The 130,230-nt window shown below is 38.1% G+C and overlaps 2 protein-coding genes across 3 annotated transcripts; one reads left to right on the top strand and one right to left on the bottom strand.

Annotated features, from left to right (window-relative positions):
* The first annotated feature begins 17,641 nt into the window (after positions 1-17,641).
* On the top strand, positions 17,642-86,165 carry LMBR1 (limb development membrane protein 1). 2 transcript variants are annotated; one of them, XM_080579560.1, is made up of 17 exons: positions 17,642-18,035; positions 33,204-33,276; positions 35,749-35,788; positions 38,129-38,268; positions 44,895-44,998; positions 63,745-63,871; positions 64,347-64,415; positions 66,809-66,873; positions 68,022-68,094; positions 74,163-74,243; positions 75,231-75,307; positions 75,536-75,613; positions 76,398-76,471; positions 76,712-76,802; positions 78,223-78,289; positions 82,387-82,548; positions 84,238-86,165. In XM_080579560.1, exons 1-17 carry the CDS (start codon positions 17,973-17,975, stop codon positions 84,318-84,320), a joined length of 1,467 nt encoding a protein of 488 aa, XP_080435686.1. In that variant the 5' UTR covers positions 17,642-17,972; the 3' UTR covers positions 84,321-86,165. The 2 variants fall into 2 exon arrangements, with proteins under 2 accessions (XP_080435686.1, XP_080435687.1); XM_080579561.1 differs by lacking the exon at positions 38,129-38,268 and having other exon boundaries at positions 17,717-18,035.
* Positions 86,166-94,159: 7,994 nt separating this feature from the next.
* Positions 94,160-108,329, bottom strand: RNF32 (ring finger protein 32). The gene is made up of 7 exons (XM_080579570.1): positions 108,071-108,329; positions 103,490-103,632; positions 101,742-101,774; positions 101,190-101,314; positions 100,866-100,974; positions 94,963-95,127; positions 94,160-94,574 (listed from the first exon to the last, which is right to left on the bottom strand). The coding sequence occupies exons 1-7, from the start codon at positions 108,312-108,314 to the stop codon at positions 94,335-94,337; spliced, it is 1,059 nt and encodes a 352-aa protein (XP_080435696.1). The 5' UTR covers positions 108,315-108,329; the 3' UTR covers positions 94,160-94,334.
* Between the last annotated feature and the right edge of the window lie 21,901 nt (positions 108,330-130,230).

Below are 130,230 nucleotides of genomic sequence, written 5' to 3'. Positions count from 1 at the left end.
CATCAGCAGTTTTAATCTGTATCCATGCTATCTTTGATCCAAGATGTTGATGATGTCTTGCTACCATCAGCACATTCCAGCCTCTCAATGTCATCTCCTTCCTGACCATTCTCTCAAAGTACTTTAAAATAGCAACACCGATTTAGCTCTGACAGACAGGATGGAGTTCTTCTCTCTGTTTATAGTCATATGGAGAAATAGTCACTTTTAGAGGAAAACTCATCTAACCCATTTTAGGCTTCTGCTTCAGGGTGAGATGGACAGTGCCTTAGCCTCTAACCAGATGGTTAGGTCTTTGCTGATTTAAGAGGGAGCTTTGCATCACTGGCTTAGGAGCAGGCAGCCACATTGTAGGTACCTAGTCAGTGACCCTCTACTACTGGGGGCAGACAGGGCAGTGAAACAAAACCATACACATACAAACTCGAATAACCTCATGTTTCCGTCTGGTACATATCTGACACTGGAAACCACCCCAATCTACTCCTACATCTGCTAGTGTCCCTTTCAGGCAATCACTGTCTTTCAAGGTCACAGTTTTGCAGCTGCTTCAGGGACGACATCAACCTGCCACTCACTTGTCCTGGCAGTGCATTTCCTTATCCTTATCTTGCTGAAACTGGGACTTGTGGCGTAATCCACTAAATCCAAGGTTTGATCGAATGTAACCAATAAGCTTTTACTTTTCCAGGATTAGTTATTTGGTTTGGCTGCAGAAAGAAGCAGACAGCAATAGGAAAGGAAAGAGAACTGCTCCTTCCAGTGGCAGTACAGGCTACAACTAGGCTAGATCAGTTATGAAATTGCACCATTAGCAGATTACAAAAATGTATTGCATCAGAGTATCCTGCTGGTGGGACAGTTATTTCCCATATTGCTTTAAATGAGAATTTGTTGCTCTCAGGAGTACAGCTGGTCCTTCTGTTGCCCCATCTGTATCAGCACCTGTGCCCAATATGAAACAGATTTGAAACACAGACCATGAAAAGAAGAACAATTACAAAAAACATTTTGTGTAATTACAGTGTTTATCATAAGAGGGTTTGTGTCTCTTGTTCTCCAGAATAATTTTGCAAAAAAAAGCATACTCACATATAAAGAAAAAAACAAGACCAAAGCTCTACACAACAGGATATATAAGTGTATATCTGGGGAAGTGGCTGGTTCTGTACAGCTTGAATCTTCTTTTTCTCAGTATGAATTTTCTCCTCACTATGGTAAGGTATCTATTTTTAGGACAATCCACATTTGTCTGGATTCACTTTCGGAGTGGTAGCATTAAAATTACTGCATTCCATTCCTGTATGTAATCATGGGAAAACATATGCTTAAAAGAAGGCATGTGCTAGGCTAGTTTCACTTTAATATTATGATTATAAACTAAAGGATTTTATTCTTTACCTTATAATGGCAGTTGTAAATTCATAACTACAGGTGTTAATTAGGTGTTTAAATAAATCCTCATAATACGGAACCCTGATCTATGATGGGAGGCTCCTACAGCACCATAATGAAAAAGGAACAACAGCAGGAATACATAACTATGCCCTCGCTTGTAAGCCATGTCAAGATGTTTGTTTGAATTCCCAGCTCTTTAATTAATCGTGAGTCATGCATGTGAGTAGTTCCAGTTCGAAGACCTATTACCTATGTGGTGTAATATTTCTGCTGATTTTTGAGGTCTGCAGATGAAAAGAGTGAGCTTTAGAGGAAGGCAAGCATGGCAAGCACACTGGCAATTTGACTTCCCCCCCAGTACAAAGGATAACTAAATGTTTAGTAATAAAATGGCCATAACGCTGATGTTATTTGTCTGCAGAAGAGATGCCTACATGCAGGACTCATTCCCTTCTTTGGCATTCACAGAAGTAGAACAACACAGGTTATGTGATCCTAATGCTGCTTTGTAAATTGGACATGGCTTCTTTCCATTGCAATTAAAGGATTGCAAGAAACTTGATCTTGTGTGTTTGAACACAGGACCAAAGACAAGGTGAAACTGAATTTCAATCTTGACATAATATTTGCTTCTTTGTAGCCTTAAGCCACTCACTTAATCCTTTTCTGTTGATGTTTTGCTATGTAAAATAATTATAAATATGCTATGGTGTTAACCTGCCCCACACTGATGACAGGAGAACTGTTTAGATGTTCTTTCTTTGTAAAGAATGGTGACTAGGCAAGGACTGTTATGAGAAATACATCCAAGCAGCAGAACTCAAATACTGAACCTAATCTAGGTTTCCCTCAAGATGAAGAAGCACTTGGATTTAGGGTTCAATATGATGGTGATTATTTTGTGTTCAGGGAAGCAAGCAGTTGACCTATTTTGATAGAGATTCGGAATTCCTTATTCTAACACAATGTTCACACGCTTATGTTCAATTGCTGTTTCTGCTCAGCAGAAAAGGTCATTCTCATTAGGAGACAAATAATGCAGATTGACTGTATTGACTTTGCATATTTAAACATGCAAATGAGTGTTCTCATTTTTCTTTGGAAGTACTGACCTCTGAGTCAAATGGAATTTATTCTACTCTAAGCTGAAAGTGAACTTCTCTACAATAAAGATGATTGGGTGTCACGGGGCATCTGACATATTTTATCTAATTGTGATTCCAGATATTTGATGGCAGACAGAAAGCCTATGGCTGGGTTTCACAAGAATGAAAAATGAGAAGTCAGCCTGGATTCCAGCTTTTGTGTAGAAACAGAGGTGATTAAGCAAAATTATTAGACCTATTCGAGGCCAATATAAAAATTGTTTTAAAGACCAGTGTTTAAGATTGATGTTACCACCGGTCTCTTGATGCAGACTGGGAATGTAGCCATGGAACGATCCCAGGCTTCAGCAATAAGGAAACAGATTCAAGGTCACTGCAAGCCTCGGTGCTTTATATAGCACATATCAGTGCCTCCTTAGATGCTAGGCTGACCATAAGATCTTATAGTACCGAGAATTGGCCTTTTATTAGGTAATCACCGTGAGTGATTATCAGATGAGAGAAATCTTGCCATTAGTATCTGTGATGTACAATACAGTATTATTCAGCAATAGAATTTAAAAATATTGTCACATTTTATTCTTTAGTAACTAGGTTGAATAAGCATGTGATCCAGTACTGCGCTGCAGTTCCTTCAAAAATAATTACACGCTAAAAATTGCAATACATCAAAAACTAATTACATTAAAAGTGCTTACTAATGTTTTGTTACTATTCTGTTTAATCTTGGCTTCTGCACGCCATCCATTAATTTATTTTAGTAAAAACTGCAGGTCACACTGTGAAGTTCTTACTATATTTCTATGTAGACAAAGCTCCCATTTCATTTCTTCCAGAGCTTGTCTTCAGTAAAGACAATAATTTGGGGTATGTGGTTTTGTGAATGCAGTGATGCATGTAACAGAGGAAAATAACAAGGAAAATACTTTCCTTTATGCATATTTCAGATTCGTACATGAGCATATTTTTTTTCAGTTTACATTACTTATACTTACCAGTTTTTATAATTAATTCAAGCAGTCATTAGAATATTTCCTACATGTTAAACAAATAAGTTTATTTGGGGCACAGGCTATAAACTGCATAGTAAAATAATAAGCTGAAGAGACATTCCAACAGTAATTAAATTACATTTTTCTTTCTTTTGTACGCGTACTCGCACAAACTCATATGAAAGAATACTATAAGCTGCTGCTTCTTTGCAAGGGCAAATGCATCATCCTCAGTAAAGTATATAGACAGTGATTTTGTAAAAAAAAAAAAAATTAGTATCTTAATTCAAATTAACTCAGCTATCAGTCAGTGTATAGTGACTCTTGTAAAGAAATTCTGCAGAGGACACTATGTAATGCTGTCTTGCACAGCAGCTTATTTTTATTGTAGGATAACAATGTATTTCAGAGAACTTTAAAAGTAAGTGTGCTTGCACATATATAAACACACAGACACGCATTATGCATAAGTATACGTACAATATAATGTATAAATACAGTTCATGATTTTAAAATGTACATTTTAAAATTTATTGCATGAGTGAACCTTTACATAAATTCTTCATAAAGTGAAATATGCACAATGTCAGCAGGACAAGTTTAAGTATTTCTTATTCCACAACATAGGACAGGAAGGACTACTTGAAAATTATGGTCTGTAGTTATTTCTTGACTCATGAATTCTTTATAAGGACTGGGCGTGTGCAAAGTAAAAGGACAATATAGCTTCTCACATTTTCTATTACTCTCAGTACTTAAAATGGCAAAGGCCAGACAGAAGAACATACTTGTGATTGCTTTGAGTATACTGTGTAGTTGACAAGCATTTTTCTCCGTAACAGTGGTGTCTGGAGTAGCTCCCTCTGCTCAGTTATATTGCTCGTGTTCTGTGAACACATAACAAACTGGCTTAGAGAATTCTTTCTGATTACATTTTTTATTTTTACTAGGTTATTTTCCCCAAGTCTGTCTAGCCTTGTACTGTTTTATCAATACTACTGGAGGGTTAGTTGCACCAAATCAAAGAAGAACAAAGCTGGACAGCATCAGAATTACAATTACCCAAGAGGTACTTGCTCAGGTACTTTTACAAAGTGCTAAAATGAAATCAGCACTTGGGTTTTCAGAAGCTGTATGGAGATTATTAGCCTGCAGTAATATAAAAATAAATTAGATATGGGGAACTTTGAATTGTGCAGTGTCTGAGGCAGGATTGCTTCACAAGTGCCAAATTACGTGATAAATTTTATAACATGAGTAGACAAAACAGTTTTTGATTCATTATTCAGTAAGGTTTTTCAGGCTGCAGAGAAGAAATCTGAGGCTTCCATCAGAGCTGTTTGACAGGTAGGCTGTTGTTCCCTCAAACCTGTCATGACCTGAAGTGGGACTAGAAATTAAGGAAGGATGTACCAGGACTAGAAAATAAGGAGGGTGGAAGGATGTACGGGTGGATCCTGCTTTGTCAACGGTGGGAATGTAATGCAGAGGAAGGGAAGTAGCATGGCTGGCATTTCAGCCATTGAAAACTCTGTCTCACTGACTGAGGTGCTGCTAGTATTTTACTGTGGTGTGTAGGGTGAAGAGAGCCTGGAAGGGTTACGAGCTCTCTAAGGTGCTACCTCCACCACTACAAAGGAAAATTCAAACACAATATCATTTAGGAAAACAGCCATGTTCACTAACAATTTCCTCCACAGATTTCCTTGCAGCCTGAATGCATTCAAGACAAAATGTCACTTCGGTAATAGAACTGAAGAGTCAAGAAGACCCATCTGAAAGAGGTTGGTTGTTTTCTTATTTTGTTGATGATATCCAGGTGTTAAATGCACAATGAGACAGTAAGTAGGTCTGAAATAATGCTCTATGCTCATTCTGGGAGCATGCAACTCTACATGGACCAAAGCACGCTATTGGCCAGGGTTTAAAAAGGGAGATGATGCCAGGTCAGCCTATGTCCAGAGTAATGACACTTGGATACCCAGAATGATGACAGGACAGGGTATGGCATGGGAAGGTGGCTGTCAGGCTGCAGAACCGGTGCTCAGCATGGATGTGACTATGTAAATAGTAAAACTCTGTCATATACTATGCAGCATTACTGGCACTTCAAAGAAAACCACATCCTATTGTTACTTCACCAGTGCCTACAAACTGCTGAATTATTTCCTATGAGTTGTTACTTTTACTATTCAAGATGAAACAACTGTTTGTATCCAGGTTTCCCAGTGTGCCTTACAGTGACTTTTAATGTAGGTTTTTCAGCATTTGAAAAGATGTGAATGTTTTGCTTTCGGTAAAGTAACCAACAATAGCAAAAATACTGTTTCTGTAAAAGCAAATTATACAGGTTTTGAGGCATCAACTCACAAGATTTAATACTGTATGAATACATCCTATGAAACCTTGATAGCTTTGTACTATCCTTAAAGTTTAAGTAAGTGATTAATCGCAAAACAACAGGGTTTAGAAACAAAAGACCATCTGTCTCAAACAGATGACTTCTTTGTAACCTTAACGGTACTGAAAATAGATAAAATAGATGCAAGTTTATCAGTAACCAGTTTGAAGGGAACAGGCTTCACAGAATAATGAGTGAACAGTATACTTGTCTTTACACTGGAGAAACTCGTTGTCTGTGTGTCTGTCTGGAAGCTCTGCAGTCTTCTGTCCCCCATGGATGATACAGATTGTGGTGAGCTAAGCTCATCAACAGCTCTGAATTTGTTACACGATGTGCAGTACGGAGCTTTATGCATTTTTCTGTATAAGGTGGGACCAGAATGTTGGAAAAGTCTGACTGCAACAGAAATATCAGCAGGTACCATGTAGAAAACATGGGGAATTGGCCAGAGACAAGAAAACTGAAGGATACTACAGCAAGGGCAAAGGTATTTCCTTGGGCCAGGAAGAAGATGCACTCCTGTGTCAGGTAGTAGTTGTTACAGGTTGACCACATTGTTGATGTGAAATGGGATCAGTGACAATGACCATACACTGATGAAGATGAGAAGATGAATGTTGACATTTAGTGGATAAGGCTGGGAATTTTCCTGCTCTTCTCATTTCAGCCATTAGCATGTAGAAGAGCAGGGCACACTTGGCCAGGCAAAGGAGGCATCACATGCAGTTCAACGAGTTGAAGATGCAACTTGAAAACCTTCCCCTCTGCTGCTCTTCGGTTGAAAGACCAGGAAGTATATCTCTTCTACGTGCAGGATTCAGCTGCCAGTGAGAAGACTTGGGGTGACTTCATCCACACCATGCAAGAGATTTAACAAGGGGATGGCAAACAGGCAAGGGAGTAGTAGCATTTTCATGAAGAACTGTTGACCTCTGCACACCTCTGGTTTGGAGCACAGGAAAACCTGAGACAGTAAGATGGTGTCACTGTATATCCCTGGTACCCCAGGCTGAACCTGATGTACTAGGGTAACCACCAGGGTCTGCTTTTATAATTTACCTGTCCTGGATTCAGGTGCCTCCATGAGTCCTCTAGTCTAGAAAACAGCCTCAGATATCAGGCTGTTAAGAGGCTTTCAGGTATCTTGACTAGACCATCCAGGCAGAAGGCGGTGAAGAGAGAGTATCTGCAACATTTTTAACCTAGCTGGTGGCATTCACGGTTTTATGAGATCAGAGGGGAAAGGGATATGCCAGGCATGGACACCAGGCAGTACAGAAGCATAAGAGCATGCCCATACCCCACCACTCTTAAAATGTGGTATCAGACTCTTTCTAATGAGGATGTAGATGGGCATCATCAGAACTGAAGTCATGGAACAGTAGGTGCCTCATTTAGAGTTGCTGTACCTGTAGAGATGTATGCACAGGAGCTTTGCAACAGGGTTGCCAACAGCTCCAGGTTAACTTCCAAATCCTGGTTCCAAACCCCAGCCATAGAGGCAGATTCCAGCCATGGGGGCTTCTGCAACACCCCCATAACCACAGTAATTTCCCCAGAAACTTCAGTGGGGAACCAGTTAGGGTGAAGATTTTTTAGGCAGATGTGGCTAATCTCTGCTGCCTACCCAGAGGTCAGTGGATTGAGGGGGCATAGGTGGGGGTTCTTGTTGAAGCTGGACACAGCAATTAATGCCTGTTGGGGTTTTGAGGGCCCTGACAGCCTGTCCCAGGGAACAGGATAAGTATGGTCTCAGCTTGTACTTAGTCTGAATGTACTTTAAGAGATTTTGGGTGTCCCAAGGAACACAAGAGGCCACAGGTATGTCTTTTGGTGGCTGGTAAGTCACTGCCTGCTTTCAGCAGGCTCTAGGAAGAAGGGCTGACCATTATGAAATCTTTTATGAAGTTTTTTTATCATGTATGCTTTTTATTTTTTACTTTGAAAGATTTTTTGTTTGTTTTTGTTTTTAGTATTCTTGTTAAGAATGGCCTGGCATCCAGGGCACAGTTCTTGGCAATAACCTCTCTGTGCAAACTGGAATAGGTTGAAGTGAAGAACTCAGATGGCAGATGAGACGTGTGGACAGTAGTCTCTAGGCAAACCTTGGGTATGAAGGGTTTGTAGGACAGCTGCATCTTTTATTTTTATTTTTATTTTTATTTTTATTTTTATTTTTATTTTTATTTTTATTTTTATTTTTATTTTTATTTTTATTTTTATTTTTATTTTTATTTTTATTTTTTTTAATTTTAATTTTAATTTTAATTTTAATTTTAATTTTAATTTTAATTTTAATTTATTTTTATTTTTATTTTTATTTTTATTTTTATTTTTATTTTTATTTTTATTTTTATTTTTATTTTTATTTTTATTTTTATTTTTATTTTTATTTTTTATTTTTTATTTTTGTGTAGAATGACCTTTACTCTTGCCAAGCCCAAGTAGCTCAGAACCAAGTAGAACAAAACTAAGCAGGAGCAGTGTGATAGACTTTCAAAGGGGAGACTTATGTGATGCACCGCTTATAAAAACGGTCAGTATCGTATCGCGCCATGTAACATAGACACGTATAGGACATTCAGCATGGGGTATCTCAGGAAGTGCAATCACTGGCAGGGTGGGTATACTTCCAGTATGATACATGGCTTACAGGACCTAAAATTAGAAACGTGAGAATATTTTGAAGAGTTGGATGAATCACAATCTATTCCTTATTCTATCCTCCCACCAGCAAGACAGTATGAAATCTCTGGAGTCCTCCATTCAACTACTTAGAGATACCCAAATGCTTCAATTCACGAGAGATGGTTTTGCCTTCATATGAGGGCCAGAAGACTATAAATCATCTCAGGGCTTGAGAATTCTGCCATATTTTCATCACTTGGAGGTGTAATTACTATAATGTAATATCTACTTGAGAAAGGAAGCTAAACTCTCAACCAAATTAGCTAATTTCACATTACTGGCATGATTTTTGGTAAAAAGCCTGCTATATATGAGCACAGTTTCTGAAAGGAAGTATTGGCTTATGTTATAAAATCTATTTTTATGATTTCAGCTTTTTTCTGATAGACCACTGGTACAATGGATGAATGGCGTATGTTCTCTGGATCAAATACTGATCGTTGGAGCTCAACTTAGAGTGTTGGTTTTGATGGGATAACAGCATAAAGTTCTCCTGGTCAGGACATCACAATTGCAGTGGCTCTTTTTGGCCTTCCAGCCTCTAATGCTAGCAATAACCTTATACAGCAAAGAGAAATTTTAACAAGGCAACTGACAGGTATTGTGAAACTCCATTTTACGTATGACTGTTGCATGAAGAAATACCTGCTGAAATTTATTTGGGATGTCCTTGAGCAACATTGAATTCTCCAGATTAGGTGATGCTTGTGGAGCAAACCTATTCATTTTGCAAATGAGACAGAGGAGAAAGATAAAGATTCAAAAAATGCCTGGCATCATATTTTATTAGTCACCCAATATAATTATTGACAGGGTTCGAGGCTGTTAAATTTCAGAAAAGGACTACTTATTATCTTAACACTCCTGAGATGCATTAAACACATTTGAATTTAATTAGAAAGGAGTATCCATGATTTAAGAATAAATCTTGCCCCTATTAATTTTAGAAATTAAGATGATTTATTTCCTTTAAAATTCCTAGCATTTTGGATAAAAGTCCTTCATAAAAAGTGCATGGCTTACTGTCAAAGATAAAATTTATACAATGCGATTTTGTGAACCTGACTGAAAAATGGCTGTAGTTTAATACTGGATAGATTTTTGAAATGCCTTCTGTGTGGTATGTAACAGTACAGTCATCTTAGTCATGGTGAGTCAGAGACTGAATTTAAGAAAGAAAAATAAATTGATTTAACTAATGCAAAAATGTTTTTTATTGTTTAAGGATTTGGCAATGAAACCTATTTTCTCCAAAAAATGTTGTAAAATATCATTTCTCAACAATACGGAACTAATGAAAAGTAACTTGAGGATAGTTCAGAATAAACACAGATGGTCCAGCTGACTAATTATTTTTATTTTTTATTTGTTAAAGAACAGTGAGTACAGCCATGCTAAGTAGTCATAAGCTGATAGTAGGGGTGGATATTTGCATTTTCATCACTTATAATACAGCTGAGGCATGGTCACATTTTAGAGTCAATAGTAAATTGGCAGAATAAGATGTCTCGTGAAATGTGTTGAATGGCCCACAAGTCAAAGGAGAGTATTCAAAAAGGAGAAACAATGAAAGGTAAACAATCAGCAAAACTTGCAAAGAAAGCACAGACATAATGGTGAGTGAGACTCTGAAGTCGATGCAGCATATTGTGTAGATGTAATGCTATAGTGCTACACAAAAAAACATAGCAGAAGGGGGACTGTTATTCTTTTAAAATGTACTGTGTAGGTACTTTAAGAATGGGAACCAAACGTAGACTGAAGAGAAAGCACAGGAGCATAGAAAGCATCTGTTTGGTAAGAACAGAAAACCTGTTTGTGAGACTGGTTTCAGAGATGTATGCTGGTGCTGTCATTCAGCCAGTGGTAAAACAACACTAAAGCTTCTAATGATTATGTGCTAACACAAAAAATATTGCCTTCACTATTAAGTAACTCTTTTGAATCCTATTATAATGTTACCATGGAACCAACCCATGATATTGGCAAGATCATGTTCCATATGGGCAAACATAACATTCCCAAACAGTAAAATAAGCATTATATGCACTTACTACTTAGAGAAGTTCCCAAAGATGAGAAACAGTATGAGCAAAACTGTTTTGGATAAAAAAAAATAGGTAAATGATTTTTTTTCAAGCATGTATTTATTCTGGTTGACAAACTATTGCTAATACTGCTGGCAGATGACACAAAAAAGGTTGGCAGATACTGGAAGGTAGCAGTGATAAGTTACAAAGATGAGCTAATCATACAAAGTAATCTGAAATGTTTGAGGAGCAGAAAACAAAACAGGCTTAAATTCAGTCAAATGCCTATGGACACACAAAGAACAAGGAATCAAACAGAAATTATGGATTGCTGCTGGTTAATACGCAGTCTCAGTGAGAAAGCACTTTATACATACATAAGGTGGATTTACTGGCTCCATATAAATTGGATGGACCACAAAACCTCCCTGGCTTTCAAGTCCAAGTCCAAGTGCTCAAGAAGACATCTGCAAACCACTGTTTTCCCCACAGACAGCAGGCATCCAGCCTAAGCTATACGAGAACTAAAAACCCATGACACGCTACAGAATATGGGCAGCAAAATACAGATGTAGCCACTAATTCCTACCTCAAGCAAATGATTGCTGCAGTGTTTGGATTAAAATGACCCTAAAATTGGCTTTACCCTACATAAGCAAGCAAATGGACATAGTAAAACAAAACAGAAGATAAAGAGCCATCTTGCTTTAACCTTCTGTTACAAGGAAGACTTTTACCTACAGCCAGACTTCTTTTAGCAGGAAGAGAGGAATAGACACAAGTTTCTTCAATTGCACATTCCTTTTGCTTCTGGGAAGTAATCGTATTTTTCACGTTTCTCTGAAGCTATGCGTTGTTTTGCTTTATAATGACTAAAGTGGTCTATTATAGAGAGCATAAACTAAGGAGGTGGTTTTACCTCTGTATAATTGCTGAAACTGAGACTAGAATACTTTCAGTTCTTTTTCCTATGTTAAAAGTTTGGAAAGAATTCAGGGAAGAAAGAAAAAAAAGAGTTCATGGTTGAGAAAAATCCTTAGAGAGTAAATTTGCTTAGAGTAAATCTTTTTAACAGACTGAAAAGGAGATTCTGAGATGAGTTGCTGTGATTAACAAGAAATATAAAGTATTAAAGTTATTTACTGTAGTTGGGAAGGACAGAACAAGAATCATAGAAGCTGAAGGCAGTAAAAATGAAATCAAAAGTAAGGCATGATTTTTAATATGGATGGTAATTAAATATTGAATACACCATGAAGAGAAGCAGTGAGTTTTAATTCTTTTCATCCATTCACTCTAGCTGAACACCTTTTGAGACTGATTTAATCAGACACTAATTTCTGGGCTCAAAACTGACTGGTGAATGGTGAAAGTGAAGCTCTGCCTAGAGCCTTACTTTTGCTGTTGTTGTGTGTTTTTTTGTTGTTTGTTTGCTTGTTTACTTGTTTGTTTGATTTTAAATGATTATTCAACTCCGCAAAAGTATTGATCCTGGCAGAAATGTAGATATTCTGCCAATAAATCCCTATGTAAAGTATCAGCTGATTCAGCCATAGATAGGTAGCAGAGGAGCAGATGTCCTTAGGCTTGTTCATCTCTATACGGCAGGTGAACTTCGCCCTATATATGAAGCCAACATATCCCTCTTGGGGATACGTTGGAAGTCTTCTGGTTCTAGGTTCCTATCAGTGAAGCAAACCTATTGTCATGTGAAGGCACAATATGACTAGAAGAAATTTTAATAATCACCAAATCCATTTCATTGGTTATTGAGAGCAGTCTCACTAAATTATTAATGTATGTGCCAAGCTCTAAGTTGAAAGTAGGGGAGATATTTTACTCTCACGTTCATTTTGAAAGCTTGTTCAAAACCATATTACTTTGATGCATTTTTTAATTCTACTTTTAGGGGTATGGATTCATCAATATATTGATGAATATATAGAATCATAGAATCATTCAGGTTGGAAAAGACCTCTAAGATCATGTAGTCCAACCTTTAACCTAGCACTTAAGTCCACCACAAAACCATGCTATTAAGTTCTAAATCTACATGTTTCTTGAAGACCTCCATGGATGGTCACTCAAGCACTTCCCTGGGCATCCTGTTCCAATGCTGCACAACTCTTTCAGTAGAGAAATTTCTCCTAATATCCAACCTAAACCTCCCCTGACGCAACCTGAGGCCATTTCCTCACATCTTATCACTTGGTGCTTGGGGAAAGAGCCTCACCTCGCTATAGCCTCCTTAAGGTAATTGTTGAATGCACTAAGGTCTCTCCTGAGCTTCCTTTTCTCCAGGCTAGACAACCCCAGCTCCCTCAACCACTCCTTGTAAGACTTGTTGTCTAGACCCTTCACCAGCTTTGTTGCCCTTCTTTGGACACACATCCTTGTATATATATACACACAAAATCCATTACATACTTATGTGGGTCTATACTGAACTAGTTTATATCCATTTTTTTGTGTCAACGTTGTCATTTTTAATTTGAAGTTCTTTCCCTTGGCTGTTTCAAAAATGTATAAATTTTATGGCAAATATATACATTTTAGCTGGGGAGTTAATGCTACTAGGTTGACACAATGAAAATATATAGTCTGGAGGTATATGGACAAAGAAAAAACACTTTTTTCATAAAGAAAAAAGAATAAAAACAGAAAATAGAAAGTATGAAAAGAAATGAAATGCCAGTCAGCAATATTTCAGGTTGAATCCAGACTCAAGACTGATTGATCTAGCTTTTGCAGGTTATAATGCAATTGCTGCCATGCAAAACAGGCTCCTCAGAGATGTAGTCAGAGCACCAAGCCTGCTGGAGTTTAAGAAGCATTTGGACTATGTTCTTAGTCATATGGTCTGAATTTTGGGGTAGACCTGTGTGGAGCCAGGAGTTGGACTCGATGATCCTTGCGGGTCCCTTCCAACTCGGGATATTCTATGATTCTACGATTTTATGATTTATAGGATCATAGAATATCCCGAGTTGGAAGGGACCCACAAGGGTCACTGAGTCCAACTCCTGGCTCTGCACAAGACCACCCAAAAATCAGACAAGATGTCTGAGAGCATTGTCCAAAGGCTTCTTGAACTCTGTCAGCTCGGTGTCATGCCCACTGCCCTGGGCAGCCTGTCCCAGTGCCCGACCACCTCTGGGTGCAGAACCTTTCCCTAACACCCAGCCTGACCCTCCCCTGCCCCAGCTCCATGCCGTTCCCTCGGGTCCTGTAGCTGGGCAACCTGTACCAGTACCTCACCACCCTCATAGTAAAGAATTTTTTCCTAATGTCTAATCTAAATCTACCCTTTTCTAGTTTAAAGCCATTCCCCCTTGTCCTATCACTACATTCCTTGAACAAGAGTCCGTCTCCAGCTTTCCTGCAGGCCCCCTTTAGGTACTGGAAAGTCGCTACAAGGAAGATCTCATTTAGCTTATAAAATTTAACTTATATAATGTAGTGACCTTAAAATGACCAACCAAGAAATAATCTAGATGTGCATAATTATGATAATGTAAAATTTGTTTTATATTGTGACCAAATTATTTTAACTTTTCAATCTTTTTTTCTTTTCCATAATTAGGTTTTGAATATATAAAGAGCTGGGTGTCATCTGTGGCATATGTCTACCCTAAATTTTCTCTAAAATCAGTGGTCACTCTTGGCAATGTACTAAATTGGGCTTCAGGCTTCAATGTGGCCAATTTTTAGGCAGTATCTTCAGTATTATCATTTGAGTAGTCATATTAACTGAGAGAATAATGTACTATTTTTTTTGTTTAGTCCAAACAGCATTTAGCTGAATGATGTCTGGAAAAGAAAGCATCGCTTATTCAAATCTTGCTAGGTAAATGTATATTTCAAGGCACAGTGCCAATTTCACATTTACTGTTTAAAAGTGTGATCTAAAATCCATTGTCAAATTCTGTAGGAACGTTTGCAATGAAACAGTTCCAAGTTTAGCAACTTCAATTTTAGCCAGTTCAACTAAGCTTGAATATTGCAGCATCTTTGCTGCAGTATCTCAGAGTTAATCCAGTGCGCATAAAACCTTAATTGGTGATTCAGAATACCAGACACTTACTGTGTTATCCTGAAGTAGAAAAACTCTTCTTTTAAAATGAGGCTGAAAAGGAACAAAATGAGCAAAATATATTAAATCCTCTCAACTTTCACACTGAGGGGTTAGGCACCACTAACAGTCACTTTAATAGAAGTCTGTATTTCATTACTCTCTTTGTGTATGTACACCTGCACATTACCAGCTTGAGAAAAATTTTTATTTACAACTAAGTGATGTCTCAGTTATACATAAGCCAAGCTCCCTAAGGTTACTGAGGTGGTCTTAAGAACTGCCGAGGATAGTTCCTCCAGCACTGTCTTTGTTCTCTCTGTCTAAAGTATGGAGGAAAAGCCTCCAGAGGTCTTTCAACTTCTCTCTGGTACAAAGTACCTCAGGCTTAATTTTTGTGTTCTTCTTTTGGTATGCTTCAAAATACTACTTTTGTACTCCCACATCAATGGGTTCATTAGTAAGACTTCTCGTCAGTTTGCAACACCTGCTTATTCAAGACTGCATTTCCTTCAACATAAATAGATTTTGCTGTGGTGGCTACCGTGACCTTCCTTTGCGATGAGGACACCTCAGAACTAAGCAATAACTTTTGACCAAGAAAGAAACAAGGCTTTTTTTTTTTTTTTTCCAACTTTTTGCAAATATATCAAGTTTCTGATGATTCAGCTGCTAGAAATGAAAAAAACAAAAACACAAACCACTTGTCAGTTTGTAACATGAGACAAATTATGTCCTGTATCTGCTCCTAAGGCATATTTCAATTTCAATACATTACAAAGAAAACATATTTCCCGAGTGGAAGAGGAAGGTTCAATTCTGCTAAATCTTAAACCTAATTTTGTTTCCATAACAAAAGTACTGCTCATTTTCCTTAGAACCTTCTGTTTCAGAGCAGTGTTTAATATGTCTACACATAAAGTTAGAAACGTATGAAATCTTTGGCACCTAGACACAACTCTCAGACCTCATTAATGAAATATACTTGTTTTTAGATTCAATGAGCTGTTCCTTACCAGTGGGTGAACCATTTTCCATGTTGCTCAGGAACTAAATCTCACTTCAGACCTAGATTCACAACCACCAGTACATATAGAGGTTTGCTGGAAGAGATTACCCAAGAGCCAATGGATAGCCCTGCCTTAAGCTTAGTTCCTTCTCTTGATTCCTAATCATGGCTTTCACTGTCCCTTCTTCCCCAAACTGCTTCTCTCTTCCATCGGCTTCTTGTGGGTCCTCCTTGTTGCTTTGATCAGCTTGCTGCTTGACTATGGTTTGAACTCCAACTATACTCCTCTTTTGTCTTGGTATTAGTATGTATATTTCTGACATATGGACTGCTGGTCTGATCTCTGATTATTCCATTTTTCTTCTTCGACGAACCTTCATGCTGTCCCTGGTTCTTAGCCTTCACTCAAGCTACAATGCTTACTTTTGTCTTCATCACAAATCTAGTGAAGGCCTAAATACTAGGCTCCTCATACCCTATTTACCATACTATTGCAACTTACTGTGTATTGTGTAATTTATTGTGTATTAGATGATGAAAGCTAGGAACCTATCTCTTCTGCACAAACATTAAGCATATATTTTAAGAATAGAGTTTTTTGATTCTACTGACATACTTTCCATAGACATCTCTGACAGCATTTGATTTCTCTGAGAACAGGTCCTTGCATATCAATTATCTACTTTTTCCAGTTGTGTTTGTTGCTATATTAAAATACATTACATCTACCCATAAGCAGTGTCTTGAATTACATTGTTCTCTCTGGACCAAGTCCTGGTAAAGGAACATCAGTAGCAAGTCTCACACACCAAAGACTCATGTCAAGTTCGTCTTGGCAGCTACTGATGCTTTCACCACTTTCAGCATCCCTAGAAGATGACTGAAGTGGGAAAAAATGAAAAAAAAACAAACAAACACAAAAAACAACCAATATTATCTGTCAGACTCAATCTAGTGCTATACAGTGCAGGACAGCTTTTCCCAAGAATTATCTCAAAGCCCCTGTGCTCAGTGCTCCTCCAGATCTGCTTTTAGTGGTCCTTTCCCCTTCCTAATGCCTCAGTAAATACCGAGAAACTCTCCCTCCAGGAGCAGCGGACTTCAGAAGGACACAGGGAGGGAATTTTTCTGACCTCCCACACCTGCAGTGCGATTCTGCCTGCAAATAACTTGTAATCCTCAAAAGGACGTTTTTAACCAAGGAAATGGGCCAGAGGCTAGGGAGTAGATATAAGCTGAATTATAATTGGCATGGATATCGTGTGTAATGTATCAATAGATGTAAGAAGGCAGAAAGCAATGAGCCTTACACTTGAAATGTAAGGGGGAGTGGAGGGGCAGGTGCTGACCTATTCTCCTTAATCACCAGTGACAGGACCCATGGGTATGGTGTCAAGCTGAGGCAGGGGAGGTTTAGGCTAGACATCAGGAAGAGGTTCTTCACCAAAAGGGTGGTCACACACTGGAACAGGCTCCCCAGGGAAGTAGTCACTGCACCAACCCTGTCTGAATTTAAGAAGCGTTTGGACTGTGCACTTAGTCACATGGTCTAAAATTTTGGGTAGACCTGTGTGGAGGTCTACCCAATTGGATTCGATGATCCTTATGGGTCCCTTCCAACTCGGGATATTCTATGATTCTGTGAAAGTTGTAGAAATTCAGTTAACTCTTGAAGCAATGTTACATACTTGGATTGAAACAAGTGTTTGATTTGGTAAATCATCAGCTATAATTTATAACGCGTCCTAGATGAATAGTTTTTGTGTATGCTTAGACAATCGATCTGCTTGCAAACCCAGAAACGAAGAAAATTTGACTTAACACACCACCCTCCACCCTGCTGGGCGCGGAGCCGCCATTTTGGGCCACCCGTGCCCATAGGCCCCGCCCCCTCCCTCAGGCCCCGCCCCCCTCTGCCCGTTGCCCCTCCCTCCCTCGGGCGGTTGCGGGCGGGGCCGCGGCGCTGAGCGGTGACGCAGCGGGGGGGGGGGGGCGGTGCTGGCCTTCCTCCTCCTCCTCCTCCTCCCTCTCCTCCCCCTCCCCCTGACGAAGCACCGCAGCCCGCCCCCAGCGCCGCCCGCCGGAGCCCATCGGCCGTCCGGCAGGGCTCGGGGGAGGTAACCGGCCCTGCCCCGGCCATGGTGGGCCGCCCGCCGCCGGGGGGGCAGGAGAAGCAGCAGCTGAGGCGGCAGGACGAGGACGACGAGGAGGAGGAGGAGGAGGAGGCGGCGCGGCGGCCGCCATTCCGCGCGGGGGCCGCGGGGCTATGAAGGATGGAGGCGGACGAGGTGACGATCCGCGAGCAGAACTTCCACAGCCAAGTGCGGGAGTACACGGTACGGTACGCGCCGCGCCCCTCACCGTCGTGTGATTCCCCCCCCCCCCCCCCCGGGTCCCATCGTCGCCCCTTCAGGCTCCTGACCCCCGGCTGCCTGCCCTGATCCGGTGATCTCTGTGACCCCCCAATTCGGGGGTCTCCCCGCCTTCTCCCCCCCCCCCAATTGGGGGGTCCCCCTTCCTTCTCCCCCCCCCCAATTGGGGGGTCCCCCTTCCTTCTCCCCCCCCCCAATTGGGGGGTCCCCCTTCCTTCTCCCCCCCCCCCAATTGGGGGGTCCCCCTTCCTTCTCCCCCCCCCAATTCGGGGGTCCCCCTTCCTTCTCCCCCCCCCAATTCGGGGGTCCCCCTTCCTTCTCCCCCCCCCAATTCGGGGGTCCCCCTTCCTTCTTCCCCCCCCCCAGCTCGGGGGTCCCCCTGCTTTCTCCCCCCCCATTCGGGGTTCTCTCTGCCTCTCCCTGGGGGTCTCCCTGCCCCTTGGGCGAAGCACGGTAGGCACACACCTTCAAATGCAGCCTTGCAACTCCCACCCATTGCTGCTGGTGGTCCTGAGACCCTCGTGGCTTTAGCTGCTGGTTGTAAGGCTGCGCCCTTCTCAAGGGACATGAGGAACCTTCGTGTTTTCCCCCAGCCCTGGGCTCGCTCTCAGCGCTACTGCGTGCCCCGTGCTCTCCAGGTGGAGAAACAGAGCGCGCATACCCTGCACACCCGCGCTGTCCCACCTTCCTCAGCCTCCTGGGGTCAAGTGCAGCGCTGCACCTTGTGTGCAGGTGGGGAGAGCTGTTGCGGTTTCCTCTCGGGACTGCCTGGTTCATGTTTTAAGGACTGTTTGAAGCCCACAGAGGTGTTTCGATGGGGTTCATCGTGCTCCTGGTGCATGCAGGAGAGAGGCGGCTTTGGTCGGCCGCTTACCATCCTAACGCTGCTGGGTTAATTACATGCACTGTGCAGTTATTGCTGGGTGAGAAAGGGGAGACTCCTCGGATGAAGATACCATTTCAAAATTTAACTCTGAATAATTTTCAGCTACTTTAGGAGGCGATCTTAAATATCCCTGTTAACAGGGTTAGGTAGGCCTACAGCAAGGGTGTTTGACAAAAGAGACTTGACTGTGTCCCTAGTGTGTGAATTTCTTTTCTGTATCTTCAGAATCCATATGTTAAAACCTTTCTTTTTCTGAAATATTATACTGCCAGGATATTGTTTTTTCTTAAGAGTACAAATCACATCTGTATGAAGAGAGCTGAAAAATCTTTGCTGGAGTTGTTCTTGTCTTTTACATGAGTGGATGTGGGGTATGTCATGAGAACCGTGACGAGTGGAGGGGCATTGAAAGAATAATATTCTGCTGTAAAGAAGTATTTAAATGTTTTCCTAATGTCTTCTGTATGATGAAAGCAGAAATTTTTATACATCATCATGTGGCTCGTCTGGACGTTAGGGTCCGTCTTTTCCCCAGTGTCCATTTTTCCATTTGTAGTTCTTTGTGCTCTAGGTATCTCCTACTTTTGTCCCCCAGGGTCTTGTTCTGATGTATCATGTGCTACACGTTGTGGTTTTGTACCTAGTGAAGATGCACGATCAAAGTCTTTAATCTACCTTTAAATGTAATAAAGTCTATTAAATTCTTAAAGAGCTAACTAACGTATACTGGAACTACTTCTCTAAAGCTTTGCAGCCCATCTGAGAGCAGTTAGTAATTCTTCCTGTTGGTATAGTCATAAGAATTCACATAAGACATCAAGAACATGTATTTTAGAGGTGCAGTGTTGCTTTATGTGGACAATGAAGGCAGAATATTCAGTAAAAACTTTTTGCTTTTCAGGCTATACTTTTGATATGACAGGCAGTCTGTTATTGTTGAGTAGGTAAGGATAGAAATAACAATTTTCCCTTTTAGTATATGCACTAGTACAGTTGTGTTCTTGCCTTTCATTTATTTATATAGTATATATAAGGTATATTTATGTATATTCATTTATGTATCTGAAGCCCGCAGGGTTTTATGAGCGCATCGACTGCTGCCATCCCCAGCTGAGCACACAACCTTCTTGCAGTGCTCACATGGCTGCAGGGGCATATTGCAAGAATCCTTGTTGCACAGTCTCCTGTTGCTCTTGTCATTAGCCTAAGCGCCACCAAGTACCCAGAGCACGTTGTTTACGTGTACCATGATGTTAACATCCCCCACAAGTAGTTCTGTTCTCCCTGGTCACGAAGTTGCACAGTGAGTATCCTTTCCTCGGAGGTGCAGACAAACAGTTGTGGCTAGGCTGTTGGTACAGCCGTCGGCCCCGTGGCTGAAGGAGGAGCCGTGTTCCACTTTCTGACATGCACGAGGCTTTCGTTCCAGCTGCAGGTGGGGTAGGAGCACTGGAGCGGTGAACAAAAGGATTTAGAGTGTTCTCCCACTGTATTACAAAAACTGCATATGCCTGTTCGTAGAAATAAGTCAGGTTTATGGAATCTGTTAAGTGTCTTTGGAGTTCTAGTTGTGTGGCACCATCTTTACTGGAATCTGAATTTCATGAGAGAGGGGAAATCAGCTTGATGTGGCTGAAAAGAAAACCCTTTTCTCTTTTGTTTTGCAAATTTTATTCTTCTCCTTTGAATGGTTATAGAATTTCTAGATTGTGCGTCCTGAGGGATTCCTAAAGGCATGCTAAGCTCAGCTTCAGTGTGATGTGATGATTGATTTCTGTTATATCTATCTTCTGAGTGGGCAAGCGAGTAAGTTTCTATAAAGTTTTGGTGTATAACAAAACCCGAAGGCCTGTTACCCTTCTGCTGGTGGTACTCACCTCTTTTTCTGTAGGTGCCAACTTCTGATAATTTCACCGTTGAAAGAGAGAAGTTTGTCACGTTTATAAACTGAGTAAGATTAATGAAAGACTTTAAAGGTCTTTTGTCCACTTTCGAGCTGACTGTCTGTGGTTTAATGCATAAAATTCAGGCCCGTTCACCTCCTGGCCTCCTGTTTGGCGTGTCAGCGTGGTGTCTGGTTTTTCAAGAGTGTCCCTGTTTGCAAGAAAAGAACCTGCCTTTTGTTTTGTTGCTTCATGAGATGATCCCTTACTAACAGGAGGCGAACTCTCTAATCTGGTTTCAGCACGGCTCCTCAGACGTGAATCAGCTGGTTCAAGGTTGCTAAATGTAGGAGCACGTGTGCTCTGCATTTGGTCAGCATTCATGTGCAAGTCTTGTAGTACGTGTGAAGGCCGGGTGATGCTCTGTGATTGCATGCTACTGCTGTTTTGTACGCTTACTTATTTTGCCTTCCTTGATCCTTTGATCCATTTCTAGTTTGCTGAGATCTCGCACATCTATGGAACATGCTTAATCTCTTGGGGAATTTCTTTTCCCTTGTGTCCTGTTAGCCTGTCTATTTAAACAACATAACGAAAATGTTCCACTTGTCGCTAGTGGTGCTGTGAGATGTTTATTTCAGGCTCAAATTAAGTAAGCACAGTGGTGCAGGCCTTGAGCTCCTCTGGCTTTACTTTTTCCTACGCTCCTTTGTTCCCCTTTGAGTCTTCTATCTTGCACCATTAGTTTATATGCTTTTAAATCAGTTTATATGCTTTCAAATTTAGATGTACTTCTTGATTTTGTTCCTCTATTTACAAAACGTAGGTCTTTCAGTTTATAAAAATACACGTACACTTCTGAGGCTTCCTTGGCAAAATAAATAGTGTGCTTGTGTTTATGGTGTGTGGGAAAACTGTGGAAGAAAACAACTTGGTGACTGTAAAATTATTAGTTGGAAGGCATGGTATATTTGGAAATGACTTAATTGCACTTAATAGGACACGAGGGAAAACAAACAAGCCCAAAGTGCTGGCAGAATCAGTTCCAACACAAAAGTGCTGTTTTAATGGTTTCATGCAAGTAAAGGCAGACATTAAAATAGGGTAATATGTGTCTTTAGGTAGAGTGTCAGATGCTTCCCTTTGGAAGGGCTGTTTTAGGAGGTGTAGGCTTCACCTACTACCTAGCTGGAGAAACTTTGTTTCTCTGCTTCTAAATGCAGTTCCCTCTGTAAGGGAATTTTGGCATTTTATAGTTATTTATTTTATTTTATTTTTTTGGAAAATCATACTCCTTTAACATTTATTTTTTTATTTCAGCTATATTAAGGTATTAAGGAATTTTTCTTGCTACAGGTGATCTGATCTTTGTTTAACAGGGAGAAAAAACAATCTGAATATAAAAATAACTTCCAGCAGTTTAGAAAGAAACTCTTTAAAAAAGAGTTGTGACAGTGTCAGTGGCTTCGATTTCTGTTTCTGTCTCCACACCACCAGCACTAGCTTGTTTTCCTCTCTTGGTTTCTCTTTGCACCTTTGTAACCCTGTTGTATTTTGGGGTCGAGATGTGTCCGGGACTCCTCTTCCTCCTGAGCTGGCGTGTGGCTCGTGCTGGCGTTTGTCCCTGTTGGCTGCAAGGTGAGCGAGCTGATTAGGGCAGCTGATTAGGGCGCCGTGGTCCCGGGGCAGCACACCCTATTGTTCCCGACCGGTTCTGCCTCCGTGAGCCTTGGCCCCGAGCGGTGCTCACGGTGCTCGCAGAGCAGCGCGTCTGCCAGGAGTGATGGTGTTCTGAGCGCGGGCCAGGAAGGAAATGCTGACTAGAAACACTGGTAATTTTTAAGATCAACTTCTTACAAATAACTAATGTTTGTGTGTTCTGTAAAATGTCTCCTCGTTTTACAGCCACGCAGGGGATGCGTGCCAGCAGGAACCACGCTACGCTTCGTACAGGAGAAGAATCATAAAGTTTATGCAAGTTTATCTTTTATTCAATAACACGTCTTTCTTTTTTTTTTTGATCTATTTCAGGAGTAATTTATATCTTAAACTGCCTCTTGTATCTCAAAGATAATTTTGCTTAGATTTCTCAGTAGTGCCTCTTCCAAAACATTCAAAAAAAAAAACCCAACCTGTAATGACGGATAAAGCAGCACTTGTTGTAGTGACGTGAGGTACGAGGCAGAAGATTGCACATAATAACATAACTACAATGTTGCCAACACTTTTTATAAGTATTATCTTAAAAATATACCCTCACTTGTAAACATGGGTGCTGTTCTGTTGGTGAAGCAGTGAGTCATCTCCTGGCTGCTGGTACCGAAGCGCAGCGCTGGTGGCTCCATCTGGAATCAATAGGCATCTCTCAACACTTGGCTCAGGCAAGCGGATGGAGATATGCTTATTTTCAAAACAAGCAACTTTTTGCAGAGTTCCACTTTTTCCATTTACGTAAAAGAAACATGAAAGACCCAAGTGTAAAAAGTTGCTGTTGGTTACAGGTCAAAAATAATTCCTCTTGAATGCTAGCATGTTTGTTTGTAGCAGCGGTTGGCCAAAAGGCAGACACATTTCGTGGAAGGTACGGACAGCTGTTAAAGAAAACTTAGATTACAAAATAATTCAAGAAATTTTGTCTGGAGAACATAAACTTGATAATGTCAAGGTGCAGGCAGGATTTGAGACAAGGTTAAGAGGTGGTGAAAGAATGAACAGTAAACTAACCCAGCTACTGATCACAAGACCCCAGCCAAATGGTTCCAAAACCAGGTTGTGTTTGGGTAGCTGGCGGTGTAATAGGTGGAGCGGATGAGATGGCAGAGGTAACTGGGAGAAAGCAGCGTTGTCGTGAATGTCTTTTGCAAGCCCGAGAGACACCAGGAGGTGGAGGGCTGGATGGTGGGCGCAGTAGCAGAGGGGGTGGTGGAAGTGGGAGTGAGGAGAGAGGCAGAAGCATGTTCCTAGGGAAGCTATGGTAAGCAAAGGAGTTCAGTTGGGATGTAGCTGGGAATTTGGGTTGAGGAAAACCCAAACAAAACAATCTAAACAAAACGCTTAATTCAATGGATGTTTACTGCTTTTATTTGAAGGCTGTAAGTGCTTATTCTTTTTTTGTGTGTGTAGTATTTTCCCTTTCTTGTCTTTTTATTCTTCCCCTGCTTGATTTCGTAGTTATCCTCATTTAGGAGGGCAGGGACAACTTTTGGTGAGAAAATCCTAACTTCTGCAATGTTCTTTACTCTTTACAGCTCCTCTGAAGTTTCCTTGTAAACATATCCTTCTATACTTCTGTCAAATATCTAGGGACGCTGACTTCTAGGTAACTATTAACGTGCAGGATTTTGCGTAACTTGTCCTGTGGGAACAGGAGAGCCTTTGAACATCCTGACTGTCATTTGCTTTTATGCATCTAACAATTAACAGCCTTGGCTGATGCATCACTGTAAAAGCCAAGCGTGCAGCGAGGTGGAGATGACCTGGAAGAAGTCACTGCTCTGCCCTCCTTACTAGTCATTCGTGGGACAAGTGGAATCGCCTCCTACCTTCAGCAGCTTTGATCTGTTGCTCTTTGGGGCCCAATTAACTCTCATGAAGCTGGTGACAGAACTCACGCTGACTTTTCATCAGCTTGCTGTTGAATACATCTCGTTGTGTTGCTTAGCTGTGCCCCCCCCCCCCCCCGAGGCTTCTAGTTTCTTGTCTAGCTGAAGGAGGTGGAAGTTGGTTCTAACTGCAGTCAACGTGGATGCAGGAGACCCCAGTGCTTTGTCCGGTTTTAATATTTGGGCACTTCAATAATAATTTAGCTTTGAATAACTTGCCAATTAATCACAATATATTTCAACATCTATTTCCATATCACGTAGTTCACTCCAGCAAGCAGCACGAGTATAGGTGGCACTGAAGTCTGTCATGGCTGAGTTTAACATACAGAAGAAAGAAGTAGCATCCTTCACTTGCTCACTGTTACCTCCAGTGTCTGTGGCTCCATGACCATCACTGGAACATGGTGCTTCTGTCTTTCCCATTATCTAATTATACTTTCTATTTTAATGTGTTTAGCTGATACGAAGGATCAATGAGTTGGTGCTGAATTTGACAAAAGCAGTATGTCTAAAGTATTTGCTGAGTTTAAGACAGGTAACTTACGTAAATGTCCAGTTTGTTTGGAGAAGAGAATCTGTAATTGGTGAGAATGATGAAAATGTACAAGTGTTGCAGTTTAAAAATGGATTTGGTTTGGGGGTGGGAAAAATTGAGATGTGCTACTTAAATTCTGTGGTATGTATGAGAAGAAAAAGGAGAGGGTTTTTGAGTTTGGAGGAGAAAATCCACTAGCTCAATCTCCTAAGATACAGTTTGCCCTAGAAATTAATATCGGCCCAAGAAGCTGGCTTAATGCAAACAAATAGTTTAACAAATTTGTGTGAATGAGACTACCGAGTTTATTTTTTCCAGATAGCAACTTTCAGTGGACTGACTCTGAAGTTTTAATGTAACTGGTTATTACAGTCTGGCTGCAAAATGTTGGACAATGCCTTTATTCAGGGCCAGAAAACTTTGCATGACCTAGGTTGGTGCTATTGGTGTTAATTCTAGGGAGTGTTTTAAATTCTACACTAATGCTGAAAAATATTCCTGAGTCTGCTTTTTAATGGTGCTGGTGTAGCCTGTCCAGGTCAAAGAAACATGGCTTGGGGTCACTTTTTCAGGGTTTCTGAGTGCATTACTGGCTACAGAACCAGTAGCCTGAACAAAGGTGTCTGGGGCCTATTGGTGAGACTCGTAGAGGTGTTACAAAATATTATTCCCCTCTTTACTCTGCAGCATAAATACGTTCCCAATAGGTATATAAAAGTGAACATAAAGCTAACAAATTGGTAGATTAACCTGGCTTTTCCCTTCAGTTTGAAGTGTGGTTGTGCTGCGACAAAGTTAGCACGAAGTTAAATGTGTAATGCCCAGAAAGCACCTTCCGAAGGGTTGTAACGGCTGGTTTTGTCTTCAGCTGAGCACTATTCCTAGCGCACAATGCTGCTGGATTTTTTTCAAGCTTTGTTAGATCCTGAAACTTTTCCTAGGTGAGCAACTCTAGACACCCAGCCTCTTAACCGCTAAGGATTTCCTCGTGAATTGGACACCAAGAAAAGCAGGGTGGGCCAGCCTCTCGTATGGCCAGAGGAGACTGTACAGGTGGGGAGAGTTGTGGGTTTGGGGTGTTAATGGGTAAAATTCATCTGTGGTCATAACGCACTTGACACTTTTCTCTTAATTTTGAGATTTGCATGTCACACGAAGTGTTTAAGGCTGTCTGGCTGAATTAGACTGAACTAATATAACTACAGAGCACAGAGCTTAAGAATAAAGAGTTATCTTCATCTGAGGAAAAATAGGTCATCCCAAGCAGATGATATTGTAAATGCCAAGGTCAGACTAAGAGCAGAGCTGAAAGTTTTAGGTTTTTTTTTTTTAGTCTGTATTATTTGTTGTAGGTAACTTATTGATGACCCTTGCAAACAGCAGTGGAGCTCAGTGCTTCCTTTTTGGATGTCGGTAGGATAATGGAGTTACTAGAAATAGACCAAGACTGTTTGTCTCCACCTGTGCTTTCCTGCTCTTCATCCTTGCCATCCTTTCCAGGTGGAAACAGAAGCAGTTGCCAATGCAACAGCAGGAAGGAGCATTTCAGCTGCTGTGGAGCATTTTAATGCACAATAAAATGTAGTAGCAGCAAGAGTAGTAAGTGTGCGTGGTGCTATGCTAAGTTGTTTTATGTTACAGAGATTAAAACTCAAAGGTACAACACTGCTACTTTTCTATAGGTAGCAATCAGTCAGCAAAACCACTGCCAGTTCTGTTTTCAGCCGTTAAATGTGTTCTTAGATATGTTTTACAGCAGTGTTGCACAGTGCCTTCTGCTTTTTCTTTCTTGCTCTGCTTTTTTTCTATTTAGGGAAGAGGACGTGCTCTGTGAAGCAGCAGCAAGAAGTGAAGACTGTTGTGTCCGTAGCCTTTTTCTTGCATATCCTTTGCATAGAAATGCTGGTGGATGCAATAACAGTAGCTTTTTTATTTTTAATTCTGGCATAGTCACTACTTTAAAGTTATTTTCTACACTTCCGCAGTTCTTCAGAGCTTCTTGATTTTTTTATTTCAAAGATAGACAGGACAGCATTTTACTATGCTGTTTTGCTTGTCCAGACTTGCTGGTACTTACTCTAAATGCTAATTAAACGGGAAGAAATGATCAGTTGTCCAATCGGATGCTGTTCTAGAGACAAGCTTAAATGTGTGAAATCAAAGAAATTTTCCAAGGCCTGTGATGTTTTGCTTCAGAATAGTTCTGTGGTGGTTCCTTACTGTTAGAAGCCGGAGCTGTGTGAGGTATTTAGCTTTTTCATAGCAGGAGGGCATCACTGGCAGCTTTACGGGGGTCTGTGCTTATACAAATACAAGTGGAAAAAGGTATAAATTATGAGGTGCCAACACTTCTCACCATGCTGATTTGTTCAGGGTAGCAGAAAAGAAGGCTGACTGTGCCCCGGCCCCCTGTTTGAAGCAGGGTCTGCTACGAGATGATGCTTGCTCAGGGCTTTATCTGGATGAGACCAGCTTACTCGGGGCTTTATCTGGCTGGCTTCTGAAAACCTTCAGGGACGGAGATGGCACAACCTCGCGGGGCAGCCTGTTCCCCTGCTCCACTTGCCCCATGGAGGAGCTTTTCCTTACCTCCAGTCTCATCCTTGGCCATACAGCAGCATCAGGAGCCCAGCTCTGCCTTCTTAGTGACCTTGTAGGTACCCACGGGCTGCTGGCAGGACCCCAAAGGCTCATTGTGTTCATGGGGAACAAACTGAGGTCCATCAGCCTGCCGGCACGGGGCAGGCATTTCAGTCCCCTGACCATCTTGGGGTCATCTTGCTGTAACTTTCAACGGCTTTCCTACATGGGAGGCTCGTAACTGGATGTGATCCCCTGAATGCTGGCTAGAGAGGGGTAATTACTTCCACAATTATTGGCTTTGCTCCTGGTAATGTCGCCCAGGATGCCGTTGGGGGGCTTTGCCAGGGTGCACTGCTCCGCAGTTAGTGGGTGATTACTGCACAAATTCGCGGTGTGCTTTTTTCTTTCTTCTTACGCTTCCAGCACAACTGGGGCGAATACGGTGCAGTATGTACAGACCCTCTCTAAAGAAGCTGTTGCTCTTTCTGTGCACAAAAATACAAGTCTTCATATGCACACGCTAATTACAGTGGGGAATTGCATCTGTATTCTGTGTATCGTGGAGAGGAGGGGAAAACCCTCGTGTATTTTGAGCACGTTCTTTCTTACGGAGAATGTGTACCTCTAGCACTTGCAACAGCAGATGATGCTTTATTAATCCACGGCATGAACTTCAGTGCCAGAGTTTTAAAGGTCATCAACACGGACAAATTAATGTCAGCTGATCTTTAGCTGTCAGGGGGATAAGCACAAGGTAACTTGAGTTAGTTCAGACCTTTGTTTGTGTTTAATGTTAGACTCTCCAGTGCCAGTGCCTCCTCAGACATGCACGGTTACAAATTGGAATATGTGGGGTTTATCTCCAGCTCCATCCTCACAGGAGTTGAGCTGCCTGGTACGGATCCAGAAGTATGAGACTGGTGGAGCTGGATACAAGATACTTAGGAATGCAGTGCATCCCCAGAAGTATCTTCTCTTGGTGTGTCCTGTGTGTAACCTCAGCAGGCAAAACAGCACATCTTTTCCCAAATGAAGATGAACTCCAGGGGAAGATGGGTTTCTTTTGCTTGTCCGACCAGAGGTTGTGTTTCTTCCATGCAAAGACATTTAATAAATTATATGCTTGTTGCTGAAAGTCTTTTTAGTGTGCCACCTGCTAAAAGGGAGCCCCTAAATGTAGCACGGATTTCACACGCTTTGTTTTCAGCTGCCGGGTGGTGTTTGAAAATAATACTAATAAAAAAAGAAATGATTTGCATAACTGTTTCTAACCCTAAATTCTCACACTCCTTTTTTTTTCCTTTATATTTTGATGCAGCTGGTCAAACAAGGACTCAGGGTGCTTCCCCCATAATGTAAGAACATAGGTTTGAAGTAGCTTCCTAGAAGCAGTCTAGCTGTGGCAACAGATCTATGACTGCTTTGCCCTTCTCTAAAGTTAAAGTGAATTTAAGGAAATAAACTTTAAAATTGAAAGGTTTTTTAATCAATGCTGTATCAGGGAGTGTCAGAAGTCCTGATTAATCACAGCTGTGTACACTTCCTGCAGTGTCTTCACTTTCCCCTCAAGTCTGGACGAGCTTAATCTGTGCTCCAGTGGAAAAGCAATTGTGGAAGATTGGGGTTACGAGGAATGTAACTTGTACCAGATTTGTTGCATTCGCAGCATCCTTACCTGTTGTCAGATCTTATTGCAGGGATGAATGATGGCATAAAATGATGCTTTTTGTTGAAAACAGGGCTTGCAGTATGATTAGGATTTAACAGAATATTCCAGTGTTAGCTTATACATATCACTGTCACATATAATAGTTCAGGTTTTTAGATGTTTTTTAAAGGCAATAGGTTCTTCCTTCACTGGAGATACCGATGTGTTGTGTGGTGTGCTTTTTAGGCGAGTGTCGTATTGCACTATGACTACCTGGATGCATTTTAATACCTTTGATTAGAAATAAAGGCTAACAGTTGGTTTAGGACACTAAGAACTTATTTATATGTGGATAATCCTATTCTGAGCCTTTTTTAAAGATAAAAATTAGTTGCAAAGAACTATGTTTTTGAAGACACCTGACTGTTGTTAAACTTTCTTTTGCATGTGCCAAGGGCTATATCCAGATAGCACATAGAAAGGTATTATGTAAACTGGGGCAGAGCTGTAAAGTGAATTAGAAGCTGGTTGTAGTGTACGTGATGGTAGGTGTTTGGACAAATCTGCTCTTCAGTTTCCTAAAGTATCAGTATTAACAGCCGTCTTGCTCAACTATGATGAAAATGATGTAAAATATGCTGCTGTTAGAACACTACTGATTCCTTCGGAGGTCTAGCTAATGCAGTGGATGGCTGGATCACTGTGCAGAAGGGAGTGGATTACTCTGAAATAGAGGTAGTGTAAAATTAAGGTGTGGTTTCTAAAAGGAGGAAAAAAGAGACGTTTATTCACCTTAATCCTGAAAACAGGTTTCTACTGTATCTTGAACTGCTCAAGTGGAAGCAATTGGGGAGGACAGCATGGATGGGTTTGGTGATCGGAGGAAAACTAATGTGACTCTCGGGTGAACAGGTTTAAGTACTTTAAGTAAAGAAGGGATGGCTTAGTGCTGTTACATACAGCCACAGGACTGGCTGTACCTGGAGTGCTGCATAAAAGCCCAGTCGTCATCATCATTAAGAATTATGAACTGAGACAAGAACAAGTACAAACAAGGGCCGTGTTTTTATTGCAGTACAAAAATATCACAAAACAAAGAGCAGCGTGAGGAGTAAGAGCCCAGGATTGCAGCGTGACAGGACAGTGGAGTCTATTCTCCGGCTCTCATGGGCAGCACATTCCTTTTCCCCAGCTTAACAGAGTTCCACTCTAAAAATAGTTAGGATGCTGCTCCCTTTAGTTTTGCTGCTCCCTTTCGAAGGCTATTTGGGACGCATGGATACACACACTTCAGGATCACAGCTTGCACTGAGTATAAACCGAGACCGAAGGCACGTTTGAGTTTGCTTAGTGATTTGTTTCGATTACTATGAAGAAATTTTAACTTCTGAATACTCTTCTGTTAAATTCCTAAAGCTTTCACTGGTTAGAATTTACTTGTTTATTCATTAAAAAGGTGTTTATTAGTGAAAATACATAATTTTCATCAAATATTTACAATGATACAATTGTTCTCAATTCTGACAAGTAGAAGGATAATTACACCAATATCTATAGTTACACGTTATTGCTGAGTTGCAAAGTAGCTGTCATCTAAAACTAGAAATATGGCATCTGACAGTTCATGTTACTGGACAGTTTTCTCCTGCTGTACTCTGCAAATACCTCACTTATCTCTGTGGTACCATATAAGTACAGACCCATGCTTTCACTGTAACCTTGCTGTCACAGATGGAATAGAGGACATCTATTCTATTTGAAGATAATACAAGACAGCAGTCACCCTTTTCTTGTTTTAAATAAAACAAGAGAAAGAGAGCTTAACTGTATTTTAGACAGAAGCAGTGTTATTTGGGTCTTGCAGATTTTTTAAAAAGAATTTTACTGACCCTGTCTGTGTCACACCTAATTTTCAAAGGTGGGTGCCTAAAATTAGATGCCTCTCTCTGTAGGCTTGGTCTAGTTTTCAGGGAAACTGGAAACTCAGAGAATGACTCTTTTTCGGCACTGGCACTGTTATCTGTTACTGACAGGACAAGCTCTGAAAGCCCAAGGTGGTTCTCAGATTTTTGTTCTTTCTGATTCAAAAATATACCAGCTTTTTAAAATTAAATCCGATTTCTCTATCAAAAACCTTTTCTTCTTTGAAGCAACCTTTCGAAGAAGGCAATTTAGAATGGTGAACTCTATTCAGGTTGAATATTTGAATACAGAAACCTAGTTATGACATCTGATTTCTAGCATCTGTATTTCAGACATCCCCGCTGTGGGTTACCTGCTCAGAGAACGAGCTCAGTTGCCTCTTTCAGACCCATGGCACAGTGATACCGCTGGGGGGAAGTCTGTGGGGCAATTGTAGGCACCCAGGTGCTGTGCTTTGTTTCTGATCTAACATGTCTGACGACATAACAAAAAAAAATAAGCTGGGAGAGTTATTTCAATTAGTATTCTTCAAAAAGTCTTTCCTAATTACATGATACGTCCTTTTCTCTTCCTGTTCTCCCTATCATTCTGCCTGTTTAGATGTAATTTGGCTGTACATTTGAGATGTAAAATTTTAAGGACTATCATCATTACCCTTGCTTTGACTTTTTTCCTTCTCTTAGGGCAGTTGTTCTGCTCCTGATTTTCTGAGACAGTAAGTTGTTAAAGGCAGCAAATCTTTAAATGACTGATTAAGGAAATGGCTTTACCAGGCGTGAGTTAAACTGTTTTGCAGCTTCAGATCACAATGGAAGTCAACGCTCAGATTGTAGTAAAACACACTGGGGGGCTAATATTGTGAACTGCAGATCCAATTAAAACACCTATGCAGGCAGTAGGACAAACTCCCTTTAATAACAAAAACTGCTAAAACAGTTTCATCTGACTGAGTTGGTCAGCTGCTGTGTTAGGAGACCTGCTTGGTGGCTACTGGTATTGTGCACAAAACAAAAGGATCATAATAGAAAAGGATCTTAATAATTCGGGATACATCACGTAGTTTCTCAGCTTGTGTGTGTAGGTGATCTGTTTGCTGCAAGCTAATAATAGGAAGAAAATACATTGTTGGAGTGCAGCAGTTCACTCTTATTGCTCAAGTACTAGTGAAGATGAAGGGCTACAGCACCTTGGGGTGGCGTGCTTTGCTGTTTTTACTTCTGACTCAGGTTTTTAATAGGCATCAGTAAGCTAGGTTAAGGAAGCAGTGTTGACCCTCTGGTATTTCCTTCAAGAGAAACTTGATTTTTTGTTGTTGTTGTTGTTACCCCAAAAGATTTGAAAGGTTAAAACTGTATTGTCATTTGATTAATTTCCTCTGTATTTGTAGCTGTGTGGGCCTTGTCTTACTGTATTGAAGTTCGAGTGCCAAATCTTAGAAACAATTTGATGCAAGACACCCTGGGCCTACTTGTGACCTAAATAAGCTGTCTGCCTTGTGAGGAGGGGAATCGTGCCCTTGGCTTCTCCGACTACAGAGGAAACTGTGTTTGACTAGCTCACGCTCAGACATCCACTGTGTGCAGTCTCTCTGGTCTGTATTGTTACCTAGAATTTGTTGGGCTCAGACATTATGGAAATAGTAATCCTAATTACCTTCTTCTTTATGTATGTTGATAGCTTATTCCAAAATAGATCTTTAGGAACCCATTGTACCATTACCCCCACATCACTTGTGGCAAGGAGTGATAAATCTTATGACTTGAATATGTTCAAACTTGGGAAAAAAACAAAAACAAAAAAGAACATAAAACACTGGCATTTTCTTCATTTTAGAGTAGAACTTGTTAGCTGTGTAGTGGCTCTAACATCTGTTAATTTGAGCAGTTCTTATTGGTTTAACTTTCTATTAAAGAGGTATAAACCATAAAACCAGCACTGACCTTTATATAAAGGACGCTTGCATTGATCTGAATTAAACTTCAAATTGTTGATAGTGTATTTTCTGTTCATTCTTATTATAATCCAGACATTTCTTCACAACCTAATTAATGCAACATTTTTTTTTCCAGATTTGTTTTCTCCTATTTGCTGTTCTCTACATAGTTTCCTACTTCATAATCACAAGATACAAAAGAAAAGCAGGTAAGCATAGTTTTTGATGTATTCAAAATTCACTTTGTTTTTTCAAGTGAGTAGGTGGTTCTTTTCCTCTCTGCCACCACAAGAGAAGCAGAAGAACCTGTCCAGATCGCTGGCCAAACGTGTTTCTCAGGCTGCAGCAGCCTGAGCTGATCTGGTTGTATGTGCTGCTGTCTTCCCCTCTTTCTGTTCCCTGTGTTCCCAAGCCACAAGCTCTCCATCCCCTCTGTTGTGCCAGCTCTAGCACTTCTTAGACCCTTCAGCGCGCCTTCTAATAACACCACGGATGAGGCACACTGAAGCATCTCAGAAGATCAGTGAGTGCTGTAGCTGGCACTCTGTGATGGAGTGAGGATGTGTGGTTGGAGGGAGGTATGGATGGCCACACGTTGTTCCGTAGTGGCTCCATGTCAGCCTATATTTCATCTGCTTTGAGATTGAAGAAAGGGGAGAATTTCAAGTAGGCACTTCTGCCTCTCTTGCCTTTAGATCTTGTTCTCCTTTCATGTCAACTTCTTTAGAGTAAGTGTCTTCAGGCTGTACTTTAACATCAAAATCAAGTTCAAAGCTTTAGCTGGTAAAGTGAAAAGGTTGCCAGTTCTACTGAAGGGAAGTAGTGGATTTTGTCTAATAATTCTGCTTTGTTTAGGTACAGTTGTTTTATTGTTCTTAATGTGTTCTTTATGACCTCCCCATTGAAGCCTGATTCCTTGAGATAAGTGATAATCCTTTTTTTCCTACTTTAGAAACATTGTCTGACACTAATCTGTAGGGACCCCTGTCATATTTTTCTCTTTCTATTCTAAAGGCAAATACCATAAAAATCTGTATAAAATGGCAGAATCTTTGACTCTTGACAGCTTATCCGAGGCTTTGATGCTCAGTCAATCATTCCAGAAAAGCATTTGCATGCATCAAGACCTTGGCACTTTGAATTTTGGTAGAAACTGCTTATTGAGCTTTAATGACCTGTGTTAGGATAGCGCTACTTTCACAGATGGACTTGTATGTAAAACATAAAAATCTTCAAGAAATTTAGTGTATCTTTTATTAAAAAAAGTGTGCCTCTTTCAACATAGTGAATAAAACAGATGCTACCTTGTGATCCTAGTATGTATTCTGGATACAAAGCTGCTGTTATATGCTGTTATATGGAAGTATGGAAGAATGGGAAGGGAGAATGAGTTTGGCAAACTCCTGGATGTGAATACTTTTTACCTTTTTGGCAGTTGTTCTCAACAGCTAGGGAGAGGAAATGCTCTGCAGCTGTCATGACTTTCTGAAAGTTTTTTGAGCATTTAGTTAGGCAAACTTCATTGCTTGCTAGGATCTTCCTGATGAGATTAGTTTGGAGAGTTAGCACTTCTGGAATTCTTTCAGGGGAAAAAAAGTTTCCACAACAAGCTCTCTAGCCAGGGTAATACATAAGGGACTTGTACTTGGTCTCTGAAAACACCATGAGATTCCCATCAAAACACCATCAGATTCCACTCAAAGAAATGGAAGCAATAACCCCTCATTCTTATGAAATTATTCTGTGAAAGTACAGTACGTTAATGGCTACATGTTTATTTCGAGTGTATGCATAGTTCTTAAAAACTTGAAACACCTGGTCTGTTTTTCAAACCAAGAATAAATAAGGGTTGAAAAATAGATTTTGAGTTACCTGATGGAAAAGCTGGGAGACTTGAAAGATTAAAGAAGGCTGACTCTAAAATGACTTAAAATGTAGGAATAACACCCAGACATGTATAGAAAAGTGTATAAAGAATAGATGAAGAACATATTTGTGATTAGATCTCTGAGCTAAATGTTGAAAAGACTTAAAATCGTTGGAATATGCAACAACAGATCTTCTCTTCCCCTACCCCCCACTCAAAACAAAAAGCAAACCAAAAAAGCCAGGAGCAGGGTGGAGAAATCAGTAAGGAGAAGTTACTGAGTGAAACAAGTGGTCATTCCTGTATGCTTTCTTTGTCTGTGTGGTTTTCTTGCTTGTTTCTTTTTGTTTTAAATAACAAAACCCCATAAAAACACCTCACCCCCAATATTAATACTGAAAATAAAACGTCTATTTAGGAACTTACAGTAGTAGGGTAATATGGACCTGAAGACTCTCCTGTAGCTTTTCTGCTCTGTGAAGCTTGAGATATCCAGAGTGACAGTTTGTAGCAGCAGCTGTAGTAGTAATAGTCTGAAAGCTTGCTTGCCATAGAGCCCTTTGGAAGATATTTTAAATATGCAGGTTAAAACTTCTTGAAATAGAATGAAATAACTTTGTAGCTAACTTGATTGAGAAGAGCTTAAGACTAGTCAAAAAAAAAAAACATTTGTAAAAGGCACTTTTAAAATACCGATGCTAATAAATTTTTGGTTTTAGTAATCCTAAATTTTAACTAAATGTGTTCCTATGTATGTTTAGCCTGAGGAAAGGAGACTACCTATTGAATATAACCTTCTATATTTTTTTTTCAGATGAGCAAGAGGATGAAGATGCCATAGTTAACAGAATATCGTATGTATAGCTCTTTAAGAACTTTTTACCTGAATATATTGTTTTGACAGGAATCTTGTGTGCTTTCAAACTAGATAAGTCCCTTTTAAATGTGATGGCAAATTAAATGTGCTATCAGAGGGCAGAGGAAAAGATACTTGATCAGGTGTCAACTTGGGTTACGGAAGACATGATGAGAGAAGGCAGTTTGGTCTAGGGATTCTTCCACCTGTGGCTTTTCTGGTAGGCACTAAGTTGGTCAGAATGTCATATGAGGATCTGATGCTAGGGTAGAATCCAGTGCAAGACTGTCACCTAAAGTAAGGTGTCTAAATACAGGTGTCATGTGAATTAAGTCCCACCGCAGTAGTCAATGGCAATCTTGTCAAGGGAGGCAGTGGATCCTGGAGAGCAACGTAGCTCACCATAAAGTAGACATCTGCATCTGATCATCTGAACAGGGCTTAAAAAAGAATAGTGAATGGAAGTCAAACACTTGCCAGACCTGCTGGTCTGCCAGAGACTCTGTCCTCTTCCTGTTCCTTTGTAAAACTAGATATTAATCTTTCCTATTTAAATATCCCTGAGGATTTACAGAACGTCTGTGAGCTGTTGCTGCCCTCTCAGTTTTGTGATTTGCTAAAACATGTGGACTTGCTACTTACTGCAACACTCTTAGCTCTTTGGTGGTGGTACTGTCATCCTGTTGGAAGGAGAGCTCATTGCATGTTTTATTGATTTGTCTTGTACCCTGGGAAAGTGCCGAGTACATTGCAAGCTGTTCACTTTTAGTTGTGTGTTTGTGGCAAGCTTGGAAGATGCACAAAGATGATAAATCTTACATGCTTTGCCCAGTAGTGTCTGATATTTTTTTATGGATTTAAAATACTCATTTGCCACAAGGTCTGCTTCAGGTCAAGAGAGAAAAAAATACATACTTGAATGCCATGAAGGTCTCAGCTCTAATGTAGAGAGGAGGTACTCTTCTGGTTTTCAGACTGCAGTGAATTAAGGTTCTTCTAGATTGAATGATTCTCATAGCAGCTGTGGTCTTAGCCTGGCTTTGAATTTTTCAACATTCAAAGAGTAAAACTTGTCTGGTTAACTGTTACCCCGAATCTATTTTCTAGTTTAGCTTTAAAGTACAACAAATATCAATTGTAAATAGTGTTCTTCATAAGACCATGGCGTAAGTCAAGACAAGATTGGCACTTCAGAATAATATCCTTTCATTGAAAGTGTTATATATTGCTTCCTGTTTTTTCAGCCTAAGCTTTCTTGTTTCTGAAGTGGGCATGTTATTTTTCAAACAGCAGTAACTGTCAGACATATACAGTAAGATATTTCTTTGCGTAGCATAATTGTCAGGACTTAAAAGAGGTAGGTGGGGGAGAAAACCAATCTAAACTCCCGTAGCACCTTAAAAGACAGTGTGTTAAGTTTCTCAGTTTTGGCTTAGAGTACTTAAACATCTTTAAGTGAAAGAAAAATATGTCAAAAACCAACAACAAAAGCATCGTATCTTTTTCTGAAAGGAAATTAGTCACACTGACTTTCTTCATTGTGTGAATGAAAATTAGATTTGTAGAGACAGTTATGGAAAAGTAAGATTTCTGTAAGCAGCTCATTGATGCTTCTGTCATAGGAATGATCTATAAGTTTATTTTTCTTATAGAGTTTTGAAAATTATTTCTTATTTTGTTCTAGCGTTGGATTAGTTCTGTGAGAATATTTTTACTTTGCTTTTTGAAGAACACAGTTCTTTTTAATGCCACAAGATGGCAGTTTGTATAAATCGTATTTGTGATCTAAAGAGAGTAAGCTTAAACACTTTACATAATTCTGGTGATTTCTCAGTACTGACTTTAGTTATCAAAAAACACTAAGCTGTGAGATATTCAAATGTGTACTTGGTGAAAGAAAAGCAATAGTTTTTTCAGTTTGGTGTTAAAATATTTGTGTAATTATACCCACTTTGTGAACATTAAAAAGCTCATCTGCTTTTTTAAAATAAAATTATAGTAAGAATTTAGAAATAGAAAAATTTTTCTATGTATGTATGTGGGGAATGAAAAGTAAAATATGAATTGTCAAAAGATACTGCATAAATTCCAATAATTTTATAACGTTGAATGCACACCATTCCAAAGAGTGTAATTGTGGCATTTAGTAAAAAGCAATTATTTTTACTGGATTCCGTAAACTACTTGGTATTTGAATTTGCTTTTTTGAAGTGAAATACTGTGGAAATCACAGGGTTACCTTCAGACGCTGTTTTAATAGGTAGGCTAACTACTTTTTTTTAACCCTGTTCAGAGCATGTTGTTGTTGGTAACAGTGGTACATTTCTTTAAATTTCAGGCTGTTCTTGAGCACCTTCACTCTAGCAGTTTCAGCTGGTGCAGTCCTGCTTCTACCTTTCTCAATAATCAGCAATGAGATCCTGCTTTCTTTTCCACAAAACTACTATATTCAGTGGTTAAATGGCTCACTAATTCATGGTTAGTACTCAGCATAATGTAATTAAAATTGATGTCTTCATTATACATTTACAGATATGTTCTTATTTTTAAACTAATAACCCCATTTTCTTTTAAAATGCTAAATGAATTGTTGATATGTTATTGGTTAGTTGTTTTTGCTGCTGGGTGATGCATCCTTAAAATCTGTCTTCACTGTTCTGTTGTTTATTAAAGGAATATGAAGACTTGGGATTAAATCAAATGCATTGCTTTGAGTATCAATGTAGCATTAGAGCTATCAGAAGCTAACTAACTTGAAAATGCACTGTTGAAACGCCTTCCTTATGTGTAACTGCAAGATTCATAAGCCTGTTTGCTTGTAATGATAAATTTATTCTTTAAATACAAAATTTGTTTCAAGAAACTTTCTATCTATGAGTAGTTGGGATTGGATAGTTAAATTCAACCTAACTTTTTGTAAGCGAGGAAAACTGTAGAATATGTTTTCCGAGCATAATAAAGAGTCACAATAAAAATACATGATGTTTTCCTTGAAATAGTTCAAGACAAGTGTAACTTCTGCAAATATACTTGCAGGAATGATGCCTTGATGCCCGGCAGAGTGAGTTTTGTATGCTTTTCCAGACTGGTTAACGTGATTTGGTGTATGTGAACATGTATAATGGGTACTAATACTTGAAAGTTTTTTTCCACACTTCTTTGTGTCTGAGGGGAAATAACTGTGAAAATGGGATGTTCTTCAGTAGATTTGGGGGGGAAGAAAAGAGATAATGTCTGCTCCCAGAAACAATTTATTTAATCTGAAATGAATAAATTCCAATTTAACCCTATGGTTCTTTTTCAGTTGTTGTGAACAGATGGTACTTGGGCTTTGCATGAAATTTTGCTTTTGTTTGGTAATATTTCTGCAAAGTATCTAATAATACTCATGCACAGCTAACTCAGGAATTTCCAGATCCCTAATTTGCAGTTCTTCTTTAATAAGACTAAATAAATTTACGACAGATTAAATGCAGGTAGGTAAAGCCAGGAAATAAAACATATCGGTGATCATATTTCTGAAACTAGTGGAGTATTTTTTGTTATCTGGACAGTAAAAGGTTTTTTAAATTAACAATTAAGGAGGAGCTGCTTATAGATATGCTAGTTGATGGCAACCCTGATTGTGGTGACTTTGAATAGTTTAAGATCTAAGGAAGAGCGAGGAAGAAGGATAAAGACATTTTAAGAGAACAGGCTGTTCTGTTGAGGAGCTGCATATGTGGACTATTCACTGGAGAATGCCCTGAAGACAGAAGAACCCAGGAGAGATGCTTATTTTCAGGGATACCCTCATTAAAGCCCTGTAACAGTCCACCTCAGTGTGCAAGACAGTGAGCAGGAGTGGTGTGGTAGGAGGCTGGCCTGGCTTAATGGGGAACCCCTGAGCTTCAAAATGAAGAGGAAGTTCACAACTAGTGAAAGTAGGCATGAACTACCTAGGAGGAGTGCAGAAACATCACCTGGTTTAATATTCTGGGGTGAAATTAGGAAAACCTGATGCCCTAACTGGGAAATGGTGGGGTACGGCTGGAGTTGCAACTGGTGAGGGGCTTGTGTAGAGCAAAATCCAGGAAAGCACTTTTCTGCTGCCAGCCTGAAGAAGGCTGAGGTAGTCGAGATGGACTTTACCTCCGGCTTTGCTGGCAAGGTCTGCTGTAAGACTTCACAGGTCTGTGCCCCAAGCTGTGAAGTATGGGGGAAAAGAGACCCTGGCTGTTGTAGATAAGGGCAGAGTTAGGTAATAAAAGGGAGCAAACCAGTCACTGGGCTATGTCCCAGGGTGCAGAGGTTCTGGAGAAGAGCAAACTCGGGGGGATCTAACAGCAGTATTCACTGACCTGCGTGGGCGTGTAGAGAAAATACAGACAGTTTCTTCTCTGGCGCATGCAGTGTGAGGCAAGAAGCAATGTTTGCAGGACATAAAGCAAAAATTCCTCACAATGAGCATGGTTAAATGCTGGATAAAGTTGTTCAGAGAGACTAAACCCTTGGAGACGTTTTAAGCCTGAACTGTCTGAAGCCCTGAGGAGCCTGACTACACCTGCAGGTTAGCAGTTTTAAGCAGGAGATCAGGCTCTGTGACTAGAGAGGCTCTTTCTATTCTGATTAATTTATGATCTATCCTGTCACACATACTGTGGGGTAACACTAATTTGGTATGCCTCCTACATGGGGGGGCGTGGGGAGAAATTATAGTTTTTCAGAGATATAGCTGTTCAGGCACATTCTTCGCTCCAAAACATGAGAAAAAACTATTTAATGGAAAATAATCCTTACTTCTATGTCTGAGCTGACCTGGGAGAAACTACAGCATTGCAGAGTGAAAATTCTTGTATTAAACAACTCTGAAACACTCTTTCTATGTCAGGGTTGTTACATTACTTAAGAAAATGTGAGATAGTTGGAAATCTGCTTGAGGAAAATAACTTTCACATACAGAGGCATCTGAATTTTCCTGTGACTGTCATCTTTTGCTTTAAGGATAGTCTTTTGGAAGAGAAAATAAAGAAAGCACTTTCTGCATGCACGGTATAACTTATTTTCAGTCCAGTAGCAATGGCTAGCATGGTAGGAAGTTCAGCATTATTGAGTTTCCAAGTTTGACCAAAGCTTACATTAGGGATAGAGATGATTGAACTAAAACAAGATTTTCTGCAGTTGCTGTGAAGCTGTCAGAAATTTGAGCAGATTTTTAGGTCTGACCACAGGCTTCTGTTAGTGGAATCTGACAAAAACCTGTTATTTCAACACTTTATTGTGGTAAGGAGCTCCCTCTTGTGGCCTTCACTAGGTTTGCAGAGTAGTGTTGCGCTGCCTTGTAAAAAAATAATTCCCGTGTAAGGGCCCGACTTTGTAAATTATTTACATTATGGCCCAACTAAGTAAATCATGAGATATATGTGCAAGTTTTGAGAGTTGATAGAGCTATCACAAGCACTCAAATTCAGAAAGTGTTCATATCTCCATAATTGTCTAGCATAGACTTTATGTATAGTTTGTGTAATGTTTTGTTTCCCATCAAATCGAAAAATATTTCATTGGAGTGCTTGTATTAGTTTATCAGTTGCAGATATAGTCCGTGATACTTGATTGTGATATTAATTTTTCATATTGTGGATTGCTGCATTGGTTTTGGTACTTAGAGAAATGGAAAGTATATTCCTTTAACGTTTGAAACTAGGCAGAAGGCCCATAGCTAGATCCAGTATAAATAACCTTACCTAATGTGTGTTGAACTAAACCCAGAGCTACTTCTGACAGCTGGATGCGCATTCGTGCTGTTGTTAAATACAGCCACCAGGTGGAGGTAAAATGTAATGAAACTCCCACGAATAAGAGAAGAAAAATTGCTGAGGCTCTAATCTGTTTGCCAGAGACTGAGGGGTTATTAATTTTTGTATTATTAACTTATTTTATGGAGATTTTCTTAGGTCACTACAAATGCATGTAAAATAAACAGCCCCCCTCCCCCCCCCCCCCCCCCCCCCGCAAAAAAAAAAACCTAAAAAAAAACCAACCAAAAACCCAATGACTAGACTGCTTAAAGCTTTTGTATATGTTAAAATCTGTGAGTGTCTTTCACAGTTTTATGATGCAATCAGTGGAGTAAGAATTATTTTTGGGGGTGTATTTTAATTTGTTTTGAGTTATCAAATTAGGATTAAAAATATGGTAGGGGAAGAAGGCCCTGTATGTTCTTAAGTCAGTGAAGTGGGTGGGTAGGAAAAGAAAAGGGAACCTATTGATATTAAAGGCTATTACATTGTTATGATGATTATTATATAATATATTGTCTATTAAATCTAGTGTTCCCTTTACTCTGAGGAAAGTGTGTGTGTCATCAGCACCGCAGCTGTCCTTACCTCTCATAATGTCATGTGTACATTGTAGTGCAGTAATTTAATATTCTGTAAACGTGCTTCCTGTCAGCTGCTAATGTGTACATTTTGGATTTCAACTTAAACGTCAGCACAGATGTGCACCACCTTCCCATCCTTTAAAATGCTCTCTATGTACTATTTGCATCTCCTAGAACTGTTCTGTACATATATGTGTGATACAATGGCTGGAATTTGGACAAATGGGTATTCAGCTTTGTGTTGGGTAACTGAATGTACTATCTCTTCAGTCAGAGAAAGCCACTGAAATAAAATATACGCCCCTGGAGGGAAAAAAAATATATATACAATAACAAGCACTCTGAGTGCATGTGTGTATCTCTGATAAGGGCTGCTGCTGACAGCCTTCCTGATGTTATGTGTTAATGTTTCTTCAGTGGTAACAGGAGCTTCCTGACAGCAAATTCTAAAGGAAAAATCCCCCTCTTTGTTAACTCAAGTTTAGCCACCATGAGGCAGTCTGTTTTCTTTAGCATTTTGGTATTGTATTTTGTGCATCTTTTGGAATGTTGTTTTATTGTCTGTTGCTTAGCAGACACCCCCCATTTTCTCCTTGAAATTCAAATAAGGGGGGAAAAACGTACGTGATGAAAGTCTTTTAAGGAGGAGGTAGATGAAGATAACTGATAAGCATTTCACATTTGGAACTAAATGCAGGAGTTTCTGTCAATAATGAATTCCCCAGACATGCAGTAAATGCCTCCTTCTTTCCCTATGCTTTCCAAATGGAGGAATTTTTAGAAAGAGCAAGTCTGAGAAGGATTTCTTTTTATTGCGGGGGATGTTCTTTTTGGGATTTCAGGTGATATATAGTCCTGTAGGACTGGAAATACATGTGTTTTGGGGAAGGTGAGGGACTGAGCTTATTTCTCAACGACAAAAGAGTTGTGTTTTCAGGTTGCAGTACACGTAACACTAGTTAAATCTGTTAGCTCTGCTAGTAGTAAGTTGCAGGTAAGCTAATGCTTTTATAAAGAAACAACATAGCATCCTACAAATGTTTGATAGGATGATGATAGGGACTCGTATCAGAAACGGGCTGTGTAGAAGGTGTCTGGCTCAGAAAATCCCAGTAAAACAGTTACCCTTAACGGAGATCAGTTATCACTTCAGGTTGTTTTCCAAATCTTATCCCTTCCTGCAGATGTCACATGTGTCTTACAGATGTCCTAGTTTTAGTCGTTGGTTTTTCTTCAAAATCACAGAATGGTTGAAGTTTGAAAGGACCTCTGGAAACCGTCTGCTGTTCCCCCCTGCTCCACGCAGGGTCTGCTGGAGGAGGCTGCTCAGGGCAGTCTCCAGTCCTATTTGGAGTACACCAGAGAACAGAACTTATAAAAATCTCTCCGGGCAACCTGTTGCAGTGTTTGACAACAGTGACAGTGAAAATGTTTTTTCTTGTGTTTTAAGTTGGTTTTCCTGTTTTTCGTTTGTGCTCACTGCCTCATTTCCTTTCACTAGATACCCCTGTGAAGAATCAGACTCTGTCATCCTTACCCACTCCACATCAGATACTTACATGCATTAATAAAATCACCTCTTCTTTATGAAGATGCTTCAATCCTTTAATTAAGTTGCAGTCCTTTGCTGGGCTCGTTCCAGTGTGTTTGTGTCCCTCTTGTATGGAGGAGCCCACAGGGGAATGCAGCACTCCAGATGTGCATGCAGTGAGCAGAGGAAGGATCACCTCCCTTGGAGTGCTGGCAACGCTGCTTCTAGTGCAGCTGAGGATGCTGTTGGCTTTCTTTGTTGCAAGGGCTCCTGTTCAACTTGGTATCTAACAGGATCTCTAAGGCATTTTCTACAAAGCTACTGTTGGGCCAATTGGTCGTCAGTGTGCTCTCTGTCTGGTTGCTCAGCCTGCTGAGGTTTGTCTTAATGACAAACCCCTGCTCTTCCCCGTTCTCCTCCCCATTCTGTATAATAGACAGACTTGCTGAGGATGCACTCTTTCCCACTCTCTGTGTTGTTAATGAAGATAATTGTTAACTTCTGGGGTACGCTACTGGTGACTGGCTTCCAGCCTGACTTTGTGCTGCTGACCACAACCCTTTGAGCCCAGAAGCTCAGGCAATTTTAGTCCAATGCACTCTCCACTGAGCCCATATTTCATTAATTATGGGGATATTCTGGGAGATGAAGTTGTGTTATACTGGAATTGTGATAAACATAATCTACTGCTCTCCAATTGACCACTGAGCCAGTAAGCTCACTCTGAAAGGCTGCTGTTGCCTTTACTATATCTTCTAATTCAGAGGTGGTGACGGTGTTTTTGCATTGCTGATGTTAAAACCCATGATTTGTCTGACATTCTCTCAAGGAAAAATATGGGAGGTAGTGAATACACAGAACTGAATTTTGTGGGACTCACTGTTGATAAAATAGTTCTCTCCTGAAAATGTTAAATGCATGTAAATATCCTTGAGTGGGTTATTGTGGGAGTAGTCCACTGGAGTTTGCAGTCTCTCTTCCAAGATTTCAGACAGTTGCTGCTGTTGAAGTTGATATCCAGTTTGTGTCAGTAACTTATTGTGCAGAGAAACGAGTATTTTTTTGGCCATGACCTGGAGGTAATTATGTATCTATAAAACTGATTGTGTAGTACTAATGTATGCTTCGTTGTTATATGTACAGAAGGAAAATGTGACATTAACTTTTTTAAAATTGAGAAACTTACAACGTATACTTTCTTGTTTATTGCAGGTTTGTGGAATCTTGCTTCTCTTTTTTCCAATTTATGTTTGTTTGTGTTGATGCCCTTTGCCTTTTTCTTCCTGGAATCGGAAGGATTCGCTGGCTTAAAAAAGGTAGGAAAATACTGTTAAATACATATGGAGTACATATTCCATTTTCAGTCCTCATTTCTGATGGAACAAATTACAGATTTGGGAGGGCTATACTGGGATGTGTATGCGTATGTGTGTATACAAATGTACAATATTGAACAGGCAGGTGAAGTTAGTATACAATACATGGCATGTACACTGGTATCAAGAAAGTGGGTTACCTTGTGTTTTAAAATGTTTGAATCAGTTTTTTTTTTTTTGAGGAAAAGGATTTTTTTTGGGATGTTAAAACAAAAGAAGATTCAATATATATACTAATAATAAAGCAATAAAAAGAAATACAAGCTTCTCATTAATGGAAAGGGTGACTTAATAGATAACCCGAGGAAAACTTAAAAAATAAAACAGCCACCTTGATTTGTGAGTTATAAAGGTCTATTTATAATGTAAATGAAGTTCTCCTTAGAATAGAGCAGAAGGAACTTGCAAAGATCATCTAGTCCAACTGCCTGATTGTCAGTATTAACAACATGTTAAGAATTTTTTTTGTTATTCTCTACCCGTTTAGGATAATTTAGTTAGGTATGTGAAGGTTGGGAGGGCTGACTATTTCAGTGGAGCATGGAACTTGGGAAAGAAATTTCTGAATAACATGATAATTCTATTATATTATGCGAACTAAAGGAATACAAGAAAAATACTGTAATGGGAAGCATGGCAAATTCAATTTCAAGTGGTAAATATCAAATAACTGAAGTCAATTGTATGGGGACCAGCTGTAGCATGCTTTCATAAATCTTTATCATCCAAATGATTACACTTTTTGTTTTTAATGATACTATACAAGAAAATTCCACACCCTTTGGATGATAGTTATTAGAAAGCAAAGGATATTGGAAAGTGGCCTAAAACTAGAATGAAATCCGCTGAGGGCGGATACAAAAGACGGAGTCGTTGGTGGATCATATATAACATAAATCAGCAAGGTGATGATTGCGGTGGGGTAGGAAACATAGTTCTTGGTTGTATTGACAAGAATGCATCATGGAGATGAAGTTGCCATTTTTGTTCTTCGTGGAATTGGGAAAGTCTCCAATGAAGTACTACATCCAGTTTGGGATTTTATGGTTCAAGTAGACCCTTGAGAGAACAGGAGAAAGCAAAGAAAAAAGGATACTTAGAAAGCATAGCATGAAGAAAATCTCAATTTCAGAGAACAGAATGTGAGGAAATAGGGGTTTTACGCCCCTGTTGAAGCTATTGGTAGATTACATAGACTGAATGAGATAGCTGTGTCAGGAGGGACCTGTGGGACTCGAGCACTTATTTGATAGCCTGGTCTGAGCTCATCAATGCAGCTGCAGTGTTATATTTTACTGACTGCACTGGATGTACGCAAGTTACTTCGGTATGACCACGCTGATGACAGGCCAACTGTTGTCCATAGTACTATATTTAACTCTACGTATCCCACATGGCTGGAAAATGGTCTACTTTCCTCTCCTTCAGGTATCCATAGTCCTGAGAACATTTTCAGCAACTCAGTTTGACCTTTCAGTTTCCAGGTGGATGCTGTTCCATTTGGCTTTTGTCTCTAAGTGTCTAGTTACAGCTAATGTGTAAATTAGCTGACTTTAGTGGGATTTGTCTTCTGCAGTCCAACGAAAAACAAGGATTTTTTTCTTTAACGTACTGTGTATGGTACTGCCAGTGTGTCCCTTTGACCTGTAGATTTGTCTACAATAAATGCATTATGCAACCCATCTGCACTAAACTTGGACTTTAGGTAAAACTTTAAAAGTTATGCTGTAACCATTGAACATATGAATGGGATGTATTGGTAGCTGGTATCAAGAGAATTAGGGTCGCTATTGCATGTTTACACTTGGAACCATTTATAAAGCTAGATGAGAGAAAACCATAATCTGTCTGCAGATGTCAAGAAAGGTTTTCTGTTATATTTTGGCACATTGGTTATCTTTCTCTTCAGACAAGATTTTGAAATGATTATTACCGTGTAGAATTCTGGTACTTTAAGAAACTATTTTGGTTTTGATTGTACTTACACTATTTAAAAAAAAAAAGTCATCATATTTTGTCATTCATCACATCAGACTAATGGGCCAGGGTTATTAAAAAAATAATTCCAATGCTATTATTGTTAAATGGCAAAATCAGATTTTAGTAATCTCAATTTAAAGAAACATTTCATACATTTGGTGAAACTTGCAGCGGTTAAGAGAAGAACGATTTTCTTGTAAATGCGAAGATCTTGAATAAAGAAGTTTGGCAAAGGATATGTAGCCTTTAATCTTTCAGCTGGGAGTTGGGTATATGGAATAGGGGGAGCAGGTGATTTTTAGATACCTGTTCGGGTAAAAATTGGATGAGAAGACTGTTCCACTGGAAGCTTCTATGCAGGCCATCTTAGATTTGTCATTGAATTACTTTTGTTATAATGAATAAACAGGTCATTTGGGATTTGGGCATGCAGTCAGGACGTCCATTTGAAGGTCTTCATATAAAAGTTGCTTGTTTGATTTTAATAGAAGTTCTGAAAAATGAATGAATAAGAGGTTCAGTTCTGAAATTGAATCATCTTTTTCATTTTTGTATTGGATTTCTTTGTTCAGCTTAAGTCGTGACAGTGATGTTTGTCATTATCACATATGGGCCTAATCCCCAAAGCTTTTATCTGAGTGTTTATCACAGATTTTGCTGAAAGTTGATTTTTATCTACTTATTATCATGTGAACTTGTTGCAAGCTTTGTTTCAGATAGCTCATAGGTTAGCGTTATCAGTTTTGTATAACTTTTCTTTCCATGTTCTTTTCTGGAAGCATTGCCCCCTTAACTGGTTAAGTTTCATGAATCTGAATGGGATTGATTAACTATCTTCCAATTTACCATGGCTTTTTTTTCTTGGTTGCTAGTATACTTCCTAAATGGCACATGGCCCCTCTTACAGACTCTTTGACTTCCCCAGGGCAACAGTTTAAAACAACCAAGCACTTGTGTATTGCACAGAGGAGAGAAATACGGAAATTAGGCACTCACCGTGGACGGATGCAATGTTGTACTGGAAATCAAACTGATTCTCTGCCTAGTTTTTAATTAAAACCACTATGGTAATTCAAAAAGGGCATTTTGGGCCTAAGGGGGGTTGCCCATGCCCTTTTAAAGAGCTTAACTGCTTGCTATAGTTTATTTCCATCCTGGCAGATGCAGGCTTCTGTTAACTGGAGTAGTGTATGTATGGGTGTATGTATATCTGTGTATATCTGTACCCATTGTGTGTGAATTTGTGCACACGTGGATGTTTACATGGACTTGTGAACTAAATTTTTCAAGATTATTGAAGTAGTCAGAGATCGTTGCAATATGTTACGCTTTAGCCAATGCTATTAACTGAACTATTGGGATAGCTTGAAGTAACTTTAATCTCCTGCACCAGTCTTAAAAACATTTTGATGTCTTTCTAAATTCTTCTTGTCTTCCTTTGTAGAGTCTGTGCGTCAAGTTATTTCTTCTTTAGAGCCTCATTCAGTTCTTTGCCGCCGACCTTCACAAATTCTGTAGTACAAGTACGAAACAAAGGTGTCAGCCGTGTTTCTTAATGTCATAACTAACCTCATCCCTTATTATTCCGAAAAGGGAAAGTTGTGGTATCTGTAGTTGAGTCTCTGTAGTTTACGGTGCTGGTGTTTCCTTGGGTGATAAGACTGCAAAGAAAACTACATGTATGCTTCTGGGTGAAGGAGGCGAACCTTTTTGAGGAGGTAATTGCTGTACCTTTTCTTGACCTTTAAAATATGCTTTCTCTTGATGTAACTTCAACTGAAATTTGTATTTGTTTGAAGTTGACAAAGATAAAGATGTTTAGGAGTAATTTCCTTGTAAGAAAATACAAATAGTGCCATTTACCACCGTGAGAAACTGGTATAACTAGATATTGCGTGATCAGGAGTGTAGAGTTTTAAAAAGGCTTTATGAAGCATTTTACCTTAATACTGATCTTTGAACTTGAAGTCATGGCATAAAGTTTAACATGAGCGACAGCAACATCCTGACCAATTATCCAAATTATCCAGACATCCCAAAATGTTCAGAACACAGCACACAGAGTCTGTGGATTAAGAGGTTAACTCCTGGAACATCAAAAGAAGTGCATGATAATAAAAACAAATAGTACAAAAATTTGAGGTAACTTCCTTGCTTAATTAATTAGGTAGACCAGGTGGAAGCGAAGAGGCCAGAGCTGGTGCTCAGAACGTCTATAAAGCTGAGCAACATGACAGCACAATGGAGGAGGAACAAAGATTTTTTTAATATACTTCTATCCTGTGTCACAGTTTGAAATTGTCCTGGTTTATGTCCCTTTTGGCAAACTTACATAAAAGTGACCCTGTACTGTATTTTATGACCAGATGACTTTTTTCCCAGTGGCTAATTTGTATCAGACCCCCAATCTTAAAGAGACACAGAAATGAGTAGGAAGTCCAAGCCGGTTTGTCTCAATGAGCTTTCATTGCATGCTTTCATTATTTTTGCTCGTTTTTGCCACTGATCATCCATAAATTGTTGGAAATGAGTGATTAAGGAAGTGCTGCTTAGTGTTAGTGGCACATGCACATTCTTGGTATGTTTTTTGTGGGTGAGAGGAAATCGCGTACTGCACAAACAAAAAGGAAAACTCCTGCTGGGAACCTTTCAAGGAAATTTAACTTGCATAATGTTTTGATCTTGGTGTTTATTACAGAAAATAAGAGTAATATTTCACCAGCTATTGTTATGTGTCAGCTAGTCTCTCCATCTGCTTGCCTTCCCTTGATATCTCTTCCCGAATTCTCATTGAGTTTATTTTTAATAAAAACCACCACTTAAACATGTAGCAATTTATTCATACGGCTAAGGCAGGTGAGATGGGCCAGTGCTCAGAACAGTTTATTGTGTAGTGCTTGCTACTGTATAAAACTTGGCTATTGTGACTGCCAAAGTCCTGCCTGTGTTAGCAGTTGCAGCTTAGCCCTTGCAAGTAAAACCTGGTACGTGGGTTCTGTCCCAAATACCGAAATACGGAGATTTCTGCTCTTAAACGCTCCCTTCCTCTTTTTCTCTAGAGCACTACTTTTAAGAAGGTGCGTTGTAAATAAAATTATATATTTGGGGAGGGAGTGAAATGTTGGAGCTCTGCAAAAGTACAGTTATGAGTGTTTTTAGAGAAACAGCTTTATTTTTGCTGTAAAGATAGGCTGTAATTTGCTGAGTAGCCATGGTGTGTACATCTTCCATCTCCAGTGCTCAAGTTGATAGATACATTTGTCTTTGCAATTGATAAACATATTTTCCTAGTCATGTTAATGAGACTAAATGGTAAGACTGAACTCTGCTTAAATTTCAAATGTATCATGTTGCAGTGCATAGCATTTTCAAGCTTTGGGAAAGTAAACATCACAAATGTAGATAAGTAAAGCTGCCTCTTCCCTTTCTTGGTGGATGTGGAAATTCTAATTACCATGCTTTTCTACTTAAAATAAACTATCTTCTTGTGCTCTACATTTAGTTAAACCAGAGTCCTATAGATACACACAGCAAAACTAGTGAGTATATTTTTTTGCCACGTGATGAAACCAATAGAAGAAATCTGTTCACAGGTAGTTTTGAACTATTTGCTTTTAGAAACTGCTTTGCTGATCTCAGCAAGTATTTCATAGAAAGCAATTGTTCCTATAATATAATCCTGGGGAAGTTTGCTTGGAAAATCTTTCTAATATGAGATTACCTTGAATTAAACAGTCAGTTTTCTGCATTTGTCCTGCTTTTTTTCTGTGAAAGCAATCTGGAGAAAGCAAGAGACTTGAACCTTGTTTGGAAACAGCATTTGACTTCATGTTTTATGCTTGCTTGTACCTCCAGTGGCAATAGCCATGGGCCACTGTGGGTAATGGCTCACCAAATAGTCTTGAGGTACCCTGTTGACAGTGTATGTTTATTTGGTATTAGCTCTTATTTATTTGTCTATAAAATCATTCAGCATGAACTGAAACTTTAGTGCTCTGATCTCCATGAAATGTTTACTAGTATGTAACTGAATTATTGTATGTTATATTGCAGCCCATTTGCTCATTCCATTAGTAATACCAGAGACAAAAGTTGTTTAATCAGTCACATCAAAGGCAGCTGTTTGGTTTTATATTTTTGACATAAGCTAACATCTTAGTTCAGATATGAAGTCTAGTTCTTTAAACCAGAGTCATTTAAAATGACACCACCTAATATTTATTAGACGTTTTTTGTTGTTGTTTAGAAGCAAATCCTGATTATTTTGCGGTTCTGATTTGGCAAGTAGCTTGATCAGGGCTTCTCCTCCCTTATAAAAGCATACTTAACTGACAGTCATACAAACTCGTAACGTAATCTGTAATATGCAAGGTGGATAGTTAAGGAGTATATTTAATGGTAAATTTTGCATTGAAAATAATGAAGAGTTTAAATCTTCATATGCTTGCTGCTTTCACTGAAGTCTCAGAAACAACTTGTGCACGGCTGAACTTGTTGTTTTTATCATTTGTGATGTAGAGGGCAGTTTATACTGAATGCAAGAAGAACTTTTGAAGTATCTGGGAGTGGAAGATGAGGAAGTCTGCTCTACTTGTCAGCGTGTCACATTGACAAGTGTCTACACTAGACTGCCTGAAAACATGCTAAAATTATAGTATTACACCGCTAGGTCCTTTATTTGCAGTTCTGCAGAGGAAAAGAGAATTTCTTACCTTAAGCATATATTTCATGAAATTAGTCTGAAGAGACTTATGTGAGTGCATGGACTGCTTTTGGGGAGCTGTGATTGGAATATATAACTATACTGGGAATTAGTAGGAGAGGAGAACAGCTTTGTGTATAAAAGTAAAGCAGGGATCTCTTCTGTCCTTTCAGAATGAGTGCAACTGTGGCAAGATAAAGACAGTAAGAACCTGAAAATTGCTCTATATATAGGTCAAGAAGAAGTTGGGGATGTTTGTTATATTCATTTTTGTATTTCAAAACCTAGACTTCCACATCTGTAATTTTGCATAGTGTCTGTATTTAGACATTTAAGAACAAAGTACAAGACAGCATTTCTGTACAAGACAGCAACTTCTGGGTAAATAACATGCATTCTTTGGCTATTGAGAAAGAACAGCTTAGTGTGAACTTGCTTTTTGTACATATATAAAACATTTCATGTGGTTTTATAAAACATCCTGCTTAACTCCACTGGGGACTTCATAAGCAAAATTTGACCTTTTTATGCTACCATAAGGAGATCTATGGTTTGCTGAATATATATAACAGTTTGTATTTCAGGACAGCTGAGGGGGGAAATAAGTGGATATTGGTTGTCGCACACATTGGATCAAGATGTGATGAGATGTGATCTGTGCTCCGTTTCATTGAAGTAGTTAAATGTCAGTTGGTTGCTTCCATAAATTAGAATGTACTTCTTTTAAAGATGCCTCAGAGCAACTTACAGAAAATAAGGTAACAGGAGATAAACTAAAGGTGTAGTTTATTCGGCATAGCTTTTCAGCAGTACCTGCCTTACTGTGACTTCATAGCTGAGCAATGGTTCTGCCTTTCTGCAGTAGTTTATGGGGTTAAGATTATAATTACTTTTTGAACAGTTCTTCAAAGCAGATAGAAAAGGAAAATGTCAGGTTAATGTATGGTCTTGCAACATTTTCATGTGTTTCAGTTATAAAAATCCGTACAATAACAGAATGAAACAAAGCCTGTTAGTAATATTGGGATAAAAATACTGTGCAAAGAAAATCCCAAACAAGCTTAGTGTTTTTTCAAAATGCAGATTCCTGACCATTACTTTGCTAGCATACTGTAAGAAATTGTATTAGATGACTCCTGCATGAGTAGGTAGTCATCTGTGAAACTAATTAGGCTCTAGAAGCTAGCACTGGAGCATTAGTTATTCCACCTCGCCTGAGCCAGGAACGAAAAGCATTGCTGAACTCTTGTGCTTTCCCCACTCCTACGTCGTTTTGAACTTGTACAGTTCAGCTGCTACAAAGTTCTGCTGTATTTAGCATGCTTATATTTTGTGGAATTTCCATAATTCTTCGCTAAAAGCTTTAACAGGTAGCTGCAGCCCTGCAAATGGAGTAAACTGTGAATCTGTGGTGCTCTCTTAGTGAATGCATCTATTGTTTGTTTTATTTTTTACAGTTACAATTTTTATTTGAGTTTATTCTAACTTAAGGAGTTCTGTATGAGTGAAAATACAAACAGAAGTACTTAGCATGCGTAAAGGATACAGATGGTAGAGCTACCAATACTGGGCTGGGAGCTCTTCATTTTAGACTGATGTGAATTGAAGCCGGAGGTTCTAGAAATGACGTAGTCCCATGGGAGTTACACTTTATTCCTGTTATTGGACTTTTCATGCAGCAAAGCATTTAAGTTGGAATTGAAATCTTTTGAAATGACTGAGGCAGTGTAGATGCTCTCTTTTAAGGCAGAAATGAATAATTTTATTTCTTTTTAATTTCAGAGTCCGTAGACTCTTTTGTGGTACTGATAGCTATATAACTAAAAATCCTGAGATGTATTTCTTGTTCGTTTTTTAAAATTCTCAGTTTATAATAAAATTTATATGATTATTTAATTTAAATAGAAACTTGCATCCTTCTTCGAGAAGGAAGGGAGGAGGTATTTAAATGCAAGATGCCTAAAATGACTGTGATTCGGGAGATCTGGAAGAGCCTTCTTTCAGTCAATGGAAAAAGGCAGGTGTCTAAGCATTAAGCATGTCTGAGTTAAAGGCTTGAAGAAGGCAATGAGTTTGTCTCTCATCCTTGACCTCTTTCATGTTTCTTATTTGTTTTGGTGCAGCTTTTTTTGAACAGTTTCCCAGTTTATTAAAAGGAACTTGTAGCAGTCCGGTGCTCTCTTCCTCATCTTATTTACCTGTGCCAGGGGTACCAGAGATTGACACCAAAAAAACTTAAGGTTTCTCTTTATTTTAGAACTTCAGCAGTGATCTGTGTTCTACGTGTCATTTGCTTCTGAGAACTGATCTTTATGGTTTCTTTCCACCAGAAACACTATCACAAATTCCAAGTCTTTCTTTACACTTTTAGGTTACTTATTTTAATCCTCTGCCAAGCTATAAAGAAGATGGAAAATATCTATTTTTCTTCCTATCATTCCAGTCTAGCAGGAAAGAATCTTTCTCATCCAAAAGTAAGTGATTGTAGGGAGGCTCACACTGTCAGAAATCCCACAGCTCCCATGTTGTTGTTGCAGGTGGCTTCGAAAAGTCTAGGAAACTTTGTAGGCGGAGGGAGTGGAGCACCTAAGAGCTAACTAGCAAGGGCTGAGCTAGCTAATGGAACAACAGAGGAAACTTGGGGGGGAAAGGGGATACTGATGGGATAGCCATAATTTCATTATATACGTGTCCTTTCACTTCTTCCTGCCTTTCTCCCCCAAACATTTGGGTTTTATGCTTTTACTATTGTATCAGTAGAAGATGTGCGTTTCTCCTTTTTAATAAGAGCTTTGTGACATACCCCCCTTTTTTAGTGTTTAACAGCTTTTGCACATGAGGGAAGAGCAGGCTGTAACATACGACAACTGCAGGCTGTAATTATTTTCTTCCACCTAGTAGATATTTGCTTTTTCTCTGGTATCCTGTCTAGCTTTTACTAGATTTTAAGAGACTGGTATGTCTTAAAATTTTGAAGGACTTTTTTCCGAGGATGTTATTTCTATGTTAAATGTGCAGGAACGGTGCCTTGATGTGGAAGAGTCAGATGTGTGCTCTTTCCTAAAGTAGTTTGAACCTATGCATTTGAAACAACTCCACAGGCAGCAGATGACTCATGTTATCATCCTTACTGGAGTTTGTCTAGTCTTGGATAGTTCAATAGATCCCAGGGGGTAAAAAAAAAAAAAGGTGAGGAAGAATGGTTTTCCATCCTTATAGTTAGGATGTGAATCTGCTGGGAGCTCGTGTTGGTTCTTAGGCTATTTCAGCAAGTTATTTGCATGCAATCACGTCAACAAGAAGACTGGATGGGTATGGAACCCAGAACATACGGTAACACAGTGGTTAGGGCAGCCTTCTGGGGCCCTGGAGAAGAGGGTATAGGTGTTCTTTGGTACTCCAGTGGGTGTGCTGCATTCTGGAGAGATGTCAGCTCTACCAGTCTACTAAACAGCCATCTTTTTGGTGACCTCCTGTTATGCAAGTTTAGTCCTTCATTTCCAATTCGGCACGTGTAATTTCTGTACTTCTTGGTTCATGTTTATAGCCAGTACCCCAAGACTTCATAATTTCTTTTTCCATCAAGATTCTTTAATTTTCATTTTGTTTTTCTCTCTCCAATTCTGTTGTCTTAAATTTTTGGATTTTGTTAATTATACCGTATAACTGTTCTATACAGTAAAATGATTTCAGTTACCTCTTTCACCGAACGATAACCCTTGAACGGTAACCGCTGAAATCATTTGGGAAAAGATAACTGGCAGAAATCAGCTGGAACTTGCTGGGAATGTTTTGTGAATATGAAATTGTAAGGTTTGTAATGAATAGAAAATAAATACAAACTTCAAAATATACTCGCTGTGTTGTGAAAGAGGTGTGTTCATCTTGGTTTTAAAGTGCCTTCAGGCCAGAAAGTTTCAGGGTAAAGGGAAGAGGCAGTGTGGAGGAGATATGGTCAGCGCTATTTAGTCTTTAATTCTTGCATGGGCATGGAAACTTTTTTGCTGTTGCTTCAATCTGTTGCCTGGATGTATTATTTCTTGATCAAAAATGTTTAGTTTGTTCTGTGAGGGTTCTGAGGCATTCACTGGTTTTGATTCAATGATTTATGTTAGCTAAATATCAGTATGCTAGATTTAGTTTGTGTTTCCTTGATACCTGTTGGAGAATACCTCTTCTTTACTTACGAAGAAATGCATTTTGGCACTATCTTGAATATGTCAGAGCAAAGGTTATTCAAAGTGTAGTTTCTAACTGTAGAAGTGATTAGAGTGCTTTAAGTTGATGTCTTTTCTATTGCTCGCAAACTGGGAGAAGAGGGTATCAGGTGCTAAAAAGATAGCAGATTTCAATATATAACATTTCCAATCCGATACCTTCTGTAATTCTGTTTTTTTAGTACTTCTGTTTATTTTTTCCAGATGTTAGCACGCGTGTTTGTTGCAGTCAGTGTCTCAATAAGCAAATCTTAAGATTACTGAGACTCCTTTTTGTCACATGAAAACAATAGGCTTCATGTGTATTTTAAGTGTGTCATGATTGCAGAAATGTTTCCCAGGCTTTCCCTATGGCTCAGGGCATAGTGTAAAAAGTAGTGTTTACCTACCTTGCAAGAGGTCAAGATGTCCAAGCAGAACTGTGTTTAAGTTTTCAGCACCATAGAAACATTGTTAGGACTCTTTGTTCTTGTGTGTAACACACTGTAATTTGTACTTCGTTGATAATTGCCTTTTTCCGCTGTAAAATTTGCAAACAAATTACGGTGTAGAACTACCCAAAATCCATGTAATGCTATGTATGTGTAATGTAGTTCCAAAAATGTCCATCTTATAGGATCTTACAGGAGGTAGTAGTTTGTTCATCAAAATTACTATAGCCAAGAAGTGTTCCAGTGAAGAAAAGTTTTTACTTGAGGTGGGGCTGTAGTTCTTTGGTTTTACTAGCAGTTTTGGCTTTTATGGAAAGTGAAAATGATGTTTTGGAAGCTCTTCTGCTTCTTCTGCTCATTCATTGGTGTTAAAACACAACTCTTGGTATATATTATCTGTACGAGCATGCTGAGATCTTTATTTTATAAATTAATGCTTAAACTGTTGAAAAATGTGTTCCTAATCACAACTGGAAGATCAAAAATGAGCAAGTAATGTCTCGATTGCTATCATTTATATGATCTTTTCCCAAAATGTAGCAGCTTGTGAGTTGCTGGCACAGGGTTGTGCCATCGCTTGGAAGACAAACCAGTGTGTTCCCTGGCCATATGGTGCACGTTTTATCCTAGCTTTGCAAGAATGACAGTCATCAGAGATGTCCTTTTGAGCTTTTCCAGATTTTGTGTGTGACTTTTAAATAGAGAGGGGAGCACTCAGTAAGTTTCTTGCGCATGCCCTGTCCCTGTGGTTCACTGTGGTCATGAAAGATCCCTGTGCTAATTGCTAGTTAGGCAAAACACCTGAAACCTTTTGGACAATCAGTGCGCAGAGCAAGGTCTTCTCTTGTTACTTATGCTAACTTAATGATGAACTATTTTGGATGATATAAATGTAACAATACAAAATAGTTATAAAATAGAAATAAAAAATCTACTGTCAGCTATCAAGAAACCTCACTTTTCTTTATTAAGAAGCTGTAGGAAACTATGATCAAACACACATTCTCTTATAAAGTAAAACCCAAGCTCTAGGTGTTGTGTAAACACACACAATGTAAAACAGGTCCTAATGTGTTTCAATTGCATAATCATAATCCCATTTATTACAAATTTATTGGGGAATTTTTTTTCTTAATAATTTACGTTTTACCTTTCTTGTATGATATCTGTCATCCCTTTAGAACTGTTGTTGCTATTTGTACTTCAGTGGGCTTTTCAGAAGAATTCACTTTTTAGGCTATATGCTGTTTTTAACACATTTTGGTCGTTTATTATCCAGAATGAAGGCAACATGGCAAGATTCTGAAGATGCCTTTCAGAGTTTAAAAAATAAAATAAAAAAAAATACAGAACACTTAATTAACCTTTCTTGCTAAAATACGGCATTTCTGGAAACATGAGCCCTTAGGCCCACTGCTACAGGCAGTGAAAGTAGCTCAGGATTAAGCAATCTGTAAAAACTTCTGAATGTCTCAGCAATTGATTTTTAAAGAAGCCTGAGAGTCAGACATCTCCAAGGCTTTACAAACCGCAGGATCCTTAGAATGTGTTCTTAGGATAGCTTTTATTTGTCGGCATGCCTTGGAAGCTTCAAATGCTTTTTTTGTTCATCTTTTGGTTTTGTTTTTTTTTTTCCCTCGTTAGTGTACACAGAAGATGACAGATATTACTAGGCTTCTGGCAAGTTCCAGGCTGCTGGGATTGATGTTTTGGACATCTTTTCTTTAACAAAATATTTCACTTGGTTAAGTGCTTGCTTTAAAGAACTGGATGAATTTTGAAAATGTGCTGTGAGTAAAAGCATAGGTGAGCTGTTGAGTCTAGACCGGGAAACTTTCTTTGAAGTTGGAAAAAATAAAGGGGTGTGGGGCTAGAGGGTATCATCTGCCAGTCTTTTTTCCCAATTGTCTTAATTCCCCAATTGTCTTAATAAACAGTTTAATCGTAGTATCTATCAGATTATAGTAATTAGTTTCTGAAGTTTTTGTTGACCACATTGTTTTCCATCCTCCGTCCAAAAAAGATTTTTTTGCGTCAAGTTGGCCTCCATGATGCCAAGCTTCTGCTTTCCTGACAACAGGGAACTGTGCAGGTAATTTACCTTCAGAAGCCTGTTTGTTTTGCTTTATGGATGATCTGAAACTTGAGGAAATAGCGAGCTGTTTGATGTGTTTTGATTTCCTGTTCAGCAATTATCAAAGATCATCGTGTGCTTGTAGTGTTGGAAGCAGTGACAGTTGATCTTTTGTCAGATACCTTCATGGAAAAAGATTTTAAAATTGGTCTACCAAAACTAAAATTACTGTCTAGCAAAATAAATGTTATTTTTGTTAAAATTGTGGTTTACAGTTCCTAAAGGATGGTGCTAAGTGGATGAGTCCATGTTAGGAACAATGTTCCTCTCATTTTTGGGCCTACAGAAGAAATTATGCACGAATCGAAGACTAGAGATAGGTTCTCCTTCCCAATACTTCCAGTGCATTCTTTTAACTCATGTTATAGCTGTCCCTTTCCCTTTTGCTTCTGTACTTCACTTCCAGTTCATCTTCCTCCTTTTAACATTTTATATAGCCTTACCTTTTCTCTCCAGATCCCTGCTGTGCAAGACCAACCCCTACAAAAGCGAGGATGCCTTCTGAGCCCCTTCTCTATAATTTCTCCATAATAAATCAGTTCTGTTCACATCATGCTTGTTTTTCGAGATCTTCAGGGAGTGTGTGTTGTTTCATCCATTTCCTTTTTGGGACTTGTGTATCTCAGTTAACTTAGTTTTTCTATTCTTTCTGACTGGCAAATCGTTTTTCATATAGTGTAAAGCCTAAGATTAGAGCTTTTTAGTAAAAGGAATGTATTTTTTCATAGGTCTTCCTACTTCCCTTCTTTCTTTCCCACTCCTCTTTGTGCCCACAAATGGAAGCTGAAGTCACAACAATACACTTAGTATATAGCAGTGAATGTAGGAAATCCACCACCACCTTAACATTTATCTCCGTTCCCCATTTCATTACGTCAAGCACGATTGCATTTTTATGTATCCTGTGTTTTTTCTTTTCAATATCTGATATTTGTAACTGTTAAAAAGACTTGATAAAATCTTTTGTTGTTGCCTCTCCAACTTAACCAGCTTCCCAGCAGCTAACTAGCTAAGAGAAAGCAAAAGATTTGACCTCCTTAAAATGTGGGTGCTAATAGAAGTACTGCAGGGTTTCAAAGTTGCAATAGAACATCTTTCTGAAAAACCTGATACAAAGATGGTTGATTTTTTTAATGTGTACTTTCCTCGTTCCTGCCTACCTGTCAGGACTGTTAGGAAACGAAGACCAGGTGAAGACTTGGACAACTTCATTTTCCTTCTTAAAAACAGCACGCAAAGTTAAAAATATGAACTATTTTCCCATCCTTCTTTCTTGTTATCAGTTTAGCTTCCATGGGAATGTTAAGCAGTGATAAGTGCTCTCCCAGTTTAACAATGGAACTGGAAAAGCCTGAAGTCCAAGATGACTATTGCACCTCCCTCCCTTACGTACCCAGTACTTGCGAGTACATATACATGTGCGTGCACAGCTTGCTTGCAGGTTGCTTCCTTCATTTCTGTGATAAAGGTTTCCATGGTTTCCAGTTGCACACCAACGAGAAATCAAAGGACTTCTCCAACCTGTCACTTGCCAACAAAAACTGACAAATGCAGTCACTTTTTTTGACATTCAGATTTAGCACTGTATGACTTGAGCTTTTCTTTGCTTAGTTGGAATGTTAATTTGAAGTGGTCCTGCATACCTACGCTACGTGTTTCCATATTGTACTCGTTTGTTAACTCTGCACTCTGTCTACATCATCGTATCTGTCTTGAACATGAACAACAAATGCCCTCTTACAAGCCGGTTTGAAATCTTCAGTTTTAGATGCGTTTGCTGCTGTTTTTGAAGATGGCAGACTCTAAACCTCACGTCCCATTTCCCACAAAGAAAAATGGGGAGTAAATAGATTCAAAAAGTGCAACAAGTATTATGTGAGGCAGGAGCGGCAATATGTTCTGTGCCACAAAGATGTGCCATGACATTTTGTTTGTCTACGAAAGCTGAGGAATATAATAGGACTGTGGGAGAGAAGGCAAGTGAAATGACTCAAAGAAGAAATGTTAAGCCAGAATGAAAAAGTCAGTGGGGGGGGGGGTGTCTTTGCTCACAAAATCAAAAAATTCAGCAGTGAATTTCAAGGTTGGTTTGCATAATTTTGCTTTCTTTGAAATAAAAATGAAATGTTACGTGTTTCTTGCTTGTATCTACCTCTTTTTCCTCTGTTCTCAGTCAGCAGTACAGCGTTTGGTCCAGCTCTTAAATTAGTAACATCACTAATTTTAATGTGCAAACTTTAATTTTTTGAGGAAAATTATGCAAGAAAAAACACCTGAACAAACAAACCTACTGTCAGCAAAAAAAAAAAGTACCAAGTATCTATAGCTCACTTCTCCAGGAATTTTCTGTGTGCGTATGTAAATATAGCACAGTCCTGCAGGCACATAAATGAGTATTTACTGATGTCCTTAAGCATCTTTTCAAAAATAAAAATAAAAAGTCCTGGGCAGTTACCAGGTATTCATTTATGCCTATGACAGAATGTTTCTGTCTACTCACTTCATTAAAGCTTCTCAAAGTATTTTTTTACTGATCATCAATTCTTGAATCTTGTATCTTGTGTTCATAATACAAAAATAAAATCTGCTTTGCACTTGGAGTGAACTGTCAGTTGTGCTTCTCAGTGTGTACATGAGGCTGCAGTACTGTTGATGCATCATATAAATGTGAAGAGAGGTGTATCTAGTGAGAACAGAAGGAGATTGATCTCATTTTCTGAGGTCAAAAATTAATCAAAGACCTGATCTAGTGGGTGGCATCCCTGCCCGTGGCAGGGGGGTTGGAACTAGATGGTCTTGAAGGTCCCTTCCAACCCAAGTCACTCTAGGATTCAAAGTAGTATGGACAAAATGCTGATGGGAAAGACACATTACGCAGGTAACTTGTTTTTTCTAGAGTTTGTGCCAATAGTCCTTTTGGCCAGAAGGAGTGGTTACCTCTGAGTACTGGCTGTGGTCGTCTCCCTCTCCTGAGTGTGTGTTAGTTGTGTTGTCCTAATCTTGCTCCTCTTCAGAGGACACTTGCAGTAAATATGAAAGAAAGGCATTTATCTGTGGTGTTCATCACAGTATAGTTCTTGCTTTTCTGTTTTGACAATTGTGCTCCTCCATTCACGGGAAGAGAAATCGATGTTCCAGGCTCCACATAAGACAAAATATTTTCCAGGTTTGCCCAGAAGAAGCCATTGCTGTGAAACTTGAGGTCAGAGGCTGACCTATATGCACGTGGTAGGGAAGTTAGCAGGAGTCCACTTCTTGTGGCTGAGGCTGTCAGAAACCCAGAAGATAGCATCACGTTTTCCTTTGCCAAGGAGAGGATTCGTCGAGCTTTTTGTAAAGCTTGGAGCAGATCTCTCTGCGTGCATGTGTCCTTGGATGTTTTGGGTTTTCTTCTAATCTTGTGACTTTCTTCTGTTGTAAGTGAAGGCTCTGTATCAATGCTCTGTACTGAAAGGAGGGCAGATGTAGATAAATGCAGTAGGTTTGACAAGTTTTAGGTACCTCTTAAGTTCAGATTGCTGTTTTAGAGCTGTTTTTAAAATCAGTAAGAACTTCGTAATTTTTTTTGGGGGGGGGGGGGGGGGAATGGGACTACAACACAAAGATTGGACTGTAATACGTTTGTTTTCTGGTAACCTATTGCTTAAGTTCTAGTATTTAATATATGGCTCTCATCTTCATCTTTCATCTTCAAATAAATATATTTGGCTTAGATGCTTGCCTTCAGAATAACTCATAGAAGACAAAGCTAATTTATGAGCACTGTAAGAATTATTTTTAATAACCTCAAAGCAATGTCTTTTTTGTACACAAAATACATTCTAGGAACAAATCCGTATCTTATCCATACTACCTTTAGTTTGAAATCTGGTGTTTGAGAGCCTTTATGGAGTTTGGCTTGATCTGCCCACGTATTCCTTCAGGGGAGTTTTGTGAAGGTCTCTTTGTTTTTTCCTTCGTGCTACCTTCATGCTAGCTGTTTTGTAGAGGACTGATGGCAGAGAGGAATTCGTGTATTATAGGAGATAAACGCACACGGTTAAGATAAATGCACGTGGTTGAGATGTCTAAGATCTTCATTCATTGTTGGATGCTGTGGTTGTGTCAGGAGCCTAATTTTCAGAGGATATGTTGTGTGAAGATTATTACCCTCTTTTGTTAAGCAGTGTGAGAAGGGGTAATGAGAGTGGGTAAAGTAAAGCTCCCTTCTTTGAACTCTAAAGTAGATTTTTTCAAGTAGAATATGCGCAGGTTCGGGTGAGCCTGTGTGAGAAACAGGAGATTGGGTTTGTTTGTGGAGACACATAATAACAATAGGAGAAAAAGTTGTATGAACAGCAATTCTGTTAAGGGTAAAGCTATCTAAAGGAAGTGTCCCAACCACACTATTGATTAAAGTTAGAGTTAAAAAAACAGTACTTAAAAGAGACTTCTGGTATTATTTGGTATATTTAGATTTGCAGATGTAACACAGCTATTAGAGTAATTACAGCATTTGCTCATGGGGAAAAATGTGATTAAAACCTCGTAGACCTGTGATTTGTGTGGCGCAAGGGAGAAGTTGGATTCAGCGTGGCGCATGCAGAGCTGGGAGTTGCAGGATGCGGCTGCAGCCGTGTGTGGGCAGGCCAAGCGGGAGCAGTTCTCTGGCCATACGCTTGAGGGCTCTGTAGACTGCGAGGAGCAGAAGCAGAAGCAATTTCAGCTGAAGAATGTATTTTAACTAAATTGGTGCATTGTACCTACGCGGGGTTTAATGCTTGCTGGGCTATTTGGCTATTTGCCATAATTGGCTTTCCATTCCCTTGATTGGAATCATAGATAAAAATTTGCTAATCCACTTTTCTTTGCTGAAAGTATTAGAAAAGTAATCCATCTTTTAAAAATGCTCAGGCAAAATCATATCGTATAAAGAATATTTTATGGAATAATGAGATTAATGAGAACTGTACGGCATATGCAATTTAAAACATCTTTCTGCCTTTTTAAGGGGAAAAACGCAATCCGGGCATTATAAAGCCATAAGTACTTCCTTTTTTTATGCACATGGAAGGCTGTATTTTAAATGTACATTACATGTTATCCTTTTGTCTATGCGATAAAACATGGGTATATATTTAGGCATAAGGAACTGCTATTTATTTGTATTTTTCTTATGTTTGAAAATATCTGATTCAAAGTTTGTTTGCTGTGTTTTTTTCTCTCCCCTCTTCTGCCCACAGGGGATCAGAGCACGCATTTTGGAAACCCTTGTTATGCTTATACTTCTTGCACTGCTTATCCTTGGAATCGTATGGGTGGCTTCAGCTCTCATAGACAATGATGCTGCCAGTATGGAGTCTCTGTATGGTATGGAATTTAAAAAACAAAACAAAAAAGCCTTTGTCTTGTTTTAATTACGGAAACGGATTTTTTCAAATAAAAGTACTTTCAGTAAATGCTGTGAGTATTGCACAGGTTGAAAAGTTGTATTAATTTAATACATACCATTTTTTTTCTCTTCAGTAAGCTTATTAAGTCAGTTTCTAGCATGGTGAGACAGTTTTTGCTCCTGTGGATGAGATATTGTGTATCTATATGTTAAAAGCAAATGATTTAAGCAGGATAGGAATAAAAGATGAAGATATTTTTCAAGCTAAAGTGCTAGGAGATCTTGTTGCCTGCATATTTATTAACTGAGTAATTCTTATTTTATACTTCAAAACATAGAAATTCTTCAATCCTGGAGAAGAAAGCTTAGGGAAAGAAGCTAATTCAGTTGTATTTGTGACATAAGTAGTCTATTCATAATGAGCTAAGACTGTGCTTAATGTGTACTTTGCAGACCTCTGGGAATTCTACCTCCCGTATTTATATTCCTGTATATCACTGATGGGATGCTTGTTACTTCTGTGTAAGTATTTCCCTGATTTTTTTTCCAAAAGATGAATGTTTCTATTTGTTTTTTAAAGATTGAAGAAAACTGTTTTTCATTCTGAAAGTTGAATATGAAAAATTATATATTTTTATAAGTTAAAATCTTAGTATAAACTTGTTACATTTGAATTCTGAAGTTTGTAAACCAGTGCTACGTTATGTTTTCATAGAATACTTAGTTTGTCCTGTGTTTAGTAAACTATCCTTCTCCCTTTTCTAAATAAAAATGTTCCTGTAAAGGCGGAAGTGAGAGCACAATACGGCTAACTTTCAGAATCATGGAACTGGTATCTGGCCAGTCCAGAGGTCTGTTACATGGTTTTATACAAAACAAACGCAGTGTTTTTTAAAACAACAACAACAAACTTACTCCAACTGGTTCTAGTCAGAGTTCCCTCATCCCTGTTTAGGGGAATGGAAAAGATGATGGGAGGCTCCAAACTGCACATATAGTGCATGCCGATGTATATGCAGTATATGTATATATATATGCACAGTGTATATATAGTATATGCACATGCCTCCACTGCCCCCTGAATTATTACTAAAAAAAGTTCCGGGGGGGGCACAACATCTCCCTTTCTAGATCATGTTTTCACCTGTTCTCTAGTTTTTAAAGGTTTACAGCTAGCATTTATAGGGCTGTCACTATGGATAAAGGATGGAGATTGATAGTTTGAGGCATTTACATAAAACTAAGCAGATCAGTCTATGAAAGGTGTTACTGGGAGAACTTGGCTGAGTCTCCTAAGGCTCTCTGTATGTGAAGATTCTTAAATTCACAGTAATGGAGGGGGGGTGGGGGGGAGTAAAAAAAAAAAAAAAAGTAATTCTGACCATCTCATTCATGAACACCTAGACTCTTTGAGACTGATTCACAACAGTCGCTCAGCCTTCTAATGGGGAACTTGGCGTACAGATTTCCTACGCGTGCCTTGCAGTTGGTTTCAGCAGAGCTGAAAACTCATCATGTGTTCTGGGGCTACTGTGTAGCAGTTCACCCCAGTAATTGGGATCAAGTGCCAATTTTAGAACAGCCATTTGTAACTTAGACAAGCAAATCACTGAAGTTATATAAAGCCCTCCAAGCTGTTACCCGTGCAGCTGAAAGGGCAGCATACAGCAGTTGGAAAGTGGTGGATACTGGGGTAGAGCTTCATTAGATCTTCAGTTGGCTTAATTGCTGAAGCAGTGTATTGGGAAGTAGATGATAGGTTTATTGAGGGGGTGACTTCCAGCAGTGTCTGTTCCCTTCTCTCCTTTGCCTGCAGGCTCCCTCTGTAGTCAGGGAAGACTAGCTAAAGGTAGTCTTTATCAATACTTTTGTATTCTTCTGTATTTTTCCTGTAATGTGCAGTAGCCATAGTGAAACACTCATTGATAAAAATGAACATAATCCTCACTAAAGTCTTCTGTTTGCTGCTTCTTGTCTTATTTAACAGCACTACTTTATGATCATATAAACTATAAATATATCCTTATCCATGCTGTTACAAATCCCTTCCATCTCCTACATGCTTCAGTATTTGAAGGCTGTTCTCCCTAAACTGTTGATAATAAATTATTAGTGAAAGATCAGTCTCTAATCCTTTCTCCCAACAAGCATATGTGCACCATACCTGGAAACCATCAAGGCTACTATCAAAAGGGCAATCTGTTACTTCATAAAAAAGAAAGTAGCTTAAAATCTGGTAGCTGAGCCTACTGCCAACTGAAATTACAGTGAACTTTTACAGCAAGGTAGTTTCATGATCTCTTGACCTTACAGCTACACCTGTGCTAGCAGATTAAATGTTGGAAACGTTCACCAGCACTGTGGCCAAGCAGTGCCATTCCATCCACATCCATGGTCCTGCAGTTTCCAGAAGGTGGCTGTATGCACATGGCCTTGTGATAATGGTTCCTGGACTGTGTGAGCTCCAGAACTACACCTGGGAATTTCTGGGGAAAGTGCTAACTGGCCCAGGGCAAAATCACACCGGGGATAGCTGTAGCAATTTACTTGTGTAGACAATCAAGTCTTAGTGCCCAGGAATGTTTCCTGGCACTGCTGAATGTGCTAATATAGACATAGCCTCTGGTGCCACATGCTTTGAATAAATAATTATGTAAGCAACTGTAAGGTATCTGTTTATATGGTGTTCCCTGATGACAAAAAAAATCAACTATGCTCTTGGAGAGATGCTTGTCTTGTTTGAAATTGAATAATAGCAATAAGTGTTAAAGTTCAGGTGGAAGTTTGAAGCTCTCTGTTCTTTTCAAAACTGTACCTAGTTTTATGTGGAATGTAACACCAACACTGTACGTGCAAAGAAAAATCAACCTTTGACTTAGAAATCACTGTTTTGCGTAATCTTCCTTCCTCTGCAGTATGCACGCCAGTGGGACTTTCGCGGATGTTTACAGTAATGGGTCAGTTGCTGGTGAAGCCAACAGTAAGTGTTACACAAATCTGTCCTTGTGTGCCATCGGTTAGACGGTACAGTGGCATTAAAGTGTTTTCTTATAGAACAGTTGTACTTCTACACAATTCTCTCTTTTGTTCATCTGATTTTGTATAGTCAATATTTATATACTTGTTTTCAATTTTGTCTTATAGCACAAAAGCCTACTTTTTTCAGTTTTTTAATAGTGTAGACTTTCTCTGGCTTACCAGGCTGTACAGCCACTATTAGCGTTAATATTAGTTGCCAGTATTGCCTACTTTGTTTTGCAAATGCCTGAAAGGTGTGGTTTTTGTTCCGAGTTTAGGAGTTTAGGGTATAAGACCAAACTAAGGCTGGATGGCAAGAAAAGTACCTAGGGGTGTACTTAAATCAGAGAGATTGGCTTTGCCTGCAGGTAGTTGGCACCTGTAAGAACCTTTTAAGCATAGATAATATATTGTAATTGTGCTGAATGTGTGAGGGAATGGAAAGTTTGTACCGTATGCAAATCCCCCAGTGACCTTGGTGTCATGTTTCCTAGTTTGTATTTACTAAAATTCTGGTGTGTTTAGATCTTGCATTCCTTTTCATTAGTCAAGTCAATCCCAAAAATACAAAGAAAATATGTGCCACTCTTTTGCTATTTATAAGCTTTAAATTCAAATTGCCTGACAGTAAGGTAGGTAGGCTTCATGTATTTTGCTTTTAACTTCCACTAGCAATTTATATTTGCTTGAAATATTGGCATATGAGTTTAATTTACTCTTTCAAAATCTGCAATTAGTTTTGTTTAAATTAAATAGAATGTGAAGATCAACAGGTTACTTATCTTCTCCCTGCCACAATATAAAATGACCTGAATATAGGTTAGATGTACTGTTGCTCCCCTGTTCCCCAAGTAGCTACTTTAGGCTGAGATTGAATACAAGAGTTTTAGTCTGAAATAAGAACTTAACAGAAAGTTTGATTGCAGCGAAGAAACAGAACTGTAACATAATGGAATAATCTCCTATGGCGTTTTTTTTGTATTGACATTATGAAATTGCAGAATATATATTTAAATATAAAGGTTATTCGAACAAAACAAACCCATGTAGATCAAAAAGGTAAGTGACTTTCTGTTGATGCTTAGGTCGTTTTTCTGTTTCCAAATACAGATCCTTGAAGACTTAGATGAGCAGATGTATATCATCACTTTAGAGGAAGAAGCAATTCAGAGGAAGCTCAATGGTATGCTTGTTCAAATACAATAGTTACAGTACAGTAAATATAAATTCTGCTTCAAATACAATATTTCAAGTAGAGTAGTGATGTGTATTGACCTTAATGTTATAATGTCATATAAATATTCTCTCGGAACAGCAGAGTTCAAGATTTTCATATGTAACAATCATTACAAGCTTACATTTGATTACTTACTGTGTACAACATTGAACTGTGTGCACTTTTTTTTAACATGTTCATCAGTTCTAATGCTGAGAATATTCTAAGACTGAGAATCCAAACTGAGTAGTTGACCAAACCCACCACCCTTACTGTAAAATAGTTCGGTTTGCTAAATGTTGACTGTATTTTAGCCTTGCCTGAAAAGCAGTGAACGTACTCTATTAGGAAGAGGCTCAATGTCCTGAATGATGAGTTTTGTATATTTGGAGGACTTTTTCTGTTTCAATGATGGTATAATGACTTGTTAGCTTAAATTCTAAGTATCAGAGTGGTTGTTCTTTATATTCTAGGAGCTACAGGGTAAATTTAATTGTTGTGCCTCCATTAATGAATAATTACAATGAACGTATTATGTAAGTGTTTTATGCTTTTTGTATCTAGCATTACAATTCAGCAGTTCTTTACAAGGTGTTCTTCTTTTGAAGTATTTTAAAAGCAGTATTAAGCTTTAGCTTCTAAGATAAAGAATATTGCAGCATAGAAGATGCCAGTTGTGGAAAACATGTAAATTCTCTCTCTTCAAATCTAGAAATCCTATTGTACAAATTGTCTTCTAAAGTGCTGTTAACTGCATAGGTAAATCATTTATCTACAATTTATACCATTTCTTCTGGTTGGTAAAACAGAGATTATTCATGTCATGACTTTCATCCATTGTTATCTTCTCCGGAATGCGTATGACTTATTTTAGCCTTAATTTTCTTTGTTTCCTGCCTTCCTCTTTTCAGTCATATCTCAGTCTTTCTTCTTTCACTTCTCAATAAGTCTCTGGTAAAAATTGGTCAGACAAAGTATCTTTCATAACAGGAGATCGTGGTCTTTGCTCTAGCATTTAAACTTGGTGGTGGAGTAGTGGCTTCTATGCTAAAATCAGGCATAGTTCTCAGTTTAAAAGCAATGCTCACCTTTGCTATTTTGGAAGCTCTAGGTTTTTTTTATACTGACATGCGTGTGTGTGTATATATATATGTATGTATATGCATATACACATACAAATATGCAAAAAGGTGCGTGGAGTGAACACCTTTGAAGCTGTAATGGGGTAATTATAATTGTTTTATGTGTTTGATGTTAGCTTGCAACTGTAAAGTATTTGTTACTGAATATTTTCTGTTGTCATGGTGATGGTGCTTATGTATGAGGAAAAGCGATACAGAAAATGGACAAATAGCTATTCAAGTATCTATTGGGCGTAGTGCAAAGTGGCTTCTGCTGTTCAGGTGGAGAATGTAGTTTAGATGATTGTCTATTGTTTTTCTATGTAGGTGTCTATGTTGCAGTTTAATAATATCACTTGTGAGATGGACCTAGTAGAAGTCTATTCATTGGATCTGGATTTAGGATGTGTAGTTAAGGCAGTCACCTGCATCAGCTGAAAGACTGGATTCTTTTTCAGTGGATTGTTAAGAATTTAACATAAGCAGAACTGCAACCTAGCCAAATTCCATAGAGCTCACCATCCCTCTCCTGAGAGGTGAAAGGTGTGGGGCTTCCCTCTTCTTGGAAGAGGGAACTGAGTTCTGTTCTTCTGTTTCACGTGCTGAGGGAATGACATTGGCACTGCTATCTGAAGGGCTGCTCAAAACCCTCTGGTTTGGTATACAGAGAAAATTAATAGACTTCATTCAGATTTTTATCTGCTTTTTAGCTTAACTTGGAAATAGCATGTAGGTGGAAGGGAATGTTGTATGCACAAAAAGATATTCTGCAAGATTTTTGTGAGTAATTATTTAAGTAATTTTAAGTATGGTTCTCATTTATGTGGCAAGACTGGAGAGCTTCATCCTCTCTGCCAGAAATCAGAAGGACATACAAATTATACCAGAAAAATAAATACCATTTTTGCCAGAACTATGAAGACTCAAGCTTATCCTGTTTACTGATTCTTTTTTAAAATGTGTACAAATACAAATATGTACTAACTACATTAATTAATGTAGTGCTGTGATGTTAGGCGGAATAATTTGATGTTTAACTTACTTACACATTCATGTGTTATGGTGCTATATCAGATATGATATGTTAGGCTACAGACTTCCTATGCAATGGCTGCTGCAACCTTCCTGCAGTAGTTGTAGTGGAAATATATGTGCTTAAGGAAGCCCGCTGGACAGCTTAGCAGTGATGTGTTTTGAAATATATACTCCATTTATACGCATAACCAAAGAGTTTGTATTTTATTAGAACTAATGAGGACCAGATCACAACCTTAGGCAATGCTTGGTGATTATCAGTGCTGATTATTTCTCGGTGGGTTAACTGCTATCACACTCCTAACATTGCCGTGGCCAGTCCCAGTTGATGTTGCCTCAGACAGTGCCTGGACAGAGCAAGGTATTGCCATGAATCGCTGTCCCCACTGAATTGGCTGGGGAAAACCTCTGCTTTTGGAGGAGGGAAAGAGTTTTAGCTGTGTGAGCTGTGCCCTTTATTAATACAGATGTAACTACTGTGGCTGTGGTGCAGTTGATAGAATTTTCTTTAAACCTCCTCATATTTCAACCTAACTCTAACTGGGAAACTGCATGTTTTCTTTGTGGAAACTAAATTTTCTTCCTTCTCAGATGTTTCTAGTGTATAAGTGAAAATCGGAGGAGGAGGGAGGGGGAAGTTTGATCGTGTTATCTACCATAGTATTTTTATCTGTTGAAGAGATACTGGGCTTCGGGAAAATGTTTGTTTCCAGTATATTATATTTCAGTACCCACAGCACTCCTACAGTCAAAGAATAAAGCTGGGACTTTTTTATATTAAAAGAGAAAAGTTGCCTTCAGCTATTAGTTTTCCTGAATCCAAAGAGACGGGTGGGGTAGGATCAAAAATACTTACTTGATCAAAGTTATTGGCTCTGAAGGTATCCTTACCTATGTAAGAAAGATGAAAGGTGTTGTTTTTATTGCACGCTAGTAACAGTGTAATTTTGAACTAATTGGTGTTGAACTGCCAATCACCTAGGGGGAATGCAAATAGATACTCTTACAATTTCCTTTGAGGTACTGAAATCTTATGTCGGGGCTGGAAGAAAAACAGAATAATACCGTTAAATTGACCTTAAATGAGCTGCTTTGTGGCTTTCTTGGAGAATCCCTTCTAACTTTTCATTGCTAGTCCAAACAAGTCTCGTCTACCAATTTGATTTATTGGCTAGACAGCGCTGACATTGAACTTTGTGCATGTTTGAAATAAAGCTAATGGTATAGAGCTTTTAAGAATTTAGCTGCATCCTTTTCAAATACTCTTTTGACTGATCTGAAACTTTGCTTTCCCCTCTCATAAAATATTCTTTTGTATAGCAACCTGTTTGCTACTAGTGTTAAGGAGGAACCACAACAGCACTTAAATATGATTCAGAACGTGTATGGAAGTGTCTCTTTAGGGATCTAATGTGATTTCATTGACTTTGCTGGAAAGACACCCATGGATATCAATCTTGAGCTCTGAATTCTTATATCCAAGGGGAAAAAAACGCATATATCTTGAATGAAGTTTTTCCCCAGAGACCCCTAAATCAATTATGGAGAAGAAAACGTAAGACGTTAACTTAAGTTTTCTTATTTTAACTGCTTCCATTAAAATTCTTGAGACTGTTTCCACTGAACTCTATAACTGTCCTTTTTATTCACTTCATAGTAATTAGTCATTCCATAAAATAGCTGTTACAGGCTTTTTGTGGAAGGAATGCATCAGCTTATTTTTATAATGATAAAGAGACTTGTTTAAAAACAAAACTTTGTTCTAAAAAAATACACATTTTGATTACTTATTTAAAATACATTGAGAAATGAAATTGATAATCGCTGCAGGTACTTCAATTTAAGTGAATTTGTAGATCTTCCTGGTTAATTCTGGGATTTGAGATGATTATATATTTGAAGCCACTGTAAATATTACTGCATATGTTTTATGTCACTGATATGAAAGATAAGTGCAGGCATAACATAGAGGAAACTTATATGCAAAAATGTGTGTGAAAGAAGCATGCAATTAAATCCACTTCTCCCCCCCCCCCCCCCCCCTTTCAGTTTTTTTGAAAGATGTGTATGCCTGGTTGAAAATTTGACTGCATTGAAAAATAATATACTCTGAAGTAGAGAGTAAAAGTTTCCAAAAAAAATTCCAAGAAACATATTTGTTTATCTTGGTTTTCATGTAGGACTTCAGTCTGTTGGATGCTGCAAGAATATACATGGGGGCTGGATGGGATGAGCAATTTACCTTGTTATCTTGTACTGAGATTGCTAAGTGGATCAACAGACAACAGAAAATAAGGAAATAATGAGACTGGACCATAAAGTAGTGTTAGCGTGCCAGCAGCCTAAGTGCTATTTAGTTTTTGTAGGCAAATGATCAAGATATGAGATAAAAGCCTGGACAAGACTATTAGTCTCGTAGAAATTTATTAGTGTTTAAAAAAAAAAGTCTGCAGCATTGTTATTATGGGTTAGCCTGCAATCAAAGGCGAGGCCAAGGGTAGGGAATGGCCAACAAGCAGAAGGGTGTCAGTGTAAATCAAGAAAGAAGATAACTTAATAAGTTTGGGGTTATTAAGACCTTGAACTGTCACAGTGTTTTGGCAGAATGAGGTTGGTCTGGAATAGGCAGGAAATATATGAGCACTCTACTTACTATCAGGTGAGACTACTGAGAAATTAAAGGCATGTGAATGAGAGAAAGATGAGTAGAGGGTGTTTCGGATTTAGCCCAGGGAGTGTATTTCCAGGGTGTGATTGCAAAGAGAAAAAACTGAAGTAGAAATAATGAGAGCTGAAAGAGCAGATCTCTCGTCAGCATTTCTATGTTGTATTGTTGCTTGAATGCTGGGCAGTGTTTGAAGAGGAACTGGAGTAAAGGGGAGAAACCAAAGTGTACCTGTGCTGGAAGGGTTGGCTGGTTGAAAGAGACTTGGAGGTTGAAGGGAAGAGGATGCAGAGGGAAATGGGCTGGGCTCCTTAGTTGTGGTGGAGGGAGAGGAGGAAGAGTTGATGAGCAACTTCTCTGCCTTGCTCGTTTTGTGCCTAGAACTAATATTACAGCTGCCAATTTTCAGCTGGTGTGGAGGAGAGAGTTTGAGGAGTTATCATGTTAACTAAAAGAGTCAAAGAATTCACAGGAACAGGCTGCCCAGGGAGGTTGTGGAGTCTCCTTCTCTGGAGATATCCAAGACCCGTCTGGACGTCTACCTGGGCAACCTGCTCTAGGGAACCTTCTTTGGCAGGGGGGTTGGACCCGATGATCTCTTGAGGTCCCTTCCAACCCCTATGATTCTGTGATTCTGTAATGTGGTCTCGTGGGTGGTTGTGAGGAGGATCCAGCCGTGGTTGTCAGAGGGAGCTCTGCAGGACGGAGAGGCTGACTGAAGCTGGCAAACTGGCTGGTGGCTAAATGAAGGTAAGAGCAGAAGGTATTGCAACGGGCAGGTTAGCAGCACGGAAACAGAGCAGGCTGAGTATAGAAGACTGAGGAAAGGGAAGAGGAGGGACACGCTGAAACTGGAGGTCCAGTCACCAGCTTACTTAGTTTGGAGGAAAAGGTACATTCTCTCATTAAGGTGCTAAATAATAATGCCCTTGAAGGGCATCCAGAGATTCTTTGCATCTTGATATGAGTCATATGGAGACAAAAGAATGACACATTCAAGCCATTCAGTGTCAGCGTGCCACACCATAACCGGTTTTTGAAAAAGTTGAAAAATCTAAATAAAATAAAATAAAACAAAAACAAAAACAACAAAAACCCCTGCACTTTAAAGCCATAAATGTTAATGTGTTGTGTCCTAAACATGGATTTTCACAGTATGTCTTCCAGCACTATAGTTAGTCCCATCCAAAACAAAATGTCTTGTGTTTTAAAAGGTACATCTTCCACGGTTGAATACCAGACAGTAGAGTTGGAACAAGAGCTTGAAAAAGTGAAAAGCAAGAAAACAAATCTAGGTAATATATTTTTTTCATACTGTTTCATGAGGATTGCAATTTAATAAATGACCTTAAGATATTATGTTCAGTTTTTAACAGTTGCTTGATTAATCCCAATTGTTTCTAACCAAATATGTACATTCTCAGACCTTTCAAACTATTATAGTTTCTACAAGTGCATCATATGGAATCATTGCCCCTCACCTAACAAACATACTTTAAATAGGGAGTTGGATTTGAATCTTACTTTTAACATAATTTTTGAGAAGTTGTGACACTTCTTGGCATGGAGATCAGTAGCACAGTCTTTTTATGTCATGCTGTATTTATAATTATTTGGGATAGTCTAAGACATTACTTTTCTGTCTCTTTGGTGTTCTCTTAAAGTCAAATTGTTGAACAGGAAAATTCTTGGCACTTTTATGTCTTTTTGTGACACTTCTCATAATGGCAGCTACTCAACAGGAATCTCCCTACTTATTCAAAGGCTTGGAGTATTTTGCATTTGTCAGTGTATTATGTGCAAAGGTAAAGATGGTAGTAAGAAGTTGCTGGGTTTTCTTTTTAGACACTCTAGTGATGTCCAAAATGTTAGTCTTGTCTGTCTTCATTTATGTCACAAGAAGTAAATGCTTAAATATTTGAAGTTCCTCTTTAACCTAAAGGGGAAAAATATTTATATATATATATATATGTAAACAAATTCTATTCTGTATTTTATATTGCAGTATTCATTGGATAATTATGGTGGATTATGATGAAACATGCCTTTAAATAAGAAAAACATTCTTCTGTATGTCCCCCCATTCTTTCTCTATAGAGGCTTTTCTTTTGAATGCTTTGTACAGCTCCTCAGAATAGATATTTTTATGAACTGGTTGGTGTCGATTCACAATAATATTGCTTTGTTATCTACAGTTTATAATGAGTTTATGGATATGTAAATAATTGTTACTTGTTTTACTCTAAACTTGGTCTATGGTATTGTATTTCTGTTCTGAACAGAACGGCGGAAAAAAGCTTCTGCTTGGGAAAGAAATTTAGTTTATCCAGCTGTTATGATATTGCTGCTGATTGAGACGGTAAGAATTTTTGCTTTTTTTAAAGAAAGCATTATGGGGAATTCTTCAGTCATTTGGGGGTGTACTTTTTAAAATTTTTGAGTGATGTCTTTAAGCAATAAATTCAATACTCCCTTGATCATTTTAGTAGAACTTACTTAACATTACGAAGTCAGGTAAGGATATGTACTTCCACTGTTCAAACGTGGAATACTTTTAAATAATGAGACTGTTTCTCGTTCTTTACAGTCCATCTCAGTCCTCTTAGTTGCTTTCAACATTCTTTACCTGTTGGTTGATGAGACTGCAATGCCAAAAGGATCAGGGGTAAAGTAAACTTCTCTTACATAATTTTTATAATGCTAGTAATGCTTTGGAGCCCTTAGAGAAGTGCAAGTTAGAACTTGACTTTTGTTTCTCTCTCAGTCCTGCGTAAGCATTTATTACATGTCTTGTTATAATGACTTCTTAATAAAATCAGCCCAGAATCTTTACAGTAATTCAGTCAAGTAAATAACTAATCTTTTGCACTGTGTTTTACTTTTAACACCATTTAGCGATATTCAATTTAAGAAAATAAATGTATTAAAAAGCAATATGAAAAACCTTTTTTTGTCTTCCTCTTTCAAAACACGAACATTTTCTTCCTTTATGATAAAATATAACAAACTTTAAGAAAGTAAAGAACAGCACATTGAGTAATAGTGTCTTTAATCACAAGGGAGTTTTTATTAATTTGGTAATGCTTTTACCTGACTATAGGTCTGTATGAGCTTGTGTAGCTATAAAAGCTGATAAGTGGTGATGACCACTCTGTGGCATTGCAAATACCTAGTCTTCTGAGATCTCTTATTTTAGTTTCCAAAGCGAAGGAATATGTATAAAATGCGTATTTTAACTTCTGCCTTAGTACATTTCACTCAAGTTTGAAAGCAAGCTGATAAAATGGGAAGAGATGTTATAAGCTACAAGTCTTACATCAGGATGATCCTTAAATAACTAAGTAAAAGCTTTATTTCATCTAGGAAGTCTTTTTTGTACTTGTAAAGGTTAACTTTATGCTTGTTGCATGAACCTTATTAAATTATGCAAAATATTTTTCTCCTTCTAGGGTCCTGGAATAGGAAATGCATCCCTATCCACATTTGGTTTTGTGGGAGCAGCACTTGAAATCATTTTGATTTTGTATCCTTTCTTCGAAAATTGTCTGTTAACAAGTATTCTTTCTAGTTTTCTGGGACACTGGTAATTTACTAAGACACTTGCTTGGAAAGAAGAGAGAGGTCTGTCCTTCTCAAGCACTCGAAGTGTTTTTTTGTTTTGTTTATTTCTCCCCCCTCTGGTTCTTAAGACTTTTAGGACACTGCTGAGAACTTGAGTGAAGCATGCATTCTTTGGAGGTTGCTTTTTCCTTGATTCTCACAGCTATCTTATGGTGTCCTCTGTCGTCGGCTTCTACAGCCTTCGTTTTTTTGAAAATTTCACTCCCAGGAAGGATGACACAACTATGACAAAGGTAAGGTGAAGTCTGTGGTGGTGATGGCCCCCTCCTCTCTCTTGCCACCCAAGACAAACTGACTCTTTTAGTAATTGCCCTGAATGGCTCATTTGCAGTGATCAGTATTTGTTTGTAAGCTGCGTAAACACAAACTGGAAGATTTTCAAAATGCTGAATGAGTGGGAAAAAGGATGTGCTCTGTTTAGTTTGGATGGCATCCATTCACTTGTAAAAAGCTGGGAATAGCAGAGCTTGTTAACTAGCTATAGAAAAGCTAGTGAAAGAACTTTTTTCAAAGGAAACGTATTGCTAATGAGTAACTTTGATTGTGCTAACTGTACTTCAGGGAGCTTGTTTGAAATCTGAAGAACTTGGTTGCTAGAAGTAATACAGACAAAGTAATTCAAATTTGAATAATTAAACTAAGACTGAGGAGGTCTATTCAGCAACATTTTGTAGTTTGAGGCTAATTTTACTTTTTACAATTTAGCATTGGCTTCAGAATAACCTAATGCTAAGGAACGTGCTTACTTTTTGGAAAAATATTCCCACAGCTGACAAGGGGAGGTGATGAGTAACCAAGGAAGAGATGTTGAATTTAATTATTTATTCAATGTTTCACTTGAAGAAATAGAAAGAAAAAAAAAGCATTTTTTAACCATATATTATTGGAAGTGAGAAAGTAGGTAAACACATAGAATGGGTATAGTAGATTAGGGAGTTGAAATGTTATTAATGCCTTGTATAGTTTGTTTACAGTACACCAGGAATAGCGTACTATTAATAAATATTGAATGAATAAATATCTATGTACTTTTAAGAAGTTTTATTTTTTCTTTTGAATTCTGGTAGAATTAGAGCTGAAGAAAGTGATCCCTTGTGAGAGAAAGAAGTTTCAATTACTCTTTACTCTAGTTTTTGTGAAGCCTTTATAAAATCTAACAGCTGAGATTTTTTTCATGCTATTTAAAGTAGTCAACAGGCATTCAGTTGAAAGGAAGCTCTTTGTTGTAATTTTTTTTAATAATGCTAATCCTAAGCAGTTGCATACAAAGCTTAAGCTGATGTATCAGTCATCTATTCTAAGCTCATGGAATAGCTGTTTTATAAAACGTTTGCAGGAATTAAATAAACAGTTGATGCTTTTCAACATGCTAATTTTGAATTGTTTTGAATCCAGCCATACTTAATACTTTGATTAAAAGTAAGTGATTACATATTTGATTTTTTTAACTCTTGGATGATCTTCAGTTGTATAAAACCATATGGAGAAGTGCAACAGAAGTAAGCAAGACTAACAGTATGTTATTGTGAAATACCTAAGGTTCGTTTTGAGCAATGATACTTTAAGGTTTGTTTTCTTGATCTTGACTGGTTTTTCTTTTTTTTTTTTTAACAATTCCATTTGTAATATAAACACCGTTTCTTTTTCAAACAGATAATTGGAAACTGTGTCTCAATCTTGGTGCTGAGCTCTGCTTTGCCAGTGATGTCAAGGACGCTGGGTAAGTGAATTGTACAACACAATATAGAATATCATAATAAAGGACACTTAAAAATTGAGCTTTTTAAAAAGGAACAACCTGTAGTTGTAGCTTTCATATTGTCACCTGTGTTTGTGGCCATACACATGGGCTGTGTATGAAACTGCAGAACATACATTTTTTTTAAAAAAAAAACACGTTTTCTAGCGAACTGTTTTTTAAAAAGGCAGGTTAGATTTTTAAACTTGAAAGAGGAGATTGTGAGATGAATAGATAGAGAGACTGTGCGTTTAGGGCAGTATAAAATACTTTCATGTTCACTGTCAAATTGCAGTTAGGTTTTACGGAAAAAAATACATTTTAGCTATAAAACTTGAGATAAGTGAAAATGCGTGTTTTTTTTAAAACAGTGACTTCTTAATGGTTTTTGTCAACAAAGTGAAAACCAGGCTACTTTCATTTTCTGTAAGTTCTGCTCCCATCCTGTGTTCCTTCAGTCTTCAAATAGAAAAATTAGGAATTCAACATAGTAGAATCGAAATAATTCTGATTTTAAGAACTGGCAGTAGCACTTGAAGTAAAAAACTATTTTAGACAGTTGGAAAGACATGACGTTTTGTATCTTGACAAAATTGTTTAATTGGTTAATATTCAACTTGAATTCTTGAAGTTAGACTGAAAGGGTATTACTAAGTACATAAATGTACATATTTAAGTAGTGCAAGATACTTGCAGCTAATGTGAATTTAATTAGCAAAATTAAAAAAGAAATTAACAAAAAGCTTTACCTCAGGCTGTGTGTCATAAGTAGAAGTTTAGGAGTTCAAGCTTAGGCGCACTGACTACTAATGTATACCCAATAGTTTTGTAGTTGATTCTTTTCACCCAGAATGCTGTCAAATTGAGAGTAGCTAGTATTTTCCAGTAAGCCATGTTGTATGTTTTTGTGCTGTGTATCTCCAGATGACTCTTAATTTACTAAATCACTTTTATAACAAAAAAAAAACTTGACGTGATTAACAAGTGAATGACTGTAATGTAATATATTTTGGAAAGCTGAATCCTAAAACACGTTCTAGAGCTCACATTTTAAAAATCTGTAGCAAAACTTCTTAAGAATGCAGTTTTAGAATATAGCCTATTTAAGATCTTAATAAAACAATGTTAGCATTGAACAAGATATTATATCAAAAACTTAGTGCCTTAAAATATAATTATAACATTAATGCAGTAAGATAGTGGACAATACTAATCATTTGTTTAAAAAAAATCATTGTTAATGGTCTGTGAGATTAACAGTTGATAATAAATGGTTTCTGTGGAAGAACATATACATGCTGGGTGCATTGTTGTCTCATAGGAAACAGATTAATGGTAAAACTCGCTTTAAAAAAAAAGCCAACAAATGAAATTCCTGGATAGTTTGCCATAGAGATAAATAAAAGAAGAAAAAAGATGGAACAATTAACACACAGCTAACAAATGCACAGACACAGCTGTCCAAACAGGATTAATAGAGTGTATTAGAGTACAGTGAGTCATGTGGTGCTTTGCAGAAATATCAACATGTGTTGCTCTACATGCTACCGCCCTGTGGGACTGAATAGATGAAAAGAAAGAAATATGTTAAGCAGACTCATAGTCTTTTCACATCATTAAAAAAGCAAGTTTCTAGGCTATGGAGAAAAGGCTAGAGTTTATCATTATAGGAAAAGTAAAATAGCAGAAGTTATCTAGTACAAGTACTGACCTTTTTCAAGCTTTAAAGATGTAAAAAAATTCTGTTATTTCTATGTTATATAGCACTGCTGTGTAGGTGGTGGATGTCTGTAATCTTTCATTCTTTTAGAACTCCAGGATAAGTTCACTCACTTTATCCAGAACTCTTCAGCCTTTTGGTAGTCCCGCTTGAAACTTATCTTCTACTAGCACCATGTTGCTAAACACTAGGAAACAAATTGGGAACAGGGCACTTAATAGCCAGAAACGTAGAAGCAAGGAACTGGAAACAGAATTGAGTTTTCTGATATATAAAAGTTTTCCTGGAATTCTTCTCATGATTATCATGGTTGAATAAAAAGTGATATGAAACTCATTTGTAACTGCAGTTCAAAAATATAGTATTTCTTTTTTTTAACTTGAACAGTTCTTTTTTTTTAACCTGATTTTTTTTAAACCTAAGCAATTCTTTAGTGTGTTATTTGGTAAATTATGATGAACGTTCTTGGACATGTGTCCACTAGAGATGTAGTTTTCTGTTCTGTAGTTTTCCATATTGCAGTCTTGGGAACTGTTTTCTCTACAGGCTGTGTAGATTCTTATTCTGTAGGAAAGTCACAAAAGTTTAACCCTTTTCTGTCACAAATGTACAAAAAGGTACTGTCAGATTTTTTTTCTGATGAGCACTGACCTTTTTTATAGGAGGAAAATGAATGTAACTTATGTCACAGAAGTGTCAGGCTTAATTTTTGTTTATTCTTACAACTCCTGCAACATTGCTAGCTATTCTTCCAAACCCCTTTGTGTCAAGGGGTATTTTCTCTTTTGCAAATAGACTTATTATGCAGTGCTCTACCTGTTTTGTTTCTTTCCCTTTAAAGATCCAAAGCCTGTACATTCAAACTTGATGTTCTCAGTTTTCCTGGAGCTCTGCAGCCTGAGTAAAAGGCTGTTTCTTTGAAAATGTTCTGAAGGACACTGTTTTGCTTCAAGTGTGAAAGCAACTCATGTTTATTATTTTTTCCTCTGTTTACCAGTTATTCAGTCAGCCAGTTTCTTCTTGTGCTAAGACCTTCTGTGCTTTTTTGGAATTTTTACCTGCCTGATTAACTTTAGTCTTATTTTGCTTTATTCTTTTAAACATCTTCTCATTTTCTTCATGGTGGCATGTTTTTCTTTAGATACCAAATTTGATTCCCATATACATTTGTATGTATGATATTTTTTAATGAGTGGTGCTGAGTACAAGAAGCATGTACATCTTTAACATTTTGATGGCTGGCTGAGGAGTGTTGAGGACTGAGCCAGGATCATGGTACAATGAGATTCGTTAAGTGCCAGGTTTATCTTTGAAAAGAAGATAGCTGACCTTTAATTCTGTCTCTTCACTTATTATCACTGGTGATAGTTTTCAAAAAAAACCCTTTACAGTAAGATGATAGAAAATTTGCTTCCAGCAACTTGAGAGCCAGGAGTAGTTTCTCACTGCAGAGTTTCCTGTTGCCGTGAATGTGAAGAATCACCAATTCTAGACAACTGATGTTTGGGTATCATCTCAATATTCTGTCTTTTAATCAATGCAGTCTTTGATGTAGACCTGGCAAAGGAACAACCTGTGGCTCTTCTGCCTTCTGGGATGTACCCTATGGCTTATAGACACTTCCACATTAATGACACATTTTGCTCACTTAGCTTTAGTGATTGACTAGCCTTTGATCAGCACAAAGCCCGAGTGTCATTGTTTAGAGGTCCACTGCGAAGACCACCTGTCAGCACTGTCTTTCAGCCAAACTCTTTTCCTTCTGTGCAAATACTCTGTGGCTGTAGAGGTGGATAGCTCTAGGAGAAAAAGTGCCCTTGGAAAGAGGTCTTTACAATTCTGTTTCAAAAACAGTGGTCCTGAAAAACATACAAAGGCTTACTGTTAGATGTTAAGGATCTCATGGAAACCCATTTAACTACCTGTATTGTTTAATAAGAAGGCCTACAATGTGCATTAGCGTTATCTGGAATAGATACGGATTTCAGAGAAAATGACATTTCAATCAGGTTTTATACTATGCCGATTTTCCTAGTTGTATGTATTGAAATAATAAAGGCAGAATTCTTACCCAGAGTCAAACGTTACTTTTACGTACCATTATTCAAGTATTTTAGTAGGAAACCTAAGAAACATTTTGAAAAGTGTTTTCCAGTTTTATAGTAGTCAATAAGTGGGCAAATGACTTTGATAGCATTTTCTTGTGTATTTAACCACGTGTCTTACCATATGTTGTCTTAAAGAATTTTGTGTAATGTATGTAAAAAGAATATGTAAAAAGTAATAGACTGAAACTCGTGTGTTTCTTCTATAAATGTAACCAACATTTTAATCCAAATCTCAAATTCAATTTTAACAGGAATTACTCGATTTGACCTGCTTGGAGACTTTGGAAGGTTTAACTGGCTGGGAAACTTCTATATTGTACTATCTTACAACTTGCTCTTTGCTATCATGACAACGTTATGTCTGGTCAGAAAGTTCACTTCTGCTGTGCGAGAAGAGCTCCTGAAGGCAATAGGTAATTGTAGCACTGAAAACTTAGTTTGTGCTTGAACTTTTCCTTTCTCCAGCACTAATAACTTGTTGTGCTACTGTTAAAGTTCTTATAACCCACAGAAAACTTTTTTCTTGTGCATGCAAGTTTTTGTAAATTAAGGTGTGAAAGAATAGCCATGTGTTATTTCTGAAGAGTTGAGAGCTAGGTATAATGATCTTAATGATGTGTACATGTATTTATTGATGTGCAGTTAGATTTTTTTCCATTTTGTGAGAGTATAAAAATTCATTGGTACTGTGAGCATGCAAACGAAGCCTGAATGTGTTTTGAAGTGTGAGTGGTGGTTGTCAGTGACCTCTTTAGGGGAACTTAGCATTTTTTGGGAGTTGAAAGATAGCAGTAACAGGTTTTTAATCTTTTTTTTCATTTGTTTTTTATACTGATTGAGACATCTAAGCCTTAAATTCTCCTTGTGTGTATTACAATGGGCTGTTTTCATAGTCTACATTCCAAAAAGGTTGCATATGTTTTTTTGTTTGTTTGTTTAAAGCAAATTATTAGTTCCCTACCAATAGTTTAGTGGAAATCTCAGCTGCTTTCTTGCAATGTTTTAAAGTGCTACGTGTTCAGAAAATTCTTGTAGAGAATGTATGGAATTTTTAATAACTGGTTGAGTAAAACCTATAGCTGATCTAATCAGAATTTTGATTGAATGGTGCATTCATGTTTAAGAATTTGCAAGTATGGCAGTACAAAAAAAGCTTAAAACATATCTGATACGAAGAGGTTGTTACTACATCTCTACTAATGACGATGAAGCTCCTACCTTTGTACAACAGAACAGTATTTGCTTAAGTCGAAAGGACCAACAGTGAAACTTTGGTGTTTGTTTATAACCGCAGGTTCAGTTTGTAGTGTTGAAAATGTACACATGTTAGTTTTCACTGATTACTGCTTTCCAGAGTTGTGAACTTGGTAAACAAAATCTGAGCGCTTCCTAGAGTATGCCTCCTGGAGTGCAGCTCTGCTGGTGGCAATAAGTTAAAGTCAGAGCTACTAAATAGTGCAATACAATGAGGAGACTCTAGGGCTGATAGAGTCCATTCTGTCATTTGTGATGTTGAGTTCTCAAGCTCGGAGGGAACAGATTAGTAGGCTGGGGTGTGTAAATCTGTCCATTGATTTTTATGCTAAAAATAATTTCATAGAAGCTCTGTAGTTGATTGAGATAGATATGTAATGTGGGTTGATGTATTTATCATTATTCCCCAGCATTTAGTTAAGGTCATGTTATGAGAAAAGGCCTTGATTCATTTCTTGATTTATCCCTGTCAAGTGACTTTTATGATCTTTAATAAAATTTCATAATGTTTTTGTGTAATTGTTTTAACCGTAAAGGGATTACTCCATATAATGTAATGGCTGTTGCAGAGCTCCAGCGTTAGTTAGCGTGGGCTTACAGCAACAGGTCAGGTGAAACTTCAAAGTTTGTCCTAAAGCAAACGATGTAAAGGACTTACCTTGCTAATTCATGACATCCCATTAAACTTGTATTGTTTATTATACTTATTATATGATTTATTTATTATATATTTATTATATAAGTTGAAAGCATGTTAACAATACTAGTTTGCATGTGTCTTTCTGAATAGCTGTATGCATGAAACATGGAAGAATCTTAGTTTTTCCTTATTGTGTAATGTTTTGCAGGATTAGATAAGCTTCATCTGTCAAACAATCCAAGAGACTCTGAGACAAAGCCGTCTGCAAATGGGCATCAGAAAACACTGTGATTAACAATCACCTGCAATCAACAGAGCTGAAAACATCAACCTCATGGCATTCCTGTCATCTCATCAACTTTTTTTATATTGATTTTATTTGTTGATGATCTGGGTCCAGCCTTGTCTCATTTTTTGATGCTGGTGTGCTTCTGTGGAAGTTAGCTGTATCAGACTCTTCTCTTTCCAGTTAACTTTTGGTCTGCTTGTTTATTTCCCAGTAAGTTAATGCAGGAGGTGCCTTGAAGACTGGAAGCTGAAGAGAATAATGCGTTCCTTTTTGTTGACGGTCTCATATCTTTAGATGCAAACCTGCTACCATTTGAATGCACAGTACCTCCTGTGTAATGTAGACACAGCTACGAAGAATAACTTTGGGACTTGGTTTAAGAAAAACACAACAACACTTGAAGCCCAATAGGACCCTTACTGGAAATGTAAGCTACCTGGAACATGTATCCTCAGCAGTAGATAATCAGTTCCACTAAGAATGTGTTAAAAATGAAAGTAACTGGTAGAGACCACAGTTCCTTTCGTGCTGGAGTCGGTAGGCAGTTCATAGTCTAATATCATGAAGCTTTCTTGGAAGGCCAGCGTTTTCAGTTTCTGTTCTTCGCTATAAAAGCCAGGTTGCTTTACTGGTAGTCAGGCAATATCTTATCAAATAGAGTGAACCACAATATGAAGATTAACTTCAGTGTTAAATCTGAGCCTAGTATGCTTTGTAAAAAGCTGCGTAGACCCCTTGTCACAGCTCTTACAGTTCTGTAAGCTATTGTGCCGTGGAGGTCACTTACCCTACCAAGAACAGCCCTGTAAAATTCTATATGAACTACTGTGTATAAGCAGTACTTGTAATCAATGCAAGTAGCACAGGCCTAGGAGGCTGAGGTTGCAGGTTTTTTTTTTTTTACAATGTTCTTTAATTTGAAGTAAATTATTTCTCTGAATTTATACTATAGTTACCCGGATTTCTGTTCAGTGGTAAAACACAGCATCTTTCACTAATCCGTTTTTTAATGTACACATGAACGTGTAGATATAAATTAAATTCTAAGCTTATAGAGATGACGTAGGTGGCTTGGTAAGTAAAACTTGTGTGTTCAGTTTGGTAGTATGAATTTCCACGGTGTTACAATTTAACTGCTCAGAGGCCTTAAATTCAGAGTGGCATTGGCGTGTGGTAATGTCCTTTTTCTTAGCATCACTGCAGCCTTAGGAATCCTATAAGCAGTCTGTAATAAACACAAAAAAAGGCAAAAACAACACTCACCAACAAAAGTATTCAAAATCTGTTTGCACTTTCGTCCTGCTCTGCCACAAGTAATCTTCAAACAGATTGGAATAAGGACAACTTCAGTGTGTGCCCCATACGTAGCGAGTCAGTTAATGTTCTTGGTTATTTCCTGTTTCTGTAAAACTGAAGTATGTCTGTCTGGACTTTGAGGTCTTACATGTGATCAGGCTGTGACAACTAACTCTCCAGTGTGGTTCCAATATGGGGTAAACCTTGTGTCGGAAACTTTTGGGCTGTTCTCCTGAGATGACTGCTCCGGGCTGTAGACCTTACTACTGTGTGTGTGTGTGAATGTGAGTTTTTTTGTTTTGTTTATTTGTATTTGTTTTTCTCCAAGTGCTTCAAAAATTAAGCTCCAGTGCACATGAGGATTTCTCAGTTTTTTGCAGGCTGCCTTTTCTGACTTGAACTGGGGCATAATGTAAATACTGCTGTAGTAAATATGAGAGAGTTACTTTTTGTGTGATTAGTATGAATTCAAGGCTTATTAAACTGACTATTGATGTGTTGTACTGAGTCTTGGAAGACTTAAAGTAAAATTGGTTGATTTTTATGAAGATTTCCAAGCATTTTTTTCTCTTTGACTTTAATGCTGACATTTTAGTGAGAAATCTTTACCTGCGTCAAAGTTCCCCAGCCAAGAACAGGGAGCTAGAATTAAAAGCTGTTTGAAAATGTGTTTACATTTAAAACATTGGGAGACTTTATTATTAGGGGTGTAATTCAGGTATTCTCAGAGCTTGTAGCCTTATATATTAGCATTATAGTTGAAAATAACTTAAATGTACCCACTTTTCCATGCAAGTGATAGGATGACCAAAATTGTCCTAGTGTCTTAATGGGGCCAGTGAATTGTGGAATATGAGGCTAGTTAGCTTTATTAAAATATCATTGTTATCATCACTTTAAGACAGTCATATAAATGCTCTCTTTGAAGAAATTTAAGGAATAAATTCAGGGAGCGTGAACCAGTATAGGTCTTGATCTTCACAGTTTTCTTACTAGTTAGACTGACATGGTGTTTTGGGGACAGATCACTGACATCAGTGGTCCAGGAATATAGAAAGAGATGAAATTACGAAGTGTATGTGATTTCTGAAAGTGAGTTGGGCAGTTACCTAATGGAGCAGAGACAGTTCCTGCTGATAAGCATGCAAGTTTCAGGCAAAACTTTAAAACTCTTCCGAAATAAATGTGAAAGCCTTGTCTGCTCCCACCCATTCTGGATCCTGTAGTCAGAGATGTGTGGGTTAAGAGTATGTAAGTGAAGATTTTACACCAAAATATGGCATGTGGTTGAGATGCTGTGTGGTTTTACGTTGTGGGTAAGAAATTCAGAACTGCCCTGTGTAATTACTGGCAGTGTTTTGTTTTAAAATCAACCGCATATATTGTGGCACTGTCCACATCTTGTGTTTGGCCTTGGAAATGACATGCTTATGCAAAACCTCTTACAGACACAGTGCTACTTTCAGATGTACTATGTGTAAGATACAGGTCACTATACTTTTCACAGAAGCATATGGTCACTTAAATTCAAGCAACTGGTAATTCATTAATGGATAGTGACGATGCATTCCTAGTATTTTGACTCATGTAGAGTCAGGTGGTCTATACCTTCAAGGTATATACAGCTGATCTTAGTAACATTAACACCTGCCTCACTTCTTACGAGGCAAAAAGCACATAAATGCTTCCATCTTCAACTAGATACCACACAGGACCAAAAAAATAGATGTAAACTAAGTGTTTTAGGTTAGCCTTTTCTTGGCTATATTCCGTGTTGGTAGCACAATGTCGAGTGCAGTGGCAGAACTGTAATATTGGGTTTCTGAGTGTAAAGCACACCATCCATATGTAACACCTTAGGCTAATAAATATCGGCACTGGTTACTGTACGAGTAGCAGTTTTTGCGTTCATAGGAGGCTTTGTTTACTGTCCAGAACGTGGTGTTTCTCTTTGGCCCTGCTCTTCCAGTATCTCTTACCCTGTTGACTGTTTTACAGTGTTAAAGAAATTAAAGGATTTGTCAAGCTGCTTTCCTTGTCTGGTTCCAAGTACCGCCTCGAGCGCCATGTGGGGACCCCGCTCTGCACTGTAGCTGTGTCCGTGCTGGCAGGACCTCGTGCAGCCCTGTGCTTAATGGGATCAACACACACAAACGGGTGCTGCAGAGGGAAGCTTTCTCCTGTATGTGACCTGGCACAAGTGCCACCAGGATTGACAACTGCAAAGAGGGCTGCAGCCCTTGTCTGTCCTGCTGGTTCTCTCCTGCTCACCCGCTTGTCTCTGCGGCAGCTGAGGCTACTTCAGTTGCTCAGGGGCGCCTGCTGCTGTGTAAAGACAAGCTGACCCTGCTCGTAACAAAATTACAATCTATATTAGATGAGAGTAAGATAAAAGCAAAGAGCAATTGGCTTCTTTGTCCACGTGACTTTCCATGAATTTTGTAAGAATGGTCTGGGTTATTTTCCCTTCTTTCTTTTCTTCCTCTTCCAAAAGTGAGATGGGCTCAGGTAGGGTTCAGTAGCAGAGCCTTATGCTTTGCGGATTCCAGCAACACATACCAACTGCAGGAGCGTAGATAAATCCTGTTGTTTTACATATGCTCAGATTTGTAAAATAACAATTCTTTATATAGGTAAAGCCACTTAAGTAGGGACAGAACACTATGGCCAATTTAATAACCTCTTTAAGAAGAAATGAATTTTTTATTTAATTTTAAGAAGTGTTGACATGAACTGTGAACCTTTAAATGCTTTAAGTAAAGAAATGACATTCTCTAGCCCTTGGAATTAGTATTTTTGTTGCTGACTTGAAACAACATTGCGTTAGCATTTAAAGGGTATCTAAGATGCAAATAGATGAACTTCTCACCAGTATCTTTCAGGACCTAATATTTTGAATACGGAATTTGCTGTTGGTAAGCGAGGAAGCTGTTTCAGTTACATTAATAGCATTTGAACTTTACAAAAATTCTGCCTTTGAATCCATCCCATTCAGTGAGAGCAATCAAAGCCAGGAGCTGTCCCCCACCTGCTTTGACATGGATTCCAAAAACTCGTGCACAAGTGAAGACTGCAGATGCCGATAACCTCTGCCACCTTCTCCTACCTTGCTCAGTGCCCTGACTTCAGACACAGTCTCCCAACGCAGTCCTAAGAAGTTGCGATGCTCTTTCTTTGCTCTAGGCATGAGGAGATCAGCCCATGGTTTGTCCATCTGCCACGCAGTCATAGTCACTGAACAGGGTTACTTGTGATTGCAGATTCTCGGTTTCTGGGTGATCACTGTGCATGTTCTTGAACTACAGCTCTTCGCTGTCAGCTCCGTTTCATTGGGACCAAGCCCTTACTTTCTGATTGTACTCCTGTCCAGGCAATTTGTTTGAATGGTTCCTTGCTGTCCCAAGAGTGCTGTGTGGTTCTGCAGGGAACAGCGTCTCCTCAGCTCATGTCGAAAGACAACCTCTTGCATGTTTCAGTGTAACGATTAAAGCTGGACAATATTGGTCAAAATCATTGGAAGGAGATCACATCTTGTGGGAAATTAACACTGGGTGTGAATTCCAGAATCCCCACTCTGCACAACAATTTTGGGAAGTTGGGTGGAGGAAATGGCATGGAGACATCTGTATCTCACCTATGCAGACAGCCTGCTTTCTCTTCCATCCTTTTTCTAGTTGGTCTTTAGATTTCCGCTTTAGTAAAAATAAATAAATAAAATATATATTTAAAATCGTAAGTTTATGAAATTCAAGAGCTGTTGAAACTTTTTGCCAATTTTGGCCTTAATTGTTAATCATTAACATCTTGGCTTGCTTTCATTTTCCATGTTTTCAAGTCACTTGTAGTCTTATTCAGTGGCATTGATATTACTAATAGATACTCTTCTTGGCGTATAAAAAAACGTGAAATAACAAAGAGAAGAATCTAAGCAGATCTGATCTTTAACAATACATACCAGCAGAAAATTAATATGGTAGGTTTTTTTAAATGTTTCACAACTGCAGCTTCTCAAACTCCTCTTGCAAAGAGAAATAAGCATTGTGTATCATTAATATATGAAAATTGTCTAAATATGCCAGTATTTCACTAGCATTGAAAAGATTTCATAAATTCTTCTAAAAATCTGTTTTGTGATTCAGAGTGCAACACTATCCTTGACTTTATAGAATCTTGTGAATTTGTGAAGATAGCTCCATGTTGGTAACAGAAAAGCTGAGGATGTTTGCTAGTTCTGTGTTAATTTCCATATTTTTCTAAGTATCTTTTTTGTTGTCATGTATTGCTCTTAGATTTTAATATATGTGACTTTAAATGTTTTAAGAAATGCAGAAGCTGACTCCAAACAGGCAAAGTTCGTAGTATTAGAAATATCCTGTAAATGTTGGTAATCCTGGCATATCTAAATCTAAGCCATTAAAAAGCTGTATTTGCATTAAGACCTCACATCGACATTGAAATTAGGAAGTCCCAGTTCTTACAGGGTTCAGGTATCTGATTCTTCATTTGCACCTACATGAACATCTCAGGATACTGTGAAATGGCTTCTAAATATTTCTCGTATATTTACCTCAAGTCTTTGCTCTTGCTTCCCTCCACCCGTCTCTGTTAACCAGGGTGTGTAGTGAAGGCCACTGGAAATGCAGTGATGAAACTCGTTTCATGAACAGCACCTTACTTTGCATGCCTCATACTCCGTGCCTGTGTAGACACCAGCTGTTGAAGAATCAGGGCACTTGTTTTGATTTTAACGTATTTCTTTTCCCACATGGTACATGCAGAGAAATTCTGTAATTCAGAAATGTTCTGTTGTGAAAAATTTAGGATTTATTCACTCATTTGCACTTCATGTTTTCTGCCATTGAATTCCATTAAAACAATCCTGTCATCGCAGTGTGGGTGCTCTAAAAAATTACCAAGAGCTCACGTAAGGTCTGACTTTGAACTGAGATGGAAATGCTTCAGGCACAGCACGCGTGTGTGCCTTTAGTGTGCAGTACAGCTCGTGGTGTGCCCTGCTGCCTTGCTTTATGTATCGCAGACCATTCTGGTGGCAGCAGTCTCTAACTTCCATGTTTTTATCAAAGTCAAACCTAGTGTGGCACCAAGGTGAGACACTTCACGTGGGTTTTTCTGTACCTTTTGTATTTCGTGTGTATGAGCATGGTTCAGACCTTCTCCATGTAAAATGATCGTTCAGAAAAGCAGCTTGATGGTGGCACCTGTGTTGGTGAATAGATTGGATGTGTTTATGGAGAAAATTAACAGATGCATAACTTCTGTTTTCCCCTTAACTGTAAGCTTTCCCAGCCTGGGTCAAAACACTTAGTTTCACAATACTGGTGTAACTGTCTCCTCCCTGGCTTTAGGTAACAAAACGAAGAAAAAATTATTATTATTATTATTATTCTTTTAAGGTAGGCTTGTCCTGACTCCTATTGCTTTAAAACAAAAACAAATGGATAGAAAAATAAGATATGTTTGGGTTACGGATTTGAAACCTTGACATGTATAAAACATACATGTACACAAAAAATGTGGATAGATTTCCCTTACTTTCTTGTGGGGTTGGAAACCAAACCCTGCACTGCCTAAATTAAAAAATAAAAAAACAATAACAATAACAACAACAAACACTCCTTACACAGAAAGGCTTGTCATCATCAAGTGTTATTTCTAAAATCCCCACCGAGGAGACTGAGAACATCTCAGGGTGCTGCTGGCCACCTTGTCACGTCACCTTCATGTGGCCGTAGGTGACAGGTACAGCTGTGGACTAGTGCTCCTACTGGTGTTGGTATCGATGGCACTGTAACAATGACAACAGGTATTTTCCATCATGCACTTTTTTTTTTTGAGTAGTGTTACATTTTTTTTTTTTGTAAAATGAAATCTTAAAAACCAATTACACAATCTTAACTGTGCGAGGCTGAGTGATGTTGAGTGAATTTAGTGGTACCTCCTTGGTCCAGTTTGTGCTTAAGGCTTTGTAGATCCGGTAGTCTTGAGCAACAGGTTTGCTTTCACATGGTTGTATATTGGACCACAATAAGATGTGGCTGAAAAAAAATCACGCTCTTAGTGTTAATGCAGTCGTTAATGCTTAGAGTTAATGCAGAACGACATTCTGTATAAATACCTTCTACCACCAAACCTTTCTCAGTGTATTTTAGGTCATCCAGAAATATGTTTTATAATGTTCTCAGTTGTGTATTTTTTGCTGTGTTTAAAAAACCTTTATGAAAATAATTGCTGCCTTGGGCAAGTTTTCCTTTTTTTTTTTTTTGTGAAAAGCAGTGGTAGTGTTTTTTTTCTGTTGTTAGTAATGTTACATTGTTTTGTAGCAAGATTTTTTTTTACTGTTTTCAATAAAGTTAGTGTGATTCATAGTGGGGTTTTGTTTCTTTTATTAATTGAAGCAATGAAGAAAACTTGTGCTATTCTAAATTATTCTGTCAGTAGTTGGTGTGAATGGTTGCATTCCTATCTTCCCATCCTATTCCCCCTCCCCATTCGATGTACTTTCGAGATTCTCAGTTCTCAGTTTTTCGTAAAGTTACGTGTATGGCATGTGATGGAGATTCGTGTACAGTCAGAGTTATTGCAGCCCTGTTCTTAAGGCAGATGTGCAACTAATTCAAACACCACTTCAAGGAAGTGGGGTTTGTGTATAGACGAATATCCTGATTTTATAACGTACAAGTTATTTTCAATACTTCAACAGTCTGACTGAAGTGCAATTTTTATAGTTTAAGAAACGTGGTAAGGTTTTTAATATATTTGAAACTAAAACAGATTCAGACTTTCTGTACTGTTTCACTAGAGACTTTAGTCTTTTTATATTTTTATTTTTTAAGAAAAGTTCAAGCACCATACAACTGGAAAGGACCTTCAGCCATCCATTCAATTGCACAGGATCAAAAAATCTTGTTAGGGACTTTTTTTTTTTTGACTTCTGTGCTGTCTATAGGCAATATATTCCAGCGTTTAATTGTCCAAGGTTTCCTAAATGTCAAATGTGAATGGCCCTTGCTATACTTTAACCTTTAAATTGGTTCTCAAATGTCCATTTTGAGACGACTCTTTTGGCTTGTATCAGCTCTTCTGAGGCTCAAAGGCTGCCTTTCCATTTTTATTCTCTCCTACATAAGAAGTAACCTCCAAGTTCTATCAGCAGTTTGATGCTGGCCTCTCATCCTTTTTGCTTACCTGTGGGACCTTCCTGTGTTTCTAGAAATGCACTGCTCAGAACTGGGCACGGTAACCTCCAAGCTTGAGGCCTCAGATGACAGCAGGCATGGCTTCGATAGCTTTTTGTTTGCTTTTGTGGTCTCTTTTGTAACACCGTTCATTCATACTGAATGAATATAAATATATTTCTGGATGTTTTTCTAGACAAAGCCTATATATTGCTACATTGATACGGGCTCAGAGGGATTGCTCTGAGGGCTGGAGCACCTCTCCTGTGAAGAGAAGCTCAGAGAGCTGGGGTTGTTCAGCCTGGAGACAAGGAGGCTCTGGAGAGACCTTATAGGCCTCCTTTTTAGGTACTAGAAGGCTGGTACAGGAAAGCTGGGGAGGGACTTTCTGTCAGGAGTGTAGTGATAGGACAAGGGGGAATGGCTTTAAACTGAAAAAGGGGAGATTTAGATTAGATATTGGGAAGAAATCCTTCACTCAGAGGGCGGTGAGGCCCTGTCCCAGGCTGCCCAGAGGAGCTGTGGCTGCCCCATCCCTGGCAGTGCCCAAGGCCAGGCTGGATGGGGCTGGGGGCAGCCTGGGCTGCTGGGAGGGGTCCCTGCCCATGGCAGGGGGTGGCGCTGGGTGGTCCTTAAGGCCCCTTCTCAACCCCAAGCATTCTTTGGTACTATACACAGGGTTATTCCTATTTAATTGTATATCTGCTCTTGGACTTTGAATTGTATTGCACTTGTAGACCAACTTTATTTCTTCTGATACTGATATTCCAAAGCCTGCTCATTAAAGTATCATGTAGGAGAGTTTCTGAAGTTTTAAAGTTAAAATGTGACACTTCATGGGTTCTGCTACATCTGTGGGGCTGTATCCTGTTGCACAAATGAACTAAATTGGCTTGATTTTTTTTTTCTTGGCAAAGCCCATGTCACATACTAGTTCTTTTTAAGTAGCACGTTACCAGTATTTTTTAGGAAACAAAGTGAAACTGTGCAGATCCTCAGGATTTCTTTTTCCCCTCCCTGGGTTCAAGATAGGTTTATCAATTACTAGTCCTTTAGAGTGTCACACATTCTCCAGAAATTCTTAAAAATAACCGTCTCTGAAAGCCCTATAGCCAGCTTTCTGGCTGCCTTTCAGCTGAGTTATTAAGCAGCTGATCTGTAGAACACACAGAAACAGAACACAGTACCCGTGCTGCAAAATATCAGGCATAAAAACACACAGGTAAGGGCTAACGGTGTTTCGCTGAAGGAACGCAATGCTGAAATCAACTGTGCATCATCTTTGGGAAGGATGGGACTGAGGGAGGGAGGGAGAAGAAAAATGCTGAGACCAAAGGTGAAACTGAATATAAAAGTGAAGTAACAGCACCCTTCTAATTTTTATTTCTCTAAATACAAACTGAATACCATAGTACATACAAAAACTGTTTGTTCTTGAAAGATCTGGATCTGAAAAGGCTCCGAAGTTAGAAGTACATGTGTTGTCACGTATGTTCTGCTAGGAAGTTCATTGAGCTATATGGATCAACATTTGAGGACCTTCTTTTGGTAATATGAGCGACACAAAGGGCAAATACGCCGTACTCCCAAGGAAAACTCTTCAAATGCTTGAAGACAGGTATGATGAAACAGATGTGAACAAGAAAGCAGAACAGCCTGTCGTGAAAACTGATTGCTGTTACCAGAAAGGATGCTGGCAGGATGAGAAGTCGAACTGAGTGGCATGATACAGATAGGACAGTCAACTATCTCCTGCCGCAATGCCTAAGTAAACAAAATAACAACAACACAAAAACCTGTAGAATAGCGAAACAATAGAATATAAATATATCAGCAAGATTGCTAATTAGGTTTATCAAAATACACTAGTCAAAATTTGAACATTCTAAGAATGTTTTCACTCAATTTTGTCTATGGTCTTTTTGGGATATTTAATGGAATAGAAGAGAGATGCTGCTGAAGTATGAGTAAATCTCTGAACTGTAAAACTTTTTTTTAACATCCCTGATTTGGAACAGGTTATATTAAAAAAAAAACACAAAGAAATCAAGAAAATCACAGTTGTTCTGAAGATTGCTGGGCCTTAAAAGAGCAAATAAACTTATATAAGAGTGCAGAACTTCTTGGTTTTAAACGAACAAAGCCAACCAACCTGCATCTGGATCTTCTCCCAGTCATTTTCACTTACAAGTATCTCTTTTCCTTCCACCTGCTGAAACACATCTCGACTTGCAGCTATAGTGGAATCTATCTCAGAAAAAAAATCATCTAGGTTTATGTCATAAGAACTCAACAGACGATTACTGATCTGTTGAACCTGAAAGGAAAAGTGACCTGTTAGACCTGGAGTTGCTTATGAACAGTTCATATGTGGAATTATCAGCTCTTTGACAAGAGAGCCTCGTCAGCTACATGATCTACAGAATCTTGTTACAATTTTAGCTGGTGTCCAGTGCTGATTTAATGGTTAGGAACATCAAGTCCCCCGCCTCTACTGATGGACTATTATACTTTGGGAGAAAAACACAGTTTTGAATGAGCTTTCTGAAGATAGATGTAGCATTCTTAACCCATTGGGTGGAGCAGAGAGAGTACAGCTGTGTTATAGTGAAAGACTGCATACAAATTTCTCTTGTTGCTACCACACTATCTCGAAGTTCTGTAGGGAGTCACACAAGTTTTAGACTTGGCTGTGGAGAGACTGCCTGTAAATAGTTAAAGCAGTTTTGTGAAGCACCGCCTGGTCATGTTACAGGTGTTGGAATGTGACCCTTCCTCTCCATACATTTCCTTTGAGTGAAAACTCAATAGGAAAACAGTGAGCCATCTTTTCAGGGAGGAAGGGGTGGGAAGCGAGGGGTGAGGTAGTAGGAGTTGTCAAGGTCAGGCACCTCAGTGGTGCCTGAACACTTTATTGCTTCATTTTACTTTTCTTGGCAGCTTTTTATACTAGGACATGCTCCCTTACAACTGCTAAAGTGGCCTTTCATAGCATACATCAGAATATTCAAGGCAAACTTTTCTAGACCTGAGGGACACAAGAAGCCAAATCCCTCCTCTGCCTGCTTCCCTACACTCCCCAAAACCTAAAGAACCAACCAAAAAGAAAAAAAAAACACCATAGAAACCATCCAACCAAAAGCCTATCTGAAAAGCTCACAATGTTCTAAGTTATCATTCAAACTTTGAACTTCCTGTTTCTTTCTCAAACATGAAAAAAACATAGTAGCAATTTTTTTTTTAATAATGTATTCACATAATGTATGAGAACGTGTTCCAGTGAAACCCGTAATTTTCTCAATAGAGACTTCAAGGAGACAAATATCGCGAGTCTCCAGACGAGAGAAATCTTGAAAACCATCACATAAGATGAGTTATTTGGTTCTTGCTATTAGCTTTGATCCTGTGTATTCTTTTTATTTTACAGTTTAATTCGGTGATAGCTGAGACCTATTATGACTTGCTGTATTTGCAAATGATCTCTAGCACAATAGCATATTGTGAAAGGACGTATCCACCTGTCAGCACCAATTGGGCTTAGCTAAAGTGTTACGTGATGCTGATGTGTGAACTTAGTGTAACTAAATAAAAATGAAATTCCTCTGAGACTCCCTGCATGGTGTATGCATGTAAATCACAGCCTGATATGAAACGAAGCAGTACTTTATGAATTTTGTGGGAGAAATTCTATATCTAGCAGAGAGCAGATGGGTAATCTTGTGCTTCCTTCATGATTGCTCCCCGACAAGGAAGAAAAAGGTAATTCTGTTCCATGCAAACACACACACTGACCTTTAGTGGTATGTGTAAAACAAAAAATAAACAAAAATCCCACCACAGGCCTCCTTCAATATTTACACTATGTGGTTTCCAAACAATCCCAAATAATGACTGGGACGTGAAATACCAATGCACTACACTTAATCAGAGTCGGTCTTTGATGGCTTGAGGTGATTATATATTTAATAAAAACTACTAGGAATGTCGCTGCTTAATTTGAACTGTTATTACCTAAGTTCTAAAACTGGATCTGCATTGGTCCTGATTTATGCTCAGTCTTCATTTACGTCAGTATCAAACTTGAACAGACCTGAATTGTTTTCATAAGAAAGCTAGGGCAGTGTAATGGGAAGCTAGAGCAGCCATGAAGATGCTTTATCTTTCACTGAGAGCCTCTCAGGACTCAAAATTTGAGGGAAAACAACCACATTTTAACTTGGCCCTGGTCCAGTGTCTATTTCTGCGAATCTGAGAGCAACACAAACAGCATGTGGTCAGCTCCAGGACTTGGTCTGTCTTTGTGAACTACAGTATTACTCGACAGACCGCTGAGGAAAATTAACCAACAATGAGAGCAGAAAGCAGGAGGCAGAGAAAGTGGCTGGGATTGCATTAAACTAAGTAGTGCCCACTTTCTTTCTGTGCCTGCACTGTTTGTTCCCTTTTCCCTCAGCAGGGAGAAGCCCTCCACTTCTCTGAGCTCTCACTTGTGTTTCTCTAGCCCATTTCACTAAGTGATCCTGAGAGTCCCCCTCATGAGCTTCCTTGCACAGAAACTGTAAAAATAGAGAGAAAAATTCCTGCCTAAGACAGTGTTCTATTAAGTTCCCCTGCTGCTAAGATACTATCTGCTTTGAGCTACTCCTGTATTTTCTGCGGCATGACCTGACCCAACCCATATTCATCAAACAGCAAATAGAGTCCAGGTTCGGGAAGGAAAAAACTGAAACATAACTCAAAATTTATGTTAACTGGCAAAACAGTACTGTCAAAGTGTACAGAAAGGAATGAGCATTTTGTATAAATTGCTAATGTTATATTGTGTTCTAACATTTAAATATTAAATCTTGCCGTGTCCTACTGCATAACATGAAATACTTTTTATTTTTCCCAGATCTGAAACTAATTGAATTTATTTCTGAAAATGCCATACTAGTGTAGTTCATCTGTGACTTACAACTTGAACAGCATGGCATAAACAGAATATTTGAAATACTTTGTCGATATGCAAAACTACATCAGTCATCTGTACAGCAGCACAAGACTATGATAAAATAAAACGACAAAACAAAGCACCGATGTGAACTTTGTCCACAGGGAAGCCTTTTTAAGTGATCCAATGTCTGCAAATTGCTTACTAATGTGTTGACTTATGGCAACCCTCAAAAGTAAAATGAAAAGGCTGGAATTTACAGCATATCAATGAATCAGTTGATAAGCTTTTACTGGTTTAATATCCTCCTCGTTTTGCTGCTTGGAGCCACTTCAAGTTAGCAACAGAATGTTTACCATCTCCGTGTGATAAAGGAAGTCAAACGACTAAACAAATTCCAGGACCATTATACTGTTTGGTGAGATTTAAATTAAAATCGTTGGGAGAAATCACGTGGAGGGGGAGGAAGAAACTAAAGCCAGCTACACCATTTCACAGTGACTTACCTTGCTTCCTAAACAATGGTCAACATATTTAGCAAAGCTGAAGATAATGTAATGCATTAGAAAAGATTTAATTGCACCAATAAAAGGCTATATACCACAATTAAATGACATACACAAGTGACATTTATAGAAAGGATCAAAGAAATTCACTACCTAACATGCTGAAGCAACGCCCTACTTTCTGCATATACTAGTGCTAAAAAAGCAGCATAGTTTGGTTTCTGGCCTTTCTTATCTCCTTTGATCTAGATTATTAAAAAATTTAATCATAGGTGTAATAAGGGCTACTGTATGACCCTGAAACAAGTAATGTATGTCCTTCTAGAACTAATATTTCAGACATCATTTTTTTATTTTGTGATATTTATTTAAGAGTATGAAACTTGACATTTAACCTTTGTCATCCTTTCAGAAGAGGAAGGGTTATTAAAATTTTGATTTTTTTTTTCCCAGTTGTGATGCTGTTTGATTATGCTAACATTTAGGAAGTGACATTTTAAAAGCACAGCACAAGCTTGAGAGGCAAAATTTATTTTAGAAAAGCTTTTTAGCTTCTGGAAATGGATAGCTCCTTGTGAAAAATTTCTTTAGTGTTTTCATCAACCAACACTTAAAAGTATAAGAGCTAACAGTAGGAAAACTCATCTACAATTCCCACTTGAGAGCCACTAAGAAAAATGAATGTATATCCTTTAATTGTAATTGGTACTGAATTCATTTAAACCTAGCTAATCCATATAAGAAGACTTTATAAGTTTATTCTTAATAGAAGGTGAAGAATTAGTTTCAATTTTGTTCCCTACAAAATACTGAAGTGTTATGTATGAGAATTTATGAGAATTATTTCCTAATGCTGAAAACTATACATGGACACAATCTTAAAAGAAGATTATCCCATGGCTTACTATCATCTGATAAAAAGTGAGCAGTTTTATCTGTTTGTTTCTTCCTAAAACTGTTACCTGAGATAGGGTGTCTAAAAGCTAGCCCCTTGTAGGTAGCTTAACAGACAGCTATTGCAGACATCAGAAGTCTGTTGAGAAAAAAAATAATTTAACCAATAGCACTCAGCTGAACTTTCAGCACATTTAGAAGCTTTCTTCAGCTTCCCATTACTGAGACATTGTGTGTAACTAAGCATGGTATCTTGAGCCCACAGAAGGTTGATAACCTTGTTGGGAAAGAGGCATACAACGTTGTTCCCCAGTCCTCCATGCAGAAAAATCTGTTTCTGTTGTCTGTTCTCATCATGCTACTTGAGGACAGTCACAAGCCAAAGTATTCACTTCTTGCAAACTTAAACGCTTAAGTACTTTCACGTGTAACATTAGCCTCCTTCAGTTACCCCCATTTCTTTTTTCAACTAAAGAAGGACTTTGCATTAACTACAAGGCAGCACAGCAACCACTGAACTGTCTGAGTAGCCAGGCTGAGAGCAGTATTTCCTGTCTCCCATTGCCACCAGCACCACAGAAGCAGAACAGCGGTATCAATTTCGTTGCAACAGTCTGCAAGATCATCTGTAGGGTATCCATCACACATACATATCATACATAAATGTATAATACAGCAAGAGAGGGTCCCTGCCTCCAAAGCTGTGCTCTAACAGGATACAACCAAATAATGTGGCAAACAATGAAAGGATAGACAGTAAGAAGCATTTTTCTGCAAGCACTCTTCTATTTGAATATAGTAGTGATTAAAAAAAAAAAACACCAACAAATAACCAACAATAAAAAAATAAACCAGATTGATTCAAGTATTGGTTTAAACCCACCACTGATTTAGCTTGCAATGTGGGTTATTTTCCTAGTTGTAAGCACTGGCTACATTGAAATTAATGTGTTGTGGGGCTTTGTTAATCTCTGTTCATCAGGCTGTTTCGTAACCTGGACTGGAAGACGGCATCTCTTGCTGTCTGAGGGATGGTCTTGTAATTGTACACCAGAGTGTTTTTTGTTACTGAAAAGTTGCATTGGATTGGCTGTTATTAAACTGGGGAAGGTGGGAAATTGGCAAAGAACTTGAGGAATTGGCAAAGAACTTGAGGATAGCACTGGGACTTTGCAGCTGCATGCTTAAAGGGATGCAGGGTCACTGCAAAATCCTTGTACCTGATACAGCCTAATTTGTATGGGGTCAGGACCCCAATTTATTATAGTCTGACTTGCATTTCAGCAGAAGTTAGAGAAGAGCAAATCTACAGGATGGAACTATCCAGTTCCGTGCCGAGTGAAGGAACACAGAGTGTAAGGAGGGTATGATCATCTATGCATTTATTTGTTTCTTCCCTTACTACACCCCCTCATGGGTAACAGATTACTGTGATTTATCAGAAAGGGAAGGGAAATAGAGACTCACAAATAGAGACTCACAAAAAGCCTTGTTGTTGTTGGCCAAGGCAAAAGGCAGGCCTTAAATTATTTTCCCCGCTTTTACCTTGAAAAGAGGGTGGCTTGAGGAGACTAACAGAACAACAGAGTGTTTCCAGTGCTGACTGCTTGGTACAAGCGACAAGGAATAAATGAAAAAGTAGAGAGCAGATACTCAAGAGTTTTGATTTAAGGCAGCTGAATCACATCAAAGAAATGGACCACAGAAGCGAGTCCAACATACCTTTTCCTCAAAGAACTGTTTTCTTAGTTGGCTGTCTTTAGGAGGCACAGTTTTTCTCAAGTTTTTATACCATTTTCTAACAATATATCCCCTCCAGGAGGCTTGAATTCTGTAAGAAACAGGATTGTTCAAGAACAGGAAAATTAAATTTATATAATTTTACTATTTACATGAAACAATCATTTTACATTTTTTTCCCCAAACGTTAGCTTCTGTAGTGCATTCATTCTGTCTAGTTTCTTATTAAAGTTTTAACAAATTTGGGACATTATTTGGAAATAAGTATCATCCAGTTATGATGCCTGTAGCAGAAGTAGGGCTTACCTAATAGCACACTTTATTTTATACAAGCGGGCCCCATCATGTATTACTCTGGTCTGGTACTGCTTTTTCCTACACATAGGACAAGACTTTTTACCTGTAAATTTTTCAAAGGCTTTCAGGCATGCCTGAAAAAAATAACTGCAATTAATTACAATATATTTGATATCATTGGAACAGGTGAAACAGGTTGGATTACAGAATGTAAAAGGTTCATGCAACAATCTATGAAAACTATACAGAATGTTTATTTTTATAATTAAAATGTTAGAGAAATTTGCAAATGTAAATATATTCCTATGAGTTTTTTTTTTTTTTAAGCTATTCCTATTTGGCATACAAATACAGTTACAAACTGTGATTTCCCATACAGCTTTAAATAGATAATAAAATGGAATGAAGGGACTCATCATAAAAAAGCCTTAAATTATATTTCTTACTGTAAGAATCTGGAAACAAAATTACTTCTCAAGATTATATTTAATTCATTAAGATATTCACTTAAGTAGTTTAACACACATATATGTTTGAACTGTTAAACAAAAGCATACTCACTTTATGGAATACATGGGAACATGAAAGCAGCACCTATTTTGCAAAGGAAAGAAATACAAACCCAACTTAAAGCCATTATAAAAGCTGAAAAGTAAAAAAAATGTTGACAACAAGAAAAATTCTGACTGCCTGAAAGGTCATCACTTTCTTTCTGTGACCATTGCATTCTTTCTGGTGAAAATAAAACTAGTGTTCTATACAAATTACTTAATAAATAACAGCTTAAACCAATTTGTGAATTTTTGCATTGACAACACATGGAGTGGCAGAAAGTAAGAAATGCCAACTGCCATTGACTTGAGCAAACGATTACGGAACAAGTACTTAAAATGAAAGCTGATTATTTTTTTTCCGGTTTCCCCATAAAGACGTTAAATTTCAAGAAGTGATATACATCAAATGCAGCATTTCACACATACAAAAAAGAAAAAAAAAGAAAAAAAAGAGTAAAAGAAAAAAAAAAGAGAAAGCATGTTCACAGGCTACAAGAAAATTTCACCTTTATCTGACCTAAATTCCCACCAAATGCTGATGATCTCCATCCTGACAAAAGATACAGAGTTGGACAAAAAAGGCAGTTGGCTCTTAGGGGAAGGAAAAACTGGGAAAGGAGTGAAAACCAGAACAAGTAGTGTGCACTATTGAGCTTGCAAACACAAAAGGATTAATGGCTAGCAGCCAGCTGAAGGAAAAGCTTTCAGATACAGTGGCTTTTTTCCCTTGAGGGATGAAAGCTAACGAAACACTAAGGACAAAAAGAATTCCAGAGGCATTTCCCTTTTTGTGCCAAATCTAAAGTAACCTTCTTAATGAGTGCTGTCTTTTGCTCTCTCTTGTCAAGCTTTAGACTTCTAGGTAGCCAGAAATTGGCAGAATGGTCTTTTGCCAGATCCATCCCACCTGTCTTTGGACAATTGTACACCTCCAGTTAATGTTGATGTAAAAGGAAGCAAACCCCCTCCATTTAAGGTTATTAAAGACCTTGATTCACATCACAGACTTGGCTGTAAAAAAATCTTAAAGGAAAACAAATTAAAAAGGGGGAAGAGGCAGAAAAGAAACACCCTGAAACACACTGGAAAGAAACTTGCAAGCAGTTCAGGTAATTCTTCTAATTACCATCATCGCCTCTCAGGAGCTGCACTCCTCTTCAATCAGTCACTTGTCCCTTTTGCTTAACATTTTCAAGATGATACATGAGAGAATCTAATAAAGCATGAAGCTACACACATGGCCACCAAGGTAAAATGCAAGCGTTCATTCAGATAACTGAAGTAAGTGACGGAATGGTATTAAGAGTACACCTACTTCCATTTTCCACAGAGAAATAACTATTGAATTAAACTACAAATTAATAAAACTTGTGAGAAAACAAAACATATCTGAAATTGTATAATTAGTGAATATTTACCATTCTGATGAGCAAAGGATAAGCTCATATCTAACAGGAGTTTCAATGGAGCAAAAAATAGCCTATATTTGCTTTGCAAGAGCAGACAAAAATTGCTGACTGCCTTCTCCTCTACTGTCATAACTTCATCAGCGATCAAACACTAGCAACATTTCTCTAACATCTAATTTCCAAAATACTTTCAGAATAGGCCGATAATAGCTAGGTCCAGCTATTAAATACTAGATGGTGTCTTAAGGTTGACCTTTTAATTTCCTTCCTTTCCTCCTTTACCTAATGAGTCTTAGCAGTAACTCTGGAAAATCTTAATTAAATTGTGTAGTCCACAGATACGTACCTGAGGCTGAAGTGCAAACTCTTCCCTGCATATTGCACAAGGCTGTATGGAATCCCCATGCTGTACGGATCTCTGCTTTATTTTTGCCCATTCTTCAGCAGTTAGTGGCAAGGAAGGGGGCTCAACTAGTCCTAATTTCTGAGCTGCAAACAGCAATGACAACAAATGACTGAATAATGCCCACTGGCAGATACAGACGATAGCTTTTCTTCATGTGAAATTCATTGATAATGCATTTATTTAAAAATACTTATACAAATACTTCATATAAATTTATCATCAAACAAACTACTGGTGGGCAACATACTTCCTACTATTAGCTAGCTATTTACTAATTTTGGAACTTCTTTTAATTACAGGATTTATATAGGAATTTAAAAAATGTAAACTTATTTGCTAAGTAATATGAATTTGATACCTGTTCACAGCTATTAAGAGAGGGATAACTAACTAGACAATGTAACAGTGCACAATAACATAATTTCAAATTGTAAGTATAAACCAAATGAGGGGGAATTCATTTGTAATGATTTCTTTAACATTGCATTTCTGTATTCTTGAAATAAAATGAAACATGAATGAAAGAGTATAATAAAAAAAGGTGGTGAGAAATGCTGAAGTGTAGTATGACTGTGATGGATGCAAGAGAAGGAGCTTGACAAAATAAAAGAGATGGTCACAGGACACAGTGACTTTTGTCACAGGTCACCAGTGACAGTGACTTTTGATAGCTGATCTAGTCAATCTTAAGCAATAACTGTGAGGTGCTTTGCTGAACATCCGCAACAATCCCCACCTTCTCAAAGGAGGAATTAGTGAAAGTATTACAATATTTCCCACCCTACAAATGCCAGATAAAGGCCAGGATCAGTATCTCAGTAGTATAAAAAGGATGCTAGTGGGTACAGCAAAGAATAGATTTTTTTCATCTTTGAATGACCAGAGGAAGCAGCTTGTGTGGACTGACTGTAGTCAGTGGATGAATGCCCTAGGTATGTGTAATAAGGCAAAGCATGACTCCATAACAGGACACCAATAGTATTTTCTAAAACCAGAAAGGAAGAGGAACATTAAAGTAAGGAAGAGGAATAGTTAGAATGCAAGCTGATTATGCCTAGATGAGAGACTTAGTTGTAAATGGGAAGGGCCAAGTCTTTCATTCACACCAGAGAAAGGATCCTACCAAAATCTTTGCATAGACCTTCCTTATAGCTTCAAACATACACAACAAATTTGATTCCATATCTTAGAACAACTGGATGGCTTTGAGATTTCAAGCAATGTCAGCGTACTTTGGAACTACTTGGAAATTCCTTTCTGCACCTAGGGTTTGGTTCACTGGCACACCACCTTGTTACTTTTTTTGCCCTTGTAAAGGTATCAAACCAAATGTCAACCAGTGGTTTTGCAATGCATATAAACCTAAGTAGCAAAAGAAAATTTGAATCAATACCATAAATTGCATTGGTGGTCATATATGAAATATCTTGGCAGCACACTTTCAGTTCCCACACAATGTGATACCTGGAAATGATGGCAGCACATCCACATGTCCGGAAGGGAGCCCACAGCTCTGCCTGTGGGCTATGGGCTACAATTCAAACCTCTCAGTCTCAAGAGGCACTGTGCATACATATTTACAGCACTGTATTTTCAAAATGTAAAATATACTTTAACACTGCATATCATTGTCTTTCAATTCTGGTGCAGTAAAATGTACTCATTGGTGATACTGATGGTGAAAAATAACGTGAGCTTGAAGAGAATAATGAAAGATCCTGCAAACTTTTTAGATGCTGAACTTTTTAGACTTCTGAACTAGTTTTTAAGTTCAGACCATATATTTTACTTAACGCTTATGCACAAATTGCTGAAAGTGGCATCTGAGTGGCAAAAAAAAGTTCTAACTAGGTGCTTTCTCTCTTGAAGAGCACATGCTGCACAGATCATCCAACTCTTGAAGAGCACATGCTGCTCAGATCACTGTGTTTCTGCTACAAAAGAAGAATCAGAGTATAAAATACATGATAAAAGTTCTAGTAAAAACATATATCAAATTTCATCTGGCAGTAATACCTAAGAGTATCAGTGAATAAATAAGGAAACAGGATCCCACTTTGATAGTCCAATATACACAGTGCCAGTCTTTAAGATGACAAAAACTGGATATACAGGGAGCGAACAAGATAGCAAACCAGTCACAGCATGAAAGACAGTATCACAACACAAAAAATGCCTACCCTTGATTTTCTTCCAAGCACTGTGGTCAGAGACTGTTTTAGGGAAGACAATGAGATGGCTTTGTGGAAAGCCGTTTGTATACGCCCGGGGTAAAAAAAAAGCTTATTAAAAACTTTCACAAGTGGATGATTAAAGCTGCCAAATAGGAAGAGATTGGAGGCAAAACCTAACTTCTAAATAATATAAACCAGATGGGATATTTGTGAGGGACAGGTTATACAGGTGCTTAGAAGGAAAGCTTTTATACAGCGTAGTTGATGAAGGAAAACTGGCAGCAGGACACACAAGAAGTGATAAGTGGTTGATGCAAATGGCTCTGTGAAGATATTCTTGAAACACCACTTAGAATAAATACAAGTAATGAAAGCCTACCTTTATTACAGCTCAAGACATCCAAGAGTTTTCAGCCTTATGCATCATTTACAAGCTCAACCTATCTGCTGACACACCCATTTTACATCTGAGTTATTTATGTTAAAATGAACATTAGCAAAGTGATTATAACAGTTACCTTAAAACCCTTATTGTTAGCTTTTAGGACTCAAGCCCCTGTTGAGAAAAAAAATAATGATAGAAGCCTCTGAGACTGTTTGATTACCCACAAACTCGAGAAGAGGAAAATGTATTCAACTACGTTTTCAAAGTTGTTTCACAACTGTATGGTTTAAAACAAATAATTCTTCATTAAAAAAAAAAAAAAGAAAGCTTAATATAAGCGTTATAAATTCATGAGAGATTATAGGTGAAAATACTAATAAGCAAAACACAGAAACAATTGCAATGACTTCTTAAAATCTTTCAGCACATTCTTTGAATCACTTGCACAAACATTCATATGGGACCTCTCAGTCAATGCTGTGATTTAAAGAGAAAATACTTCGTCTTTCTTATAATTGCAGAGAACATGCTCACACTTGGGCTGCATTTTTTCACAACCTTTAGCTTCCATAATCACTCATTATTTATATTTGCCTTAACCCCAGTACTTCTCTGCTGTTCTCCCCCCGCCACCCCCCCATACACTCCTCTTTCAAATTCCTCTTCAAACGGAACCAAAGAAAAAACCCTCTCATCTTTAGAAGTATAACCAAGCAAACATACTAATAATAATCTTGTCTTACTACCTTTGTCCTATCACTTGTTACACTTGCTTGTTGTGTATTATCTTAAGTTACCCTCTTAACCTTCAGATGATTCCAAAAGGCAGATGCCTGTGCTTGTATGGAGCCTCATTGATTTACATGGTTCTCTTTAGAGCTGGGACTACTGTGACAGTTACTACAGCAAAGGCAACATGATCTTCAGAGAGGCCTAAGGGCATTTTTATGAAACAGAATAAATAAAACAATTATTAATGATGATGAAAGTTTATTATGCTTAAAAGTGTAAACTGTTGAGCTGGAAGATTCTTTCAGAGAAGTGTAATCAAGGCAACAAAAAGGATGGAGACAAGATGTTCATGGTAAGAATACTGTAGAAACCTTTAGAAAAGGACAAGAGAAAATGGAAACTGACCACTATGAAGCACATTTGTATTCCTGGTCTGCTAAGATGCTCCATGGCTATGTTTTTTTTTTTTTTTAAAGCAATATTATCTGTCACTGCTGTACAACTGTATTATTATAATACTATTTAAAAGTGAGTTTTCTCACCAGGCATCATTCCAAGCCCTCACATCTGTGACTTTTATCTTGCTGCATGTTTGCTTCCAAATTTGAAAAAGGTATTTAACTACAGGTGTTAATTCTTCCTGGGTTTAGCCCCAGGACCATTGTAAAAACAAACCTTTTTAACTTTGAGTAAAGGTGGGTATACATTAACACAGAATATATTTAATGCAGCAGTAGTAAATGTCTTTTTACTGAATAAGGAATAAAAGAAACAATTTCAAATAGACATAAAAATTATCTTATTAGTAATACATTATCCCAAATAAATACAATATCCACTTAACTGATGATTTATTTGAGAATATAAGGTAATGAAAGTTATGATCAAGTCAATATACAAAACTTATTTAAAAAGTGTAAGAGACTAGAATTTTTCTTCCTCAAGATGCACTAGCTGTCATAACGCACCTTCATTGTCATAATAGGTTTTAATACATTTCAGATATGAAGATGCATTCAAGACACCGATGACAATTTCATTGTTTAAATGACTGTTTACATAATGGCCTAAACTGCTGGATATGACATATCTGAAAAACAAGACTTTATGCTGTCTAGAACTGAATTATCTAATTGAATGGAAAGTTTAGCTTCCTCATTTTAGTTTATTTTAAATAAAATGAAATAATTCATGAATCTGAATATAATATATATAATATATTAGGTTTACCTAATGTTAGATGGGGAGGATTGGGATCAAGCACGTACTCCCTTTCTGCATCTTTATTTTTGTGGCAAGTGCTCTTTTTTCGTAGTCCAGTATCTACTACTGCTTTGGCCATCTCTTTGTTCACAGGTTTGTAAATGTTTCTGATATTCCTTGACCTTGACTTAAAAGGATCTGCTAATGAAAGATCCTGGAGCTGATGACTGTGTATTATATGATCCTGTAAAGCAACTGCAGAAACTGCCATCCCCTCTCGTTCAGAAAAGTGGCTCTAGAAAGAAAAAAAAAATCTTCCATAGCTATTATTGTAAATGAATTAAAAAGATAAAATACCAATTTAAACGAAATTCTGCTCTTAGCCAATGTTTTTGACTTGTCAAAGACTTTTATGCACAAGCAGCTCCTGTACTTGAATTCTAACATACAATTACCATAATGTGAAATCTAAGATTGATGTTTCTGACACATCCTAGTTTTTAACTTATAAAAAGTCAAATGAAATCTTTGATTTATCGTTTATATTAAATAAAATAGCAGTAATTTTTAAGTTTTAATTACTGAACCCATAATTATTATATGCAATAAACTCATTATGGACTATAAAAGTCTGGCATGACCAAACACATTTTATTTCAATTAAAAACAATCCCAAAGGCTATCCTTGTCTTTAGAACACTGACTATAAACAAGAATATATTATTTTTATACAGGTAATGTGTTTATCTATTGCCGCATTTCTCCCCACCCTTCTACCTTACTTTAAAAGATGTGAAATCATACCTTGTAAAAACCATGACGCTCCATCAACCGTCTTTAGATGATTCTTCCAAAGTCACGTGGCTCTGTGAGCAGAAATGTCCAAGAACGTGAATAACATTTCTCAGCAGAAACAGCCTTGTTAATAGATGAATAGAAACTTACAGTTTCGTTCATTTTCCCCTGGGCCTGTCAGCAGGGAAAACTTAACACCTATTCCATGCGCAGAAGTTAACTCTGGGTCCATAAACAAGCCTGTGCCCCTCCCCTGTCAACCTTATCTCATCCCCAGTGTCTCTCTCTCTGTGCACATATCGTTAAGCAGAACGCCTTCAAAACCAGTGGTGGTAATAACAAATTTCAAGTGGACCAAGTTAAAAATACAGCTGTAGCAATAAATCCCATTGAACTGTTTATTACGGACAAGTAAACCAGAGACAGAGTGGCAAAGACAACTTTAGCAACCCCTTTGTGGCCAACGCTGCCTTCCCCTTGTGGGTGACCAAGGGGCAGCGGTGCCACCTCCACGGCCCCTCACACCGTGGCGGGATGAGGCGTTGTGCCCTGCCCACCATGGCCCCTCAGCGCCTGCCTCACGGCCAGGCCACCTCACAGCAAACATGCCCCTTCCAGGCCTTGCACTGGCCTTCCTCCCACTCCTCGTTACCTCTCTGACCATTTGGATCCATACCTCATGGATGTCCCCCCCTGTGCCCAATCTTTGACCACACACTCACAGTCCCCTCAGCCCGGCTGCTCTGCGTGCACCCACGGAAACCTCTGTGCCCCTCATGGTTGTGCCGCGTTGCCCGGCAGCAAAGCAGCCCAGGGGGAGGGGGGCAGCAAAATTTTCTTTATTTCTTTAAAATTCAGAGCTGCTTTTAACTTGTCAGGTGATAAGGGAGAGGGGAGAGGGGAAACATTATGATTATCGCACACCAAAGGACTTCCTTTGGCAATGGCCTTTTAGTGACACTCTCTGGCTTCTCTCAGAGGTTCCCAGCGATGGCCACAGGGCTGCACAGCCCATGGCTGGTTGCTGGCGTCAGTGAGGAGCCCTGAGTTGCTGTTGGTCCATGATCTACTGGCGATGAGTTCAGTCATGAGTGGCTCCAGCCTGAGAAACACCGTAAGGGTGATTAATGTGGTAACTGTGCCCTAAGTATGGCTGGGGGGGTTGGGGGCCTTACTTTCTGCTATGGTTATGTGTAGCAGAGTTAGGGTGGCTCATTTGACTTTGGGAACTGTTGGCTTTAAGGGAAGCGATGTTACTGCCATTTTGTGTGAACCACGTTTATAGCAAACACATATAGTCAGCATTATCAAAAAAAATAAATTCTATATGAAGCAAATGGATCAGTAGTATCCATAAGGGTCAAACCAAGGATCTTTGTCACCTAGTGCCCTGTCCTCGGCTGCGGCAAGAAGCAGGTGGCTCGAGGAGCTGTGAGAGAGGCTGTCTACAACGACAGTGCCTGCAGGCACTTTGCCAGGCTTCCGAGGATGACTTCCAGAACCAGAAGCAGTGCCTTCATTTGTAATAACGCCTGGTGTGTTTCTTTCAGATCCAGGGCCATGCAAAGGCACTTTTAGCCAGTAGTAGGAGTATGGGCTTCCTCTGGCTGTTTTCCTGGTTGGAGGCTCTTTATCTCCGAAGTGGAGGACAGGTACAGATGCTGCCTTAAGTCCAGGTGTGCTGTTTCATTAATCTTTTAGGTTTAAATAGTTTTCAAAGTCCTTTTTCAACTGCTACTGACTTGAGAAATTTATTTTCTTGTGGAAGTGACATTTTCCAAGCAGTGAGGCTGTCCTGAGAGTAATCCTTCGAGCAGCATGTAAATGGAGTGATTAATCCACTGGATGCATTTCTTCTCTGTAATTATAAGTAATTACTTTAAATTCAAATCTGCAAATGAGAATACCTCTGTGTACTGTATGAGAAGATGTAAAAAACAACTGAAGTGGCTATCTTTATAATGACGTTAAATCACTGATTGCTTCTAAGGACAAAAAGATAAAATAACAGTTTTTAAAGTGAACTCACAAGTTAGCCTGACACCAAACCTGACTCAGTAGTACCATAAAGGGAGATTTTACAATATATACTTCTAAAGATTGATTAGTAAAAAATTGTACTTATCAAATGAAGTAGAAAACGTGTATTTGTGCTGTCTAAAATTTAGGTGAAATTGTAAATGCTGTAATATCTGCAAAAATAATTGCATTGATTTATAGAAAAATCATTACTATGTATCAATTTTAATACAAACATACTGAAAAAGCCTCTGTCATATACATATTTTGGTTTCACTGTTTATGATCCTTGAACTTGATCCAGCATTCTTGTATCTTTTCAGTATTGCATTTTTTTTTTTGCTTCAGGAATCTTTGACTGAGTTTCTTAAAGTTGCTAATAAGCTGCTTTTTTTTTTTTAAAAAAAAAAAAGTTGCCTTGTTTTCCATTTCTGTCATACCTCATTAAGGTGATCCTATGCACATGTATGCTTAATTAAGGCTTTTCATTAAAATAAGCCTTTAATCCAAAAGTGCTGGGCCTTAACTGAAACTTAGAGAAGGTTAGCATCATCTCTTATTTCGGTTTTCCCTGTTACTGTACTTACTACTTTTTCTAAACTGAACTATTTGCATTAGCCCCATCTGATACATAGCCAGGAAGAAAATGAAATTCATACTGCAGTCTTCTGGAGAGTAACATGCCTCAATAATTGCCATTTCTTATTAAGTGCCACCTTTTACCAAGAGCCTCCACTTAAAATGCAAAAGGTTGCTTTAAACACCCGAGGGACATTAACATAATGAACACGCTGCCTATTTTAAAAGTGACTAATAAGTGACTAATAATACCTGTTTTTATCTATGGGTATAATTTTAAAATATAATTGTACATTAAATAGTGCTGAAATCACAGATCCATCTATAATGGGTGTGTTTTACATTTTTTTTAATTTTTATTTTTTAGGAAGATTTATGAAAAAATGAGAATTTTAGCCACAGGTTAGCAGCATTCGTCTGAGATACCATACAGTGTTGTAAATTTTAAAGCTGTTGTGAAGGAGGAAGGTACAGATTCAATAGTTTCTGGTCTTGTAGTACAAAATGGGCTAGTAGAAGAGCCAATCCATTTTCTTCTTGTAGAGCTGCAACTGAGCTGGGTACTGCTAATTAGCAGAGGCAGGTGGTCTGCTTCCATCAATGGGATGAGAGTAATTTTTTGGGAAGAGCTCTTAAGATGTGTTGGTTGAATAAATTTCATACAGACACAGCTAATGCAAAGGTTTGAAGTAAACTTTCTAGTATAGTGATGGTCATGAGCTTCACAGAAAGCTTGTCTTTATGTCATGATACTGTCTGCAACGTGTTTTGACACTTCGTCATGTTTAAAAATATATACATATTTGAGAAGTATGCAGTACTTTTGTGGAGGTTATTTGAAATTTATCAATATTGACATTGATCAATGGCAGTTTAAAAAAAATATGTTATAAAATATATATTGACGTGTCAAATAAAGCCTGTGTTGTAAACAGCAAGAATGGAGAGTGCTGTACCCAGCTAAACCTTTTGTAAGCTTATCCCTGGAAGGGCTGTTACATAGTATTGTTAGAGTGATGTTAGGCTGTCTTATTGTCTCCAAATAAAGCTCCAGAGTGTGGACACTAAATAGGATGGGGAATGACCATTGTGTGTGTAACGATAAAGATTTTTTTTTTTCATTGGCAATAAGGACATTAATGCTGCTTGAAAGTGTACAAGCCAATAGTTCTTCAAAAAATCAAGTGCACTGCTATCATAAATGATGAGAGCTGAGGCTGAATGTGTTAAGGAGGAATTCCAGTTTGAAATACTTCTGCTGGCTGAAGAAGGCAGGTTTTGGCAAATCTGCACATGTGAGCCATGCCTTTGACTCAGCAAGGAACACAATGTCGCAGAGCTTTGTAGTTGCCCAGTTTATTTTTTTTAAGAGAACTGACTCAGACAATTATAAAAATACAGCAGCTGCTCTATTTTCTCAGAAGTTTGAAATTCTTTTACCTCATTTACTGTTTGTTCACATATAGAAATATATACATTTAATATATGTGTTTGTATATCTGTGTACACAAACATACATTATACATTTTTCTTTGTTGTACTATTGGTTTACTTTTTACCTTTTCTGTGAGTTTCTGCTAACTTTCATGCATGTGCTTTCAACTCAAAATGCAAGCTGCGTACTTTTAGTTTTTAAGGGTAGTAGAGATGTTATTAGTACCCATTTAGAGCCCTTTCAAGTCAATGAAAAGGCTGTCATTAATTTATAGTCGAATTCCGAATCCGTAAGTAAATATTATTTCTGTGAGTAAATATTAAGTAAATATTGTTTCCTTCTTGGGGAAGAAAAGCTTAATTTAAGGGGAAATTTGTGTATGTGAACTTTTGGAAAAAATTTAGATTCCAAGGCAAATGCGGTTTCATGCATGACCTTTGATTTTTATTGAATGAGGGTCAGAGTGAAATTTTTTTGCACCCCAATAATACACATATTAGTGAGGATTTATAGAACTGTAGTGCCTTGTATTTGTAGAAATAAATATCTCAAATATATTATAAGAATACATTGAGAATGACTTAGGTCATATTATTGTAAAAATGAACAAAATCAAAACACCTTGTTTGCAGTTTTTCTTATGCTTGTCTTTATTAACTGTGTATGCTACTGGAATGAGTAACACTAATGGGTAATACTGTAGATGCATGTTTAGTTTTGGATGTATCTGTAAAGTGCTGTGTATATTCTAATCTGTAATTTACAGTTAGCAGATGAATATTTGCTTAGTGTAAACATTTTCAATTTTGTGGGAAATCGATTTAATTAAGTAAAGGCTGAATTTTCTACAAGCGTGTACTATGGTACAAATCTCAAATTCATACAATTGCCTGCATTTAATGCACTGATATTGTTTCTTCCTCTCTGTTTGTCTTTTAAGAGGTTCTCATTCCTTGAGGATGAAGTAAAGCTCTGGTTCCATCACTGCAGTCTTCAGAATTAGCACTGAAAACACAGGATTCTTTTCCTGGGTTGATGAAAGTAATTTCTTGTTTGCTGTGTCAAACAAAGCATGCTATTTGTCACATTGTGGTTTGTGTATCTTTTTAGAAGCTTTCAACTTTGATCTGAGTCAAGGTACACTCAGTAGCACAGATGACAGAAGTAACAAACCAGTGATGTGCATTGTCATTCCTACAAACTCTTTAAGTCAACAAATACTGAGACTTAGATGTAGAAAACCATATGCTTTTGAGGGGGCTTGTGCATTCTTGTGAGAAAATGCAGACCTTTGCTTTTCTTGTTTCAGACAAAGGTGTGGAACAATTTATTAGTTAAGGATTCAGTTCAGTGTCTGCAATCAAAAGGTGCCTCTTCTAGATGAGATTCTGGCCCTTGCTTATATTTTCTAGGTAAACAGTTGCATTTAAAAGACATTGTAGATGTGGGCTCAGTAGCACATAAAAGCTGCTGTCTTCAAACTGTCATCACAGAGGTTTTCAGTGTGCTTTTAATACTTCCAGCACTGGTGTTTGTGTCTCTTTCTCCCTCCCTCCCTCCCTCTCTCTCTCTCTCTCTATGTTAAATGCTATTTGAAGCAGTGTTTTTCTTCCCTGATTTTTTTTTTCTTTAATGTAACTTTCACCTGCCTTTTACCTCTTCTGTCTTTAGAGAAATTAACATTGGGTGTAGTAAGACAGAGGGCTAGAAAACCGTTTCACAAAATTATTTTAAGAGGGAATGAAAAAAAGACAATCATAAAAACATGCAATAGTTCTGAATGGTTGTTCTGTTTCATTCTGAAAGTTATGTCATATCACATCTTAAAACTTTCAGGTCTGAAGTTCAGTTTGATCATCTAGTCTGACCTTTTAAGACTATGCAAAGAATTTTATACAGCTAGTAAAGTTTAGAACTTAACACATTTGTTTCATTAAAGCATATTTTTCAGAAAGCCAGTCAGTCTTCATCTAAAAGTTTCATAACTTAAGGAGGGTGTTGTTTGTTCAAGTGGTTAATCATTGTGACTGTTATTCTTTATTATATCTCATTTGAATTTGTCTGGCATCAGCTTGTAGTCATTTGCTCTTTTTATGTCTTTCTCAGCTAGGCTGAAGGGCTTTTTATTTACTGGTATTTTCTTCTTGAAAAGATACATTAACACTGTCATCAAGTCATCCCTCAGTTTTTGTTGCTAATCTGAATAGATTGGGCTTGTCAAACCACTCTTAAAACATTTGCGTAGGCCTAAAATATTTTCATGTCTTATTTTCTTCCCTGTACATTCATCTTCTTTTAGCAATTAAGATACCTAAACTCTATAGTACTCTTAGTTTCATCAACACCTTATACAACACCTTATACAAAAGAAAAATGTTTCTTATTTTTGCTTAGTATATATGTTTCCTGGTGCAAACATCTTAGAACAGAAGTGTAGGCAGCACAAAACTTTCTTCATTACTATTTTCCCAAAATTTTCTTCTTTTAATATTTTCAGATGAAAATGTCCTATTCCTTAACTGCTGTAGAGACCTCTCATCATTGCAAAATATAACCAGAAATAGGAGATATAGTAAGCTGCTGCTGCTGCAGCAGAGTGAAGAAACACTTTTTAAAGAGGAACATTTCAATAAAGTAGTAAAATTTGCAAATACTTAGTAGAATGATGTAAAGAGCTTAAAGGAAACTCTGGATAAGGCTTAATATCTGGCATCAACAAAATACTGAAGTAACTTATCACTTGTGAAATATGGTGCTCATGAAAACAATCAAATGAGGTACAGTAACTCATCTGTATACTTTGTAGGAAAGACAGATTGGGATTTGGAAGTGGGTGACTGGTTCTATAAATCCCATAGTTTTTCTCAGGCAAGAAAAGTGAAGAGTGGATAAGACTATAAGAATATCTGGGTTAAATAATACCTTGATCAGAGTGAGCATGACACTAAAGAGCACAAAGCAAAGACTTTTTTTTTTCTCCAGTGGGAATTTAAGGAAAATGTGAGTAGGTAGAGGTGAACAGCATCATTCCATGTCATGTCAAAATGTGACACACAACACAGTATAAACCAAGCAACGTAGAAACATAAACTTTGTAATAATCTAAATCTCGGAATGCAAGTTTTGATATGTATTCCAAACAGTAGGTTTTTATTATTATTTCAAAGGCACATCCTTCTAATATAAAGGTAATTCATCTCAAATAAATTACAGGGAATCTGAAGAATGCCTAGAGATACAGTGATAATGTGCTGAAAGTATGACAGGAAATGTGCCATGGTGATTCCTCATACAAAGGGAACAAACTGAAAGGACAAAGAACTTAAGCAGGAACAAAGTATTTTGGTTGCTGAGAACTTCAGCAGAGCAGATTGAAAAGAAACTACCAACCCTAGTGCTGCTGTTTACAGACAGCAAAGGCTGCCAAAAGTAGTGATGTATATAAGGGGTTTGCACCAACCTAAGGAATTAATGACAGGTAAAGTCAGAACATGTGGCTTCCATCCAAGGAATCTGAAGGAGCTAAAGAACTGCTAACTGAATTCTTATTAAACGTAGGTGATTAATCAGGAAAATGTAATCTGATAGAGCAAAACTGAAGTTAGTCAGCTTCAGGCAAAACAGTTTGGGTGAAATGGTTCTGAGAATGATTCCAGAAATTAGAATGGTGAACCTTACTTCAGTGTCAGGAAACTTAATTGCTAAAATCATGAAAGATTCAAAAATCCACAAAACCAAACAAGCAAACAATTGTAAAGAGCCTTTATGGAATGTAATTCTAAGAAGTTGATGTGACTGTTACAACAGTGTATCTTGCTGCTCCAGGAAGTACCTTTTAAAGTAGAATCATATAAAAAGAATTTGATAGCTAGGTTGAAAAAAAGAAAACACAGGGGAGAAACTAGATTAGAGATGGAAAGAAAAATATTTCATCAGCAAAATAAACCAGTCAGTGGAGCATCACAGGATTTTTGTGGGTGCTTTTAAACTGCCAATGAGTCAAATCGTATGCCACCTCTCGTTCTGAAGCAGTACAGCAGCGTTTGCAAAACAGCACTAGTAAGCAAGTCTTAATACCTGAGATGTAGTGCTCTATGTGTTTCCTTCCTGCATCATGCCAAAACACGGAGATATAGCGGCCATGGTCAGCAGTGGCACTGAGCTTTATCTGTGGCACTCTGTTGTGAATTATGTTTGAAGGAGAGGCTAGAAGTTGTGACTAATGACATCCCAATTTGCTGATGAAACAAAATAAAGTATTTTATCACTACATTTCGAAGATAAAAAAGAAAAAAAAAACGACAATGGCAAACACAGGAAAGGTCAAGAGGGAAAATAGAAGTGATTAGAGGCATGTGGGGAGCTTCTTTACAAGTAAATTAACAAGAATGGTCCAGATTTGCAGCTGATGAAAATTGGCATGGTTCCACTAGAATTAATGGCACTGTGCCAATTTACACCAGCAGAGAATCTACCCCAATGCCTTTTTAATATGAGAAAAACAGGGTGATTATAGCACAGACCTAGAGTAAGAGAGCAACCTAATTACAAAAGCAAGGATGCAAAGGTTAAGACGTGCCAGAATTGATACTACATTTCTTCTTTAGAGCTGTCATCGTTTTGTAGATTAAGATCAATTTTATAGTTAATGCAAAGTCTCTTCCTCTTTTTTGCATAGGTTTCTCTTCTTGCGTTCCAGTTTGCTCCAGTCTAGCCCTTCCTCCTGCCTTCTCCCAGTTCTTGTTCTGTGCTCCTTTGGCATGACATTTTCCTATCCGTTCTGGTTAGGTGCCACAGAGTCAAAAGGGGAGCAGCTGAAGCACAGGAGACAGCAGGAATGCCTCTACAGGCATCAGGTGTGCCTGCTGGTCATGCCCACATTAGCTTTAAGGTAGGGAACTTAAGGGAACTCAACTCTTGCCGATACGTCTCTGAAACACGGGGTTAGTGCGGGCTGCAAAGTCTTCCTGGAAAACTAGGTTAACACTTAGGTGTTCGGCCCCCACTGAATTTAAGGCAGGCACTGGTATCCCCTGGCTGCAGAGGAAGTCCTATATAGACTTTCAGGAAGAGGGTAGAGAGCAGTCAGTCAACTTCTGGTGTTAAAATATGGTCAATGGGATTTGATTTTCAGAGCTTTGGGAGGATGGAACATGTTAGCAGTAGACAGAGGCTTCCAAATCTGCCAACTGACAAGAATCCCTCAAGCATGTGTAGAAGGATATGCCCAAATTTTATCTTTCTTCTGCAATTGTGACACCAATAGTATCAGTGAAAAGCACAATATTTTGAATGTAGACAAAGCATTTTTTGCCACGTTCAGAAGACTTTTGCAGAAACTTTCCAGAAAATATTCTTCCTGAGACAGGAACCTGGCACGGAAAACAGCTGAAGTTTGGCAAGGTTATAAGCAACTGAAAAAAATGTAATAAAGTGGTGTTAAACCACTTAATTATAAAAATAGTTACCACATAAATAATTTGCATAGTGAAGACATGCTTGATGCAGCTAATTGCATTTCCTGATATTACCCAAAATAAAACATGAGTTAATGAGAGGGAAACAGAAAGTTAATGAGAGTTAGTAAGATAGAAGAAAATGTGCGTAGAGACATATCCACGTGGGGGAGAGAGAGAGAACCTTTTGTAGGGCAAGCTGCTGCACAGAGTAGTAATTCCTTCTGTAATTCAATTTCTCCCTGTAAAATTTCCTTTTGTTTTACTAATCCCTCATTATTTTATAAACTCTTATTATAATCTTTCTTCTCATTTGCCCTTGCCTCTCAACCTTATATTATTTTATTTTTATGGCTTGAGTGGAAAGTCATTCAAGAAGTCAGTGTGTTCATCTTGGAGAGGAGGGGGTGGCTAAGAATCTGGCTGTGCACTTGCTGGACATTGTTAATAACTGTCCTCAGCTTGTGTGCATATTCAGCTTGATAGGGTGTACGCTGATTTTTGGGGATAGTTACTGAAGTACAATTTCAGTTTGGATAATTAGTATTCAAAAAATAGTAATAGGTACTATTAGCAGTACATATGGCAGCCATACAAGTTCAGATAAAACCAAGATTTTTCTCTTAGCACTGAATTGCATAATAATAGATATTTTAAAGGGATTGTTTCTTCTTCTAAAACAGAAGTCACAACCAGCAGGTCAAGGGAGGTGATTCTCCCCCTCTACTCTGCTTTCTTAAGACCTCACATGGAGTGCTGCATTCAGTTCTAGGGACCCCAGCACATGAGGGACATGGACCTGTTGGAGTGAGTCCAGAGGAGGGCCAAGAGGATGATGAGAGGGCTGGAGCACCTCTCCTATGAAGAGAAGCTCAGAAAGCTGGGGTTGTTCAGCCTGGAGAAGAGGAGGCTCTGGAGAGATGTTACAGTGGCCTTCCAGTACCTAAAGAGGGCCTACAGGAAAGGTGGGGAGGGACTCTTTGTAAGTGCATGTATTGATAGGGCAAGGGATAATGGATTTAAACTGAAAGAGGGTAGATTTAGATTAGATATTGGGAAGAATTTTTTCACTCAGCAGGTGATGAAGCCCTGGCCCAGGCTGCCCAGAGGAACTGTGGCTGCCCCATCCCTGGCAGTGCCCAAGGCCAGGCTGGATGGGGCTGGGGGCGGCCTGGGCTGGTGGGAGGGGTCCGTGCGCATGGCAGGGGGTTGGAACTGGATGGGCTTTATGGTACCTTCCAACCGAAACCATTCTGTGGTTCTGTGTTTAATATTTTAGAAGCTAGTCACAGGGCTATTGGTGCACTCATGTGCCCTAGCATTTCTAACATTTCTTATTAAAACCTAGTGAAAAGATAGTAAGGCTATGTCTTCATCCTCCATTTAGAACTACCTAATGATCTAATATTTATAATTAGAGTTTATCTCATTAAGGTAGAAGAACCAATAAAAGATTTATTGTATAGGAAACACATAAACACTGTTGCTAATATTGTTAGTGTTGTAGCTATTGTGCCACTTTGAGGCTTATGTGCCTCAGAGAAAATAAACATTTATTCCAAGAACATCTGTTTATCTAATAAAAGTTATTAAGTCTCTTTACATATATTCTCTCTCCTAAATAGTGTTTTGCATTTTTTTTTTTAAAGGTTATACTTCAGTCTTGGAAGAATGAGTTTAAAATCATACATTCTGTCATAGTTATGCTAACATATATAGTCCATGTGATTCAAAAAGTAAATCGCAATTTAGGTTTAGCTTTTCGATGGTCAATACTAGTGGAAAGGTAGTTGAACTGTTCTTGTTGGATGAGATTTTCTCCAATGTTTAAGCCACTAATAAACCCCCCAGTTAAGCTCTTCATAGGAAACTTAAGAATTGACTGATGGGAGTCACATGGTTAAATCAGTGCTCGTTATTCATAATTTATTCAACGGTTGATGGAAAAAAATTGTCCAATTATTTGACAAATACTGCTTGGCAAGATGATTTACAGAGAATAATGCAAGTATTTGTTGAAGAATTTAAAGTGACAAAAAATGCCAAAATTACGGCCTTTATTCTCAATGCAGTGATTAGAGCTGATTGAATGATATTCAGACAGTTTGACTAATTTTGAATAGTCCTTACACAGGCAATATTCCCATTGACTTCAGCTGGAATTTTGCCAGAGTAAGGACTACAGGATTGGACCTTTGAGTGTAAATGTCTTGAAAGGGTCCCTTTATAAAGCACCAGCTTAAATTCTGAACTGCAGTGAAAACCCATTTTCACTTCTCTCTTACTTTGCCTGCTCTGTGGAATTGCTCTGTATGAATGTTAATCCCATTCCCTCTTTATCAGTAGAGGGTGCTATGGGAGTTTTGTGCTCTCCAGTAGCCTTTTGTTTATGCACAGTTCAATCTAATTTAAGTAGAACTGACCATTTCAATGGGAGTCAAGTGTGTATTTAAATGGTGTGTGGGAGAGCCATAATTTAATGGCAAACCATTTCCTTAATTGATTCAAGTTATAGAAGGGAGACATTTTAAAGTGGATAGTTTCAGATTCCTGGCCTCTACCCCCATACCCTCCTAAATGGGTCACTGAACATTGTCTTATACTCTTGTTTGATAAATGATAGAATTTTCATGTAGTTTTGAAAGGCAGGTTCAGTATTCCAAGTTATTAGAAACTCATAATGAACTAATATTTTTGTGTTCCTTGACTTTTTAAGTTCCTGAATTTTAGTAGGACTTTAATACAAAAAGGTGTTTACAAATCCCTGACATGAAAATACTCAGAAGTAGAAAAATGGTTTTTGGTAAGCTACTATATCATGGTAAGTAACACGAGTGTAAAGGTTGTCAAGTCAAGTGTAGAGAAAACAGAAAATACATAGGCATTCTTAATTCGGGTAATTTTTCCGATTGTTCATCCACATCCCAACAGGGATATTAAATTACATGATTGCATAGTTACTTTTTTTCTATGAGGTCTGCGCCTTTAACACATACAATAGACACCAATGAATAGGAGCTTTATTAAATGTTTCTTTTTATCTGAATTGCTCAGTGTATGACACTGAGTTATTTGCTGCACACCGTTCCATCCAGAATTGAATGCATGATTATCGACTTCCTCAAGTACCTTTCTATAGCACTGCCATAAGAGGGTGGTTTATTAATGCTTTGATTAATCACAGTTTAAAGTATTTTTGCTATTTAACAGACAGGGACAGAAAAAAAAAAGGTGAAATGCAGGATAAAAGTGATCACTAATTTTGTCAATTTAATTTAAGATGCCTTAAATGTGATACATTTCAGAATATTTTGTGCTTCTTGCTTCTTGTGGCCAAAGCAGATCTGTAGCTGATTCCTGATGCAGTTCTGAATCCTCAGCCTTTTCATAAATCAGATTCTGTAATCTCAGAAAATCTGTATTTTCAGAAAATAAGGGCCATACAATCAGTATTCAGCAGTGAAAAGTTCAGGACAGTTTAGTCAGCAGTGTACAGGCTGTGGTCAAAACTGAACAGACTCCAGAACCTGAGGATGATATTACATCTTTTAATCTTGAGACCGTGTTTTTTCCTTTCCTTATGCTCTGCCTGCCTTTCGACTTCTGCTGTAAATGAGAGAGCATCTTAAATATAGCAGTCTTATTTCGTGCATAGCTGTGGTGAGTTCCCAGTCTATTGGCCACTTGCTACACTGAATGAAATGGTTTTATGCGGACAAATATCCAATAGTTAAAACTAGCGAGCGGCTAGGGTAGAGTTCAGGAAGGACTCCAGAGCCTTGGTATTTCTGTTTGGGTTTAATATTTATAAAGTCACCCTTTAGAGGGAAACAAAACTTCCAAATAATTGGAAAAGTTGTTGTGAAGCTGCATACCTATCCACATACCTATCTCACATCTGAGATCCTTGGGCCAAAATCCTTGGATGCACTGCACAGCCGGCTGCCATTTGTTTTTCTTTATTTGGCCCAGCTTCTGCTGCGTGCTTTGTAATTGAGTCGTTTTATCCAATCATCCCCAAACTTTTCTGCCTGTTCCTCATTCCACTGTGTGTAATTTGCAATATTCCTTTCTAAACACGACCGAGGAGAGGAAGGGTAACAGACGGATGCAATAAAAAGCACAGAGGGAAGAAAATTTACTGCTTTCAGTCCTAGGCAGTGGGTCTGGTGGATGCAAGCGGGCAGAAAGTCTTGCAAAGTTCTGCAGGGAATGGGCCTGCAATATGGGGAGGATGGGGCATGCATGGTCCAGCTGGCCCAACAAATTTAAGTGGGTGGAGCATGCCTCTTATTATCTGCTATACAGTTAAAATTTCCACTCAGCATGTGTAGGCAGATTCAGAAAAGCTCAGAACTTGGCTGAATATGTGGACATTTTCATAAGAATAACAGCATATTGACGCTACAGCAACTACTATGCCATGTTTCCAAATCCTGATCTGAGTCATGGAGTGAGTTGTAGCATCTCCACCAAACAGCTGTAAAAGGTGTTTTTTCTTAAAAACAAAACAAAAGAAAAAAAACCCACAACATCATCGGGGGGACGGGGGAAAGAAATGCATTCATCCTCTCATCACTGAGAAAACAGAAATGTTTTAGCTCAAACTTCCTCAAAAACTTAAGCCTTAGCCAGAGGTATTTTCAAAAATTTCAGTCTGAACCTTTACAGTTTGAGGAGGCTGTGAACTCCTGGAAAGAGCGTCTTTTAATGGGAACTCTGGGACAGGCCTTGTTTAAGAGTACTGTCCTCAGCACAGTGCTTAGGGTGTTGTCTATTGTAAACTCTAAGCTTCTGCTGGTGAGAACACTTTGTATGTTACTTTTGTAGTGCCTCCTCTCCCCCTCAGAAATACATATTTTAATGTACTCCAGTCCTTGTTAGTTCTACTTCACACACAAATTTGGTTTTCTCTGGCACAATCAAAAGCCCTTTTATTATGGCTTTGAAATGCAAAGGTGACTTCCATATTGTCTGAGACCGATGATAGAATGGGTGTAAGCTGACGAGTTCCTCAAAAATGCTTACAATAAAAAAAAAAAAAAGGCTTTCTAAATTGAAGACTATTCATCTTTTGTTTGATGCTGGCTGTAACTAATCAGTGTTCTCCAATTCCAAGTGTATATGACTAGAAATTTTGCTATTGCTCATTTTCGCTGTTATATTCTTAGTCCTTCCAATAACCAAATTTTCTCATAGGTTGAGTTAATGTCATTTCTTCTTACTGGTCTCTAGAAGGCTGTCTTCCTTTCCAGCTACTAAATAGAAATGTCATTTTTAAGGATATTATAACTGTGTCATGGCTTTTAAATACAGTAATTCTGTATTTAGGATATTATTTTGTAAAAGTGATATAACACTCTTTTTAAACCTAATGCTAGAGGAAAAGGTTTGGCTTGTTATTTGTTTATATTCACTAGGGATTTTAAGTGGTGATCTGTACTAGAAAATTTCCTAGCAAATCTATTACCCCAACTGGACATTTATACTGAAGGGACTAGTAACATCTAGTCAATGACCAAGCCCATTGGTATTTAACTTGAAAACAAGGCTGTTCAAAGCATGTCTGTATCTATAATTCAGCTGCGGAAGAGAGAGAGGTCAGATTTAGTTATTCTAAAACACTTTTTTCTTAGGGCCTGATCCACGCCCAGTGTTGACCCCCTGCGTTGGAGCTTTGAATGGTAGACTGTGACGGTTCATTCAGTGTTATGTCTTTAGAGATGACCCAACCAAAGCTTGTAGACATCCCCCAATATATATATATATATATATATTTTACTCAAATATTGTCTATGTTTTTCTGTCTCTAAAAGTCTCTAAACCAAAGCTCAGCTTCTCCAACAACTTTTGAATTCATTCTTAGAGGGGATTTATCTATATTTATATATTTTCAGGTATGTAGTGTCTTTTCGTTGTTAAGGCCCCCAGAATTGTAGGCATTTTCCAAGTGAAGATCCCTGTACCAGTGAAGGCAATGTTATCTTGTCATTTGCTTTTGTATACGGTATACCATTTTGTAGACCATTTTTCTCATATGCATCAAGAATGTTAGGTAATGATGGAGATTTTTCATTCCATGTCAATATTAGGATGTGCAAGTGTTTTTACTATTGTAATTCTCTTTAAGAGTTTCGGAGCACTGAAGCATAAGCAGTCAGGAGACACTAAACTGATACAAATACTTGCTCATCAGGAGGAGCTTTCTTGCAGGGTTTTGTAGCACACAAAAATTTTTATTTTATTCATTTTTACTGTTGTAAAAATCTCTTTAACCTACACTTCTGCAGGCTGCAATAAGGTAGACAACAATTTTTCCACATGCATTCCTAGTTTGTTCAGGTAACTTGTGAAATTATTGACACCAAACTTAATGCTGATCCTTGCTTTTCTTTATTTTAATTGTTGTCAATCTGTTCTGCCATGCAGTATGTTTGTATTTTGTTATACTGAGTGAGAGCAGAAGTTGTCCTTGTGGAGGCCTGCTAATCACTTCCCTTTGCCCTACACTTTTCTATTCACAAGGGCCTTCTTTCTTTAATATCCTCTCTGTCCAATAAACAGCTCCTTTCCAGTGCTGGGGATGTTAAACTTGTAGATTAGGTCATCAAAGGCATTCTTAAATCTCAGGCAAATTATATCTAAATCTGTTTGATATCAACCTTTATCAGATTCACATTGCATAGAGTCATATGAGTGTTTTCCCATTTGCATGTCTCAATTAATATTTCTGATACCATTCTACTAATTTTGTCTCTTTTTAAGCCTACCAGTAAATAAGACTCCCCTCCCCCCCTTTTTTTTGATTATTTTTATATATACTCCCATGTTGAAAGCATTTGAGCATTCTTATCAAGAAGAACGGGAAAAGGAGGTGCTACAGAAGGAAAAACTTAAATGGGTGAAGGAATTGGAAGAAAGAAAGTAGAAAAGAAAGGAAAGAAGCCTTGTTGTTGATTTCCCACCCATAAATGGTTTATAATTAAGAGTCACAGCTTCATGTGGAAGGAATATGTTTGTTCTTTCATTACATCATAAATGCAATGTAATATCATTTTGTCTGGACATTGTACAATATATTAACTATACCTGTCAAGTATTTATTAACTATCCATGTGCAATAGTGTTGATTTGGATTTTATCTTGAACACCAAAGTAACTAGAATATTTTGTTCATGATGATCCAAAACCTTCAGGGGGTCTGATCTTTCCAATCTGAGTCATTTGGACAACACAACAAAATCAAAAGGCCTGGATGTTGTGAGGGCAGCATGTATAAATATAAAACACTGTGAATAAAATTCAGTAAAACAAATCACACACACAAAAAAAAATCTAAGGTTTTTCTGCATATGATTAAGTAAGTTCACTAATTGTCTTGCCAGCTCCTATCAGGAGAAACCAGACAAAAGAAGACTTGCATATGTATGCTAGACATGCTATTGTGATTCTTCCTTATTTCCTAATAAAGCCTTACAAGGAATTGGGATCTAAAATTCTAAGTCCCATCTGTCTTCTTCTTGATGCCAAAGGTAGACTGGAAACTACCAAAATATACCCCCTTTTCTCTAAACAGCATAGGAAATTCCAATTTCTCCTGCTTATGGAAGCTTAGACTTTGTTGAAAGGCCACCTGAGGTCATTATGTATTACATTATCTCCCAGTCCCTTTATCCCAGGAATTCCAGGAAGTCATTTATCTCATGATACAATAGCCTTTGGTCAACAGCTTGTACTCTTTGTACAAAAAGTAGATAATGGCCACTACTAACAATATTGTCATGGGAGTATGGGTTGTAAATCCCTCCCAGGAAGCTGGGCAAATACCTGAGTATTTAGCATTAATATTTGAGCTAACTTCATTGAAGGTAGCTGTTGCAGGGCCTTGTGTGTGGCAATGACAATGGAGTAGACATTGTGCCAATGCACGTAAACTTTAAGGAGATGTTTGCCAGCATAAACTCCACTCTTTTAACTACCGGCCACATTTCTCTAATGTGGAAAAATGTGATGGAGAAAATTGTCCACATTACACAAGCAATTCCATTACTATTCTTGAATGCTAATCAAGGATGGCTGACATTTTGTCATTGTGAATAGTATTTCGTAATGCTGATGTTATCAGGTTGCTGCTTAATTCTTCATCTGTCACCTCTGACCTTATCCTAGCGCTGGTTGAATAAATACACACCCTTCCTTGTAAGCATTTATAGAACAGTCAAAGAATTGTCTTATATTTCATTTATTCTGTCTGTAATGGCCCACTATCGTTCTTTAAAGAGCCTCTTGATGTCATATTTCTATCATCCATGTAAGTGAAAGAACATAGCTGAGATTTGAAGTTCAGAATCATGTAGTGTTTTGATGTTCACTTTTCTCTGTGGTACTGCATTTACAAAATGCTGTACGGCATTGCAAAACAAAGAAAAGCAAAGGAAAACAGCTTCTGTTACTTTTTTATTTAGTGCTTGGAGAAACTCTGAGAACTGCTTCCGTGGAGACTGAAGTCTGTTGCTTAGTCTCAAGTGAATGAATAACACTGGCACAGAGAGGGGAAGGAAATGCTATCTGTGACTCTGTACTGTCTCTCCCCTCTTTCTCCAAGACTGTGAGTTAAAACCAGCAGCCCTGGAGAGACAAGATATGGATCTGGCTATTGAGATCCATGATTCACACAGCCTAACCTCCACTCGGTGCTTTTTGTTGTTTGAAAATCCTTGAAGGCCTTAAAGGCAACAAGTGGCAAGTGTGTTGGGATTTGGGTGGAGTCTGGGCTGTATTTTGTTAATGACTTTAGATAGGTAAAATGGTAGTAGGTGGTAACACCACCTTGGAGCACCTTGTGATTTAGTTTAGATTGAAATGGCCAGCTTGGAAGTGACAATGTTCTTCACATATTTGGGGATCTCAGAGTTATGTCTTGTTGCACAGTCTATTCTTTCTCAGGCCTTTGCCATTATGTTCTTGTTTATCTGGCATAATCGGACTCTTAAATAAATTAAATTCTTTAGAAGCCACCTTTGAAAAAAAAAAATGGCAAATTTCTTGAGTATCCAACTCTAAGATTCCAAGTTGGGAAACTGCTTTGTTATGTTTTCACTGCAAAGTGGGGAAAAATCTGATCATTCTTTTTTTTTTTTTTTTTTTTTTTTTTTACATTTAAATCCCATTTTAATTCTTCACAGTACAAGCAAGCTAGGGAACTTTTTTACTTTTTTGAGGTAGTAATATTCTTAAATAAAATATAGAAATATTTTTTTGATGTCTTTGCAACCTGTCCAGCACCTTCAATTGGATTTGGCTTGGGTAAAGGTAGCCTATATCCAACCCTTAAGTAATGATGTGGCATTATACAATGCTATATTTTGTTGGCAGCCCTAAAACTTTTCTCTCCTGGGAAGAAATTTCCCTGACCAATGTATCAAAAGAAGTATGTATTAATATGGTCTCCCTGCTTCTTTTTTCTTCTGTTCAAAGAAAATGTCGTCTCTCTTTACAATTGGCCAGGAAGCATTTGTAAGAGGTTAAGTGATACTACAAATATTCCTTAATTGAGTTTAGATGCATTCCAAGCATTTTTACACCAGCATCAAAGAAGATATCTTTCCAAAGATAAGAAGCTTCTTCTCATATTTCAAAAAATCATCACGTATTTTCATCAAGCTTTCAGGAATGAAAGCTACTGGACTGCAGTGTTGTCATAATAAAAAAGAAAGGTGCACACAGAAGTACTGTGATCCAAAGGTGACAAGTGCTGAACAAATAGCGCGTGAAGACTTCTTCCTAGCTGACAGCATCCGTCTCCATCAGTTATTGCTCTTGTACTGGTTCAGATATGTTTGATCAACTTTCAGATGATTATCCTGGCAGGAGCAGGTGAAAGCAGTCATGATACTTTGATACAGAGTAAAGTACAAGGCAGTCTGAAGGAACCTTTCATTAGCAGCTGATGCTCAGTTGACAGTGAGATTCATATGAGGAAGCAGGGATGAAAACAGCTTTCCCTCCTTTATAAAAGGTTTGGTCAGGGTAGTGTGAGTGTAGCAAGCTTCTACTGACTGACTTGTGTGTTAACATGTCTGGTATTCAGATTTACCACTGCCAGAGGTGAGCGTAGAAGGAAGGCCTTCTGTTCTTTTTCTACCATTTGTTTAACACCTAGTATTTTTAATTAACTTGAGTTTAATTTTTGAAAACAGCTCTGAAACACACCTATGACCATGACAAAACCAATATATTTGTCTGTGTGCAATTTTGAAGCATCCCAGTTTCAAGCAGCTCAAACTAAAAACTAACTAAACCTTCCCAACAAAATATGGACTACATTGGTAGTAATAACGTTATCCATGGGAATAAATCTTATTTTTTTCCCTGTTGTAAATCATTTGGCAGATTGATTCCAATTTCTGTGAACATATTTCTTTTCATAAGTATTCACCAAATCACTCATGGCCATTTCATTTCCTTTAATTTTATGGCTTCTTTTGGTCTATTTCCCGGCTGTATCTTTGTTCCTGACTGTGTACTTTGGGGTTGGTTGCCTGGTACACGGGATAATGGTTTTGCTAGACAAGAGTTGTTGATGCACATCCCAAGATGATCACACCAAGTATGAGACCTAGAGACATTTTCAGTTCATGCAAATAAAAGATGAGTTCAGGTGAATAAGTGTGAAAGACAAATACAGAGATTAGAGACCTAATTAGTCTGGATAGTTTTTGGAATATGAATACTTCATTTTTCTGTATGTAACTAGCTCTACTGTTGAATAATTTAATTTTATGAGATTGAAATTCTTGTCAGCACTGAAGTAGATGAGGTCATGCCAGTATCTCCAGTGGGGTTATAATATCACTGTGTGTTTCATTTAAAAACTCTTGGAACCTCCTGTTTGTTTATTTCCATTCAAAGCCAAAAGCCAAAGGCTCCAACATACGACTGAGTATCAGGCTAGTGGTGTATTCTTATATCCCTACTATTTGTGTCTCTTTTCAACATTCACCTGATCTCTTTGTCTGGTGTTATAATTTCCCCTTCCATTTCTTGTTCCTAACATCCTACCATTTGTATCTTCTAATCTGTGTCCATCCCTTCATCACCTTTGATACTTTACATTATCATTTGACCCTAAACTTTGAGTGATGTAACCTAGCTTAATGAGATGGTGGGGCTTAGCTGGCTGCTAATTAGCTGCTGACAGTTGTTATCCAACACATTTGAGAAAGAAATGCCTTTTTTACACCATTTTACATTTTATTTTTGCATTTTATCAAATATTCATATTTGGACACTATTATAACTCATTAAAATTCTTTCCTCCACTACTCAGAAATTAGATTTTTTTTTTTTAGTAAGTAAGCGCTTATGCAGGCTTTAATGTTTGTAATTTTTGCACTTCCTGTTCCCAGTTTCCTCACTGAGAAATATTATTTGGTTGTTATGAATTGTCAAGAATGAGGCAAGATTGTACAATGTTGGTGCATCATGAGAGATGAAGGTTGGTTGGAGATGTTGAGATATGAAAAAGACAGGGTACAAATGGCAACCAAAGCCATAATCTGAATTGTTTACCAAGCCATGTTTACACAGATGCATGAAAATTGTATTATCTCCTCACCTGAATTAAAGATAATCAGAAAAGATAATCAGATATTAAAATAAAATTCTGCATCATAGTCAGATTCTTCAGGCCCTATATAGCTTCATTTTTTTTTTTTTTAATTTTAATGTTAAAAACAGGAACTCTCATGATTTATTTATTTATTTATTTTTGCAACAGACAAAGGATCCCGTATCTTATTCTGGATACCTTAGCACAATGTTCTTCAATAACGATGCGAAAGTAGAGTTCTTGTCCTGTATCAAAAGATAGTTAAAGAAAGCACAATAAACTACAGTTCTGA

Source organism: Anser brachyrhynchus, assembly GCF_964034855.1.
Source record: "Anser brachyrhynchus genome assembly, chromosome: 2".
Taxonomy (NCBI): Eukaryota; Metazoa; Chordata; class Aves; order Anseriformes; family Anatidae; genus Anser; species Anser brachyrhynchus.
This window is presented reverse-complemented; position numbering and strand designations above follow the sequence as displayed.

Excerpts from the sequence above, each read along its gene's own strand:
- LMBR1 (XM_080579560.1), top strand. The coding sequence starts at position 17,973 with ATGGAGGCGGACGAGGTGACGATCCGCGAGCAGAACTTCCACAGCCAA. Across the intron at positions 18,036-33,203 it reads GCCAAGTGCGGGAGTACACG|ATTTGTTTTCTCCTATTTGC; the intron begins GTACGGTACGCG and ends TTTTTTTTCCAG. Across the intron at positions 44,999-63,744 it reads GATTCGCTGGCTTAAAAAAG|GGGATCAGAGCACGCATTTT; the intron begins GTAGGAAAATAC and ends TTCTGCCCACAG.
- RNF32 (XM_080579570.1), bottom strand. The coding sequence starts at position 108,314 with ATGGCAGTTTCTGCAGTTGCTTTACAGGATCATATAATACACAGTCAT. Across the intron at positions 103,633-108,070 it reads TCCTCCCCATCTAACATTAG|CTCAGAAATTAGGACTAGTT; the intron begins GTAAACCTAATA and ends TGCTGTTTGCAG. Across the intron at positions 101,315-101,741 it reads GTTCCCATGTATTCCATAAA|GCATGCCTGAAAGCCTTTGA; the intron begins GTGAGTATGCTT and ends TATTTTTTTCAG.